The following is a 144,179-nucleotide window of genomic DNA, read 5'->3' as shown; positions in this document are numbered from 1 at the left end:
CAGTTAAAATTTCAGGAATTTAGCAAGCTGGTTGATATCACATTGATAACTTGAAAATGCCCATACTGGAAGTATTTACACCACAAAAATAGGCAAATGCTACAAATCAGGGATTCCTCCCACTCCCATGAAAGCTTATAGGGTATGCCTAATACCATATTTCATAAAATATAAGATGTCATTGGTTGTTAGATGGGTTAAAGTGCCATAGTAAGAATAGGCTAGACTTATGTCCTAGTGAAAACAACCCCTAAACAGTGGCTTACTCAACAAGTTTATTTCTTGCTACAATGAGGGTCACCTGGGGCCTCTGGCTCTATTCAGTTACTCAGGACCCATATGCTGATGAAAGCTCCGTCATCTCTATAAGAGGCTTCAGGGTTTACTGTGGTGAGAGAAAAGTATCGGGAGGTCAAGACCTAGTTTTTCTATGCATTCATCCAGAAATAATACAAGTCACTTTCCTCCCACATCTCTCTGGCCAAAACCAGTCACATGGCACAACTTACAAGACTAGGAAATATGGGGACAGATTGGGTGAGCACCACTGTTCCAGTCACATACACTGTTTTATATAAGAAAAAGAATAAACCCACTATCAATTAAATGTTGAAGTAAGGCTTTCTTATAACCGAGTTATTTAGACACAGATTTAAAAAAATCACTTATCATTCTTTTGAATCCTAAAGAGGGTAAATTAATCAAAACAAATTGGTTAGCGTATTCTGTAAACCATCTGCACATTTAGACATTGGTTCTTCTAAATCACTTTTGGACTCAGAGTCCCTGGCACCTGTAGACACAGTGTCCTGCAGACACTGCGACCGAAGGCCTGGGTGAGAGTGCTGCATTATGGGCTCCAAGACTTTCTTCCAAACCACTGACACGCAGTGTGAACGTTTTAATTCTGGAGCTTTGTGGATCCTACTAGAAAATGTTCATGGAAGGTTTTCAGACAAGTTTATGCTCCTACCTCAAATATCCTCTAATGATTTATTTTATGGAGCTGTACAGTTGCCCAGTCAGGCCCTGGTGGGAACAACCAAATCACTGTTTGCAACAAACTCATTTTTTAATGAACCAGTTTCTGAGATACAGAATGTTGCTTGGTTGAGGATGACTGTGAAAAGCCATAGATTCTAAGATTTCAGAGGTGTTAAAATCTAAAAAATAAATAAAATACGTGTGTTTTGGAATCTATTAAATATCATATTCTCCTAAGGGGGAGCTTGAACTGAAACTCAGCCTTAAAGATTTTTGAAACCTTTATGGGCAGAAGGAGGGAGAAAAGCCCAGTGATTTAAAAGCTATAGGCAATTCTTTCCTCCCTAGAGATGGCAGCTAGAATTCACCTTCAGGACAGATTGTTCTTTTATTTTGGGAAAATTGTCAGAATGAGTCATTTAGGTGTTTAAACATAAGCAAAGGCCTTGTTCTGAATCAGTAATTTTCCATCTAGGTGACTCTCAGTTGCTAAACATCTCTGTGTTATAACTCAACAACAAATGCCTATTTTGTAATATGCAGAATTACATCTCTTGCACTTTGTATTTTCCTTAGATAAATATTGGTTTTCTTCTAGGTGTGAATTTAGATTTCATTGTGCCTGAAAAGCATCACTTATTCATTTGGATATTTGTGTGCATTCCTGTTCAGAAGCAAAATCTGGATATTGCATGAAAAATGATCAGGCAAGATTTGCCTATCACGCCAGCAGATAGACCATGTGAACAGAACTAGACTTGTAGGCTCAATCAGGCATAGAATGTCAACATCTGTGGGCTTTGTAAGGTGGAACAACCTAGAATGTATTGATGTTGGATTGCTATGTTTTGATACATTATCCTACTGGGAACCATGGGACCAATTCACGATGCTGCTGGTCTGTCATTTTAGGAAAAGTAAATGTTGGTACCAATAAATGATGATTGGAGAAGTGGGCCTTGAACTGGAGGGAGAAAATGTCTCCCACTTATCTCTGGAGCCTGATCATTGGCTTGTGCATGGAATTCTGGATACTTCTGGCCTACTTCTGTGGATGGACTGTGGTGGACAGGGGTGGGAACTAAACAGGTATATTCTTGTGGAGGACTCAGAATGGGTCTGAGCCTCCTTGGGTTCAGGGATTTAGCACATTTGGGAGCCGAATCCAGCAGCAGTACTACAATGTTATTTCTTTTCTGTTTTTATCCAGCCTTCAGTTGAGCATGTTAAAAGTGCAGCCTGGTTTCAGGGGCTGTAGTGAATGAAGAGAAGGCCCATTTCAAGCTGAGATGACGTGACACAGAAGAGAGTGAGTTAGGTGCCTTCCTCTGAAGTCAGAGGTGAGAGCAGCATGTTGGGAGTGAAAGGGTTTGATTCCGTAAACCCACTCACATTGGTGAAAACAGAAGCCTGAAGAACAGGGAAGAAGATCAAAAGTTTTATTGGAAGTAAGCACAACTACTGAAAGAAATGAAAAGAACAAACCACCACGGCTCCCTGGGACCAGGTTACATTCAAACAGTGCCACACAAGTCAGCTGGCCCCTGGGGTCCTAAGGTATCCCTCTCTGAAAGCCCAGTACAATAATATCTGTGTGTTACAACTCCAGGTTTTCAAAATTTGGCAAACAGTTTAAAATCACATAAAAGTTCATACCACCATAGAATAATATTTTTACACAACTTGTTACTATATGGAAACTACTTGCGATATAGCAACTGAACCCTCAGCTATTTGGAAAACTTTGGTATTGTGGATGATTTCCCTGAGAAACCTGGGTAGCAAGAGGTTTGCATGTTCAGTGGATGGCACTGTCACTACAGGACATTTTGAAGACAAAGATGGTGTTTTTCCTGAAAGGATTTGGAGACGTTCCCTGTGTGTTTCTAACAATGCTCTTGCAGCTCATATGAATCTAACAAGCATGAATTTATCTAAATCTTTCTTTATCCTATTTATATTTGTGGACTACGCAACATCTTGAGGATAAGGCGTTCCATATGTTTACTACCCACTGTATAAAGTAATGCCATCTTTTATTTATCTTTAAACGACTTTCATAGAATTTCAATGGGTGCCCTTGAGTTTCAGCACTCCAGGATATGAGGATGTTCTCATTCCAGGGCTGCAGCACAGGCTGGGCTTTATGCAGATAAGAAAAAAGCATGCCTGGCCCTGGATAGTTTGGCTCAGCGGTTAGAGAGTTGGCCTGCGGTCCAGAGAGACCTGGATTCGTTTCCCGCTAAGGGCATGTACCTCCGTTGCAGTCTGTCCCTGGCCCTGGTTGGGTTGTGCGGTGGCAGCCACTCGATGTGTTCCTTTCACGTTGATGTTCCTCTCTCTCTTTCTCTCTCTCTCTCTCCCCCTCCCACTCTATCTGAACAAAAAATTAAAAAATGTCCTCGGGCCCTGGCCGGTTTGGCTCAGCGGTTAGAGCGTCGGCCTGCGGTCCGGAGAGACCCGGGTTCGGTTCCCGCTAAGGGCACGTACTTCGGTTGCAGTTTGTCCCCGGCCCTGGTTGGTCGTGCGGGTGGCAGCCACTCGATATGTCTCTTCACATCGATGTTTCTCTCTCTCTCTCTCCCTCACATGACTCAGTGAGCAGAGCACAGCTAGATTTCAGCCGCCCTCCCTGCCCCCTCCTCCGCACCATGTCCTTGGCTGGGTGCTCTTGTAGGGTACAACTGGTACAGTGGTATAAGCAGTCCTGGTCACCACCACATAGGTCCTTTCTTGGGTATCACCTTTCTAAGGTATCTTAGTCTTCTTGTTTAGTCCTAATTTAGAGCCTGTTGACCGTCCTCTGCCTTCCTTGAGATGTGGGTCTCAGACTGACAGCCCAGGCATTTTCTGCACTCTCCTCAGGACCCTCTGGATCAAGTGACACTCAGCAGGCAGCTGGGCTGTGGGGTAGCTACAAAACATAGACCAGAGGAACAAGTCAATAATGGATTCCACTTCCAGGGTTTCAAGTGGCTAATTCAGGGATCACCATCTTACATTCATAGTGCAGATTTATTTGCCCTAGACTCACTATCTGCTTGTTGCCTATGCAGAGAGTTTGGGGACACTTTTGTAACCATTTCCCAAGCTTGTTGAGATCTTTCTTCCTTTTACCTTCATCAGCATTATACAGGCTTTTAAACACACACAAAATAGAGTCAATAGTAAAAGGAACCCCCAGATACCCATCATCCTATTTCAAAATTTTTCAATAGCTCTTGAATTTAACCTAGTTTTTGTTGTTTTGTTGTGTTTTTAACATGCCTTGACTTCTGTTCTCCCTTCTATGCCTGAAATTCTCAGATGCTTCCTCTTCTTAAGAGGATTTTTATTACTTCTTGTGGAAGGTTGACATTTTATTTATGTAATCATAAGCTACTCAACAATAGGCCAAAAGTCAAGGTGTCTGATAGGCCTTCCATGTTCCCTGCCCTCTATGGGTATCTGGTATTGTTGAGCCTCCTCGGTAATTGACTCACTATCTCTGACTCTACCTCCCTGTCTTCCTCCTGGTCCAAGACAATTTAATAAATAAATGCAACTCTCCCCAGAAGGGGATCATTTTCTCTCAGCTGCTTCCTGGGTAATTATTAGGATGCAGGGGTTAGGAAGTAAGAGTTTTAACTAGAAAATGTATGACTACTCTGCTCATTCCCAGGCATGATGCTGTTACTTTTTCCCTAACGGCAACCCCAGACCAGCCTGGTTGAGTCACTTACTATTGCTGTAAGTAGTAAACTATCCTTTGTCATTGATTTATTTTAATTTTCATATTTCTTGTACCAGAATACATGAAACTATGGCAGGTAACTTATTCACTTACATGTAGAGTACAATATCAGACCCTTCATAGTTCTTGACACTATCCCCACACTGAACAACGGTGTAGATTATAAAACAACAATCACAGCTCAGAGCTCCACAGAAGTGATGCTTGCTTTTTACCTTTCTACCTAGTGGTGCCAAATTCATAGTGATAACTCTTATACACTCTTATGGACTCACCAAGATTATACGGAGAACATTTTGACAAAAAAAATGGAAATGAGTAGGATTCAGGCACTATTTGTTCCCTTGTGTTGCCATGCAGGGTAAGAAACTGTATTTTCTTTGCCAGTTGGCATCATATTTATAGGGTCCAGAGTGTGATTACCTATAGGAGAGTGGGCCTCTTAATGACCTTTCCTCCGTGGTGACACAATGTGTACAACAAAGCATCTAATTATAGTAAAGATTGTATGCAACTCAAATCAGGGTTGCCTAATTGAATCTAATACTGCTGCTGATAGTGATGAATATGTTTAAAGAATTTGTTATGAAAGTGCCTCTTATACTTACTATTGTGATTCAGCCTCCATGCAGTGAGATTACAGTTCAGAAGGTTCCTGATACTGTAGGGATAATGCTGGCTCACAGAGAGAGAGAGAGAGAGAGAGCGAGAGAGAGAGAGAGAGAGCACGCACACATGCGCAAGCATGTGCTGCCTTTCAGAGCCTTTTAAAGCATTCAAACCCAGGCAGAGTGAAAGAGCTGTTTTCTCATTTAGTAAGGAGGGTTTCTGAGGTTACCATAAAGCACAGCCTCAAATGGTCTTTGTATTAGTCAGTGTGTGACAGTTCTGATATGCTTCACATATCTTCACATACATGTGATAGCTGCTGCTCATAGAAACTTCATGAGGCTTGGAGGCCTGGAGATTAAAGACAGTCCAGAGACAGACCTGGAAATGATCCTGGGCAATTGTAGTATGACACATTATTGTTGTTATGGAATCTATGGATGATTCAGTAAACGGTTATTGAGTGCCTACTGTCTACAGGTGTCATACTAGACACTGAGAGTGTCTACACTCAGTTTGCTACAATGTTTGCCCATGAAAAGCTCTAAGTCCAGTCCAGTGGGGGGCAACCATGAATAGGCCCGTAAATCAATAATTACATGTGGACATGTATACACGATATTAAATGAAAATGAAGAGAAAGAAATGACAATCCTGCGTGGGACTTAAAAATTTGAGAGTGGAAAGTGGTTTTGAGGTCCACTACTGTGTTCGGGAGTGTTGGATATAGCCCTGCTGTGTGTACCATGAGGCTTAGCCTTCTCCAGAGGTACAGGCAGAGGGGCAGCTTTGGAGTCACACAGCCATGGGTTTGAATTTCAGCTTAACCATGAATAACCACGTAGTTATAGACTGAGTAGGGAATTTAACCTCTGTTAAATCTGGTTTCTTTACTATTAGAATAGGAATGATGGTATCACCACGCTGAGTTATAAGGATCAAGGTACTGTACTCCATAAACGTTAGTTTTCTGTCCCTCTACCCTTCTCTCCTATGCTTATAATTGAGTGATCTAGAAAAGCCCAAATACCAGCTTTCTGGGAACGATCATTTGGTCATTCTGTAGGGATTCAGGGCAGATTTCAGAGTATTTCGAAATTTGAAAATCAAATAAATTGAGTGAGTGTAGGAAAAGGAGAAACTAACAACAACAATATAATTTTTACCAGTTGCTTTACATACATTCTCTTTAATTCTCGGAAAAAAACCCTATAAGGGAAGCAGTGTTTCCCCTATATTGAAGATGATTTTCTTACCTACTGTAATATTTAGTATACTTAATTTATTTTGGGGTGTGTGTATATATGTGTGCCCATGTGCTGCCCTTCATAATCTTGCAATAGGCTTTTTTTTTTTTTTTTAATTAGCTCACAAATTTAGGTACAGATACATTCCAAGACTTCCAGTCAATGCCTGAAACTGAATCCTGTATGTTTTTTCCTGTACATAGATACCTATAATAAAGTTTAATTTATAAGTTAGGCACAGTAAGAGATTAACAGTAACTAATAACAAAATAGAACAATTATAACAATATACTGTAATAAAAGTTACTGTGGTCCTTCCCTCTCTCAAAATATCTTACTGTACAGTAGTCACCCTTCCTGGGATGTGAGATGATAAAATGATACAATGCCTTACTAAATTGGTAACTTCCACCTTTTCACTTAAAGGAAGTCCTTTCTGGCTTCTCTTTGGCATATCCAAATTGCCTGCATCACTACTCTTGCGCTTTGGGGCCATTATTAAGTAAAATAAGGATGACTTGAACACAAGCACTGTGATACCAAGACAGTCGATCTGAAATCAAGACAGTTACTAAGTGACCAATAGGCGGGAGCTACACCGCATCGCTGCACAAAGGGAGGATTCATACTTTGGGTGAGATGAAGCAAGACTTGTGAGATTTCATCACACTACTCAAAATGGCATGCAATCTAAAACTTATGAATTATTTATTTCTGGAACTTTCCATTTATTATTTTTGGACCGCAGATGATTGAAATTACAGAAAGAGAAACTGCAAATAAGGGAGGACTACTGTACCAAGCTTCTTTTCATCTCGGGTGTTTCCTCTGCTGTTCCTTCTGCTCGAGGTCATATCTTTGCCAAGTTTCCTCCTTTGAATATTCAAGCTTTAACACAAATGTGACCTCTATGACCACTCCAGCTAAAGCAGTCCTGTCCTCCCAGTGACTATCTGTTAATTACTCAAAAATATTTCCTTTATAATATACATCATAACCACTATTATTTCTTACTTATTTACATGTTTACAGTATACAAGTTCCTGGAGACAAAAACACTGTCTTGTTCCCCACTGTCTCCAGAGCTCCTAGCAGGCAGCTATGAACACAAAGAAGGCACTCTGTGAACATCTGTTAGCTGACAGGCTTTATCTTTGTAAAATAGTAATACCATTCTATCTAACAGGGCTTTGCCCATAGTAGGTATTCAAGAAATATTTACTGACTAGAACTAGCTACAAATTTCAGTGAATCAGAGAGACAAGGGGTGCCATTTGAAAAGGCTTTACATAAACATTCACATTCTGTATTTAAATGATATTTTCTGAATATCAAAGAAAAACTAAGCTTTATAAAAAATACGAATAGCTATAAAAGAAAGCCCTACCACTGAAAGAAAATCAATGTTAACATCTTGGTAAACATTCACATAGACTTTTCTCCTATGTGCATACAATTTTTAAAAAATTGGTATCATACCATGTACGCAGTTTCGATAGAAAACTTGCCAAGAAATAATGCTTATTTTAAAGTATGAAGACAAACATTAAAATTAATTAAACTGTGTGCTTTACTTACATATTTCAGGTGGTGATTACAGAAAACAAAGAATAATGTTTGCACAGACACATCTATAGGCAGCTGGACTTACGCCCCATGCTAGGGGATCTCTGCCAAGCAGAGAAAAAAGGATATTTGTATTTCTATCTACTCTCCTTCCTTTCCGTAGAAAGCATCAATTGCTTGTCTTTTCATTTTTTTTCCAGCAAAAGATGGTATCACTGGAAGAAAATGACTTAGCCATGTTATTTTTACCTTTGCCATAAACTTGTATATGACACAAACTCTCCTAATAGAACTGCATAGTTCGGGCTATGCTGTGAAAATGTCAGGGGTGTTGTCTTTCTGGGAGGTGAGGGAGAACAACTCAGTTTGGAAATCTGGAATACAAATGTATATGAATATACAAATGACATTGATAAATCCAAATATACCCATCCAGCCATGAATATATATAGTTGGCATCAAGTTACTAAGCATACAAATGTTGTGGGTGTTTACAACTTTTTTAAAAAAGGCATTATTTGGCCCTGGCCGGTTTGGCTCAGCGGTTAGAGCGTTGGCCTGCGGTCCTGAGAGACCCGGGTTCGGTTCCCGCTAAGGGCACGTGCCTCGGTTGCAGTTTGTCCCCGGCCCTGGTCAGTTGTGCGGGTGGCAGCCACTCGATGTGTCCCTTTCACATCGATGTTTCTCTCTCTCTCTGTTCCTCTCCCCCCCCCCCTACCTGAACAAAAAATGGAAAAATGTCCTCGGGTGAGGAAAAAATAAAAAATAAATAAAAAGGCATTATTTGCATTAAAAATGTTTTATAATTTCCAAAATAGTATGTGAAACAAACTGGGAAAGTTGAGTTAAACAATAAGGGGAAGAAAAATTGGAAAAGTATGCACAAAAATATCACAGTCTCTTGTGTTTTCAGCCTTTTATATATATGGAAGATGGATATTGTGTTTCTATTTCTGACTTTGCTCAGCTTTCCTGTATGAGTTTGGCCAAGTCTCTTCCCCTCCCTGAGCCCTCATTTCTTCATCACCAAAATAAAGTGAGAGAGAAAACAGAAAGAAGCCAGTACTAGTATGCCATGTACCCCACCTAAGCAGTACATAAGGTCCCCCAGCTCTAGCAGTCTATGATTATTCCTGTTTAAAAATATACTGTGTTATTTAGTACAGATTAATTATATGGGCCATTGCTATTTTTTTCTCTACCTTTTTGTTTGTTTGTGTGTTTGTTTGTTTGAAGGATGTTGGTAGATAGTTTTGCTAAATGGTGCCTTATCTGCTTAAAATTTTTTGTGTGGTATCTACTCGCAGGACTGGAATTTCCAGTATCTATCAGTTATACTTTGGAAGCCTCGGAAGCTGGTTGAAGGTTTAGTTGAGCCAAACCCTCCTCCAGTGGGTTTACCATGGCTGGTCACTGTTCATAAAAGGAGGATGTGACCTGACTGTGGTAAAGAACAGTCACCTCAAGCTGTGGCCAGAGAGATAAGGGACTGAATGGGGAAAGAGAAGTAAGTGTGCTGCATGGTTTTCACTTGCCCTAAGTGATCTATGGTATGTGAAAACAAAATTATGCTGAAGTCCCCTAAATCTTGTGAATGCTAAATAAAGCCTCCATTACTATCCACTAAACAACTACCTGGAAAGGAAACATGTTACCTGAAAATATCCTGTTGTCTTGAGCAAGGGATTGGAAGGTGTGAAGAAAAAACCACAGCTAACTGAAAGGGATGAAATAAAAAATGCTCACATATAGTCACTGTTAAAATGAGTTAAGGCCTGGCCGGTTTGGCTCAGCGGTTAGAGCATTGGCCTGTGGTTCAGAGAGACCCGGGTTCAGTTCCCGCTAAGGGCACGTACCTCGGTTGCAGTTTGTCCCTGGCCTGGTTTGGGTCATGCGGGTGGCAGCCACTTGATGTGTCCCTTTCATGTCGATGTTTCTCTCTCTCTCTCTCTCCCCTTCCCACTCTATCTGAAAAAAATATGGAAAAATGTCCTCGGGTGAGGATAAAAAAAAATGAGTTAAAATTTTCAGGACAGGAGTAACTCATTGAGGTGCCCCATACAGAGTGGAGAATCCCAGGCTAAGGCACAGCCATAATTCTAAAACACTGGAATAAAATAAACAATCCCTCCGATTGTTTACCACAATGCTTCCTTTAGAACTTTTACTTGAGCAATTGGGGTGAAGAAAAGAATTTAAAAAAAAATCCATGCTGAGCTTTCCTCACATCTAGTTTGAATGTTGAACTTCTTTACTGGAACTGCTGATCTGTAAGACTACCAGTGTATGTGGGATTCAAGGGCCTTTAGAGTTCAAATATGGATATATCCCACTTGTGTGCCAATGCTGCACACATACACATACACCTGCCCCATTTATATCTCCAGACCAGTGTTCTCATTCTCTGAACCATTGATATTTGGGGCCAGATAATTCTTTTTTTATTTTCTCCTTACCGGATAACTTTTTTTTTGCATTTATCTTCAGATAGAACCGGAAGGAGTGAGGGAGGAAGAGAGAGAGAGAAACATCGACGTGAGAGAGACACATGGAGTGGTTGCCACCCACAGAACCCCAACCGGGGCCGGGACAAACTGCAACCAAGGTATGTGCCCTTACGGGAACCGAACCCAGGACTCTTGGGTCCTTGGGCCGACACTCTAACCACTGAGCCAAACCAGCCAGGGCAGGGCCAGATAATTCTTACTGTGGGGCTGCACTGTGGGTTGCAGAATGTTTACCAGCATCCCTGTTCTCTACCTACCAGATGCCAGCAGCACCTCCCTTCTCCCCATATCACCCCTCCCCTCCGGTTGTGATAACCAACTACATTTCTAAACACTGCCAAACATCCCCTGGTGGGACAAAACTCTTCCTTGGTTGAAAAAAAAATCACTTCTTTAAGCTGAGATGAGGACCTTTAGTAGGAGGAAAGAGAAGACTCAGAGAAAGTGAGGATTATGGGCTTTCTCAGGATTCAGATATTGATTCTCAGTTATTCAATATATGAAAGTTATCCAAAGATGCTCACAAGCATTTCTGAAAACTGATTTTTAATCCAAGCAAGCCAATCTTACAAATATTATTTTAAACTATAACTTATAACTGCTTTTCTACAGAATGTCTTAATGGATTTACGCTTTGTCTTGAAGAATGCTATTGATTCATTGTTTTTATAGCGTGCGGCACTGCTGGCCTTCCACTTGGAATAACATCAAATGATTTTTTTATTTCTTCCCCAAAACTTTGCAAACTTCTTTGATATGCTGCTGAAAATCCAGTTTAGCAGGGTAATTTTTTTTTCATCCTCACCTGAGGACATTTTTCCATTTTTTGTTCAGATAGAGTGGGAGGGAGAGAGAGAGAGAAACATCGATGTGAAAGGGACACATCGAGTGGCTGCCACCCGCACGACCAACCAGGGCCGGGGACAAACTGCAACCGAGGTACGTGCCCTTAGTGGGAACCGAACCTGGGTCTCTCTGGACCACATGCCGACGCTCTAACCGCTGAGCCAAACCGGCCAGGGCAGCAGGGTAATTTTTTAAACTGAGGTTCTCAAATTAAAGAGCCCACTTTGTCTACTAGCTAGGAAAGTAACTGTTTTTAATCTAAATGTAAATGAGGCATAATTAACTAGATCCAGTTTACCATGTTGCCACACAGACTTAAAATATTTTGCTATCAGCAGAATCGCAGTTTGCATACAACAACGACCTTACTGAGTAACGTTATGACCAAACCTCATACCTTAAGAATGACTAGGAATTAGTGTACCTTAATCTAAAGCTTAAGAACACATCTTATCCACATCTTGCTTGACTTGTATTTTGCTACCACAACACAGAAAAACACTACCAAAGATGTTTGTTTGTTTTTTGGTAGCAGCACTCCAAGTCCTCGCCTTCCACAGTTTGCTTCAATCATCCTTTACTGAACACTCACTGTGGGCATGGATTTGTGCCAGTTTTAGGTAGATTTTATTTTCACAGTAAAATGAGATGTATTTCTTCTAAAACCAAGCTATAATGAATGTTTTTCTCATTAATTTGATAGTAGTGAAGATTAACTAAAAACAAAAGTTACGGTTTCTTTATCCGTAAATGCAGGATAGGAATCAAGAAATGAAAAGAGAAGACATCTACAAAAGATAGGCTGGGTTTTTTTTTTGAGGTTTTTATTTTTATTTTTTTATACTAAAACATTTAGTAACTGCACGGTATAACCATCTCTTTCCCCAGAGTGTACTTGTCCATTTCTCACACTAAATATTACAATTTTAGGCTGGGTTTTTATAAAGCCAAACATCTAGCATTATAAGATTAAAATATGTGGTGAGAATTCTGTTTCCTATTGCTTTACTATTTGTCATCGAGTAGACCAAAAAAGACAAAACAAAACAAAAACCCCAGAAAGTCTTGGGCTCAACTTTCATTTTCACCTGGACAGATGGCAAGCCCAGAAGAATGTCACAGGTAAAACCCTTCAAACATTTGTAATTTCAGATGAGTTCTGTAAAAAAACATATACTTTCTGGCCTATAAATTATTCAACATGTTTTTCCATATCTGCTATTATTAGTAATATGTTAAATATCAGTCAATAGGAATAGCATAAATAGTGCTGATGCATTTCAATTAAAAATTTTTTTTAAACTTTAATTCTTACTTTCTTTTACATTCTGTGCTTTTGCTAGCTGCTGGGCCTCTAATCCAGTGTTGATTTACTTGGCTGTGTAGGAGTTATATAAAATTATCCAACTGATATAAGCCAGGTGTTCACAGCTCTTTGTGCCTCAGGGACTATACTGGAAGCTTTCCAAGAGTAGGTGTCTGTGACCTATAGCAAGCATGACAAAGATGACACGTGGGGCCTATTTTTGGTGTCCCTTAGGCAAGTTGTCTCCACAAACTCACCCACATTCTTGAAGCTCCTCCACCCCCAATCCCAGTCACATTCACTCTCCCATCACCAGGGAAAACTGTATTTGGTAAAAGTCAGATCTGTGGCCCTGGCTGGTTTGGCTAAGCGGTTAGAGCATTGGCCTGTGGTCCCGAGAGACCTGGGTTCGGTTCCCGCTAGGGGCGTGTACCTCAGTTGCAGTTTGTTCCTAGCCCTGGTTGGTCATGCGGGTGGCTGCCACTCTATGTGTCCCTTTCACGTCAATCAATCTCTCTCTCTCTCTCTCTCTCTCTCTCTCTCTCTCTCTCTCTCTTCTTCTCTCCCTCCCACTCTACCTGAACAACAACAACAAAAAAGTCAGATCTGTGGCCCAGTCCTGCATCAGTACGGAGAGTTTGCAGCAGCACAGTGGCCTTCATGCTCTTCCACTGCAGAGCACCAGCTTTGCTACTGCTGTCACCTGCTGTACCTCTAGCTGGTCTGGGTGGTCTCAAGCACCTAGAGCCTTATAAAATTACTTGTCGAAGGTTTCTAACTTCAGCTCTGTATGTCACAGAAAACAATACATCTGCTATCTTTAACAAACAGTGTTATTTTAAAAACATTCTTTCTTGCTCTTCTTCCTTTCTTTTTATATAGTTTCTATTCTTGTTTCTTGATTATTCTTTTCTAGGAGGGTGAAGAAATACGATAAAATCCAAGTACAAGATGTTAGCAAAGGAAAGGAGGCTCACTAGAGGTGGGGACAAGGGAAGGATTATCAGCATTAGTCTTGGAATGAGGCAGGTGCTACCAGAACAGAAATTATTTGTTTGGTATAGGAATGTGCAGCAGCAATCATGGAGCCAACAAACAGTGGCAATGCGTTCCTCAGCTCTGACAGCCAGAACTCCTGCCTTCCTGTAACTCACAGCTCTAGTGCCTTCCTGTGAAGGCTACTCAGGAAGGAGCTGAGGAAGCACAAATAATTGTTGTGGGTTGAATTGCCTCCCCCATCCCAGTCAAAATTCATATGTTTTAGTACTAATCCCCAGGAACTCAGAATATGACCTTATTTGGAAATAGGTCATTGCAGATATATTTAGTTAAGATGAGGTCATACTGGAGTAGGGTGAGTCTGTAATCCAATATGACTGGTGTCCTAAGAAAAAGGGACATTTGGGCATAGTCACACACAAGAAGAATACCATGTGAAGATTGGAGTTATGCTGCCACAAGTCAAGGACTATCTATGTTCAAATTTCCCCTACCCTGTTTATTCTTTTCTTTTATCAAGATAGGAAAATATGTCATTTTAATAATTTTAACTTCCAAATTAAGTAATTATAATTTGGAATTAGTGAATTTCATTTGACTTTAAAATTATAAAATGGAAGAATGTGTTACACTCTGAAAGGAAATCCAGGTATGAATAAGCAGATGCCAACAGTCCTTCTGTCCAGGTATAGGTGCCCCTTCCATCTTTCCCTCCCTTTCTTCTTTCCTTTTTTGGGAGTGGATGGGAAAATGGCATAGATAGGGTCACCTCGAAGACCGATCCTAATGGTAAAATTATTTTAATCCTTTGAGGGTGACTAGAGAGGATCAAATAGAAAGGGTGGTCATGATCTTCATCTTGCCCCAGTACCTACTTCTGGGAAATGAACAAGGCTATAGACGTTGACAATTCATTTCTCTACAGATGGTGAGTCCGCCTTGCCTTACCCCAGGCACTTCAGGCAAACAGTCTCTTCCCTGGCCTCTTTGTCTTTCTTTTAAACACTGTACAGTCCTTCTCCGAACCCTTTCCATCCATGAGCTTTAACAAATATGACCATGTGCCAACTCAATTAGTCCAGCACTGTTAGGAGTTGCAAACATCATTGCTAATCTGCATACAACCCTGAAAAACACGTTAATATTATTTCAATTTTACATGTGAGATTCAGAGAGGCTAGCTAACATCCTCAAGGTCACACAGCACTAAGTAACCAAGATTGGGTCTCTTCTACTCCACAGCCCATGTTAACTGTACCCTCTGCCTCCCAGGTATGTTTTAATGCCACCTGGAAGTCTGGAATTCATTTGTTAAAATATGGCTAATGTTTTTACTTTGAGGCCTCCCTAACCTGCATTTTGGAACACATTCTTGTGTCGCCTATATTAATTCTGCCTCCATCTGAATGTCTCTTGGGTACTTTGCATTGCATGAGATCAAAACTGAATGCAAAACTGCTGTATTCCAGTCTTTAATTCAATCAACTCAGTTGCTTAAACTAGAAACCTGGGACTCTTGACTTTTCCCTTTTTCTCACTCTCTTTTTTTAAAATTGGTCACCAAGTCCTAAACTCTAATTTTTATTTCTAACTGTTCTCTTATTCAAACTTCTATGTTGCCATCAAAATAAAATATTTTTCTAAAATACACATTTAAGAGACCGAGGTAGAGGGAGGACACCGCGCCACCGTCACTAAGACCTTCGCCTTTCCCTGCTGGCTCCTCACCCTTGGGAGGAACATGGAAGTTCCAAAGGGGACCTGGGTGCCAAAAAGAAAAAGAAGAAACAGAAGAGAAAAAAGGAGAAACCAAATTCCATAGGCATCAAGGCAGACTCTGCATCTGATTCCCAGGAGATTAAGATTCAGCAGCCTTCAAACTTCAGAAGATATTTGAGGAGAAAAAATGACAGTAGAGTAAATGGAAGCTATACAGACTGTCTTCAGGACCAAATTGGAATTACAACTAACATAAAGACAAGTCGTCAGGAAAAAACAACTGAAAAGCAGCTGGAGAGAACCCATATAACCAGGGACTGAAAGAAGATGCCAAACCAAGCCTGGTGGCTTTCCCCTCCATTGGCAACAAAGTGACTATATCATGAGGCACTCTGCTCATAATATACTGGGGCTTTATCTATTTCATATTTTACATTCATCTTTAAGTATCTGAACACTCAAAAGAAAACTTTCATTAGAATCAGAATTCAAAATGATAAAATCTCCTGCATATACATTAATTATGAAATGGACATTTTTAGAAGGACATATAAATGGAAGAAAAGAAGACATATAAAGGAACTGGTCTTTTAAGAAATTGCTCAAGTGAAAACCACAATCAGAGTGGATTGACACATACAATGTTACAGAAATAAAAACGTTTGTATCATGAAATTAGACTTACACTGATCAAACTTTATTTTATTGAGATATTATTTCAAAATTTTTTTTATCTTTTTTTGCATCTTGCCTTGGAACTGCAACCTGCATGTCAAAACAACTGGATGAATTCACGTGCTAAAGAAAGAATACACAAAGAACATGAAAATTACCTCACTATGCTGACGGTCAAGTTAGGCAGGACATGGAGGCTAAATAGCATGTTATTGAACAATGAATGGTTTATCATTAAAATCAAGGAAGAAATAAAAAAAATTCCTGGAAACCAATGAAAATGAACACACAACAACACAAAATCTATGGGATTCAGCAAAAGCAGTTCTGAGAGGGAAGTTCATAGCACTTATAGGCCTACCTTAAGAAGCAAGAAAAATTTCTAATAGACTATCTAACCTCACAACTTAAAGAACTAGAAAGCAAACAAAAAGTAAACACCAGAGCAAGTAGAAGGAAGAAAATAGTAAAGATCAGAGCAGAAGTAAATCACATAGAGACCAAAAAAAAAAAAAAAAAAAAAAACAATTCAAAGGATCAATGAAACAAAGAGCTGGTTCTTTGAAAAGATAAACAAAATTGATGGACCCTAAGCTAGACTCACCAAGAAACAAAGAGAGAGAACCCAAATACACAAAATCAGAAATGAAAGAGGAGAAATAATAACTGACATCACAGAAATACAAAAAATTGTTAACACATATTATGAACAATTATATAGCAACAAATTAGACAATCTAAGCAAAATGGACAAATTTCTAGAAACACATAGTCTCCCAAAACTGGACCGGGAAGAGATAGAAAACTTGAACAGATCAATAACAACAAAAGAAATTGAAGAGGTAATCAAGACTCTCCCAGCAAACAAAAGCCCAGGCCTGATGGCTTCACAGGGCAATTTTACAGAACATTCAAAAAAGAACTAATACCCATTCTCTTCAAACTATTTCAAAAAATTCAAGAAGAAGGAAGACTTCCAAACTCGTTTTATGAGGCCAGCATAATTCTAATTCCAAAACCAGAAAAGACACTACAAAGAAAGAAAACTACAGGCCAATAGCCCTGATGAACATAGATGCCAAAATCCTGAACAAAATACTAGCAAGTCGAATCCAGCAATACATTAAAAAAATTATTCACCATGACCAAGTGGGATTCATCCCCGGGATGCAAGGCTGGTACAATATTCGCAAATCAATAAACGTGATACACCACTTAAACAAAATGAAAGATAAAAATCATATGATCATATCAATAGATGCTGAAAAAGCATTCAACAATATCCAGCACCCATTTCTGATAAAAACCCTCAGCAATCTGGGAATAGAGGGATCATATCTCAACATAATAAAGGCCATGTATGAAAGACTTACAGCCAACATCATACTCAATGGGCAAAAATTAAAAGCATTTCCCTTAAGAACAGGGACAAGACAAGGATGCCCACTTTTGCCACTCTTATTTAACATAGTACTGGAAGTCTTAGCCACAGCAATCAGACAGGAAGAAAAAATAAAAGAGATCCAAATTGGAAAGGAGGAAGTGAAACTGTCATTATTCGCAGATAACACGATACTATAGGTAGAAAACCCCAAAGCCTCCATCAAAAATTTACTAGACTTAATAAATGAATTTGGCAAAGTAGCAGGATACAAAATTACTATCAAGAAATTGACAGCATTCTTATACACCAATGATGAACTCACAGAAAGAGAAACTAAAAGAACAATCCCATTTACCATCGTGGCAAAAAAATTAAGATACCTAGGAATAAACTTAACCAAAAAATAAATAAAAGAGCTATTTGCAGAAAACTACAGGACTTTGAACAAAGAAATAGAGGAAGATATAAAAAAGTGGAAGCACATACCCTGTTCATGGATTGGGGGAATTAACATCATTAAAATGTCCATACTACCCAAGCAATCTATAGATTCAATGCAATCCCCATCAAAATACCAATGATATACTTCACAGAACTAGAACAAATACTTCAAAAAGACCTCGAATAGCCACAGCAATCTTGAAAAGTAAAAACAAAGTAGGAGGAATCACATTACCAGATTTCAGGTTATACTACAAAGCCAATGTAATCAAAACAGCCTGATACTGGCATAAAAATATGCAGATAGCTCAATGAAACAGAATAGAGAACCCAAAAATGAACCCAAGGCAATATGCTCAATTAATATTTGACAAAGCATACAATGGAGTAAAGACAGCCTCTTTAATAAATGGTGTTGGGAAAATTGGACAGCTACATGCAAAAAATTAAAACTAGACCATCCACTTACACCATATACAAGAAGAAACTCAAAATGGATAAAAGACTCAAATGTGACCCGTGAATCCATAAGAATCCTAGAAGAAAATGTAGGCAACAACATTTCGGACATCATATGCAGCAGAATTTTCACTGATACATCACCTAAGGCAAAAGAAACAAAGGAGAAAATGAACACATGGGATTATATCAAACTCAAAATCTTCTGCACAGCAAAAGATACAATCATCAAGATGGAAAGGGAACCCACTGTATGGGAGAGCATAACTGCCAATGATACATCAGATAAAGGGTTAATTTCCAATATATACAGAGTGCTCATACAACTCCACAAAAGGAAGACAAAGAACCCAATTAAAAAATGGGCAGAGGAACTAAACAGACACCTCTCCAAACAGGACATACACATGGCTAAGAGACATATGAAGAAATGCTTAACATCACTAATCATCAGACAGTTGCAAATTAAAACAACAATGAGGTATCAGCTCACACCTGTCAGAATGGCTGCCATCCATAAATCATCAAACAAGTGTTGGTGAGGGTGTGGAGAAAAGGGGACTCTTGTACACTGCTGGTAGGAATGCAGACTGGTGTAGCCACTATGGAAAAACACTATGGTGTTACCTCAAAAAATTAAAAATTGAACTTCCATTTGACCCAGTGATCCCACTTCTAGGAATATACCCTAAGAAGCCTGAAACACCAATCAGAAAGAATATATGTACCCCCATGTTTGTAGCAGCACTATCTTATATCTAAGATCTGGAAACAGCCCAAATGTCCATCAGTAGACAAATGGGTAAAAAAGCTGTGGTACATATACACAATGGAGTACTATGCAGCTATAAGAAAGAAAGATTTCTTATCCTTTGAGACAACATGGAGGGACCTGGAAAGTATTATCGTAAGTGATACAAGCCAAACAGAGAATGACAAGTATCATATGATCTCACTTATTTGTGGAATATAATGAACATAACAGTCTGAGGAACAGGGTAGTCCCAGAGATGTGGAAGTGGGGTACAGACTGACAATCCCCAGAAGAGGGGGTGGTGGTGGAGAGATAAACCACAGAACTTATATGCATGTATGTATGCACAATGGACATGGACAACAAAACTGGGGACAGGGCAGGGGGTTGAGGGGGGAATCAGTGGGGGAAAAAGGAGAAACGTCTGTAACAAAATTAAATAAATGAATTTTAAAATAAAATAAAATACACATTTAACTATGTCACACTCTTGCTTATAAATTCACAAAATAAGGTCAGAATTCCTTCGGATGATAAAGACTACCCTTTACGATCTGTCCCCATTCCCATCCCACTATTCCCTGCCACAATCCTGACTCTCTGGCCTGTTCCCAACCCACTACGTCCTTTGAGTCTAGGCTTTTGCACCTGCTGAACTTTTGTTTTCTTTTTCCATGTGCTCATCTCCTATTCACATAACAAATGTCAGTTCTGCTGAAAACCCTCCCTGACTTCTCTGGGAAATGTGGTCCCTCTGTACTTCCACAGCTGTCAATATATACCTTGATTGTGAGAACACATACCACTGTGCTAGGAGTGTCTGTTGATAGTGTATTTAGAGTGAGAACTCCATCTGGCAAAGATCTGTCAGGGCAAAGATTTAGTATCTTCTGTGCTTGGAACTCAAATATCTTGTACTGTTTCTTGCATATGATAGATACTCAGCGAAATTTAATTGAAGAGTATACGAGGAACAAGGGTTCTCATGGTGGTCACCTTCTAGCCTTGTGCTTGTGATTTAAATACCTACTCACAAGTAAACTGAGGCTTGAGCAAAACAGACAAGATTTCAAAGTTTATCTTTTCTGTCTGTGAACTCTAGTTTTTGTTCCTTTTTCCGAGCAGTAATAGCCCCTCTCCTGATTTTAGACTCTCACTGACCTATATTTTCAGTCTGTCCCTTTTCCCAAATCAGAAAAAAGCTAGAATCACCACTTGTATCCCAATTAAAACTCCCAGCTCTGCTGCACACTAGCTGGGATCCTGGGCAAGTTCTTACCCTGTCTGAAACTGTTTCCTCATTTATAACATGGAGATGATAATACCTGCCTCCCAGGGTTGCTATGGAGATTCAGTAAGAAACTTTAAGTAAAACATTAGTGCACATAATAGCTCAATTAATGTTAAAAAAAACAAAAAAACAAAAAACTGCCTTGACAGTTTTCCCAAGAAGACATATAAATGGCCAGTAGATAAATGAAAAGATGCTCAACTTCACTAGCTATTAGGAAAATGCGAATCAAAACTACAATAAGATACGACCTCATACTTATTAGAATGGCTGTTATCAACAAAACAGGTAATAACAAGTGTTGGAGAGGTTATGGAGAAAAAGAAACCCTCATTAACTACTGGTGGGAATGTAAACTGGTACAGCCACTATGTAAAACAGTGTGGAGGTTCCTCAAAAAATTAAGACTAGAATTACCATATGACCCAGTAATTCCTCTTCTGAGTACCTACTTGAAAAATGTAAAAATATTTATTCATAAAAAGTTATGTACCCCTATGTTCATTGTAGCATTATTCATAGCAGTCAAGATTTGGAAACAACAGATGTGTCTGTTGAAAGATGATTGGATAAAAAAGATGTGGTACATATATACAATGGAATACTATTCAGCCATAAGAAAAGATGAAAAACTGCCATTTGTGACAACATGGATGACTCTTGAGACTATTACACTAAGCAAAATAACTCAGACGGAAAATGTCAAGAACCATACGGTTTCACTCAGATGTGGGATATAAGACTGAAAGCAATTAATGAACAAATAAGAAAAACAAACAAACAAACAAACAAAAACTCATAGACACAAACAACGGTATGATGGTTACCACAGGGAAGGGGGGTTGGGAGGTGGTAAAGGGTAAAAGGGGTCAAATATACGGTGATGGAAGTAGCTTTGACTTTGGGTGGTAAATACACAATGCAATGTACAGATGATGTATTATAAAATTGTACTCTTGAAGGAAACTTTGGGAGTGATAGATAAGTTTACCATCTTGACTGTGGTAGTACTTTCATGGGTTTATACACATGTCAAACTTTTCAAATTATACACTATAAATGTGTTCAGTTTATTATATGACAATTATACTTCAATAAATCTATTTAAAATATACTATTTCATATTTTAAACATTTTGATAATATATGATAATATTATATAATGAGCATAATCAGTATGTAATATTAAATATAATTAAATAGTGGTTGAGAGTACTGGTTCTCAGACCTCAGCATGCACTGGAATCTGCTTGTGGGCTTTTTCAAACACATATTTCTGGGCCTCACTGCAGAGTTTCTAGTTCAGTAGGTTTGGAGTTGGATCCCGTAATTTGCATTTTTTAAACATGGTTTCAGATGATGCTGACTTTGAGAATGATGGTAGAGGTTTAAAGTATAGGTTTTTGAATCAGAAACACCTAAGTTTGAATCCTGAATATTTTGTTTATGAGGCATGACCTCATACAATTTTTTTTATGTCTCTAAGCAACAGATTCCCTTAATTAAAAATGGGAATGATAAGTGTCTCACAGGGCCATTGTAGGAATTAAACGGTTAAAGTGATTAGCATAATAGTTCTTGGCATATAATAAGCCAATAAAATAACTGATTGACAGTTTGTTTTTGTCAGTTTGGTTTCATTTCTTCATTGATGAACTGGTGGAGAAAACAGTTAAATAGTGGTGATTTAAAAATAGTTTGCATTGATTTTTACTTTAAGAATTAGTTGGTTTCTTATTCTGAAACACACTCCATTGAAAGGAGAAAGAGAGGCACAGAGGGGCCTCTTTGAGAGTTTAGAGTTGAATCCACATTTACCACAGAAAAAAGACAAGTGCTTAGGTACAATCCACAAAATAAAATCAGTTATTTGCCATATTGCCATCAACCTACACACATTTTAGATGCATTCAAATATTTTATATTTTGCAATATATTATTTTTCTATTGAATGTATTGGGGTGACATTAGTTAATACAATTCTTTTTAATTTTGTTATTCAAAAAAAGGAATCCATATAGTTTTATTAACCAATGTCACCCAAAAAAATTTAATTTAAAAAATAAAAATAAATAAAAGAAAACTGCCTTATTTATAATGATATGCTAATTCTTCCCAAAGCATTTACTTAAAAAATTGCTATTTAATTGTGGAACAAATGATCTCTTATTAAATAAGCCTATTTTTTAAAATATGTGTTTATTGATTGTAGAGAGAGGAAGGGAGAGAGAGCTACAGAGAGAGAAACATGGATCAGCTGCCTCCTTCACAGCCCTAATGAGAATGGAGCCCAAAACCCGGGAATATGCCCTGACTGGGGAATTGAACTAGCTACCTTTGGGTGCGTGGAATGACACTCAACCAACTGGGCCACACCAGCCAGGGCAAGAAACCTATTTGTTTAACTAATATCTGTTGATAACTTCCTTGCTTTACATTTGGGAACACAGAAAGAAGGACGATCCCTGCAGTGGGGAGTGGGATTTCCCACCTCTGTGGTAAGGCCAGCATGTAGGGCTTACACAGGAAGCATTTCCAGAGTTCAGAGGAAGGCAGCTGGCACAGCCTAGTGACAGATGCTAAGGGTACATTTCTCAAAGAAGGGATCCATTAGAGCTGGAAACAGTCAGAGGAGGGCAATCTTGTCAGAGGAAACATGAGTAAAGGAACAGAATTCAGACAGGGTTTGACAGGAGAAGATATATGACAAGTCATTTGGTTCAGCTGTAGCTTGGGTATGCGTAGGAGGGGTGGTGAATCGGAATGACGGGGCTAGAAAGATAAGCAGGTGGCCAAATCCTCAGGGGCAATAACAGGTGGGTGGGGAAGGTGTAGGCTGCGGTTCTTCAGTTCTTCTAGCACAGTAAATCTCAACTGTGTTTGCATACTGGAATCACCTGGAACTTTAAAAAAAAAAAAAAAAACTACCAAAGCCTAGGTCTCTAGAAAATTATAAACAAATCACTATGGGTAGAATGAACGTATCATCTAAAAAATAAAAAAATAAATAAAAACCTCGCAAAGTGATTCCAATCTGCAGCTGAAATACAGAACTGCTATAATCTAGCCACTGAATTCACACCAACCCAAAGTTGGGTGTGAAGGCAATTTAATGTATGAGGGGGAAACTGAAACCACATCTGATCCTACCCCTGTACTTTCTTTCTTCTTCTTATTTTTTTAATCTTCACCCAAAAATATGTCTTTATTGATTTTTTTTGAGAGCCAGAGAGAGAGACAGACAGACAGACAGAAATATTGATGTGAGAAACACAGATCGGTTATCTCCCATAGGCACCCTTTCCAGGGATTGAACTTGCAACCTAAGTATGTGTCTTGACCTAGGGTCAAACCTGCAACCTTTTGGTGTACAGGATAATGCTCCAACCAACTGAGTCACCTGTCCAGGGCACCCCTGTATTTTCTTTTTTTTAAATCCTCACCCAAGGATATTTTTCCATTTATCTCAGATAGAGTGAGAAGGAGGGAGAGAGAGAAAGAAAGAAACATTGACATAAGAGACGCACATCAACTGGTTGCCTCCCGGCCAACCCTGACCAGGGCCTGAGACAACCGCAATTGACGTACGTGCCCTTGACCAGAATTGAACCCATAACTCTTTGGTCCTATGGCTGATGCTCCAACTGCTAAGCCAAACTGGCCAGGGCCACCCCTGCATTTTCTTAATTAATTAATCAATTTCTTGTGGTAAAATGTGCATAACATAAAATGGATCAAGTGTATAATTGGGTGGCATTAAGTACATTCACATTATTGTGCAATCACCTTCACCAACCATCTCTAGAACTTTTTCATTACCCCAAAATGAAACTCTGTACCCATTAAACAGTAATTCCCCATTCCTCCCTCCCTCCATTCTCTGGAAACCACCACTCTACTTTCTGTTGTCAAGAATTTGACACTTATTCAGGTGAGTGGCACCACACAGTACTGGTCCTTTTGTGACTGGCTTATTTCACTTAGCATAATGTCCTCCAGGTTTATCCATGTTGTAGTCAGAATTTCCTTTCTTTTCAAGGTTGAAAAATATTCCATTGCATGTATGCACCACATTAACACATTGACAAACTTTTGGGTTGTTTCCACCTTTTGGCTATTATGAATAATTCTGCTATTGAGTACATGTCTACAAATATCTGTTTGAGTCTTTGTTTTCAATTTTTTGGGTATATACTGGAAGTGGAATGGCTGGATCATACAGTAATTCAATTTTCATTTTTTAAAAGAACTTCCATACTGTTTTCCACAGTGGCTGAACCATTTTACATTCCTACCAGCAGTGCACAAGGGTTCCAATTCTTCCACATCCTCAGAATATTTATTATTTTCTAGTTTTGTTTTTGTTTTTATAATAGCCATCCCAGTGAGTGTGAAGTGATATCTCTCACTGTGGTTTTGGTTTGCATTTTCCTAATGGTTAGTGATGTTGAGTATTTTTTTATTTAATTTTATTTTTATTTATTTTTTAAAATTTTTTATTTATTTTTTTTGTTACAGATATTTTACCTTTTTTACCCCATTGGCACCCCCCTCCCCACCCCACCCCTGCCCTTCCCCGGCTTAGTTGTCCATGTCCATTGGTCATGCATACATGCATATAAGTTCTGTGGTTTATCTCTTCCCACCCCACCCCCTCTTCTGAGGGATGTCAGTCTGTGCCCTACTTCCATGTTTCTGGGTCTACTGTATTCCTCAGACTGTTATATTCATTATATTCCGTATATAAGTGAGATCATGTGGTATTTGTCTTTTTCTGCTTGGCTTATTTCACTTAGGATAATACTTTCCAGGTCCCTCCATGTCGTCTCAAAGGATAAGAGATCTTTCTTTCTTACCGCTGCATAGTACTCCATTGTGTATATGTACCACTGCTTTTTTATCCATTCGTCTACTGATGGACACTTGGGCTGTTTCCAGATCTTAGCTATTGTAAATAGTGCTGCTATGAACATGGGGGTACATATATTCTTCCTGATTGGTGTTTCAGGCTTCTTAGGGTATATTCCTAGAAGTGGGATCACTGGGTCAAATGGAAGTTCAATTTTTAATTTTTTGAGGTAGCACCATATTGTTTTCCATAGCGGCTGCACCAGTCTGCATTCCCACCAGCAGTGTATCAGAGTCCCCTTTTCTCCACACCCTCGCCAACACTTGTTGTTTGATGATTTGTTGATGGCGGCCATTCTGACAGGTTTGAGGTGATACCTCATTGTTGTTTTAATTTGCATCTCTCTGATGATTAGTGATGTTGAGCATTTCTTCATATGTCTCTTAGCCATTTGTATGTCCTGTTTGGAGAGGTGTCTATTCAGCTCCTCTGCCCATTTTTCAGTTGGGTTCTTTGTCTTCCTTTTGTTGAGTTGTATGAGCACTCTGTATATATTGGAAATTAACCCCTTATCGGATACATCATTGGCAATGATATTCTCCCATACAGTGGGTTGCCTTTCCATTTTGATGATTGTTTCTTTTGCTGCGCAGAAGCTTTTTAGTTTGACGTAGTCCCATGTGTTCATTTTTTCCTTTGTTTCTGTTGCCTTAGGTGATGTATCAGTGAAAATTCTGCTCCGTATGATGTCGGAAATGTTGTTGCCTACATTTTCTTCTAGAATTTTTATGGATTCACGGGTCACATTTAAGTCTTTTATCCATTTTAAGTTTATTTTTGTGTATGGTGTCAGTTGAAGGTCTGGTTTCATTTTTTTGCATGTAGCTGTCCAGTTTTCCCAACACCATTTATTAAAGAGGCTGTCTTTACTCCACTGTATGCTCTTGCTACCTTTGTCAAATATTAATTGAGCATATTGCCTTGGGTCCATTTCTGGGTTTTCAGTTCTGTTCCACTGGTTTATGTGCCTGTTCTTGTGCCAGTACCAGGCTGTTTTGATTACAGGGGCTTTGTAGTATAACCTGATATCTGGTATTGTGATCCCACCTATTTTGTTCTTCTTTTTCAAGATTGCTGTGGCTATTCAGGGTCTTTTTTGGTTCCATATGAACTTTTGAAGTATTTGTTCTAGTTCTATGAAATATGTCGTTGGTATTTGGATGGGGATTGCATTGAATCTATAGATTGCTTTGGGTAGTATGGATATTTTAATGATGTTAATTCTTCCAATCCATGAACAGGGTATGTGCTTCCACTTTTTTATATCTTCCTCTATTTCTTTTTTCAATGATCTGTAGTTTTCTGCAAATAGGTCCTTTACTTCTTTGGTTAAGTTTATTCCTAGGTATCTTAATTTTTTTGGCGTGATGGTAAATGGAATTGTTTTTTCAGTTTCTCTTTCTGTGAGTTCATCATTAGTGTACAAGAATGTCGTCGATTTCTTGACGTTAATTTTGTATCCTGCTACTTTGCCAAATTCATTTATTAAGTCTAGTAGATTTTTGATGGAGTCTTTAGGGTTTTCTATGTATAATATCATGTCATCTGCAAATAATGACAGTTTCACTTCCTCCTTTCCAATTAGGATCCCTTTTATTTTTTCTTCCTGTCTAATTGCTGTGGCTAAGACTTCTAGTACAATGTTAAATAAGAGTGGCGAAAGTGGACATCCCTGTTGTGTTCCTTTTCTTAATGGAAATGTTTTTAGTTTCTGTCCATTGAGTATGATGTTGGCTGTAGGTCTTTCATATATGGCCTTTATTATGTTGAGATATGATCCCTCTATTCCCACATTGCTGAGCGTTTTTATCAGAAATGGATGCTGGATTTTGTCAAATGCTTTTTCAGCATCTATTGATATGATCATGTGGTTTTTATTCTTCATTTTATTTAAGTGGTTTATTGATTTGCGAATATTGTACCAGCCTTGCATCCCTGGAATGAATCCCACTTGGTCATGGTGAATAATTTTTTTGATGTATTTCTGGATCCGATTTGTTAATATTTTGTTCAGGATTTTGGCGTCTATGTTCATCAGGGATATTGGCCTGTAGTTTTCTTTCTTCGTAGTGTCTTTTTCTGGTTTTGGAATTAGAATTATGCTGGCCTCATAGAACGTGTTTGGAAGTCTTCCTTCGTCTTGAATTTTTTGAAATAGTTTGAGGAGAATGGGTGTTAGTTCTTCTTTGAATGTTCTGTAAAACTCCCCTGTGAAGCTATCCAGGCCTGGGCTTTTGTTTGCTGGGAGAGTCTTGATTACCTCTTCGATTTCCTTAGTTGTTACTGGTCTGTTCAAGTTTTCTATCTCTTCCGGGTCCAGTTTTGGGAGACTGTGTGTTTCTAGAAATTTGTCCATTTCGCTTAGATTGTCGAATTTGTTGCCATATAGTTGTTCACAGTAGTTGTTAACGATCTTGATGTTGAGTATTTTTTATGTGCTTATTAGCCATCAATATATCTTTTTAGAGAAATGATTAAGTCATTTGTCCATTTTTAATTTTTTTCTTGTTGTTGAGTTATAGGAGTTCTTTATATATTCTGGATATTAATGTTTTATTAGATATATGATTTGCAAATATTTTCTCCCATTCCTTGGGTTGCCTTTTCACTCTGTTGATAGTGTTCTTTGATTCATAAAGTTTTAAATTTTGATGAAGTCCAAATGATCTGCTTTTTTCTTTTGTTGCCTGTGCTTTTGGTGTCATAACCCCTGTGTTTTATAGATACACACACTCAGTCCTGCAGGTTGGGCTCCCCAGGGAACAGACTGAGATGGAGACCGGTGCTCAATGATGCTCATAGTGAACTCTGAAGCTGCGATGGGTCTTCAGAGATGTCCTTTATTGGGGTTAAGGGAATGGTCTTTATATGTGACCAGTCACTGAATACAGGGTGATACAAAAAAGGGCTGTCACTGAAGGCAAGGGAGATCTCTTCAACCCAAGAAACTCTAAAGAAGGCTGATGGCCGAGGGCCGTTGGCCACTAGTGTTCCTGGCATCTGGGGGAATAAGGGCTTCATTCCTGGAAGGGGATCTGGGTGCCATATCGTATCATCCACTACAGTCTGAAAAAGGTCTTTTCTTGCTAGCTTTGCTTTCCTGGGGCTGGGATCCTATTGGCACTTTCTATACTTTAGAAAGGAATCTAAGGTCTCCAGGAATTCCTAGGCTATTCTCACTAGGCCCACCCCCTCCCTTCCATTCTTAACCCTCCATTTTAGCAATCCCAGTCTCTCTCTTGCCCACCTAGAACACAGTAACATTAGTGCTGCCCTTCTGTTGAAGACTGCAATTTAATGTCACGGCCAGAGTTCCCGCCACCGAGCCATTCATTGTCCAGGACACAATGAGCAGGAATGGGAGCAGAGAGCAGTTGTCTAAATCCTAGAGTATAGTGAATGGGATGAGGGAACTGCAGAATGATGTTGGGATAAAACACTTAAGCACAGAGAACCCCAGGCTGGGAGCATGGACTCAGGTATTGAGGAGCAGATACTGAATCAAATAAGCATGTACATGAGGATAAAATTAAGAAGAAAAAGGATGACGATTAATTGTACTTGGCATTAGGGACATAATTAACATTGACCTTAGTTATAGATGAAGAAATGGCAAAACGAGAAGAAAAAATACAAAGTTAATATTTATGTTTAATTTATGCAATACAATAATTCAGTATATAATAATGTGTTAAAACTCAAATGTGAAAATTAAATCCTACCTCAAGTTGTATGTGATTAGAACAGTAAACTCTTACATAAAAATGGGGCTTCTGAAACTGCAGTGTACACAGCATGGAGATCTGCTCACGACCCCAAAATTCACAGCAGTGTATCCTCTTTTGGATCCCTCCCACTGCTCGCCTTGACTCACAGATACAGAACCCATGTGCTGAGTCCCTAATCTTAAATTCTGAGACCTCAGATAAAAATCTCTCCTTAATAATCTCATCTGTGTACTATAATTAACTTTTTAAAAAGAATTATTATTTCTAACTTTTTATAATTTATTGATAGGAGAGAGAGAGAGAGAGAGAGAGAGAGAGAGAGAGAGACAGACAGACATTGATTTGTTATTCCACCCATCTATGCATTCACTGGTTGATTTCTGCATGTGCCCTCACTAGGGATCAAACCTACAACCCTGGTGCATTGGGACAACTCTCCAACCAAACTGAGCTACCTGGCTAGGGCCTATAACTAAGTTTTGTGACATTTTCCTAAAAACAATGTTTAAACAATGGATTTACAAACATCTGTGAATATCTGAATCTTTACTTAACCCACTTTACTTCAATTTAAATTTAAGCCCACTACCTAGGGTCTTTATGTCATCTGAAATCAGGCTCAGTAAATTGTTTTTCTTTCTGAGAAGTATTCTCTATTTGGCAATAGTTAGGGCAATCCAGATGACAAAAGGTGGACTTTATATTCTTCCATTCCCTCCCTAGTCCTTTAGTTTTAAACATACCAGAATTTACCCTATTCACCCCTGCCCCAAACTAAATTACCACTATCATAGAAATTAGGAATATACACTGATTGAAAAACATTTCATACACAAAGAATTTCCATTTGACCTCTACTTAGTTCTGAGTGTCCCTTCCATTTCCTTTTCTGACCCTATTTGTATTTGCTACATGCTCAGACTAAAAGAACATAATGTTTCTCTAGGAAAATTTACTTGGAATAAACCCCTAAATACAAATGCTCTGGAAAATAACAAAATTATATTTTTTTAAAAAATTGATATTTCTTTTAGGCTAGAGCCTCAGTTCTCTTAGGACAGCCATGTGGGAATTGAATGATTTCTTTGGTTGCAGTACAGCCTTCTTTATCCTCATCACTATGATTATCGCTATTACGTTTTTAGCCTACATTTCTATGATTCAATCTTGGAAATGGTTTTTAGAGTTTCATGATCATCTCCTTAATTGTTTCTGTCTTTCAGGCTTTTATTGTGACATTAGCTATTGTCCTTTCTTTAAACTGTCTGAAAATTGAGACTTAAATTTTATTATCAAGAAGCTAAGTGGAAAATTCCTCTCCTGGGATTCTTAGGGAGGTCATGTGAGAAGCCTCCGAGGAGATGCTGTCTTATCAGAGAGCTAGGCCAGAAGCCTAGGATCATAGAGCTAGAGCAGAAGCCCAAGACATGAGCAGGCTCTCCACTTTGCTCACAGCTTATCAGTGTGATAACTCATCAAGGCTTTAACAAAAGCATACTGCCTTTGCACTGTTTTGTCACATTGTTTGCTTAGTGTGGCCAAATTACATATCAAGTCTCATCTCCTTTTGTCTACCAATTCTTCACCCTTTGCCAGGTGTTCCAGGAAGTTCCTTAGTTCTTATAATGAGTTTCTAAAAGTTCTTGTACTCTCCAGGCCAGCATGGAGCACTACAAATATCTCTCTCTCAGAAATCAATGGCACCTCATAAGAAACACCCTAGCTCCCCAAGGAGATCAAAAAATGTATAGTACTATTGTGAGTTTTCATGTATCCTATCCCTTCTTTTTCCACCATCCTTCCTTCCCCCAGTTCCACCAAGAAGAAGTTATTAGATAGGGATAAATGATGTCGTGTTTAGAGAAAGGAGATAACTCCTAGTTACCTAACTTCTAACTTACTCTGTGATTAGGATATAGTTTCACCTAAAAGCAGAGGAAGAATCTTTGTTCCTTTAAAGTACTTTTATTCCTATAATTCTTGATTAAAATGCTGAGAGTTGGAGGAATGGGAATAAACACAGAATAATCTCTTCTGTAAAAGGTAGCAAAGCTGGTTATCAATTCAAAGAGCAAAACTGGTCTTGCTATTAAGACTCATAGTAACCTGTTTGTTACTTGGCTCTGAAAGCACATGCAGCGGACCTTAATGATTCTTTTTAACGGTATGGTTTGCTCTTCAGATTGTAATAGTCATATATAAATAATGCAAGACTAGGCAGAATTAAACCTGAGTGTGTGCATGGTCAGTTCCAGAAAACAGGAGACGGGTGGTGTTTCTATTCTGCCACCTAGGGGAGAGGTTCATGGGGCAGCCCAGGTCAGCACTTATTGGTCCCTAGGCATCACACAGAGCTAAAGGTAAAGTGCTACAATATGAGAGTGGGAGATGAGCACTGGCCATAGAGGAAAATGACAAGCTAATAGGCAACAGAAAATTGAAGAATAGTCACCAAAGCCATTCAATTATTTCTGCCATACTGTGTCTTCCCCAGCTGGGATTATTTTTACCTGGTTGGCCAATCCTGCATTGGCTTTGGGCTTCAGCTTCTTAAAGGTACCACCTAGCACCTGGTAGCTCTTATACTGTAAAACATAGTGCTGCATCATTGTCATCATCATCACCAACACCATCACCACCAAATCAGCAAGCTTCCCCCCAAGATGCAGACCAAGTCCTAATTTCCCAGATTCCTGGAGAACTAAGCTCAGTCTTCTCTTCTTAGGAGTTTGGTTTTCTGGAGTTCACACCTTTACTAACTTCCTACAGCTTATTTTAGATAACATTCATGGCATACGTGCTATTGAAATTTATGGACAAATGTATTGCAACCTACAGTCATAAGGATAGTATGAAAAAAACTATTATATTTACCTACCACAATCAGTTGTTTGTTCTCATGTGTCCAGAGATATGGAAGAATGCTTGGGGGGCAGAAAAAGAGATACAGAAAAGTCCCTTCTGCAATATGCAGCCTTTCCAGAAAACATAGGTAACCTGTCTCTAGTTGACATTATTGTTTCCACAACCTATTACAATATTATTTATTTATTTATTTAATCCTCACCCAAGGACATTTTTCCTTTTTTTTTTCAGATAGAGTGGGAGGGAGAGAGAGAGAAACATTGACGTGAAAGGGACACATCAAGTGGCTGCCTCCTGCACGACCCAACCAGGGCCAGGGACAAATTGCAACTGAGGCATGTGCCCTTAGTGGGAACCGAACCCGGGTCTCTCTGGACCGCAGGCTGACGCTCTAACTGCTGAGCCAAACTGGCCAGGGCAGCCTATTACAATATTGAAAAGGACATAAAGTCCTAAAAGAACTTTCAGATTTCATTACTTTTAATAATTCAGTCCTGCTTATCAATGGCATTTAAAGAAAGCTATACAGGGGACTTCCTCAACCTGATAAAAGTCATCTACAAAAAGCCTACAACATCATACATGATGGAGAAATACTACATGCCTTCCCTTTAATATTAGGAAAGAGCCAAGGATATTCACTCTGCCACTTCCATTCAATACTATACTGAAGGCTCTAGACAGCAACTGGACAAGAAAAAAAAAAAAAAAATAGGAGGCACCCAGATTGAAAAGGAAAAAGCAAAGCTATCTCTATTTGTAGTTGACATGATCTTAAGGAATGTATTAAAAAATATTAGAACTAATAAACAATGTCAAAGGTTGCAGAATACAAGATCAATATATAAATATTAATATATTTCTGTACACTAGCAACAAACAATGTGAAATTGAAACTAAGAAAACAATTTCATTTCCAGCATCATCAAAAGGAATAAAATAGGCCCTAGACAGTTTGGCTCAATGGCTAGAGCACTGGCCCACGGACACAAGGGTCACAGGTTTGATTCTGGTCAAGGGCATGTACCTAGATTGCAGGTTTGATCCTGGCCCCAGCCAGGGTTGTGTGGCAGGCAACCAATTGATATGTCTGTCTTACATCGATGTTTCTCTCTCTCTCTCTCCCTCTCTCCCCCCCCCTTCCCTTCCTTCCACTCTGTCTAAAAATATCCACAGGTGAGGATTAACAACAACAAAAAAGGAATAAATAAAACAGAATAAGTAAAACATTTGTACACTGAAAGCTTTAAGACATCACTGAAAGTAATTAAACAATATCTAAATAAATATAAAGACACCCCAAGTTCATAAATTGGAAGACAATATTGTTAAAATGGTGGCACTCCCCAGATTCATCTACAGATTTGGTATATTACACATCAAAATTCCAGCTGGCTTTTGTTTTTAGAGAAATTGTCTCACATTTCCCTATTTCAAAACTTACCACAAAGCTACAGTAATCAAACCAGTGTGGTAGTGGTATAAGTACAGACATATAGATGAATGAAAAAGAATTACAAGTCCAGAAATAAACTCTCACATTTACGGTCAATTAATTTTCTACAAGGGAGCTGGTCAATATGATTCAAGGGGACAACCAGATATCTCCATGCAAAAGAATGGAGTTGGATCCTCACCTTGCATCGTACAGAATAATGACTTCAAAATGGATCAAAGACCTAAATGAAAGAGCTAAAAATTACAAAACTCTTAGAAGAAAACATAGGAATAAATATTTGTTGTCTTTGACAAGACAATGGTTTCTTGGACATGTCACCAAAAGGACAATAACAACAAAAGAAGGTAAATTAGACATTATCAAAATGGAAAACTTTTGTGTTTCATTTCAAAAAGGTGAAAAAGCATCCCATACAATGGGATGAAACATTTGTAAATCACATATCTGATAAGGAACTTGTACCAGAATATATAAAGAATTTAAAAAATTCAACAATAAAAAAAATAATTCAATTAAAAATAAGAAAAGGACTTGAATATTTATTTCTTCAAAGAAGATATACAAATGACCAACAAGCACATGAAAAGATGCTCAACATCATCAGTGGTTAGAAAAATGAAAATCAAAACAAACAAATACCACTTCACACCCACTAGGATAGCTATCATAAAAAATTTGGACAAAAGTGTGCAAGGATGTAAAGAAATTTAACTCTTATTCTTTGTTGGTGGGAATGAAAATGATGCAGTTACTTTGGAAAACAGTTTCAGTGCCTTAAAAAGTTAAACACAGAGTACCATATGACCTAGCAATTCTAGTCATAAGTATCCATCCCAAAGAACTGAAAACATATGTCCACAAAAATGTATACATGAAAATTCATAGCAGTATTATTCATAATAGCTAAAAAATATAATCCAAATGTCCATCAACTGATGAATGTGTGTATATATATATATATATATATATATATATTTATTTATTTATTTGGCCATGAAAAGGAATGGAGATTGATAAACCTTGAAAGTATATTGAGTGAAAAAAAGTCAGACACTAAAGGACACATATTACATAATTCAATTTACATAAAATGTCCAGAATTGACAAATCTATAGAGACAGAAAGTAGATTGTAGTTACCAGGGGCTCTGGAAAGGGAAAATGGGGAATAACTGCTAATGGATTCCTTTCTGAGGTGATAAAAATATTGTAGAATTTATGCTGATCATAGTACAACTTTGTGAATATACTAAACCCACTGATGTACATACACTGAAAAGATAAAATTTTGGTATATGAATTATATCTCAATGAACTTGTTATTTAAAAAAAGGAAGGAAGAGATTCCAAAATGGTGGTAGAGAGAATGGAAGCTACACAGACCATCTCCCAGGACCAAACTGGAATTACAACTAAAATAAAGACAAATCATTGGGAAAAAGCAACAGAAAAGCAGCTTGCGGAGACCATATAACCAGGGACACTGAATCGATCCTGGTAGAACTGCAGAAGCACGACAAGGGGGCTGGGAGCCCATGGACAGCAGCAGTCTTAGCTGTGAGCAGCACCATTGGGGTTAAACTCCCAAGCCTGCTCCAAAGTGCAGAGAGCTGGGACAGAGCACTAACATAGCCATAGCCACTCACCTTGGGCTCTGGCAGAGGGAGGACAGACTGAACTGGAATTGTGTAGGGACACTCAGGATTTGGAGAGTACTCAGAGCTTTTGCTGAGTTATGGTCACACAGGACAGTGGCCATCTTACTCCTTCCCAGGGTTCTGGGGAGAGGTGGTGGCCCCTCCCTCGGAGATTCAACCCCAACCAGGTGGGCCGTTGAAATGCAAATTAAGGCTGATTAACAACCAGCATCTGCCCCACCTTCAGGAAATCCCCTTACACTGAACATCTGAGTGAGTTTTTCACGCAACTGAGAACCCAAGGCTATTCAAGTAACCCTGACTAATAGCCTCCAGGCAAAAAGTAAGAGGATAACTGAACCATTCGTGGGCTTGCAACGCTACTCAGGAAAGTAACACTTGACAGTGGTGTTTAACATGGGTCCTCCCACACTCATCCAAACCCAGTAGAGGGAGCCACAAACAGCAGAACACCAACACCCACAGGGAAAATTTGGCAGGCTACAAAACCCATTGAGAAACCCAAATGGGGAAACAAAGAAACAAATCCCAAATGAAAGAACAAGACACCTCTACTGAAGATGAGATAAATGAAATGCAGTTAAGCAAGTTCACAGAGCTAGAATTCAGAGCCATGATCTTGAGGAAGCTCAACAGCATGTGTAAGGACATCAACACTATGAGTAAAGACATAGAAACATTGAAAATTAACCAATTGGAAATGAAAAACCACCAAAAAAAAAACAAAAAAAACACACACCAACAACGAAGAATGACATAGCAGAAATAAAGAACACATTGGAAAGACTAACCAGCAGACTAGAGGAAGCTGAGGACCGAATCAGTGAATTAGAAGACAGGGTAGAAAAAATCAACCAATCAGAAAACCAAAAGAAAAAGACAATTAAAAAACAAGAGGACAGCTTAAGAGAACTGTGGGACAATGGAAAACGTAATAATATTCATATCATAGGAGACCCTAAAGAAGAAGAAAATGAGCAAGGGTTAGAGAATATATTTGAAGAAATAGTGACAGAAAACTTCCCAATTTGGTGAAGGACGAAGGCATTCAAGTTCAAGAAGCACAGAGAGTCCCAAGTAAGAAGAACCCAAACAGGTCCATACCAAGACAAATAATAATTAAAATCCCAAAAATTAAAGACTGAGAGAATCCTAAAGACAGCAAGAAATAAGCAACAGGTTACCTACAAAGGAAACCCCATAAGGCTCTCAGCTGACTCCTCAACAGAAACACTACACACCAGAAGAGAATGGCACGAAGTAATCAAGGTCATGAAAAACAAGGATCTGAATCCAAGACTACTCTACCTAACAAGGCTATCATTCAAAATAGAAGGTCAAATAAAGAGCTTCCCAGACAAAAAAAAAGGCAAAAGGATTACATTAGCACAAAACCAGAACTGCAAGAATTGTTAAAAGGACTGCTGTAATTAGTAGAAGAAATAGGAAGAAAAATATAACCACACTAAACAAAAATGGCAATAAGTACATATGAATAATCACCTTAAATGTAAATGGATTGGATGCTCCAATAAAAAGACACAGAGTAGCTGATTGGATAAGAAAGCATGACTCATATATATGTTGTTTACAAGAGATCCACCTCACAACAAAAGACCCAAATAGGTTGAAAGTGAAGGGATGGAAAAAAATCTTCCAAGCAAACAAAAAGGAAAAAAAAAAGCTGGGGTGGCAATACTCATATCTGATTAAATAGATTTCAATATGAAGGCCATAACTAAAGACAAAGAAGGCCACTACATAATATTTAAAGATGTATCCAACAGGAAGATATAACCTTGGTAAACATATATGCACCCAATATAGGAGCACCAGAATATATTAAAATCATCTGGAGGACTTCAAAGGAGAAATCCACAGCAATACAATCACAGCAGGGGACTTCAACACCTTGTTGACATCACTGGATAGATCGTCTAGACAAAAAATTAAAAAGAAAACAGAGACTCTAAATGAAGCACTAGACCAAATGTATTTAATAGATATCTACAGAGAATTACACCCCAAAACTACAGAATTCACATTCTTCTCAAGTACACATGGGACATTCTCAAGGATAGCACATATTAGGACACAAATTAAGTCTCTACAAGTTCAAGAAGATTGAAATCATATCAAGCATCTTCTCAGATCACAATGGTATGAAACTAGAAATCAATTGCAACAAGAACATGCAAAGACATTTGAAAACATGGAGGCTAAATAGCATGTTATTAAACAATGAATGGGTTACCGAGGACATCAAGGAGGAAATTAAAAACTTCCTGGAAACCAATGAAAATGTACACAAAACAACAAAAAATCTATGGGATGCAGCAAAAACAGTTCTGAGAGGGAAGTTCATAGCACTACAGGGCTACCTCAAGAAACAAGAAAAATTTCTAATAGACTATCTAACCTCACAACTTAAAGAACTAGAAAGCAAACAAAAAGTAAACCCCAGAGCAAGTAGAAGGAAGAAAATAGTAAAGATCAGAGCAGAGACCAAAAAAATCACATAGAGACAAAAAAACAAACAAACAAAAACAAAAACAAAAAACAATTCAAAGGATCAATGAAACAAAGAGCTGGTTTTTCGAAAAGATAAACAAGACTGATGGACCCTAAGCTAGACTCACCAAGAAACAAAGAGAGAGAACCCAAATACACAAAATCAGAAATGAAAGAGGAGAAATAACAACTGACACTACAGAAATACAAAGGATCATTAACAAATACTATGAACAATTATATAGCAACAAATTTGACAATCTAAGCAAAATGAACAAATTTCTAGAAACAGATAGTCTCCCAAAACTGGACTGGTAAGAGATAGAAAACTTGAACAGACCAATAACTACTAAGGAAATTGAAGAGGTAATCATGACTCTTCCAGCAAACAAAAGCCCAGGCCTGGACAGCTTCACAGGGGAATTTTACAGAACATTCAAGAAAGAACTAACACCCATTCTCCACAAACTATTTCAAAAAATTCAAGACGAAGGAGGACTTCTAAACTTGTTTTATGAGGCCAGCATAATTCTAATTCCAAAACTAGAAAAAGACATTAGAAAGAAAGAAAACTATGGGCCAATATCCCTGATGAACATAGATGCCAAATTCCTGAATGAAATACTAGCAGATTGGATCCAGCAATACATCAAAAAAATTATTCACCATGACCAAGTGGGATTCATCCCTGGGATGCAAGGCTGGTACAATATTTGCATATAAATAAATGTGATACACCACATAAACAAAATGAAGGATAAAAACCACATGATCATATCAATAAAGGCTAAAAAAAGCACTTGACAAAATCCAGCACCCATTTCTGATAAAAACGCTCAGCAATCTGGGAATAGAGGGATCATATCTCGACATAATAAAGGCCATATATGAAAGACCTACAGCCAACATCATACTCAATGGGCAGAAACTAAAAGCATGTCCCTTAAGAAAAGGAACAAGACAGGGATGACCACTTTGGCCACTCTTATTTAACATAGTACTGGAAGTCTTAGCCACAGCAATCAGACAGGAAGAAAAAATAAAAGGAATCCAAATTGAAAAGGAGGAAGTGAAACTGTCATTATTTGCAGATGACTTGATATTATACATAGAAAACCCCAAAGACTCCATCAAAAATCTACTAGACTTAATAAATGAAATTGGCAAAGTAGCAGGATACAAAATTACCGTCAAGAAATCGACAGCATTCTTATACACCAATGATGAACTCACAGAAAGAGAAACTAAAAAAACAATCCCATTTAACATTGTGGCAAAAAAAAATAAGATACTGTATCTAGGAATAAACTTAACCAAAGAAATAAAGAACCTATTTGCAGAAAACTACAGGACTTTGAACAAAGAAATAGAGGAAGATATAGAAAAGTGGAAGCACATACCTTGTTCATGGATTTGAAGAATTAACATCATTAAAATGTCTATGTTACCCAAAGCAATCTATAAATTCAGTGCAATCCCCATCACAATACCAATGACATTTCAAAGAACTAGAACAAATACTTCAAAAGTTCATATGGAACCAAAAAAGACCCTGAATAGCTACAGCAACCTTGAAAAAGAAGGAAAAGATCACAATATCGAATATCAGGTTATACTACGAAGCCACTGTAATCAAAACAACCTGGTATTGACACAAGAACAGGCATATAGCCCAGTGGAACAGAACAGAGAACCCAGAAATGGACCCAAGACATTATGCTCAATTAATATTTGATACAGATGGCAAGAGCATACAATGGAGTAAAGACAGCCTCTTTAATAAATGGTGTTGGGAAAATCGGACAGCTACATGCAAAAAATTAAAACTAGACCATCAACTTACACCATACACAAAAATAAACTCAAAATAGATAAAAGACTTAAATAGGACTCGTGAATCCATAAAAATCCTAGAAGAAATATAGGCAACAAAATTTCGGACATCATACGCAGCAGAATTTTCACTGATACATCACCTAAGGCAACAGAAACAAAGGAAAAAATGAACACATGAGACTACATCAAACCAAAAAGCTTCTGCACAGCAAAAGAAACAACCATCTAAATGGAAAGGGAACACACTGTATGGGAGAGCATAATTGCCAATGATACATCAGATAAGGGGTTCATTTCCAAAATATATAGAGTACTCATACAACTCAACAAAAGGATGACAAAGAACCCAATTAAAAAAAATGGGCAGAGAACCTAAATAGCCACCTCTCCAAACAGGACATACAAAGGGCCAAGAGACCTATGAAGAAATGCTCAACATCACTAATCATCAGAGAGATGCAAATTAAAACTTCGATGAAGTATCCCCTCACACCTGTCAGAATGGCCGCCATCAACAAATCATCAAACAAGTGTTGGCAAGGGTGTGGAGAAAAGGGGACTCTAGTACACTGCTGGTGGGAATGCAGACTGGTGTAGCCACTATGGAAAATACTATGGTGTTACCTCAAAAAATTAAAAATTGAACTTCCATTTGACCCAGTGATCCCACTTCTAGGAATATACCCTAAGAAGCCTGAAACACCAATCAGAAAGAATATATGTACCTCCATGTTCATAGCAGCATTATTTACAATAGTTAAGATCTGGAAACAGCCCAAGTGTCCATCAGTAGACGAATAGATAAAAAAGCAGTGGTACATATACACAATGGAGTATTATGCAGCAGTAAGAAAGAAAGATCTCTTATCCTTTGAGATGACATGGAGGGACCTGGAGAGTATTATCCTAAGTGAAACAAGCCAAGAAGAAAAAGACAAATATCACATGATCTCACTTATTTGTGGAATACAATGAACATAACAGCCTAAGGAACAGGGTAGACCCAGAGACGTGGAAGTAGGGTACAGACTGACAACCATCAGAAGAGGAGGTGGGGAGGAAGAAGAGATAAACCACAGAACTTGTATGCATGTACGCATAACTGATGGACATGGACAACAAAGCTGGGGACTGGGTGGGGGGATGGGGAGGAGGGTGTCAATGGGGAAAGAAAGGAGAAACGTCTGTAACAAAAATAAATTAATAAAAAAATTATAATAAATAAATACATACATACATACATACATAAAAGGAAGGAAGGAAGGAAGAAAATAAAGAGAACTATGCAGAAACTAATCTTGATGGTTTAGGTCACCGTCATCCCTGACGGCTTCAATGCTGTCAGATATTTGCATTTATTAGCTTGTGTTTAGTTGTGCTTTTTTCTTTTTTTAATTTTGAGGCTTCAATCCAAGTCACCCAGCCAAATAGATCTTCAAACATGTGTTTCCAGAATATCTGAGTCCATGGCCAAATGATCCAGATTCAGATAGGAAATCATAACCAAATTCATTTTTGTCATAGATTAACAGCAGAAAGGGAGCCTCTGGAGGCCCAAATACTTTTCTTTTCAAACATGTGACATATGTATAATTATTAAATTGATGATAGGTCCCCTTTAGTGCCAGATTAATATTCTGAAAATAATAATCCATTTAAAAGTTAGAAAGAATAACAAATGGAATATAACACACACAGACATTCAAATGTACCCAGAGGCATGCCCTTTTATATTACCATATTAAGAGTGTATTTAAAAAAAGGAGCTGTACCTGTGGGTGTGTGATTATTTTGGGTAGTTAGCCAGCATCCTTCTTTTGAATTGCTCATAATTCTTTATAGCATTTACTTTAGCAGTTATCACAACATCCTTGTGGGTGGCAGGCATTGTGCTAACAGTACCATACAACCCCAGGCCAGAAAACCAAGGGACACACAGTTATCACATGAAATCTAGAGCACAGGTAGTTGTGAAATCCAGGTCATCCACCTAATAATGCCTCATTTGACCAAAGTGGTATCCTCTTGGACCAATAACCTCTCTAACCAATGATGGTTTTGAGATCCCATTGTTCAGGATTTCCTAAGTATGCCTGCCATATCCTAAACAGATGGTCAGTATCACACAATATGACTGTTTTCGATGGTAACAGGAATCACATGGCTAACACTTCCTAAAAAAAAACCTGAATTAGATATTGAAAGTTAGACCTTGGTATTTTTTTTTCCATTTGATTTCCTGTGCTATTTCCAGAAACACATAGGAATATTGAAAATCTATAGAGTATTTTTTAAATGAATTAACAGCTACATTTGATAAATGGCATACAATTTGAGAATTTTAGAAGGACAATAAGTGCTTCTTTTATTATTTTTATTTTTATTATTATTATTATTTTTTATCCTCACCTGAGGACATTTTTCCATTTTTTGTTCAGATAGAGTGGGAGGGAGAGAGAGAAAGAGAGAGAGAAACATCGATGGGAAGGGGACATATCAAGTGGCTGCCTCCCGCAGGACCCAACCAGGGCCGGAGATAAACTGCAACCGAGGTAAGTGCCCTTAGCTGGGCCGCGGGCTGAAGTTCTAACCGCTGAGCCAAACCAGCCAGGGCAAGTGCTTCTTTTAGACAGCAAAAATAGAGAGGTCAAGAATATAGCCAGTTTGACACATATGACGTTTGGGGCCTCAGTTTCCTTATTTATAAAATAAAACTTTGGATGAACTAATCTCTTGTGTCCCATGCTTCTATTTGATTTAGTGATTATGATATTTTTCCTGATAAACTCAAAGCTTGGGCAAGGGACGTATGTGTGGAGACAGCATCCATCTTATTTATGAGTATACTCCACATGCCTAGCACAGTGCCTGGGAAATAGGATGTGCTCAAAAGCATTTTTTGAATAAATAATGTCTATAGTACTTTGTTTTATAAGATTATTCTTTGATATTTTTTGAGGCGCTACAATTGTACTTAATTTTATCAAAATACCCCCACCCCAGGAATATATCTGTTATACTGGTAACATATTTTTATTTTTTAGATTTCTTTCATTCCCAATGTATTCTGACTTATCATTCACAAAAGGATATTAAGCTTTAAAGATTTCCAAACACCTCTGGGGAGGGAGTTTGTACAAGTGTTCACATATTTCTATTTTAAAAGGTTATTTATATCTGCAGTACTTTTGACATTTAACAATTAACATCATATTCATGTTACATCAACACTGACTTCATTGTTTTTCCTTTAAAAGTTCTTTTTTAAAAATTTGAACTTTTCCTCTGGTTTTAGTTCCCTCATCTCTGTTAGTTACCAGTGATGACTCTATTATTTTTATTGACAAATTCCTCTGGAAAACTTTGAGGGATGACCTATTTGTCCTTGAGTTTTGCTTCCAAAGATGCACAACCAAAGACTAGGAACTCCTTATAGAATGCAGACATTTTTAAGGGCATCTGTCTCTGTCTTTAACTTGACAAAAATGAAAAAATAAAGTGATGTGTTTCCTTCACACATTTAAAAGCCAGAAATAGATGTAGACGTACATTTTTTCAATCCATGTGACAACCTATTAAGCAGAGTGGAACAGACTGCTGTGAGGAGGGCCACCGCCACCTGCGCTTGCATTCTTTCTCCTCTGCTGGGACCCTGCTGCCCATGGCCTCCCTGGGAGCCCCACCAGCTGCTCCCCTGGCAGCTGCTACGCCTCTGGGGCTCTTGTGCCGCCTTGTGTTCCTGGGTGTCATTAAAATCATAGTATCACTGTGTGACTTTTGACTGGATCCTTTGACACCACTGAATTTCTTTGAATTATTTACTCCATTTTAGACTCCTCACACCTCACAAACTACAAGGGCTTGGAGAAGATACTGGGACCAGCAGATTCAGTGGCATTATCCTGGGCATGTTCAGTCTCCTCTTAAAGCAGAAGTCAAGAGAAGTGTTCTAGGTGCCTAGAGAGATGGACCTGATGGGGGAGGTCTGTCTGTTACTACTCTTCACCCTCCAAGAAAGGAAATCTCCAACACTTCTGAGAATATAGAGCCCAAGAGTATAATGTGCTTTTCATTAGCATGTACTATATACAGGGTGGGACGAAAGTAGGTTTACAGTTGTTTGTATGGAAAATAATACAATAATAAATAATAGTACAAGAATAAACTGTTTTGCATACTCACAATTATAAACCTACTTTTGCCCCACTATGTGTATATATAATATGCATTTTTCTTTAAAAAATAGAAAATCAGTTCTGTAATGCCTGTTACCCCTATCTTTGTTATCACACAAAATACTAAGTGAAGAATATCCCCCTGGCCCGAGTTGGGTTGATCAGAGTCTCTTTCACAGAACTTTGGAATTGAGACAGAAATGCTCACCTAAGTCTGCCCTGTTTTCTCCAACAGGAAAGATGTACAATGGGGAGCTGTGGATCAGCAGTGGTTGGGGCTGTGTGCCCTCAGGCAGTGAAAACATCTGCAGAAAGAGGGAGAAAAATATCATAAATCTACAGAGAGAAAAACATAGAGGACAAAGAGAGCATGTGTCCTGGCTTCCTACAGGCTTCCTGGCTCTTGGTTCTAGTTCCTCAGGAGACTGGGCTGCCTCCACCCTTGGCCTGAAGTTCATTTTTCTTATGTGCAATGAAAAGTCTTTCCTAAAACATTGACTTCACAAGTTTCCTGATAACAAAGCACAATCACAATCCTATTATTGAGTTCAATTGTCCAAATTCAAGAATCTGAACTACAATTAAGAACCCAGAAGTAATCATATGACATACCCAAATAGTAGAAGGTATGTTTTTTATTGAGAATGTCACAGAGCATCACTCCTAGCTGCACCTGGGCCTGCCAACTATCCCCTCCTCAAAAAAACAAAAAAGCAATTCACCAAATATCTATAGGGCAGCTGCTACATGCCCTGTACCAGATCAAATGCTTAAGGTTTGAAAGCCATCAAGAACACTTCTCCTGCCTCCTAGGAGCTTTCAATCTAGTGGAGAAACTAGATAAGTAGATTGGACCATATTTCCCTAATGCACACCAGTGAAAGAATTGTCTTCTTTAACATCATTCTCAATGAAAACCTCAATGTTGATTAAGAAATAATACTACTACTTTGCACATTTTATTTGTTTAATATTTCAAGAGGCCAAGCATGACCATCAACTACAAAAACCTCAAGAATTTTAAAGGTATGACTAACTTACCTTTCGAAGATGTTGGATGAGTGTTGCAGAATTCTAGATGAGAAAGAAACAGTGTCTTCCAAGACACTTACATATCCAACCAGATGATTTACACAAATTTAACTTCCCTCCGCTTGTTGTGTGGAATCAGTCATACATCTTTGAAATGACCATGTTGAACTTTTAACCAGGTTGTCTATGCTGAGAATATAGCAAAGTGCTTTTTGTGAAGGAAACAAACCTTATTGAGACAGAGGTCCATTATAATATCAAGCTGATTTGATAAGATTAATGAATGAAAATCTGTAAACTAATATTTTTACTACTTTTATATTGATTATGCATCAAAGGTCACATACTGTGTTTTTAAGTTAACTTGGTATTTAGAATAGGACTTATAAAAGTAACTTCTATCTGAATGTAAATTAACACATTTATTTTAGACTATTGGAATAATATAGGCCAGTACTATGTGATCTAATTCACAAAACCATTTTATTGCTCTAGTCGTAACTTACTTCCCCAAACCTCTCTTCTATATTCATCTTTGACACAATTTGAACAAGCTGTTGCTCTCTGAACAAAACCTACTTTCTCTGTCCATTGTATTTTCTTTCCTGGAATGCTTTCCTCACTATATTTGCCTGTTGATGCCACCTCTCTTTTAAGGCCCAGAATAAATGTACTTCTCTCTTAAAGATGAAGTACTCGTCTTTACTATACAGTACTCATCTGAACTCATCCTCTAGTGGAAGTTCCACTCACTCTGACCACAATCTGTACCTCTCTGAAAGTACCTATATTATTATGCCTTTGTATTGTTCATATTTTTGCAGCAATCTCAACTCCCTGACTAAATTACAGGATTGGGAGTAATTTTTACATGAAAGTAAGAATTTTGTTTTACTCATCTTTTCATCTTCCATGTCAACTGGTGCAATGCCTTCTGAAAAGATAGTATGTACTTAGTAAATATTTGTTGAAAAATATATGTCTGCACCAGCAATAGAAAGATGACATATGAATTTAGTTAGCCCAGTCATATTCTTTAAAATGAAAGTAATGAGTATCAAGTGCCTATTTACATGTAAGATACCAGGTATTTTTTAAAAATTAATTTATTTTTGTTACAGATGTTTCTCCTTTTCCTCCCAGACACCCTCCTCCCTATGTTGTGCCCCACCCCCCGCCCCGCAAGCATTGTTATCTATGTCCACTGGTTACACATACATGCATACAAGTTCTTTGGTTTATCTCATCCCTCCCCCCGACCCCCCTCCTCTGAAGTTTGTCAGTCTGAACCATACTCCTTTCTATGTCTCTGAGTCTATTTTGTTCATCAGCTTTTTTTATTCACTATATTCTACAAATAAGTGAGATCATGTGGGATTTGTCTTTCTCTGACTGGCTTATTTCGCTTAGTGTAATACTCTCCAGGTCCCTCCATGTTGTTTCAAGGATAAGAGATCTTTCATTCTTTTTTTTTTTTTTTTTTGGTACGTGCCCCCAGCAGGAACCGAACCCAGGACTCTCTGGTCCTCAGCCCAACGAACCAACTGCTGAGCCAAACTGGCCAGGGCGAGATCTTTCATTCTTACAGCTGCATAGTGTTCCATTGTGTATATGTACCACAGCTTTTTTACCCACTCATCTATTGATGGACACGTGGGCTGTTTTCAGACCTTAGTGATTGTAAATAGGGCTGCTATGAACATAGGGGTACATTAATTCTTCCTGATTGGTGTTTCAGGCTTCTTAGGATATAGTCCTAGAGGTGGGATCACTGGGTCAAATGGCAGTTCTATTTTTACTTTTTTTGAGGAAACTCTATGCTGTTTTCCATAGTGGCTACACCAGTCTGCATTCCCACCAGCAGTGTTCTAGGATCCCCTTTTCTCCACACCCTCTTCAGCACTTGTTTGATGATTTGTTGATGGCAGCCTTCTGACAGGTGTGAGGTGATACCTCATAGTTGTTTTAATTTGCATCTCTCTGATGATTAGTGACGTTGAGCATTTTTTCATATGTTTCTTAGCCATTTTTATGTCCTTTTTGGAGAGGTGTCCTCTGCCCATTTTTTAATTGGGTTCTTTGTCTTCCTTTTGTTGAGTTGTATGAGTGTTCTATATGTTTTGGAAATGAACCCCTTATCTGATGTATCATTGGCAATTATGCTCTCTCTTATAGTGGGTTCCCTTTCCATTCTGATGGTTGTTTCTTTTGCTGTGCAGGAGTTTTAGTTTGATGTAGTCCCATGTATTATTTTTTTCCTTTGTTTCTCTTGCTTTAGGCGTTGTATCAGTAAAAATTCTGCTGCATGTGATGTCTGAAATTTTGTTGCCTACATTTTCTTCTAGGGTTTTTACGGATTCATGAATCACATTTAACTTTTTTATCCATTTTGAGTTTATTCTTTTTTTTTTAATCCTCACCTGAGAACATTTCTCCATTTTTTGTTCAGATAGAGTGGGAGGGAGAGAGAGGAAAGAGAGAGAGAGAGAGAGAGAGAGAGAGAGAGAGAGAGAGGAAAACATTGATGTGAAAAGGACACATCGAGTGGCTGCCACCCGCACTACCAACCAGGGCCGGGGACAAACTGTAACCGAGGTACATGCCCTTAGTGGGACTGAACCCGGGTCTCTCTGGACCGCAGGCCAATGCTCTAACCACTGTGCAAAACTGGCCAGGGCTGAGTTTATTCTTATGCATGGTGTAAGTTGGTGGTCTAGTTTAATTTTTTGCATGTAGCTGTCCAATTTTCCCAAAGCCATTTATTAAAGAGGCTGTCTTTACTCCATTGTATACTCAGGTATTTACTATTTCAAACTTTCTTTAATTATTGGGAAAAAAGTTCAGATATGAAAAATTATAAATAATATAATGAATACCCATATACCCACTATCTATATTAAAAAATAAAATATTTTCAATATAATTAAAGCCCCATGAAGCCCATTCTGAACACACCTCTTTCCCTCTCCACCACTTTGAGTCAAATCCTGAACAGGAGAATGACTCTTTCCAAGTATTTATTTTATATTTTAACCATATGATACATGTATTTATATTGTGTGTTTACTGAATTATTTAAGAATATTCAATTCTGATATAGAAAATAAGATAAATGAATATATAGGGAGAAAAATGAAACTAAGAATCAAAGCAAATAGCTTATGATACAGGCAAAATTCATAAAATATGTTAAAGAAGAATAAGTAAGTTGGTAACTGCTGAGATGTGTTATACATAGATAAAGTAAGTAGAGCATTTGTGTAATGAACATAATTAGAAAGGGATGGAGCCCTGGCCGGTTTAGCTAAGCGGTTAGAGCGTTGACCCAAGGACCAAAGAGTCACGGGTTGAATTACAGTCAAGGGCACATACCTCAGTTGTGATTTGGTCCCCAGCCCTGGTCAGGGTCGTGTGGGAGGCAACCAGTTGATGTGTCTCTTTTGTAACCATGTTTCTCTCTCTCTCTGTCTGTCTGTCTCTCTCCCTCTCTCCCTCCCACTCTGCCTGAAAATAAATGGGAAAATACCCTCGGGTGAGGATTTAAAAAAAAGAGAAAGGGATGGAAAGAGCAAGAGACACCCAGTAGTCATGATATACTAAATATATATGAGGCTGTCAATCACCAAATATTCATGGCACACCAAAGATACATGAGGCATATAAGGCATTCACTAATTACGAGGTCTTAATTGGGCCAACCACTGGCTCCTCATATCCTCTGCACAAGGAATGCAAAATAAAATCCATAGCTATTCATTGGGCTAAGTGGTAAACAATAGATATCCAGCCAGATGCACTTTCTCCCAAGCCTACAGAGTAACTGTTTTGACCCTAGGCACATTCTCTACAAGTTAGAACACTTCACTCAAATCTCAGTTCTGGTCCTTTCAAGTATACCCTCATAAAGGAAAAGAGAGACGGGACTGAGGATTCAGGCAGTGTCATCTTTTCAGCCTGTGTACACCACAGCCTGTGTATCTTAAATGTGTTAATCTATTCCCATCTCTTTCACCTTGCCTCTTGCTGTGTGTTTTCAATTGATTTAATAAACCATGTGATTTAAGCACATCATTTTGATCTATAAGCTCTTCTGTTCTGTGATCACTTGCATACCTTGCCTGTTATTATACTCATAGGCTTCTGTTGCAGCAAGGTAATTTCCCATACAACAACAGAATCTACAAGTTTTAACATAGATAAAAATGGCATCATGTACATATTCACCTGCAACATGTTTTTTTTTTTGTCAACATCATATTTGTAAGATTCTTCCATGAAAGGTATGTACATCTTTTAAATTTATTTTTATGGCTATATCCACTATATGAATATATCACGATTTATTTATGAATTATTCTCTTGATCTAATGTAGGCTTTTTCCTATTACAATCAATGCTGCTGTGAATATTCTTGTACATATCTCCTGGGGCACATGGAAGACATACCTAGGAGTACAATTTCAGGGTCAAAGGGTATGCACATCTTTAACCTGACTAAATATTGCCAAACTGCTCTTCAAAGTGATTGCACCAATTTATACTCTTACCAGAAGTAAATGAGTCCCTATGTTCTTAATCCCAGCCAACACTTTGCGTTGTCAGACTTCAAAAGTTTTGCTGATCTGATGAACAGATGCACTCTGATTACAAAGAAGTTAATAACCATGGCAATTAAAAAACCTCATGGCATTTCCTCAGTACTTCAATTATGAAGAAAAACTCTGTGCTGATTCTGTGTCAGATTTTTGGACTTTCCCATTCCCCGTGTAAGGCCAAGCAGCTTCCTCTTTCTCTTTCCAACTCTGTGAACACCAAAGGAAAAACAACTTTGCAACAAGATTTGTCATTTTTTCCCCCATAGGGATTAGGGTTTGGAAGAATACCATGTTAGTTGCTTTATGTCACAAAAATATCCCTCTGATTATAAAGGGGCACAAGAAAAAGGACTGAGCTGCATCCATGCAAATCTGTCATCACTAAGCATATGCCATAATGATGGTGGGTCAGTAGCTGAACAACTATTACTCACAGGCTGAGAATGCACTAATTTAAAAAATTACAGAAAGTTGTTTCTTGCCCCAGAATATCTACTCCAGACGCTTGTTCCATGCCTTGAATCAAACTATTAAAAATTAATGTACTGGGGTCAAATTTTTTCATATTTAAGAAATCTCTAAAAGAAAACACATCTCAAAAAATACATTTAGTACTTATAAATCATTGGCACCTTATTTGTCACATCTCTTTCAAAAGCACAAAGGGAATGGGACACAGGACATGCAAATGTTATCAGGTATATAAGATGGAGGCCATCCTCAACATCTTCCTCTCCCTAATCCAGCACATTCAGACAGGCAACTTTTTTGTTCGTAATTTCTTGCGTAAATCTTTTGGGTGACTCCCCTTACTGTTCTCAATGTTTGGTCTAGAGGTCCCTTGTGGCTTCAGATCTTCTGAAGTAATTTTTTTTAATATAAAATTTTATTGATTTAGAGAGAGATAGAAACATCGATGAGAGAGAAACACATTGATTGGTTGCCTCCTGCATGACGCATGACCCAGGATTGAACCCACAACCCAGGTACGTGCCCTTGGCCAGAACTCAAGCCATGACCCCTTGGTCTGAGGGTTAATACTCTCTCTAACTGTGGAGCCAAACTGGCCAGGGTGGTAATTGTTTAAAAAATGAAGATTCCTTAGTCCTAGACCAGTCTTCCTCAACCCAAATGTCTGAGTGTGAGGCCCTAAAATCTGCGTTTTCAACAAATTACCCAGTTTGATTTTTTTAAAAAAAAACACCTTTTTGTTTTTTACAACTGAGAATTATAACACATTAAGAAAAGTAGTGAAAACATAAATATGCAGTACAATAAGTTCTTACAAAGTGAACATCCCTATAACCACAGCCTAGGACAAGAAAGAGCATTGTCAGCATTTCAGAAGCTCTTTCCAATCACCTCTCTCTTCCCTCATCATAACTAGGCCTAACATTACCAGCTTGATTCTTACATTCTCTGGAGATGGGAAACCACAGTGACAGGATATAATCCACACAGCTTAGAGTGTCATACGAGGCAACTTCATTACTGGGTCTTTGCAACCTCATCTTCTATCTCTGCCCTGTTCACATTTCATTCTCAAGGCCTTCGTTTTACAATCATTACCCTAATTCGTTACTCATGCTTCATGCTATTTCACTGCTTCTGTACTTGTTGGGAAGTGCTCCTGGTTCCTGAGTCTTTCTATTTAAGTCATCTTTCAAGACCTGTCCAATTGTCACTTTCTTATAAGCCTCGTGACTTTCACCCTATGGCCCCCATCCAAGGCAGAATCATCACTGTCCTTTATGTGACCAAGAACATCTTATAATGTGGAGCAACTGTTCTTGTCCAAGTCTATCCTCTTTTCTAGACCAGAATTCAGGACAGAGACGTCTTTTTTAAAATTCTCTTGAGTATATAGGTTTAGTCTGTGTCCCTCAGTAGGTGCTTAGAACAAACAAATAATCCCCAGGTATGCTTGTCTTCGGAAAAGTGGCACATACAACATGAACACCCTCAAGTAGATTTGGATCAGATCACAATCTTCTTTGTCAGGAAACAAACTCAGACATTAGGAGAATGCTGGGTGCCTGAAAGGGAGGTGAAAGCAAGTGAAGGAAGTGAGATGAAAAATAAAGGGGCCATTGGGGAGCCAGAGTGATGCTGCCCAGACCTCTGGAGGCCCTACAGAGAAGAGCAATCGGACTGCTTCAGGAAGCTCTGGGGCACTTGCCTCACCTGAGTCCTCCCTTTTTTCTCAGATAAGACTCCTAGTTAGCCGACCACTGTGCCGTGTGAGAAGCCTACTGTTCTGACTTCTTTACATCTTTTCCTGCCCCTAATTATCCCCAGACTGTCCATCTGCCTCTGAGTGTCCATTATTGCTTGACAAATACCACCTTATAAGGAACCTGCCTATTTCTTGACCTTAGCATACAAGGAAGGTGGAGCGAGTGTTCAGTTCTTCAAGACTCCTACCCATCCACAGTATGTGTGAGTAGGAGTGGAGGGCGAAAATGAGACACACAGAAGGGCCTTGTGTAACTGCCCTGGTGCTCAGAGGATCTGGATCATAAGCATCTGGGCAGCCTGCCACGGGAACCTTCGCAGCAATGTAAATAGTCTTTACATAAATGAACCTCGACTGTTAGGCAAACCGAGAGGTTGGAAGAACAGGAATGAGAAGAATGACTCAAAATGGCTATAATCCAGAAAAGATACTGTAAAAGAAAATTAAAAATCTATCAAAAAGTATTCTGAAAGAGAGCCATTACTGATGGTTTAATTCTTGTGGGGCTGGGGATAGGGATGGCTTTGAGTCTGGAGGTGATCAAGGCCAGCATGGAGCACACACTCTTGGGAGATGGTTGTGCTTATGAAATGAACAAAGAGCAGAGCCCTGCAAGCTGCGGTTTTGGAGACAGTGGGCTCCTCTATCTTCCCCTAAAGCATCACAGAGGCCTGCAAAAGGGTCTCCAGCAGCAATGACCAGTACTGCATCTGGTGGGTTCAGTTTTCGGCAGCAAAACAGGAGCAGAGAGAAACGTTGCCATCAGAGGCTGCCCTAACACCAACTCTGTCACTGTTTGGATGTGGATGCCCAAGGAACTAATGCCACTCTGAATTACAAAGCCTCGTGACTGGCATAAGTCCCTGTAGTACAGGGGCATCTGCAAGAAGATAATACAAGTGGATGCATGCTTGAATGATTAATCAGAAAAATAAATGACTGTATTTGTAACGACAAAGTAAAGCAGTTCAACTTTATCTGCATCTAGCTAACAGGTGGAAGACTCTCAAGACAGGTGGATTATACAAGACTGGTGACATATGAGGGCTCAATTTATTTGCTGGGTAAGTCCCTGATTTTTGTTGTCCTCTTCAACATAGATAAATGTAGTACAATTTTGTTTTAATTTTCATTTCTATGTAAACCTTTTTTTTTTTTAAATCCTCAACTGAGGATATTTTTCCATTTATCTTGAGATAGAGTAGGAGGGAGGGAGAGAGAGAGAAACATCAATGTGAAAGAGACACATTGACTGGTTGCCTCCTGCATGACCCTGACCAGGGCTGGGGATGAACGACAACCAAAGTATGTGCCCTTGACCAGAACCTGAGAGTCACTGGTCCACGGGCAGACACTCTAACCGCTGAGCCAAACCAGCCAGGGCAATATAAACCACTTTTGAAGCAAGACCTTTGTTAAAAATAACATTTAAAAATTTCCCGATTTTCAAAATAATGCATGTTTGTTGTTGAAAGTTTTGAAAATTAAAAAAATATAATGAAGCCCTGGCCGGTTTGGCTCAGCGGTTAGAACGTCCGCCTGCGGTCCGGAGAGACCCGGGTTCGGTTCCCGCTAAGGGCATGTACCTCGGTTGCAGTTTGTCCCCGGCCCTGGTTGGTCGTGCGGGTGGCAGCCACTCGATGTGTCCCTTTCACATCGATGTTTCCCCCTTTCTCTCTCTTCCTCTCTCTCCCTCCCACTCTATCTGTGCAAAAAATGGAAAAATGTCCTCGGGTGAGGATTAAAAATAAATAAATAAATAAAATAATGAAAATGAACATTATCTATAGTACCATCAACCAGAGATAACCACTGGTAACATTTGGTAAATTTCTTGCCATATTTATTTAGGTAGAGAGATTATAGATTGTTCTGCTCTATTCTGACCAATAATATTTTATCATGAGCATTTCCCAATACTATTAAATATTAATTGAATATACTCCATCATAGAGATAAAATGTAATTTAACAAAATCATTATTTTGAGTTTTTTTTGGTATTTTATAAATAAAGTTGTGATAAGTATTCTCTTCTTAAATGTTTATAAACTTAGGATAATATCCTAGAAGTGAATCTGTTAGATCAAATCATATGAACACTGAAACTCATAGTTCAATTTATCAAACTGCCCTTCTAAAGGTTGTTGACCTTTTTACCAGCAATTTGCATAACAGCCCCTAACCTTACCAACAAGAGGAAAATTTGGGAACTTTTATTTAAGGAACATATTTTATAGTTGGAAAGAACTCTCATTCTCACTATTAGAGATTGTTCTTATAGTAGAAGGTAAAAATATAACCATTAAAAATGAAGAAATCAAGGTCCTCAAAAATTATGACTACTATATATTATCACCAATTCTGGGCCATTGTGATGAGTCATGATGTCTAAATCTGGGTAAGCACAAAATATAATTTAAACTGTAAACTTGTTAGTTGGCAATTATATGTGAACAGAATCACATCTGATTTAAATAGTTTTAAATCTCTTATTGTACAACACAAGCACTGTCCTTTCAAAGTGTCTGCTGTTAGAAAGCAGCCAGTGTTGAGTAATTTGTTGTGACAATTAGCTCAACTCATTATTAACATAATTTATTTATAGCTTAACTGGCATGGTGAAAGCACTTGGCATGGTTGTTTTTGAACCCATTCTGGTTTTCTTTCCTTTTTCTGATATAAACCTGTACCTGCCACATACACCACTTCTTCCAGTCTAACTAAAAGATACATACCGGCTCTCTTTAAGTGAAGAGCTGGTTGACTGCTATTTCTCTGTCCACTCTTCCTGCAGATCTGTCCCAACTACTCCATCTCATCATTGCCATCTGTCCCAGGTCATGAGCACACTTTTATGGCTTGGAGGAATTTATGTAAAGATGATCTCTTTTCTGCCTCTTCCTTTTTGCTCTTCAGGAGAGTCATGTACTTGGGTACTTTTTTTTTGGTTTATCACTTCTCCCAAAATAGTTATGTCCATTTTAGTCAGTTTCTCACAAGTGCAGTAATTTTCTTTTCATCCTTTGCCCTCTCCCCAGTTTTCCCCAACTCTTGCCCATTTACTTCAAGAAAGGATCTCTTCTTATAACCTTGCTCCGTACAAGCTAGAAAAAGCCCCACATCTTGGCTGACAGGTCACACAATTTTGTCAAGGAAGCAAACAAAATCTTCTATACACCCTCATGTGGAATGCTTAAAAGGGCTACTCTAGCTGGTGGGTTCTTTACCGGCAGAGTGAAGATCTGGAGAAGGAGAAAAGCTGAGACAAGAAGGGTGAATGAGCACAGACTTGCTATCAATCTCAACAAACTCAGTGGAGAAGAGCAAAAGCTAAACATGGAATTGTGAGGAACAAGAAAGCCAAGAATGAAGTGTGCAAATGGAAGCTGGTTTAGATAAATTCCAGAGATTGTAAGCAGAGTACTTTTTGTATCTACTCTTCCACCTGCCTGTGTAGTTAGCTGAGAATTATAGTCAGTGTTTTAGTCCGTTTAGGCTGCTATAACAAAATACCATAGACTGGGTGGCTTAACAACAAACATCTATTTCTCACAGTATGGAGCCAGGGAAGTCCAAGGTCAAGACACCTGCAGATGATTTGGTGTCTGGTGAGGGGCAGTTTCCTGGTTCATGGATGGCCATGGTCTCACTGTGTTCTCACATGTTTAAAAGAGCAAGTAAGCTCTCTGGGGCTCTCTTTTGTAAAAGCACTAATCCCATTTATGAGGGCTTCATCCTCATGACCTAATCACTTCCCAAACACATATGGATTTCAACATATGAATTTGGGGAGGTGGGAAACACAAACATCCAGTCAGTAACAGCCAGGAATGAGTGGACAACAGTCAGTGCTATTGAGATCAGAAAGTATTACAGACTGTTAATTATACAAGTCCTGCACAGTGGATGACTGCAAAAAGGGAAAAGGTGGGAAGAGATGAGAAAGAGAGCTGAGTTGTATCCACTGTTGCCAGAGAGAAAGGATAGAGGAGGAAGAAAAACAAGGCTCTGATTCTTTTAAATGTCTAGAAATTCTCTTTAGAAAGTCTTTTCAAAAGTTTCTGTTTACATTCCCTCCAGTCTTTTTTTTTTTTTTTTTATCCTCACCGGAGGATATTTTTCCATTTTTTGTACAGATAGAGTGGGAGGGAGAAAGAGGAAGGGAGAGAGAGAGAGAAACATCGATGTGAAGGGACACATCGAGTGGCTGCCACCAGCACGACCAACCAGGGCCGGGGACAAACTGCAACCGAAGTACGTGCCCTTAGCGGGAACCGAACCCTGGTCTCTCCGGACCGCAGGCCGACGCTCTAACCGCTGAGCCAAACTGGCCAGGGCACATTCCCTCCAGTCTTAAACATAGCTTTTAAAATAAAACCAAAATTACTCTTCATTTAATTAAATGTTTGGTTGTATTTACTGCCTAATATTATATTAGTATTTTTCTTCTCTTTATATTAGCAATGTACGGTATATGTCTCCTTATCTGTAGTAGTCAACAGAATTAGATGACTTCTAATATCCTACCTAGTCCTCCCAATGTCTATAATTCTGTCTTTTCATTTGCATTTTATAGGCACTTGTGGCCCATCCTGGGAATCTAACAATCTCATTTCTTTTTCCAACAGGGAATGCATTACAAGTTCAAAGTAAGCAACTTATAAATAAACTATTGGAAACTAAACTAGTTATATGTTGAATTTCTGCAAAGTACTTGAGTTATGCTTTGCATGTACAAAGGAGGTTGAATTAGGTGAACTTCATAATCCTTTAAAGCTTAAAATTCTATAACATCATGTAACAAACCGCAATATATGAAGATTTGCTTAGTTTTTAGAAGAGCAGGTATTTTTAAAGTCATGGCTCTTGAAATAATCATATATATCTATATTAGCTTACCTTTAAGGAAGTTGTTTATAATTTCCTTATATTTTAACATATTCAAATTTCCATTTGAATATTTTAAATCTACAATACACACAGACCGCTTTAAATTTCATATTGCAAAATGTAAAAAATTTCAATTCTATTTCTGGTAATACAAATATGCACATGACTCAGTTAATTGTAGGGCCACCACCACATAGAGCAGAAAATTCATTAAGCATAGAATTGTTCTGAGGGAATAATAGGAGAACAAGAGAATAGAATTATATTGTATCTTATAGGTCATAAACCATGTTATTCTTTCGGTCTTCTAAGAACATTTTAAATCTATTATGAGTTCTTTTGTTTTGAATCACTGAAGCATTTTAAAATAAGAAGTCTTTCTGAAAGTAATAAATTAATGCTCTTTCAGTGAAATTTTCACTCAAATGTCAGAACCACTACCAACTTTCTACACTATTTTTTACTAAAAACTTTTTTAGTTCCACAATATGGAAATTTTCTTTTTAATCTAAATAATTCCTTATTGTTGCAAATGCACTAATAACTGAAGTATTTTTAACAATAATTTTTTAAAAATCCTGTTAAACATATATTTAATGAATTGAAGAGAACTATACGATATACTTACAGGATGGGGTGGAATATGAAATAGTTCCCATAATTGTTCTGATAGGATGGAATGCTTTCCTTTTGCAAACCACTAGGGCCTAGTAGTGGGAGAAGACCATACATGTTTGTTGTGTGTGTGTGTGTTGAAGAAATGGAAGTGGTATTCAGGGGTGGGATGGATGACAAAAGTGGTAAGGAGATAAATAAGAATCTGAGTTATATCAGATACAGGTGAATGCCTCTTTTTGCATAGTTATATTAAATGAAGTGTTGTCATATAGATATACAGAATTGGGTGCCTAAAAGCTCAAAATTTTATCTTTCCTTCGTTTTCCTTCTTCCCACCACCTGCCCCAGCACCAAAGGACATTGAAGACAATGCAAAGTGGGCCCCAAATGCCATTCTTCATGTGGGAAAATATACTATCTAAATGTGCCTAGAAAACAAACAAGGGAAGATTTCATGTTTAACTAAAGAAATAACCAGTTGCAAGGCAGGAGAAAAAGTGTCTGCCCTGACATTTCCTTTTCAGCCTCATGTTCAGTATTGGACAGACATATACAACTCAGGAAGAGGATTTAATTTATTCCTTCCAACTTTGAAACAATTCTACTGGGAGGCTCAATTAGTCCAGGTAAAACTATTCATTTCATGACTTGTGAATCACTGACAGATTGTTCATCTTTGTAGAAGAAAGTGACTTTTCTCTAGCTGTTCATAACCAACAATATTTGCAAAACATCAGGAATCCAGAGAACTGGAAGAGAAGAATTTTGCAGACTTCATTGCTTGAACATTTATTAACCTATTATTTTTCCAAGCAATTGTCTGTATTTTATAACAACTTTCTCTCCAGCAAAACAAGGTCCAGAGCTGCAAAACTGTGACAATTAAGCTAAGACAAACTTCTAGTAGTGATTTCTTCAGTTGAAGAATTCAAGGAAGCAAACAAGCTTATTCATTTGAACTACCTCAGAACCGTTTACTAACGCTGGAGAAAGGTTTAATTATATATATTCCATTGCGGTATTACTCATTCCCATAACGTTTTCACTGAAAGAAAAGAAGAAGGTTCAGTACTTAATAAGATCTTTTTCTTTCAATGTTATCATACCATCCGTTGCTCCAATATAAAGATGTGGTATGAAGAATTTCCCATCTCAAAGAATGCCTTGTATCCCCATCAGGAAAGTAGGCATACTCTGGGAGGCCAGCCAGGATGTGGGCATGGCCTCCAATAAAACTGGATTTTTACATGTATGCTAAAACGGGATTCTACCTGTATTTGCACTAGTTTCATATTTACTAAACACTCTCTACCCTTCAAGAACACAGGGCTAAAATTCGGGAAATTCTTTCATTTTCCCACTTTTGCAAAGAAAAGAAAGAGAGATTCTATAACAAATTTCCAAAATTTTTGGCAATTGTTTAAGAACATTTTTGGAGGTGTTTTAATACTTTCTTTGGTTAGAAAAGTTCATGCAAGCCAAACTAAAAAATTCTATAGCGTGCCTTGGAAACTTAATTTTAACACACTCCAGCACTGTTCCAGCGGGGTCGGATTTCTACACTATGCAAATAGAAAATATTAACCAGTAAAATAACAGGCAGGTTTTCAGGAGAGTTGATAAGGTTGGAATTAAATTACCAGCAAGCAAGACACTTGTCAAAGCTGCACTTCGGGTTTGTCGATTCCCATTCCTCCCCTCCTCCCCCACTCGCAAAGCCAGGGCTGTGGAGGGGAGAAGGCAAGATGGGCGAGGCAGCTTCTCTTTGAACCGCCAGTTTTCAATCCAGCGCCGCGCACCTGCCGCCCCTACCCTTGCGGTCGCAACTAACTTCCCACGGGCCGCCTCGGCCTTCTGGGCAAGAGGCGCACCTGGCCCACCAGCCTCCAGACTGCGGGGGCGAGGACTGGGGTGAACCCGGAGCTCCGATTAGTGGGCCCAACGCGCTCTTTATTATTATTTTTTTTCTTTTTAAGTCTGTCTCCCGAGGTAGTTGGATTTGGCGGAGTGTGCTCTTTGAAATACTATATTGGGAACCTCACACACTAAAAAAAAAATTTTTTTTTCAACTGCAAACCTCCCCGGTTCACCGGGCAGCTGGAGAGCAGGCCCAAGGCTCCGTCCCCTCCCTCCCGCCACCCTCGTTTCCCTCCTTCCCACCCCCTCCCCTCTCCCGAAGCCGGACTCGCGGGAGCCGCCCCCTCCCCGGGCGCCCACTTGGTTCCTCCCAGCTGCCGTGTGAATGGGCCGCCCTCCGGATTCCGCGGAGGGGGCGGCGGGAAGAGGCCGTGCCCGGCCCCGGCGGCCGCCGCCCCCATCCCGCGGCGGCCCACGCTGAGATCTGCGTCACTCGGCCGCGCGTGGGCGGGAGCCGGAGCGGCGAATGTAGCAAGAACGGAATCTCCCAATGTGACAGCGCGCGGGGGGTGGAGGCGGCGGAGGCGGAGGCGGCGGCGGGCGGGGGAGGGGGAGGGTGCAGCGTGCCGGGGGAGGGGAGGGAGTAGGAGGAGGGAGGACGCGGCGGGGGAGGTGCCACCGCCGTGGCCCGCGCGCCCGAAAACGGAGGAGCCGCCACGGCGGCCGAGTGAGCGCCGTCGGGGCTGGCGGGCGGGAAGAAGCGGCGGGTCGGAGCTTGGGGGGAGCAGGAGAGCGCGCCCACCACCTTCCCTTCCCCCCTCGATGGGAGCGGGGGCGTCCCGGCCGCCGCTGCAGTCTGTGGAGGGAGAGCCGGGAGCCGTCACTTCGGAGTTGGGGCTGAGCAGCCTTCGGGGGAGAGCGCGCCAAGACCGCTGGCCGAGTACGTACCAACTTGCTGTCTGCCTAGTGCAGGACGCGTTTGCGCTCGTGCACCCACGGGCGAACTTGGGGCGGTGGTGTCGCCGCGCCCTGCGGGCACTTGGGGGGGGGGCGTCCAGGGGAGTGGGCCCTGCGCGGACGCCGCCAGAAGGAGAGGGCGTTATCCGGCTGTGTGGGCGATTCCCGGAGAAATTCGGTGCGCAGGGGCAGCGAGACGAGGACGAACGAGGCAACGGGCCTGACTTGTGAGGTTCTCCTCTGAGAAAGCCGTGGGTGCCGAGTCCCTTCTAACCCAGCTGGGGTCGTCGCGCGCCGCGCGGAGCAATGGTGGGGTTGCGTGGTAGGTGCGCGCGCTTACCTTCTGGGGCAGAATCTTTTGTTGGCTTGCTTACTTTATAAAAGTGCTGCACTTACAGTCTAAATTTTCGTCCTGGGTATCCTCTCCTTCCGAATGTAGTTTTCTTTTTAAAAGCGGAAGGAGAGTTTTGCTTGGAAGTGGCCTGCAGAAACTTGGCACCGAGGTACAGGGAAGCGAGAGTCTCATTGTGCTCGCGAAGGCCGAGTGTGGAATTTGCAAACACACGTGGGACATACGAGCCTGGGATGCAGAGGTGTGGGACCTTATTCATGGAGAAACATTGCAAGTGCTCTCAAATGTTTATGGTCTGCAACCTCTGGGTTCACAAGACTTAAGATATAAAACAACACTTCCAGTAAGCCTATAAGGTCTGGGGGGAAAGGATAATTGAGTAAGAATATGCATTTACAGGTTCTGCAGATCAAGTTTTGCAGCTGGTGATCTGGAGGAATCCTTGACCTGCATGTACTTTTCCTTCACTCCATGAGATCTTGGAAGAATTCAAAATTTGGGGGTAGCTGTCAATTTAAAATTTCATCCGAAGGAGTTAACCTGTCACTACCAGTTGGTTTGCCAGTGATGTGTCTGCAAACTTGCAAACTTAAGGAGTGCAAAGATCAAAAGCTGAAAGGCAAATTCTCAGATCTTGTTTAAAATATTTTGGCAGTTTTAATAAGTTAATATTAGATTGCATAGGAACAGAGGAACGGAATTTAAAATAGATTAGTCATGTAGGAAATGCTAGGCTGTTTTGTTAGAAAAGTGTGCACGCAGTGAATTACCTTCTTAGATTTTCACTTTTTTGAAAATTTCTCCGTGTAAAAACATAGCAAATTATGACATGTCATAATTTATGTGTGGGTTTTAAGGGAAATATTGGAAGAGAGGATGCATAGGATTTACTTTATTTTGGGTGGAGGCTGATGTCTTCCTGAAGACTTAAAAGAGCTGCTTCTAATCTAATCTAAGTGCCAGTAAAGTGGTTCTTAGGTTTAAGGGTATAATTTTCCCTCCATTTTTTGTGGGTATTTTTTTTTTTGTATTATTTAAGGCATTTAATATTGTCCTTTCATTAAGTTTTAAATACGTTGCCCTTACAGGTAGGTGTTAACGTGCATATAAGGGTTCTCTAGAGAATTTACAGATGTTTAGCAAGGTCAGCCTTCTTTATTTCTGTTTGGGTATTAGATACTGGAAAATTAGGTCTTGAAAGAAAATAATTTCAAGGAACCATTGGAAGGTTTCTTGTTTTAATTTTATTATTTTTAGCACCTTACACAAAAGTTAGTATGCCATCTTGGTATTAGAAAAGATTTGTTTTCCTTGGCTCTGGTGATTTCCTGTTATATATGAATATCAATAATAGGAATAAGAATAATAAAAATATTGAGGCATTGTATGTTTTTATTTTATTTAATTCTGCCTTCTGTTTAAAATGACAAAAATCCTTAGGAATACTATAGCTGATATAAGGAAATGTAGTGAGTTTATATGTCTAATAAATAATTTGCTATGTTTAATAAATACTTTACATCTTGTCTTATTTCAGAATTATTGATAAAATAGAATAATCTCAGCTAAATTAATTTAAAAAAATGTTTTTTGTGAGTAGTAAATACCATCCATTGCTCTATTGCAAAGTTAATAGATCTTCATTCTCCTTGTTGAGAGAATCAGTTAAAGTGTTAGATACTTTCTTTTAATCCCACTTTAAGACCATATTGGTTTGTTATTAAGGATTTGGGGGGAGGGTTGCACTATGTATTCTTTGAAAGAAGAAATTACATATAGTACAAAATGGAAGAGACCTTTGAAGACTATTGCATATTTAAAGCAAAAGATGTTGGATGGAGATAGAAGTATGTCAAATGTTTGTGTCTGTTAATCTAGACTCTGTCATAAGACACAGGCCTCATCTATTCCATTATAATAAATTTCATTGTTTTTGTGCTATTCATGTGTATTATTGGAAATGAAAGCTCTGTAAAAAATACCTCTAAATGTGAATCTGTATTCTGGGTACCACAGAACCATACTATATTTTATTTTCATGGAAATGACTATTATATAATATATTTTGAACAGATTAAGATCTTGGTAATGTATAATCAATTTATGTACGTACATTTATTGTGGAGTTGATTAAATATGTTAAGGAATAAATAAAACCCACTCAAGCATAATGTAAGTTTGCTAGCCCTTTTGCTTTGGATTTTATCTTACCTGCTTCTTTTACTCTTTTTAGTAGAATGAAGAATTGTACGGTTATTTTATTAAATGCAAATTTCCTTTCTGATCTGACATGTTCAAAAACTAGTACAATACAATGTACTATCTTAAACTTAATGAAGGAGCAAGTGGGAAATTAGAGAAGTTGATGTTGGGGAAAAAAGTAATCCTCATCTTGTCAGAATTCTCACAGCTAAAATATACCATTAAGCTTTCAAATAGTTTGTCATTTCTCAATACAGTGTATTTAGGGGGGCTGCACATTAATTTAAACAGTATGTTAATTTTATAATTTTTAGAGAAATTTCTGAAAAAGATAGAATTTATATGGTGTGCATACTACATGGTCAGAGGGCACCTATTTGATGAATGACTTGACTGTTGGTTGATTGAAAAATTTTTAGCCAGCCTTTGCCGGTTTGGCTCAGTGGTTAGAGTGTTGGCCCTGGAACCGAAGGGTCATGGGTTCGATTTCCGGTTAAGGGCACATGCCTGGGTTACAGGTCCAATCCTGATCAGGGTTGTGTGGGAAGCAACCAATCGATATGTCTCTCTCATATTGATGTTTCTCTCTCTCTCTCTCTCCCTCCCTCCCGCCCACTCCCTCCCTTGCACTCTATCTAAAAAAAAAAAAAAAAATCAAAGGAAAAATATTCTCGGCTGAGGATTAACAACAACAGAAAAGAATTTCCAGCCATATTATATGATACAGGTATTTACCTATCAGTATTATAGTTAAGTTAATGTATAGTTATTGTTTAATTGCAACATAAATTTGATCTACTTTTTTCTAATTTTGATAAATTTAAACTTTCATTAAAATTTTAAGGGGTCTGAAAGAATTTCTTTTCTAGCTTCATTCAGAATTCAGAAAAGAGTCAATAGAGGAAAACATTTTAAGTTTCCCAAATTACCATTAATTCATTAGAAGCTAATGTTTAATTCATAGCTAAGACAGTAATAAGATCCAGAAATATCTTGATTAAGATACATCACTGTATGTTTACTAATAAATGCCTTGGGTAAATCATTTGGTACTTGAAACATATGCACATGACTTTAATATCTAGGCCAGTCCTGCAATCTTTTTTTTTTTTACTCCTCACCCAAGGATATTTTTTCATTGATTTTCAGATAGAGTGGGAGGGAGGGGGAGAGAGAGAGAGAGAGAAACATCAATGTGAGACAATTACATTGATTGGTTGCCTACCTCATGACCAGGGCCGAGGGTCCAACTGAAACCGAGGTATGTTCCCTTGATCAGAATCGAACCTGAGACTCTGGTCCCTAGGCCGATGCTCTAACCGATGAGCAAACTGGCCAGGGCCAACCCTGCAATCTTAAATAACCCATGATATAACTGAACTACATTTAATTATTTTAACTTGAGTTCTAGGACTAGGACAGAAGTGAGAATTTATTTCCTAGGTTTAAGGCTCATCCTTCCCTAAGCCAAGTTCTTCTTATAAACCTGTTTAGTTTCAAACTTTAAGTGTACCCATTGCACCCTTCTCCCCAGTCCTTCAGGCCACCCTCTTCCAAACCTGATAGTACTTCAGAGGCTTTAAATGTAGTCTCTGCCCTCAGATTTCCTATTTCCTTCCTTGCTGTTTCCATCCCCGTCTTTCATTCCATTAGTGTGCCCTGGATCTCATCTAAGTGTGAAGAAGAAAACAATCTGGTGGAATTAATTCACCTTAATCTGTAAATGACTCATAAGCTAACTTTTCCCAAGTTTTTTCACATTTTTTATAAGTCTGTAAGAGGTTGCTGTTAATTTTAAAGTAAAAATTTCAGGCTGTGTTGGGGGAAGGAATTTATAGTTCTCTGCATAAGGTAGATCTTACTGGGATTTTTCCCCAGGTTCCTCCCTACTCCTGGAAGAGTGTCTCTTTGGAATGCCATAGATTTCATAAAAGTGTGTGTATACACACACTGTGTATGTATGTATGTGGGAGTGTATAGATATAGGTGGTTGAAATATCGCTATATATTTCCTACAACATGAAGGGGAGGATTTAGGAGTAGTGATTATGAATCCATTTGAATATAATGATCCTTTATAAGATTAATATTTGTTATTTGGGGACAGCTTATTCTGCATTTTAATTTATAGGAACCATAAGGAAAAAGACCTAGGATCTCATGATTAAAATTGATTTCTTAAAATTATGGTTGGGGCTGGACTATCATATGATTTATATTATACTAACCAGGTAAAGTTCTTATATTTGGGAGAGTATCCTTTGATCACTTGGGAAAATATGTTATGGGAACTCACCATATAGTCTTACAAGAAAGAGGAAGCATTGAGCATTAGAGAATGAAGAGGGTTGTAGGTAAAGTAGCAGGATGTGTTCTTATTAGATTGGTAATTCACTGGAGCACCAGTCCAAAGGCATCCTTTTTTTAACTTGAAAGGAGGCTGCTGATCAGATTCTGACTCAAACATTGGGTTTCATATAACAGCAGCCTTTATAGAGATGTTAAACACTATACTAGGAATAGAGGGGGATAAAAGATGAATGAGACCCAATTCCTATCCTCAGGGAGCTTATAACCTAACAATAACTCCTACTTAATCCTTGAACCACAAAGAAGCACTTGATATGGCTATGGGAAACAACTCCCCTGATGTTCTCCAAGCTGAGATGTGGGGATTTAGGGTAGGACAGAGGCCCTTAGTAATGGTCACGGGGAAAGAATTATTCCTTCAATCTTGCCTCAGTGTATTCTAAGCCTCAGCCTGCAGTATGGCCCCACAAGTCTCAAAACTCTCGAGTAACTAATGAGTTATCACTGGCCTTTCTCTAACCTTTCTGCAGCTTGACTGAAATGCTTTTCACCTAGACTTGTGTTGTTTTCCCTACCTTCCCTTTGCAATTCTTTGCAAAACTTAAATTCCAAAGTTTTAAATTAGATCTTTTTTCTACTGTCTTTTGATATTCTCCCTTGATGATCACATCCACTCCCAAGCTTCAGTTATCACCTCTAGCAGACTAACCATCAGATTGCTAAATGTAGCTTGGATCAGTGATAGGCCAGGGGCCATGAGTTACTGCAAAGTGTTCTCATATCCAAATGCACACCAAGCACTGGCTGTGGAGTAAGATGCCTCTTACATATGTCCATTTTACAAATGAAAAGTAAATAAATACTTTATGACTTAATAAAATATAAAGTCATTTAATTAAAAGTATAACCAAATTCATAATAGTAGTTGTTATATGCAGTCTCAGTCAACAAATGCTAAAAGTAAAATTATCAATGAATATTTGCAGTTTTTTATTTAAAATGATCTTCATACTTGAAAAGTTTAAGAGTCATTAGCTCAAATCATTTTTCTGATAATTCAGCGTTTCAACTACTACTTGGGGCTTATCAAAATTTGATAAGTCCAAAAGCAAGTATGTTTATCTCATTTTCCTCCCTTCTTCCAGATTCCCAAATTTATTCTTCCCAACTTTCTTATTTCTTTTAATTGTACCATTACTCTTCCAGTTTACTGAATTAGTGAAAGTAGGGACTCCATTTTTGTGTTCTCTTCCTTTCTCAAATTTACATGCCCTTAAGCCACATCACCACCCTTTTTCTTTCTCTGCCTCAAAAGCTTTCTCTAGTTTTTACTGCTCCTTGTCCCAACTTCGAAAACAACTTCGTCACCTTCAATACATCCCTCACTGCAATGCCAACTTTAATTTCCTAAAGTACAGGTGTGACTCTTTACTCACTTGGGCAAATTCCTCCACCGCATAGAGAAGATCCAAACTAATATAGGCATCCCAGACCACACCTACTTTCCGGCTTTCTCTCTGGTCTCTATTGTGCCCCTATGCTCCTGCCAAACAGATGCACTGGGCATTCCTCAAATGTTCCTCCAGCTTCCCTGACCCCATGCCAGGCATCCTTCCCTCACACCTTCATGGCCTTTTCCAGAAAGCCTCTCTCACACCCCCTTTAGGTGTACTCTTCCTTCTCTGAACTCCACTATATGTTCTCTCTCCCTCTTATTCAGATATATCAGTTACTGAGCCAGTCTTGGGGATACAGAGGGAAAGATGGCCCTTTATAAAGAATCATTTAAGAGGGAGGAGACAGACAAGGAAGCAGACATTTAAACACAGTGATACATGCTATTCTAACTATTACACATGAGGAGTCATGGAACAGCTGAGTCGATTTACTATACTGCTAGCTCCCTGTATATAGTGTGTTAGGATCCTTTTATATTTACTTCAGATTGGAGAGATGCAGCTAGAATCTTTCTTTTGATTTATTTGACCTTCATGTTAAAGCATGAATAGAGTTGGTAAAAACAGAAAAGCTCATCTTATAACAATTTTCTTTTAAGTTAAATCCAATTAATATATGAAGTGGTGGGTGTTTAAATGATCAGGAAACTGAAACCTCCTAACGCAAAAGCTTAGGGAGAAAACTCCTTTTTCAGCAGTAAGTGTGGGCCTTTAGAAAGTCTTCTGGACTATAATGGTTCACCTGTTTATCTTTCATTTGGTATATTGACTTTGGAAATGTGCAGTTGATCTTGTCATTCCTTGCAGAGATATTATAATCATAACTCCTTCTTTCTCACCAGCACATGAGCATTTTTCTCTTAGGAACTAGGGGGTTTCCTGTATTTCTGGATAAAGATGAAAAAGGATAAAGATGAATATTTTCTAAAATCATTGCTTATGTCGGAAGAATAAAACCTAAGTCTGGATCTTTCGTCCTTTTAAAAAAGATGTTTTTCTTTATTGACTTTAGAGAGAAAGTAGGGAGAAGGAGAGAGAGAGATAGAAACATCGATGAACGAGAATATCTATTGGCTGCCTCCTGCATGCCCCCCACTGGGGATTTGGCCCACAACCTGGGCTTGTGCCCTGCCTGGGAATGAAACCAGTGACCTCTTGGTGCATCAGGTGATGCTGAGCCACACTGGCTGGGCTTTGGTCCTCCTTTTAGTTATTTTTTTAAAAATTTATCTAACATATTTTTTCTCACTGCTCATAATAAGATTCAAAAACTAGTCTAGATTTTCTCACATAGTCTTTCCTCTCAAAATTGGGGGGAGTACAAATGATGAGATAATTGGCAATATCATAAACCATGCAAAGTTATAGTCTTATAAAGAAGATGTTGTGCGTGTATAAACAAAGGTGTGCATATGTATTTGTTTGTATGGTCTTGAGTTGATAGCCTGTGAAGCTATTGCAATTAGGTGTATGATGGGAAAGTAAGTTCCTTTTCTTCTACCTTAGACACTTTCTAGAAGCCTTTCTATATGGTATAATGGTAAACACCTGAATTTAACTTGTGTCTCTAACTCCTGAGAGTTGTTTTTTGTGGGTTAGTTTCTAGCTGGGTGAATATTCTCTCTCCCTGAAGAGTCTCCCCTGAAGTGGGAGGACAAGCAGATCATCCTGAGTGACATAGAAGATGCAGTGTTTTTGTCCAGAGGACTGAGGTGACGTGAACATGAAGGTGGATTTAAAGAACCTAGATGATCACAGAACACATAGGAATTTGTGGTTCCCAGAGGCTATACTAAATAGGGATCTTTTAGTGTAGTTTGCCTTGTTTTATTTCTCTTGGAAAGTCATCAGTTCTCACCTAGCAATGCTCTTGTAAAAGAAAAAGCCTTAAAATTTGAGTTGGTTACTAGTTGATCAAAGCGGATTGTGGATGACCCCGAGGATCCAGGAGATGGGGCTTCCAGGAGTCAGTCCTTGGGGTGGTAGGCAGATGCATTCTCCTTGGATGGGATGACAGACTAGAATTCTGTGTGGCATTCTGATTGATGGCATAAAGCAAAAGTCCCAGATTTGGTCTCCTGGCCTTCAGGGATGCTCCTAACATTCTTCTGTTTGCCTTAATTCCAAGTTAATAATTGCTTCATACTATTTTGAATTGAGAGTGGAACTTCCATTTTCCTCTGATGTATGTATTCGTTTGGCCTTCTGTGGAAGTACTTGACCAACTCCTTTGTATGTGAGAGCTCTCTAGGCAACTGTGAATAACTTTTAAAGGCTGCTAAGAGGTCAAGAAGTTTTTTGCTGGATCTTTTTGTTTCTCTTTAAAGGCAGGCTTCCCTGTCTTGCTTGGGCTCTACAATTTATGTGTTTCTTCCTTGGGTTCTATCTATGTGGCTCTATCTTGGGTTCTGTGAAGCTTCTTTGGAGGGCTCTTTCACCCTCCCTGGTTTCATCCTGTATCCCTAATCCTTATACACACTTCGACTCCAGTGCTGTGCCATAGAGTGTAGTGTGTTTGATAGGAAATCCCATCATCTTGATTTTTCTGTATCCCCAGTGCCTCCCATGGTCATCTATTCTTTTCTTCCTGGAACCATTGAAAAAAAAAGGTAACCATTTCCTCTCCTTCATCACTTATACATAAATGATCACCAAGTCTTGTCATTTATTTGTTTGAATTTTTCCTGCCTACTTTATTCTTGGTTCCTAATATACCATCTTCTGTCTCCTCACTTCCAGTTCATACTGTAAACTATCTTCCTCTATCTGCCAGACTTACTAGTTTTCCTTTATAAAATGGGAATAACTAACTCTAATTTGCTGTGTTTATCATATTGTCTGGGACAAAATAAATATTCAGCAAATGGTAGAATAATATACTTCTTATCTCCTTCTGAATTTGATTATCCCTCATTTCACCTCTGTGTCCAATATGTGTCGAAAATATAGTGCAATATATGGCAGGTTTGACTCAAAGAGAAAAGATGGGAAGCATCTCACACTTCATGAGGTAAAAAGCCTACTTTTTCTCTGTCTTTATGTGGCATGTTGTGTTCCTAAGAGAAAAGTTTGGTAATAGTTTGCAGCGGAGGAGATACATTCCCTGAAAGCACTATTAAAAACATGTAGGTCTTAGCAAAGTGAATAGTAAAAATTATGGGATATAGAGCCCTGTGAGCCTTGGTTTGAGTCCCTAGACTTTTGCTTAACTAGTTGTGAGATCTCAGGAAAATTACTTATCATCTTTGAGCCTTTATATTTTTTTCTTTAAAATGGAAACAATTATACTGATCATTAGGATTGTTAGGAGAGTAAAATGAGACAACTTATGTACAGAGAGCATGCTTCCTTAACAGTCAGTCACTATGCAAATGCGTCTCGTTTTGTTCTTCCCATACTGCATTCTTAAATCCTGTAGTGTCTGATGAACTAGGTTTAAGAAGTTTTGAGCAAGTGTGATGAGTATTTCCTCTCTTCTCTTTGCAGGTTAAGCACACCCACAGTAATGGCTGCGGCCTTACCCAGGACCCTGGGGGAGTTGCAGCTGTATAGAATATTACAAAAGGCCAATCTGCTTTCTTATTTTGATGCCTTTATCCAACAAGGTGGTGATGATGTCCAGCAACTCTGTGAAGCTGGAGAAGAGGAATTCTTGGAAATCATGGCCCTTGTGGGCATGGCTAGCAAGCCCCTTCATGTTAGAAGGCTACAGAAGGCTTTGAGAGACTGGGTTACAAACCCTGGCCTTTTCAATCAGCCGCTGACTTCCCTGCCTGTTAGTAGCATACCCATCTATAAATTACCAGAGGGATCACCAACGTGGCTGGGAATATCCTGTAACAGTTATGAAAGGAATAGCAATGCCCGGGAACCTCATGTAAAAGTCCCCAAGTGTGCCGCCATCACCTGTGTGCAGAGCTTGGGACAGGGGAAATCAGATGTGGTGGGGAGCTTAGCACTGCAAAGTGTTGGTGACTCCAGACTCTGGCAAGGCCACCATGCCACTGAGAGCGAGCACAGCCTCTCCCCAGCAGACCTTGGCTCTCCAGCTTCCCCAAAGGAAAGCAGTGAGGCACTGGATGCTGCCGCCGCGCTCTCTGTAGCTGAGTGTGTGGAGCGAATGGCCTCCACACTGCCCAAAAGTGACTTGAACGAAGTGAAAGAGCTGCTAAAAACCAACAAGAAGTTAGCTAAAATGATCGGTCACATCTTTGAGATGAGCGATGATGACCCACACAAAGAGGAGGAAATTCGAAAATATAGTGCAATATATGGCAGGTTTGACTCGAAGAGAAAAGATGGGAAACATCTCACACTTCATGAGGTAAAAAGCCTACTTTTTCTCTGACTTTATGTGGCATGTTGTGTTCCTAAGAGAAAAGTTTGGTAATAGTTTGCAGCAGAGGAGATACACTCCCTGAAAGCACTATTAAAAACATGTAGGTCTTAGCAAAATATAACTTTCGTGAAAATAGACTGTATTTATTGTGTTAGGGTATTTTTATGTTGAACTCAAACATTGTTTTATCTTTGCAGCACTCTATTTACAAATACTCTGCTTAAGTATAAGAATGCATATAGATCTCATTTGCATTTACTTCCTTTCTCTTGTCCATCTGGCCAACACATCATCTTTAAGATTTAGCTCTAGTATAAGCCTAAGTCTTTTTTTGGTATGTTTTCCTTCAATTAGAACAACCTTTCCTTTCCATTTTTATCCCTCCATTACTACTGTTGCAGTAACTTCAAAAATTGATTGTATTTACTGGTATACTGGTCTGTTCCTCACAGTATATTTGGGTTTCTTCAAAGCAGAGATATTGTCTCATTTATTTATTTATTTATTTATTTATTTATTTATTTATTTATTTATTTATTTATTTATTTATTTTTATCCTCACCTGAGGATATTTTTCCATTCTTTGTACAGATAGAGTGGGAGGGAGAGAGAGGAAGAGAGAGAGAGAGAGAAACATCGACGCGAAAGGGACACATCGAGTGGCTGCCACCCGCACGACCAACCAGGGCCGGGGACAAACTGCAACCGAAGTATGTGCCCCTAGCGGGAACCGAACCCGGGTCTCTTTGGACCGCAGGCCGACGCTCTAACCGCTGAGCCAAACCGGCCAGGGCTGTCTCATTTATTTTTATGTCCTCAGAGCCTAATGTACCCAACAAATGCTTGGAAAATAAATTCATTTTCAAAACTTAAAAAGGATATTTCATAGCTAAATTTTATAGCCACTTTATCCTTTAGAAGAAAGAAATAAGCCCTGTTTGGAAAAAAAGTTCAGTTAGATGCAGAATTTCATGTTAGAAACATGAGATCTTCCCCCCAGACTTGTACTATAACAGTAAAAAAGAATATATACTTATTGCAAAATGTTGTAAAATGACTAAATCTGTAAATTTTCAGATACTTTTCTTTACATAAACAATTATGGGATCATATTTTGCACACTGTTCTCCAAATTCCTTTCTTTTTAAAACTTAACAGTACAATATACTATTAGATATTTTTAAAGTCAGTGCACGTAGAACTACTTTATGGGTTGCATTGTATTCCATTATTTATCTTAACCATTCACTTTTTGATACCATTAAGGTTATGTCCATTTTTTAATAAAAAGATGGTGGTATGTGAATATTATACACATGCACCTTTACAGACTTATGCATGTTTTTCTTTTTTCTTTATTGATTTTTAGAGAGAGAGAAAGGGAGAAGGAGAGAGAGAGAGGAACATCAATGAGAGAGAACATCAGTTGGCTGCTTCCTGCATGCCCCCCCACTGGGGATTTGGCCCGCAGCCTTGGCATGTGCCCTGATCAGGAATCAAACTGGAGACCTCCTGGTGCATGGGTTGATGCTCAACTACTGAGCCACACCGGCCGGGCATGCATGTTTTTCTATAGAGTAGATCCCAACATGTAGAATTATGGGATCAAAGGATATGTAAATTTAGTATTTTAGTAGATACTGCTAAATTGCCTTCTAAAAGCTGCAACAATTTACATTTTCACTGTCATATGTAAGTGTCCATTTTTCCACACTTTTGCTAATATTGTGTTTATTGTTCTTTTTAAAATTTTTTCAATTACAGTTTACATCCTTTATTATTTTGTATTAGTTTCAGGTGTACAGCATAATGGTTAGACAATCATATACTTTACAAAGGGTTCCCCCAAATATTTCCTGTGTCCACTTGGCACCATACATAGTTATTACAATATTATTGACTTCATCATTCTTTTTAATCTTTGCTAGTCTAGTAGAGGAAAAAATTTCATTGCTCAAATTTACTTTGCTTAGTGAAGATAAATAATACATTTCCATATGTTTAACAGAGATTCATTTTATGTTTATATTTTGTTTTATTATCGAGATTGTCTTACCTTTAGAAAGTTGATTGGTAAGAACTTTGTATTTTAAGGATATTAACCTTTTTTTTTTTATGTTGTAAACATTTTTCCAGATTCTCATTGTCCTTTGACTTTTCAGACTGTTTGCCATGTGGAAGTTTAATTTTATATAATAATATCTATCATCTTATATGAGTTAATTAGTCTAATTTTCTAATCCTTCACCAGTATAGTTATTTTAATTAATTTAGTGAATTAAGATACGTTGTCATCTGGAAAGACAAATGCCTCTTCAATAGTCTTGTATTTTAGTGTGTGTTTTTTTTAGGTAATTTTATGCATTTCTCTTTCCAAGTGAAATTTTTTAATGCATTTGTCACATTTCCCAAAATTTTCTGCAGGTATTTTCATTAAAAATGCTTTAAAAGTATATATAAATTTATAAAACAAAAATTGACATATTTACAATAATGAATAGTCCCATATATAGTAATGTAGTGTATGTAATTACTTATTTAGATCTTTTATATTCCTCGAAACTTTTTTAAAGATTTTTATTCATATAGGTTTTGCATGTTTCTTGTTAGGTCATATACTGTGTATATATGTGTGTTAATGTCTATATCATATACACATGTAAATTTAATTTGCTTATATAGAATATACAAGATATAAGATATATAAAGGGTATAATTGTAAATGAATTTTTCCCTACTTTTTAAAAAATTGCTCTCATTGGCTGATTTTTGTATGGTTTGCAGCAATTTTACTATTTGATCTTTTGAAATAAATGATCATGATATGAGTGTATACTGGAGCTTAAGATCAGAGAATTGGATAACAAAAGCACTTAATCACAGTGAGTCTGTGATTTGATCTATTTGGGGCATATCCTTTTGCAATTGTTATGTATTATTGTTGCCATATAATAATTGACTCACAAGAACTTAGGAGTGGTGCTAGAAAGTACACTTAGTGTTATAATTCCGATATGCTTGGACCAATGAACTAATAAAATAACCTACTAAAAGGCTATTATGGTTGTCAGTAATAGAAAACAAAGAGCATACATAACATGTTGGAAATTTTATTTCATGCTTTAATCCAGTTTTCATATAAAAAAATTTTTAAAGCACAGCAGGTGAAACACAAGTTTAGTTAAAAGACCTATATTTTTATCATAGCAAAAGTATGTTAAAGAGATGACTTTAATAAACCAACTTGACCTCACATAAAAAAATTACAACTTATTTCTAAAATATCCCAAACAAATTATTTTACACTTGGCTTTGCTAAGGGGCTCTTTGCTCCTTTGGATAAATAGGTACTGATGGTATTTAAGTAATGAAACCATGGTTGTTTTCCCTAAATAAGGGAACTCTTTTTTTTTTTTTTCATTTTTATTTATACACCTTGTTTATTGGGATCTTTTTCTATTTTTTAAAACATTATTTATCTGAAGTAAAATTTAAGCATGGTTTTATGGGATTATCCAAACTACTATATGTGAAGGAAAGTATTTGGGAAATTCTTTTTTTTTTTTTTAGTACTTAAAAAATTTTAATGACATTACATCGACTTCATTATTAGTCTTTTTTTTTTTTTGTTACAGATATTTTATCTTTTTACCCCATTGGCACCCCCCACCCTACCCCCCCTCCACCCTGTCCCCGGCTTAGTTGTCCATGTCCATTGGTCATGCATACATGCATATAAATTTCTGTGGTTTATCTCTTCCCACCCCCCATCCCCTCTTCTGAGGGATGTCAGTCTGTGCCCTACTTCCATGTGTCTGGGTCTACTGTATTCCTCAGACTGTTATGTTCATTATATTCCGTATATAAGTGAGATCATGTGGTATTTGTCTTTTTCTGCTTGGCTTCTTTCACTTAGGATAATACTTTCCAGGTCCCTCCATGTTGTCTCAAAGGATAAGAGATCTTTCTTACCGCTGCATAGTACTCCATTGTGTATATGTACCACAGCTTTTTTATCCATTCGTCTACTGGTGGACACTTGGGCTGTTTCCAGATCTTAGCTATTGTAAATAGTGCTGCTATGAACATGGGGGTACATATATTCTTCCTGATTGGTGTTTCAGGCTTCTTAGGGTATATTCCCAGCAGTGGGATCACTGGGTCAAATGGAAGTTCATAAATAAGGGAACTCTTAAAATGAATGCTAGTAGGCTGAGATGTAGGGGTGGGGGCTTTGGAAAATGTGACTGTGTTTTTGAAATTTAACTTATACCACTTGTTATTTGTATTTCCAGTTTATTAACTGATCCAATAACATAGTTCAAGATAGAAGTTTATAGATCAGATTTTTTTTCAAAGTAATAACCATTCAAAAGCTTTGTGGAAGTTATGAAATCCTGAGGGAATTGAAACAAAGTACTATTAAGTGTACCTTTGGGTATTATGATAATTCACATTTTTAACTTGACTATTTAAAATGAGAGAAAGATTTTTGAGTTTTTCTAAATTCCTAAGGTAAACAAATGTTACTAGTTTGCCCTCAATTTCCAAATAAGGAACTATATGAATTATTATTACATTGTTGATAGTATTTCTGAGACTTTTTACATATAAACCCTGTGCACAATGCTTTTTTAATCTTTCAAGGCATAGAGATGTATGTAGGTTACTAGTGGATGAAAATAAGGAGGTTATCTACATCTTTGATTTTTTCAACTCTTACAAGTATGGAATGAATCATTGTTATAAATACTTTTATATAAGATAAAAAATCAGTGCTGGTCTTAGGAACTGGCTAGGGATGGCCTGGTTTATAGGAGTCAGACCATGAAGATAGTGTGACGGGCTGAGGCTTAGAAGCACAGTAATTGTTGATGTGGGGCAGGTGTAAGGCATGAACCCAAAAGCAGTATTAGAAAGAAGTCCAGGCAGGCATGGTCTATTTATCCAAATATGTGTTAGCAGAGTATGTTGTAAACTAAGCAAGCAGTGTGTGTCAGATGTAGACAGAGTCTATGGGTAAGTTGTAGACCTAGTGGAACCTTCACAGGAATTGGGAGTGCTAGGCACATTATTAAGACAAGGATGAGGACGCCAAGTTTAGGTCAGTTTCCATTGTAGCCTTGAGAAGTCAGGGCTGAGTGTTTCAGAGGAGTTCAGTAATCTTAGTTTTGAGGGAGGAATAATGCTGAATCTGGGAACCCCATAGACCTGACCACATTTATTAGTAAATTAGGATGCCTTATTCTGAATTCTCAGCTTAGAATGCATAGATTTCAGCATCTAATACTTAAAAAACAAATGTTGTCCATTTCCTTTGGATCATTTAAAAAATGGATTATAGGCCCTGGCTTATTTGGCTTAGCTGTTAAGAGTGTCAGCGCATGAACCAATGAGTTGTGGGTCCGATTCCGGACAAGGGCACATACCTCCGTTTCAGTGTGTTCCCGGCCCTGGTTGGGATCGTGCAGGAGGAAACCAGTTGATGCGTCTCACATTGATGTTTTTCTCTCTCTCTCTTTCTTTCCCTCTTTGCCTCACTCTCTCTGTCTGAAGATAAATTCAAAATTATCCTCAGGTGAGGATTAAAAAAATATATAAATAAAAATGGATTACAGTCGTTCCTCGCCACTTCACACTTCAACTTTCACGATGACTTCACTCTATCGCGGTAGTATAGTATAGTGTTTGAAAAACCCACGAGAGAGTGAAGCCCGGAAAGGCCAAGCGCGAAGTGGCGAGGGACGACTGTATAATAAAGATTCCTACTTTGCAGAAATTCGCTTATGGTGGTAGAGTCTGGGACTGATTGACCGTGATAAACGAGGGCTGACTATATAGGACTTTTAGGGTAGTCAGTTTCTTTTTTAATCACTTTCGGTGAGATATATTTTTCTAAGAATATGTTCATTTCGTCTAAGTTTTCACACTCGCATAAAGTTGTTTATAGTTTTTAAGACCTAATATTATTTGTACATTTAAATATTTCCCCCCGATCAATCTTACTAGAGGTTTGTCAATTTTCTTAATCTTTTTAGAGAGCTGCAAACTAGAGCCTATGGGCCAAATCTGTCCCCACTCCTGAATTTGGATGTGAAGTTTTATTGGAACACAGCCATACCTATTTGTTTATGTCTGTGGCTGCTTTTGAGCTATGATGTCAGAGTTCAATAGTTGTAATATAGACTATTTGGTCTGTAAAGCCAAAATATTTTCTATCTGACATTTTATTAATAAAAAATTTTAAAAGCTTTCCAACACAGCAACTTTTGGCTTAGTTGATATTTGTACATATGCCGTGTGTGTGTGTGTGTGTGTGTGTGTGTGTGTGTGTAAGTTTAGTTCTATTTTCTTACAATTTATTTTGTTCTTTTTTTTATTCTCACCTGAGGACATTTTTGCATTTATTTTCAGGTAGAGCGAGAGAGAGAGAGGAAGGAAGAGAGAGAAACATCAGTGTGAGAGAGACACAGACACATCGACTGGTTGCCACCTGCACAACCTGGGGCTGGGACAAACTGCAAGGGAGGGAGGTACGTGCTGCCCTTAGTGGGAACTGAACCTGGGACTGTCAAGTCACGGGCCGATGCTCTAACTGCTGAGCCAAACTGGCCAGGGCTATTTTACCTTTCTTTTCTAATTTAAGTTGGGTGCTTAGTTCATTAATGTCCAGCTCTTCTTCTTTTCTAATGTAAGCAAGTAAGGCTATAAATTCTCACTATGTATTGTATTAGCATTATTCAAAGTTTTGATAGGAGGTTATCTTATTTTTCAATTCTGATTATTTCTCTTTTTATTTATAAATTATTTTCTGACCCATGAATTATTTAGAAGTGTTTTTTTAATTTTCAAATATGAGGGTTATTTTCTTAATTATTTTTCGTAATGATCTCTAACTGAATTACATTTTAGTCAGAGAACATGGTTTGTGTGCTGCCAACCCTTTAAAATATGGTGAGATTTTAATTATGGCCCAGTATGTAGTGAGTGTTTTTTATGTGTTTCTGCAGTTGTGATAGATTTCTGTATGTGCTGTTTCAACAAGCTTATTAAAACTCTGTTATTCAAACTTTCTAGTCTTCCTTTTATTTATTTTTTTGACTTGCTCTATCAGTAACTGAGATTTTTGTGTTAAAATCACCTATTGTGTTTGTGGAGTTATCTGTTTCTTTTTGTATGATGCAGTAACCTTACTAATCTTTAATAATGCATTTTGCTTTAAAAATTTAATTTCTTTGGTATTAATTATACACGTGCTTTCTTTTTGTGAGTAATTGCTTTCTATTTTACTTTTCAGTCTTTCCTAATCCATGTTTTAGATAAATCTTATAAATACCAATAATTGGATTTTAAACAATTCAGTCTTATATTCTTTTTCTTTTAACTAGAACATTTGGTTCATTTACATTTATTATAATGACTAATATTTTGAATTTATTTCCATTAATATGTTTGTATTTCTTCCCCTTCCCAACTCTTTATATCTCAAATTGACCATCTGGAATAAGTTTAGTTTAGCCTGAGGTGTATCATGTAGAATTTTCTTAATGAAGATCTACTGATGACAAACTTTGTCCTTCCCCACCCCACTAGAAGTTATTTTTTCTTGCTATGAGTTTTTTAAAAATCATGGACATGTTTATTGATTATTTTAGAGAGAGAGAGAAACATTGATGTGAGAGATCAACATTCATTAGGTTGCCTTCCCATATGCACCCAGCAGGAGATGAAACTGGCAACCTCTCAGTGTATAGGACAGTTTGTTCAACTAACTAAGCCATACTGGCCAGGACTGCCCTGATTCTGAATTGATATTTATTCTGAGTATCATATTTTATATTGTCAGCTATTTTTTCTTAGTAATTGAAGATACCATTTCCTTGGATTTGGCTTACATTGTTGTGTCAGTGGTTATTTGACTGTCGTCTGCTTTTGAAATCTGTTTGCCTCTGCCTCAGTTTCTTCTCTCCTGATTTCTCAAATTTTCCTGTTTTTTTTTTTTTACTATATTACTCTTTCATCATGTTTTCAACTTTTGTTTCTTCAAATGAAGTCTTTGAGAGTCTAATTCTGTTATCTGTAGTTTCTACTGGTTTTTACTTTTGATACTTTACTTTTTGGGATGTTTTATGATTTCTCTCTATGAACTCATTTTTCTTGTAACTGGGGGAATGTTTTAAGGCCTAGGAAGAAATGCTTTTTTCTAGAGGTTACTTTGGCTTTTGCTTCTGTCAGTCACCTGTACTCTGCACACTACAACTCTGAGACCCTGTTAAAATCTCAGCCTACTTAGTGTGAATTAGGGCTGAAAATATATGAGGGCTGATTTGGAGTTAGGAAACCTCAAGGGAGTATCTGTTCTCTCCCACTCAGTAACAAGGTTCAAACAGGTAATTTCCGTTGCAATGTCCCAGGAGGTGTAGGTGTATTTCTAAGTCAGTCTTACATTGGTTGTATAGTGCTTTGGGATTTCAGTTTTATGAAGGAGAGGTCTTAGACTCCTCACCTTTGGTGGATCCTGGGTGTTTCCTCTCAGTACTTTCCCTCCACACTCACTTTTCCTCTCACCACTCTCCTTCCAGTCTCACCAGCCCCAAGAGGCTGTGAAGGTTGAAACTTAAGTTCATCTGAGTTAGCAGCTGTCCTTAATGTACTCCTTTGAGATACTGTCTTCACTCATTTTGACCTGAATAGTCCTTACTGTTTTATTGGTTCATTGATGTATTTAAGATAATTTCCCCCCCTCTGTTTTATCAAAAAATTTTAGTTGTTATCTGTGAGAGGGACTAGTCATGATACCTAGCTCTCCCTGTACTGGAAATGAAAGTCTTGATTGCCTTTTGAGCCTCCCTGTCACACAGCATTCATATAGTATTTTAATGCTAACAAGACTGAACACAAAGTCACAATCATTTGATTGTTAAAGGTTATAATTTTAACTACCAGTAAAAAGAGATTTTAAATGTAGTTATGATAGAAAGCTAAGTTTAAGAAAAATTTTATATGAAGCTATGAATGGAATTTTGGTATTTTTAGCCATGAAAAGAGGAAGTGGAGGAGTAAACCGATTAGGGAGAATATCTTATTTTATACTTTTAACAAAATTAGAAACTTAGAATTTTTAAAATACTAGCATGGTGATACAGTGAGTGACTACCAGTTTGGAATATTTGTATTGTTTTAAAAAAATATAATGGTTGTTGATTTAATTATTAGGGACTAGGAGCACATAATGTAGAAACCATTGACAGAATACAATTTTGATGGGGAAGTTTGATTATTGGCTTCTTACTACAACTTGGGAGGAACTATAGTTATTTCTCAAACCTCAGTTTTTACCAGAAAGCTCCCTGAGGGCCTGGAGAGTTCAGTCTACTTCTTTGGTTTGCTGGAGTCTGAATTCAGTAACAAAGAATGTTATGTTTGTTTTCTTGGTTTTTTGGTAAGATGATGGAAGGAATCCTAGAACATTGTTTTCAGTTTATGTTTAAAAACTATTTTCTGTGGTTGTGCATAAGCTGGTACTTCTGAAATGTTATTAGTTAGTATTTAAATCAGCTTCATTCTGGACATTACCCCAAGTTTTTTTTACAAATCTTTATTGAGCATCTAAACAAGCCAAGTTTCTGCCTTAATACATGATGAAAGTAAAGAGAGCAGCATAAATAAGTGAAAAAAGATTACAAATCTGAATTGACATTTATATTTATATGTACACAGACAAATATTGGAATCACATACATTAAAATACTAAGTCATTCTGGATGGTTGCATGTTGTATTTATTGTCTTCTTTTGCTTCTCTGTATTTTTTTTAAATTTAAGAAATTTATTGTTAATAAAGTGGGATGCGAGATAGGGAGAAACAGTAAATAGGTGATTTTTTACAAAAGAGAAACTAGAACTAACATTAACAACAGCTTTGTGCCAGGTGTGTCTCCTCATTTACTTCTTGTTAGAGATCTTTGAGGTACTCTTGGGCCCTGAGCAAATTGAGGCTTTGAGTTTTTACATATCCTGAGTCACATAGCTGGTAAATGATGGAGTAAGACCCATCTCAGGTCTGTCTGCCATCAAATCCCATTCTCTTTTTGCCATCAATCATGCCTTGCATTGTTTCTTGCTTTTTAAAAGAGTCTAATATAACTCTTGGCCATTCTCTACATCTATTTAAATTGACAAAATTATGTGAAAAAATTTTTTTCTAGTTTATTAAACAATTACAGGTTTTGAGTTTTGGATAACATTTGCTATTTTAAATTTTAGTAGAGGGTGTTTGGTCAACTAGCAACTGTATATTGGCAATATTTAACTCGTAGGTGAAAGGATAGAATTAGAAGACTCTTAGAGGTTCAGTGACTCTAAGACCTTGCTTTTTCTACTATGGCCCTAATTTGTGATAACTGTTTTTACTAAGCGATTTGGTAAATTTTGAAATAAAAACATTTAATTTTTATTCCTTCAGGAATTTTTATGTCAGTTCACATTGAAAATAAATAAATAAATAAATCTGCCAGACAACGTATACTCACTTTTAGTTAGGGGAAATACTATCCCCATATCACATAGTCAAATCCTTTGGTTTTTCTAAGAAAAATGAGATGCAGAACGTTTTTTACTTCTTTTTTTTATTTTGTATATTTTCGGTAAATTCTCATAGCTAAACAAAAATAAAGCATGTAAGTAAAAAAAAAACTAAGATTTTGATTAGTTTTGTTTGACTATCAGTTTTTTACTATTTTGATTAGTTTGAGTTCTAAGAGATGGTAGATGACTTTTGAAATTAGGCATTAGGACTAATTAGGAATAAAGACTTTCCTGATTTTTGTAAATTATGATCTTATGTAATGACATGACATTTTTATATTCTTAAGTGAAATATATGTTGACGAAATAAAAGTGTTTATAATCTTTAAAACTTTATTTTCATATGCAGCTCACTGTTAATGAAGCGGCTGCTCAGCTCTGTGTGAAGGATAATGCCCTCCTGACAAGAAGAGATGAACTTTTTGCCCTGGCTAGGCAGATTTCTCGAGAAGTCACCTATAAATACACTTACAGAACCACCAAGTAAGTTGAACTAATTGACAGCACTTTTGCTTTGCTTGATAGAAGTAGAGTTTGAAATACTATCAATTGATATAGTATATAAGCATTTCAGAAAAAAGTATGATTTTAGTTCTATAAAATTAAATAGTAAAGTGACTTTTCAAAACATTGCTAAAGTGGTTTATTTGTTGTTTTGTTTAATTCTCCTTTCTCTTTTTAAAAAAAAAATTTTTTCTTTATTGATTTTAGAGGAAGGGAGAGGGAGAGAGATAGAAACATCGATGAGATAATATTGATTGGCCGCCTCCTGCATGCCCCCTACCGGGGATTTGGCCTACAACCTGGGTATGTGCCCTGACTGGGAATTGAACTAGCGACCTCTTCTTGTTGCATGGGTAATGCTCAATCACTGAACCATACCAGCTGGCTCCTTGGTCTTTCTTTTTAAAAATAGTTTCCTACACTATAGCATTGTTCTGATAGGGTTTTAGACATTCTCACATGCAGGTGCTTTGGTTTTGAGTGTGATGATGGGGTTTAGTCAGCATTTATAGACTTATTTGTATACCACTAACTATATGAACTTTAACTATAGGGAAGCAAATTAGTTCCTTTTGCAAGGTGTTTGCAATCTAATGAGATTAGCTGAATAATAGACTTCAGTGACCAGTATTTAAGGGAAAATTGGAGGATACTTCTATTACTAGCAAATGGAATATGGAACATGTGTTTGAAATTTAAAAAAACACCTTAATGTTAAAAAACAGTGATGGTTTTAAAATTTAATGTAAACACACCATCTTATTCTTTACTTTCTCCTAACTTGAACTCTAAGCATGGTCTGTATGTATAGGACCATTCTGATTTTGCTCACTTGGTTCCTCACGGACCCTGATTTCCAGTGCACCATCATTTGTGCATGCCACTGCTTCTCTGAGTAGATATGGATGGCCACATACATTAGAATAACTGAGCATCTGTTGAAAAACCACATCTTGAGCACCCTTCTGAGTCCTAATAAATCAGTCTCTGGGGTTGGAGTCTTTGATTTCAAACTTTCACAAACATCCCATATGGTCCTTGTGCACATTCAAGTTTGAAAACAACCCTTATAGGCATTTGATGTCATCACTATTATTTTTCCTAACTCAAAGCAGCTTATTTATTTATTTATTTCTAATCCTCACCTGAAGATATTTTTTCGTGTCGTCAAATGGAGTGGGGAGGGAGAGAAAGGGAGAGAGAAACATCGATGTGAGAGGGACACACTGACTGGTTGCTTCCCACATGACCCTGACCAGGGCTGGGGATGAAATGCAACTGAGGTACATGCCCTTGGCTGGACTCGAACCCACAACTCATTGGTCCACGGGCCAATGCTCTACCGCTAAGCCATACTGGCCAGGGCTCAGCTTCAGCTTCATTTTTCACCATACTCAGGCTCACAGATTTACAAAGTGACAACAAGTAAAATTATGCAGACTAAATGAATAGGGTAAGAATATACAGCAATATTATAGGATTATTTACAAGATTATGTTGGAGGGAGTTGGCTAATCAGGAGCTGATTTAGTGATTTTTTTTTTCTTTTTTCCTTCTGATTACTTTGTTTAAATAAATTTTAAAATCAAAGCAATACATGCACATGATTTAAGAAGTCATATAGTGTACAAGGCTTATGTTGAAACCCAGCAGTTCCCCTGTTCCACCCCTTTCCCCGCCCTCTCCCTAATACAGCACCCTAGAGGCAACTACTTTCAACAATCTTTAGCTGTTTCTTTTAGTATTTACCTTTATATTTCCTTTTTAAAGTTAAATATATTTTAAAATACATAACACTTTTACATAATTTAGAAGACAGAACTGTGTAAATAGGCAATAAAAAAGAGTTGCACTCACATTCCTGTCCCTTTTTACCTTGTTTCTTTCCTCAGTGTAGGTAGCTTTTTAAGTTTCTTTTTTATCCTTGCAGTATTTGTTTATGCATATGCAAAGAAATATAAATGTAGATTCTCATTTTCACCTTTCTTGGAAAAACAATAGGTAACATGTGTCTACATTATTCTGTATTTTGCTTTTATTTTAACATGTCTTAGAGATCTCCCTGTACAGGGTGGGGCAAAAGTAGGTTTACAGTTGCGAGTATGCCAGAGTTAATAAAGCTGTTGTAGTAATCATAACCTGCATGTCTTTTTCCATATGAACAACCATAAACCTACATTTGCCTACCTTTGTATTAGTAGGTATACATGTTCTTCATTGTTTTTTACAGCTGCATGGTATTACATTGATGTATCATGATTCATTTAACCAGTTCCCCTATTGATGGATACTTGAGTTGTTCCTGGTCTTTTTCATTATAAATAGTACCACAACAAATAACATTATACTTTTCTTATTTTGATGATTCTGAGATGTACTTTTTGAAATTTTTGACATCTTTTATATGAAGGGGTAACTTTCAAATGATGGCTTGTCATAGTTTAATTGGCAGTAGTAGTTCATGTATGTGTCAGTACCTCCGTGGGATAGATTCCCAGCAGAGGGATCTCTGGGTCAAGGGGAAATGCATGTGTAGTTTCGGTAGATAGATAAAATGCATTTTAATCTCATGTGTCTTCAAGTATTCATCTAAAATTGCCATTGTTGTCATTTTGTCCTAACTTGTTTTTACTGATCCATAAAGGATATTATGTAGTACAATCCTTGATTCCGCCCCCCTTTTTCATTATGTGATAATTATTACATATTTATTGAATACTTTCTGTGCAGGGAATTCTACGCAGTTGTCTTTTAAAATGTACAATATAATTGCATCTGCATATTTTAATGTTGATTTAGAAGCGATGAAAAATTTAGTTTTCATCATTTCAATGTTTGTTATGTGTGTCAGGATTTCAGGGTTATGTGTTTTGGTAGAAGTTTATCATTGAGATGCCTCTAGAATAAAATTTCTTACCTTCTCAAGTTTTTCTCTCTCTCCCATTCCCCTCAGGTCAAAATGTGGAGAAAGAGATGAATTATCCCCGAAGAGAATTAAAGTGGAGGTATGATTATGCATTATATTTTCTTATGCTAATGATGTTTGATTTAATAGTTCAAACAAACAAATAAACAAAAAGGATGGTCCCATAAACTAGTGAAAAAATGTGAATTGTAGAATAAAAACAATATAGAATTTTTTTGCGTTGAAGTATCTATGGTAATTTGAACTAGGATATTAAGGACGCTCTTAGAAGGAAACAACAATGATAAGATTGATGTCTAGTCAATTTATCAAAGGTTGTAAATAGGTGTTTTTCACAGGTTTAAAACTACTGGTTAAACTATTTCTTTTATAATGTTATTTAAAACATAAATCATCTTATTAAGTATTTTTATTTTTTTTAATTAATTTATTTTTGATAGATGTTTCTCCCCCCACCACTGATACCCCCCTCCCTCTCCCTCCCTGCCCTGTCCCCAGCTTTGTTGTCCATGTCCATTGTTCATGCATACATGCATATGAGTTCTATGGTTTATCTCTCAGATTTAATTTCTTTACATTAACTATCTGAGGGAAATTACAATTTAGTAAGTGCAAATTATGGAGACTTTACTGTAATTAAAGCCTCTTTTAGAGAATCATGGTTGAGGCTGTCCTTTTGATTTTAGACCTGCCAGTGGTAAGGTGGAAGTTGAGCAAGAAAAATGTGCTTGTCTTAGGGCTTTCAGAACTTGATGATAGTTTCAGAACTACCGCTCCTTAATTTGGATTGAATACAGTAGTCCCCTCATCCCCAGCCACAATTTCGCTTTCCATGGTTTCAGTTACCTGTGGTCTCAGTATCCCACAGTCAGCTGCAGTCCAGAGATATTAAATGGAAAATTCCAGAAATAATTCATAAGTTTTAAATTCTGCACCCTTCTGAGTAGCATGAAGAAATCTCTCTCTGTCCCACCCAGGATGTTAAACATCCCTTTGTCCAGTGTTTCCATGCTTCGTAGCTGCCTATGTTATCAGATTGGCTGTGACAGTCTCGTAGCGCTTCTGTTCAAGTACCCCTTATTTTACTTCATAATGGCCCCTGAGTGTAAGAGTAGTGATGCTTGGCAATTTGAATATGCCAAAGAGAAGCTGTAAAATGCTTCCATTAAGTGACAAGGTGAAAGTTCTTGACTTAATAAGGAAAGAGAAAAAATCATATGCTGATGTTGCTAAGATCAACAGTAAGAACAAATATTTTATCTGTGTAATTGTGGGATAGGAAAAAGAAATTTGTGTTAATTTTGCTGCTGTACCTTAAGCTGCAAAAATTATGACCACCGTGTGTGATAAGTGCTTAGCTGGATAGAAAAGGCATTACATTCGTGGGTGGGAGACACAAACAGAAAATGTGTTTCAGTTGATGGCAGTATGTTGCACCAGAAAGCAGAAAGCATTGAGCCTATGTGAAGACTTCAGTAAGGATCTCTTGAAATGACTGACACCAAGTCATTTACTTACTGCAGATAAGGAGTGGTTGAACAGGTTCAGGACTAGATTTAGGCTAAAAAATATAAAAGTTGCCCTGGCCAGTTTGGCTCAGCGGTTAGAGCATCAGCCTGTGGTCCAGAGAGACCCGGGTTCAGTTCCCGCTAAGGGCATGTACTTTGGTTGCAGTTTGTCCCCGGCCCTGGTTGGGTCATGTGGGTGGCAACCACTCGATGTGTCCCTTTCACATCGTCGTTTCTCTCTCTCTCTCCTTCCCACTCTATCTGAACAAAAAATGGAAAAATGTCCTCAGGTGAGGATAAAAAAAATATATATATATATATATAAAAGTTACTGGGAAAAAAAGACCACATTCACATAACTTTTATTACATTATACTGTTATAATTGTTCTGTATACATACATCTGCTGGGGGTCTTGGAGTGTAAGCCCTGTGAATATAGTGGGACTGCTGTACTTTCTTAGAGGCCTGTCTGTAGCAGAGTAGATATTTTAAAATCAAGTGGCACCTTTCTTTTTTTCTTGGGTAGGAGATAGGGGTCAGTACTCTTAGCCATCTGTTACTTAATTTCAAGTTAAAGCAAATAAGCTATGTTTGACTACCCTAAATATCTATTATCAAATTATTCTTACTAAGCATCTCTCTGTATGAAACAGTCTTTCATTTATACCAAAGCCACACTTACCTTTTAAAAACATAAATCCCTTTTTTGCTTACATCTCTTCAATGGCTTTCTACTATACTTAGAATAAAATCTATACTTTTTCCTGAGGCATCTGAAACCCTACATATCTGACTCTGGTTTGTATCTCTAACCTTGTCTGCTACCACATTTCCCCATTCTTACTGTGTCCTGGCTACATGGACCAATTTTCTGTTCCTGGAACATGCCAAACTCATTTGCACCTCCACACTTACTGTTACCCCTACCTAGATCTCGAGATCTTCACATGGTTTCAGCTCATGTCTGAGAATTTCCTCTGACTTTGCTGTTTCCCTTTCTAAACGGAACACCCATACCCCAAAATCACATTTAAGCTCATTCTCATGATTTATTTAGTTTGTTTTCCTACCACTTACCAGTATCTGGAGCTCATATATATATATATATATATATATAATTTTATTTTATTATCAATCTGCCCAATTAAATGTGAATAGAGCTTTTATCTGTCTTTCCACCATGCTATACTGAATTTATAATAGTGACTTACACTTAAGAGGCACTTATAATAAAATCTGTTAGATGAAATGATGAGCGGCTGTGCATAAACATCTTTGGCTTTTAAAATCTTTAGTCTAAACCAATGGTTCTCAAAGAAAAGAAGAATTTTGTCCAAAAAGGAGCAGATTTTTAAAAATTGTGGTTATGTTTGTAATCTACTTCACTGTTAACCCTGGAGTAATCTTAAGATGGGTTAACCTCAGATACCACTCATAAAGTTCATTGAAGTTATCTAAAAGGCCACTGAAAGATTATCTTAACTAGTGAAACACGTAGTTTTGTCCTGTTGTACCCCAAGATAACAAGTGAGGAGGGGATCCCTGTGGATTTAGCTGTTAGTGTCTTTGCCACTGAAGGGGAAGCCAGGTAAACAAACTGCTAAGAAGGCATGTGCCATTGGAGGATTTAGAGGAAAGAAGGTACAAAAACTACCCTGTGGCCAGGAAAGGTAGTCAGATGCTATGCTAGAAATTATGTCCACATCTCTTTATCCCCTGTTGGCCCTTAATGTGATCATGATTCAGTCTACTCTCACATTTATATCCCACTTCCCTTTTTGTCTAGCTTCAGAAATCAGTATTGAACATTGAAGTTTGAGATCATGAATCTCATGGGCTGTTTGAGCTCTAGTTTTTCTTGTTATGCTGTATTGATGTCTTTCTGGCTCTCTGAATGGCCCTGATCTGAAAGTTAAGCAAAATGTTTCTTGTATCCAGTTAGTCTTTTGAGTTTCTTTTTAAAAATATTTTTACTGAGTTTTAGAGAGAGGGGAAGAAAGAAGGAGAGAGAGAAACATTGATGTAAGAGCATAACATCAATCAGTTGGTCCCCTACCAGGGATCAAGCTCGAAACCTGGGCCTGTGCCCTGACTGGGAATTGAACTGGCAGCCTTTCGGTGCTCGGGATGACACTCAGACAACTGAGCCACACCGGCCAGGGCTGAGTTTCTTTTTAGTAGATTGGAGTATTGGGTTATAGCATTAGATGTGGCCCTTCTATTCCTTTAAATATATTCCACCATAGATAATAGAATTAGAGTTCTATATGGCTAGTTGATTGTTTTACTGGTGTTCACAAAGCCCTTTGAACAGTTCTGAATTTAGAATTAAGATAGTATTTCCTTTTCTGTGAATAACAATCCTAACCCTTTCTAAATAAAACAAGTGACTAATCAGTCCCAAGCTTCCTTAAATGTTCTTATAGACACTGAACTCTTGATTTTGTTCCCCAGAAATAAATAGGGACTTTAGCTTTGAATTTAGGACAATAGTATAGTTTAATCGTTTGTTTTTAATTTTGTTTTGTTTTTACTTTGTTTCTTAAAAGCACTCATGTATTGCAGGGCATCAATATCTCTTCATTGTGAGTGTGTGTGTGTGTGTTATATATGTGTGTATACCTACACACACATCTATAGTATAATTCTTTGAAAAATATACAATATTGGCATAAATCATATAAATTCTCTTGTGTACTCTAAATCAAATTTGAGATACTAGAGCTATTCATTTGGTTTGGGAAGCTGATACTAAACTAAGGTAGTTAGTATTGGCTGTATAGAGTTTCTACTACACCCTTAAGACTTTTCACCACATATTAGTGCTTTGTTTATGTCTCCCCTTTGTGTGGCTACTGGGGAGGGGGAGAATTTCTGGCATGAAAAGAGATTAGGGGAGGTTCTGTTGAGGAGATATCATTCGAGCTGGGTTTAAAAAGAAGGGTAGGGTTTCAGAGGAATGTGGGTTGGAGGTGGAGTGGCATTGCAGAGACTAGCATGGACAAAGACAGAGAGGTGAGAAAATACTGTGCATGTTGAGAGAACATTGAGACCAGTTTGTTCAGGATATATGACTGACCCAAAGGACTCCATAAGTAAAACTAGAAGGATTTCAGAATTCTTTGAACATACTTGCTGCTCTTATTTCATTTGAATTTTTCTTTTGTGATTCTTAAATTACTAATTTTTTATTAAAAGAAAGTAATAAAAAGAAGTGAATAGCTTGTTGTAAAATATAACAGAGTCCTAACTACTAGGCCCAAATTAATGAGACAATTTTTTTTTCTTTCTTTACATCTTTATTTTTCCAAAATCCTTGACAATGACTAATGAGCATACATGCCAAGTTGCTGACTTTTTTCATTTTAAAAAGATAATTCTTACAGTGAACAAAAATAAATGCAATGCCCAGTAGATAAAATAGAAATGATACCATAAGAGACATGTAAGGGAAAGAAAAACATTTTCTTCCATTCCATTATCAGTACATTACAATACTGCAATAAAACTAGTGCTTTGTTCAAGCTCAGTAAGATATTTTCTTGTTGCTTAATGCTTTATTTTCCTGATCTCTTTTTGAAAGGTTGGGTGGAATGAAGTCTTAAAATCCTTGTCTGCCCTGGCCGGTTTGGCCTGTGGACCAAAGAATCTAGGGTTCGATTCCCGTCAAGGTCCTGTACCTCAGTTGCAGTTCCATCCCCGGCCCCCCTGGTCGGGGTCGTGCAGGAGGCAGCCAGTCAATGTATCTCTCTCACGTCGATGTTTCTCTCTCTCTCTCTCTCTCTCTCCCCCCCTCCACTCTATCCTCGGGTGAGGATTTAATTTTATACACACACACACACATACATATATATTTGTATTATTTTTATAATATATTAAAAAAATATATAATAATACATATATAAATATTTATTCATATTTTTATAATATATTAAAAATATATAAAATAATATATATTATTTTATCATATATTAAAAATATAAAATAATATATAAATATATATTAAAATATATTTAAAATATATTTATATATATACATATATATGTATAATCCTTTTCTGATTTTTCTTATTATTGTAATAGGTTGTTTCCCCCTTAAGGATAGTTAGCTATTTATTTGGTTGTTATTGTTAGTGTTGTTTAATACTGGTTTACATGTTGTGTTAAAGTACTCAGGGTAATCTCTTGTCATGAAATACTGTTTTCTACAGGGTATGTTACACATTAAAAACATAGAGATTTTTAACTTTTTTCTGTAATTCCTAGAATGTATGATATAGACACAGGAAAATGCCTGCTAGCTTGGGGAGACCTTAGGGTAACCCATGACTTGAAATGAGGCCTCTAAGGAAAGCTCTTCTTCAGTCCTCTATGTTTGTAAAGTGTTATTTTGGAACACTTCTCCTGCCCAGGCTGAATGAAGAGCTTATTCACCTGGAATGACTACCCTGTGTGGGAGTCCACTTTTAGCTAAAATGAACATGGATTATGTTTATTCTTTTCTTTTTTGTCAGAGACCCCAAATCTAGCTCAGGCCATTGTAAAAATAACTACTTTTTATTGAATCTGTTTAATGCCTGTCCCTCTAGGCATTTGAAATGCATTATCACAAACCTTCTTGTCTACCCTGTACAGAGGCTTTATGATTTCCATTTTACAGCCAAGGAGAGACCCAGAAAGGCTCAGTAACTTGCTCAAGTTGTCACATTGCTATCTAATGGCAGAGCCAGGTCTTCCAACCTAGGTCTGACTCCTAAACTTCAAAGCAATACCACCTTCCTGGATGCTAATGGGCATTCACAAAGCACCTTAGGTGTGAAAAACACTATTGGGATTATACTTTTCTTTCTACTAGTATGGTATGAAGGGCAAAGTGTGCAGAGGACTGGTAATCTTTGAAGAAGGGGGAAAGAGTGGCAGTTACTATTTTCTTATCCAAGGAAGCTTGTCCAGTAAACAATTATAAGGTTTGAGTAGAAAACTTAACAATATAAACAATATAAATTATAAAATTTAACAATATAAATGTAAGACATTACCATTTGACATACTAATTGTTTTGAATGAGAAAAACTGTGTTGGTAAGATAACCAGTAAATAAAAAAATTAGTTTGATTTATTATTTTATGCCTATGACAAAATATTTAAGACAACTTGACAGCTAGTTGAAGGAGATGAAAAATCAAGAGCCAAAGACCCTGGCACTCTGTCTTCATCTCATTTTTTCGAAACATTAGTTAAAAGTGGATTCAGTTGATAACCTTTTTTTTTTTTAATCCTCATCCAGGATATTTTTCCATTTTTTGTTCAGATAGAGTGGGAGGGAGAGAGAAACTTCCATGTGAAAGGGACACATCGAGGTCTGCCTCCTGCACAACCCAACCAGGGCCTGGGACAAACTGCAACTGAGGTACATGCCCTTAGCGGGAACTGAACCCGGGTCTCTCTGGACCACAGGCAGACGCTCTAACTGCTGAGCCAAACCGGCCAGGGCGATAACCTTTTTTATGAAGAACATACTGTGTTCCATGAACAAGCACTGTCATTACCATCAGTGTTACAAGTAATATCTTAGAAGGAGAGGAAGACTATGTAAAACAACCTGTCTCAGGACTGGCGATGGTAGCTGACCAGATGGGCTGTTACTGTTCAGATCTTATCTGCAAGTTTTCTTTTTTTCACTAAAATTGCTGGAGACTAGGCAGAGAGATGGGAGGTGACAGCATTCTTGATCCTGTGTGGGCTGGGAGTGCAAAGCAATCAGAGATAAGTGGATGAAAGAAATGAAGTTTGTTAATAGAGACCAGAGAGCCAGAGAATTGAGGCTTGAAGAAGAAAGACTTAGAGGAAACATCTGCTAGCATTTCCAGTGGGGTATGGGTGGGAGCATGAGGAAGGAGGGGAGGAGGGTCAGAATATCCACCTACGCTGTTACTAAGCTTGTTGAAAAGAAAGCTGGTCTAATTTCATGTAGATTCTTCCCCTCTGGATCAGAAAAACAGAAGCATTACAATTCGCTATTCATATAGAAAGTGTGAGTAGAAAAAAGGAGAATCCACGTGTGAGGCTGAGAACATCTGCTGGGAGAAGTCATTTTAGAGACAGCTAAGCAGTAACTTTAAAGCAGCTTGCTAGTATTTTAGTATTTAGTGGGAAGGTTGAGGAGGAATAGGGTGGAGACTAATGGGATGAGAGTAATTAGGTCACAAACAGCATCCCACCCTGTATCTTTTATTTTCTCAGTGCTCAGTCTCAGAGTCTCGCCAGTAAGGGAACACTGTGATTAATGGCAGCAGCCAAGAATATGACATGAAGATAAATTGCTCATAGCATGGTACAACTGGTTTCCTGGGAAAGAAGCTTGAGAGACATAACAAAAGTACTGCACCAGACATAATGTGAAAGAGACCAGTTTCTTGGGAATGTTTTTTCACTCTTATTTCTAAGTCATATATTTTGGGTTCATAAACCTACTTTATATGTCATGAAGTGACAGCTCCTCAATCGTGCAGTTTTCCCATCCACAGTGAACTGTCAGAGACTGTGGGAGAAAATCAGAATGACTAATGTGCTCAGTAGTAGGGACCACTGATTATGTGGATAATGTTATTTATTACTTATTTTGTGCCTTTTATATTTATTTACTAATGAGTGAGCAGTGTCCATTTTCCAAAAACTTTCACATGTAGATTTTGAAATTTCCCCTTCCAGATTTTTCATATTCTTGTGGTTGAATAATCCCAACAGTGGTACCACCATTTATTTGTAAAGCAGTGTGTGCTTTCCCAAGATTTACCATTTGCATTTATTTATTTAACCCCCACAAATCTCCATTGAGCAGATAGAACAGATGGTTTAATCTCCATTTAAAAATTGGTAATGCCGGAAATCATGAGTTTAACTTTCATGTCTGAGATCTCACATCTAGTTCCTACAGGAGAAGACTAGACCACTCCTTTCTCGTTCTGTAAGCTCCTTTAAAAACAGTACTGAGATATCAGAGGTTCTGGCCTGGGTGCACTCCTCTCTGGGCCTATTGATAAGTTGGAACTCTCTCGTGTGGTTTTCCAGCCCTAACCTTGCCCCAGCCTCACAACCCAGTGCACCTGCCTGCTGAGCTACCTACTGGGAGGTCTCACCAGCAGATTGATCAGGCTCAACAAGTCCCCAGCTGAATTCATCAACTTTATACTCCCTCCTAAAACCTCCTTTCTGGTCCTGAGTTCCTTATTCTAGTGGATGCTACCTCCAAACCCACAGTTGCAAAAGCTCTATCTCAGGAATTCATGTATTTCTCTCTTGAGTCTGTCATTGTCTAGGGCTAAGCCACTATTTTCTGTCTCCAAAGGCAGCCCTCTGAACAGTTCCCTACCACCCTCCTTGAACCACCCCAATCCATCGTACCCATTGCATTCAGAGTGGGTTAGGCTTTGTAAAATGCAGAGCTAATTAGTTTCTTCCTTGAGACCTTCCATGTCTTCACTTTGCATTTAAGATAAAATCTAAAATTTTTAACATGGCTTACAAGGCCTCACACACTTTGGCCCCATGTATCCAGCTCCTCTTGCCACTCCCTCTTTCTCAGTGTATTCCTTAGTTACCTATACTAATTACTTTTTAGCTTTTCTAGTGCATCCTGTTCTTTTGCCTTTAGGCCTCTATATAAACTTCTCTCTTACCCTAGAGAACTCTTTCTTCTTTCAAGTCTCAGCCTAGGTGTCACACCCTCCAGCCTTCCTGAAACAGTGCCTCTGCTCTGCTCTGGATCCCTTTGTCTCTTTCCCTGTCTAGACTTCTTTGGGCACGAGTCATTGTATTCCCAGCCTTGAGTACAGAGTGTAGAACCTGTTAGGCAAATAAGATATTTTTGTTGGATGAATAAACAGGTGTTTCCAGTTTTCATTTGTTCTTTTCACTAGAATAGTTCCCCACTAATATAGTCAATATTATCTTGCTGTTTTTAGTGTTAAGTGCCTAGTTCCTACTCATTCTCTAAGATGTCTATATATTATAAATATGCCTAAAATGTATCTGTTTCATGGAGATACAGTAAGTAATTTACAGCATGCTATTTTACTCTGATTAAATCTGGTGGTGGTTTGGGGGGAATTTAATAAATATCCATAGCAAACATTTATTGAGTAATTTCTATGAGCCAAAGCATTGTGCTAAGTGTTTTTCGTGACTTTTTTGTTTTCTTAAAATGGTTCTAAAGTTAGCTGAGTACTGTTGTTATCCCCATTTCATAGGTGGGGAAACAGACACAGAAAGATGAAATAATTTGTCCAATATCACAGCAAATGAGTAGTAGAATTGGATTTTAAACTCAGTGCAAATCATAGAGTTAAACCAGTTGAGCTTATGAAAAACAGCTCTAAAAGAAATAACCTCTGTTTCCTCTGGTGAGTTTCAAAAGGGTGGTAACTCTAGGAGTTTATGGTTTGAGCATAAGTTTTGAAGCCCATGTCTGTAGCTGTAAAATGAGGGAAACCCAGTGTTGTATGTAGTGGGGATTAAATGAGATTATATGTAATGTACAGAACATAGTCAGAAACTGGTACATTGTAAGTGCCTGAAAAAAATGATAGCTGCTTTTATTGTTGCTCTCTAAGTCTTCTACTAGCTTACCACATTGAACTTCAGAACTTAAAGGAGAGTTTGTAAAGAGAAAGTTGGATTTTTAGGTCTAAATAAGTTCTTAGGAGAAAAATTGAATGACTAAGAACAATTGAATGACTTAGATTTAGACTGTATACACTTGTATGAAGTTTATTCTAGCTCAGTTAATGATGGGTTTCTATGCATTCTTCTAAGTCATCCTTAATCACATTTAGCAGCCTAGAAAGGTGGCTATTTTCAGTATATTAAAAATGCTGATTATAGCCCTGGCCGGTTTGGCTCAGCGGTTAGAGTGTCGGCCTGTGGTCCAGAGAGACCCGGGTTCAGTTACTGCTAAGGGCATGTACCTCGGTTGCAGTTTGTCCCCGGCCCTGCTTGGGTCGTGTGGGTGGCAGCCACTCGATGTGTACCTTTCACGTTGATGTTTCTCTTTCTCCCCCTCCCACTCTATCTGAACAAAAAATAAAAAAAGTCCTCGGGTGAGGATAAAAAAAAAATGCTGATTATATATTACCCACCATAAAGCTACATATGACTATTTCAGGATGTCAGATTATTTTCTTTTTTTCCTATTTTATTTTATGGCTTTGAATTAAAAAATAGCATGTGAGACAGACACATCAACTTAATTATTACTTAGGAAGTAAATTTTTGTAGATGAAATATTTGAAAACATGAGGTCTACTATGGGGAAATAATTTTTTGAAAAGACCCTGATGGGCTCTTTTTAGAACTAGGATCTCTTATTTGAAAAAAGATAAAATATTTTGTTGTTATTACATCTTTTTCTATTGTTATTGTAAGAACTTTGGTTTTTAATGCTTCACCCTTTGGTATAAATATATAGTTTATCAAAAAGGGGAGAAATGTTTTGGAAGTTAATGACAATTTCTGTGAGGAATCCTTTGGTAGTTCTTTTTATTGTTGTTGTTAATCCTCACCTGAGGATATTTTCCATTGGTTTTTAGACAGGGTGGGACGGAGGGAGGGAGGGAGGGCCGGAGGGAGGGAGGGAGGGAGGGAGAGAGAAACATTGATGTGAGAGAGACACGTCAACTGGCTGCCTCCCGCATGACCTGACCAGGGCCAGGGCTTGAACCTGCAGTCTAGTACGTGCCCTTGACTAGGAATCAAACCCGTGACCTCTCAGTCCACAGGCTGATGCTCTAACCGCTGAGCAAAACCGGCCAGGGTGCCAGTGGTAGTTTTTAGTAAAGCTATTAAAACTGTGCTACCATGATCTTTTGTAGTTATACAGTTCATGGAGGGCAACAAACTGTCACAAAAAAAAAAAAAAAAGAAACTTGAGAAAAGTAGTAGATGGATTGGCACTAATATATATAAAGTATAAAACAGAAATAATTTAAGTTGAAGTGATGTCCAAGAGTAGTGCTCCCCAAATAGTCTCTGTTTAATATAAATTTAGTGTGTATAGATATACTTACTTAGCAGTTATTACATGCTAAAGGCAATATTTCATTTACTTAATCTTATTTGGTCCTCACAACAATCCTAATAGGTAGAGTTTCTTATCCTTATTTTTTATGAGGAAACTAAAGTTCAGAAAGGTTAAGTTATTCATTCTGTGTCACACAGCTGGTGAGTGGTACAATTGGAACATGAATACAGGTCTCTCTAATTCCAAAGTTCCATTGCCTGTCATATGAAATGGTAAAGGAGAAATCACAAGTCAATATGGAAGAATTCTTTAGAGTTTCAGGTTGAGATTATTGGTTAGCACCTTAATGAAAATTTACTTTGGATCTTTACCACAGTACATTTAACAAAATAAATTCTAGATGGGTTGGAGAGTTAATTTAAAAATTAAAACAAACAACAAAATAAAGGCTTATAAAAACTAGAGAGTAGATTTGAATTCTTATCAGATCTCTAAAGCAGAATGCTTTTCTAAACATAGCAATAGAATAAATCACAAAATAAAATACAATTATATGCAACTACAATATATAAAATTTAAAAAATTTTTGAGTATCCAAACAAAAGTATAAATTGGCAAAATTTAAGAAAACAACAATAGACAGTATTGGCCAGAACTGTCATATATTGCTGATGGTATGACAGACCAGTTAAAGCCCTTATAGAAAGTATGTGGAAGATATAAAAATGTTCATCTCTGTGTAGTAATTCTACTTCTGGGAATATCTTGTATTGGATAACCTAAACTATGTGAAGTGCTATTTCCATGGAAATATTTTTGCTGTGTTTTTCAAATCAAAAATAAGGAAAAGAATCTAAATGTTCAGTATGAGGGCAGTGGTTAAATAAACAAATCACTAGATAAAATGTTATGTAACCATTATTATCAGTGAATTCTGCCTTCTAATGTAAAACAATGTGGATGTATAAATCTTTTTATATTTTTTATTTATGTTTTTACTAATGTTACAACTGTGGAATAAGGTAATTATACCATAAAAAGCTGAAATGAAATATTGTACATTAAAATCTTACTTAAGGTGGTTTTCTTTGCTTTATTTTCTGCGTTTTTGATGTTTATTTTATTTATGAACTCTAAGTAAAAAGGACTTTTCTTTGATCTCCAGGATGGGTTTCCTGATTTCCAAGACTCTATGCAAACCCTCTTCCAGCAGGCTAAAGCTAAGAGTGAAGAACTTGCTGCTCTTAGTTCACAGGTAATGAAAACTACCAATTAATATTTTATAATAATATCTGTAGGTTGAAAAATAAATGGCTGCTTCAACTAGCTTCAATTTTAAGCATCCAAGGACTGAATTTATTTCTGGTTCTTAAAATATCATATGTTCCACAGCTGTATCAACAAGATAGCAATACAACTTGTTTTGTTTTAGTTCATGAACAGAATCTTTTTTAGCAGAATCTGATACAGTGATATTTATTTATTTTTTGTAGTTTTGTAGAAAGTAAGATAGATTCTCTACCTAAGAATACTCAAAAGAAGTAATTTGATACCAGAAAAACAGCCAGGTTGACTAGGTCTGTGTAATATACAAATCTGAAATAAAATAGTATTAGTTTTTATTAGAATATTAATAGTCAACTTTGTAGTTTTGGTTAAATCATTTTAATTAATGTATAATAAAAATTGTTAAATTAACATGTAGCTTCAGGTACTTTTGCTATTATTTCATTGTATATACACTGATATTAACATTTTAAAAAGTCATTTCTGCAAACATCACCTTTTAGAAAGCACTGTAAGTTTTATTCCTGTTGATCTTCTCCCTAGTGACTGATTTTGGTCAACTCTAGTAGTGCCAAATTTTGTTTTTATATGTTAAGAGGATGAAAAAGGCATTTCCTCTCAGAAGTCTTATTGAAATGTTATCAGTTAATTAGTAACAAGTTCAAATGAATTGAAGTTATAGTTTCTTTTGATCTGGTTTTTCAGCATTCAGAAAAATAATATAAGCTTTTATCTTACTCTATGAATTAATATATTTCACCTATTGATTGTTACTGTTGTGAATCAGGATTGTTTGTAAATGATTTATAGCAGCTTCTTTATATTACTCTTTTATATAGTTGGTAATGATTTATATCTGCATTTTGACTATTAGTCTTTTGGCAAAATATCACCAATACACTGCTTTGAATATCACATACAAGTAATTTAGAGCAGTACATAAAGAAGGAACTTATAAAACACACGCGGAGAGAAATTTATATTTTAGCTAACTAATTGTGTATTTTAAAACATGTCTTTTTTTGATTGGTTGGAAAATGCTGCCATTTCATTCCCTGATGAAGGTGAAGATCCTAGTTGGCACTGATGTCTTTCTGCATAACTTGCATTGTTTAATTTTAGTGGGAGGTATGTTTGTCTTCTTTTTCTAGACAGCCATTTTACACTTTTCTCCCCCAAAATACTGTCATCATACCAGAATTTGTGTAGTGCCAAATCCTAAAATAAAAACGCCAAGATTTCACCCTATGTGTTAGAAGCAGCTTACAGCAGATGTTGCTATTGCACTGAGGGTCCTTTTTCAAAAAAATCATTCAAAGGACTCAGTACTTTGGAAAACAGAGCTAAGGTTATTTTGCTTTTGAGCTGAAATGGAATTCTTTCTATGGGATTGAGCAAAAAGATTTTTTTCTTTTGCACAAAATCCAACATTTTATGTTTTAACATGCTGATACAGACATCTATGCATATTTATGGAATGTGTATACCACATGAAGTGTGGACTAATTTTAATGAATCCTAAATATATTTTCTGGAGTATGAAATTGGCATCTTTAAACCATTAAAAAAAATCTAGAATGTTATAGTTACTGATTTTATTTTTGCTTCACTTACTAGCAGCCTGAAAAGGTGATGGCAAAGCAGATGGAGTTCCTTTGCACCCAAGCTGGCTATGAGAGACTGCAGCATGCTGAAAGAAGACTGTCTACAGGACTTTACAGGCAAAGCTCAGAAGAGCACAGCCCTAATGGCTTGACTTCTGATAACTCTGATGGACAAGGTACATTTCTTAGAAAGATCTACACCTTTAGAGCCAGCTTTTGTGTGTACTTCAAAGAGAAACAGACATTTACTGATTTTTAAATCTTGATATTTTTAAAAGATCATTTTACAGGTTCTCTATCCAAATTAATTTTCAAATTGTCCCTTTTTCAAAAAAGGAAGGAATTGACCCTGCAAATTTAATGTTTAAAGTTTTTTATTTTTTACCCTATCATCTCTATATAACAGCTGGCACATACAGATTGATACGTAGTTTGTAAAGGGTGGGTAGGAGTGGGAGATGTAAACAGAGCAGTTGTTCCTGGGAACCCACAGGGGGATTGCTTTCAGGGTCCCCTACAGATATCAAAATCTGGATGCTCAAGTCCCTTATATAAAACAGTGCAGTATTTGCATATAACCTACACGGATCTTCCTGTATACTTTAAATTATCTCTAGATTACTAATAATACCTAATGTAATGTAAATGCTATATAAATAGTTGTTACACTCTGTTGTTTAGTGAATGATGACAAGATAAAAGATTTGCACATGTTCAGTACAGATGCATCCATTTAGGCCTAACCATTACATACTACTACATGTTGGCAAGAACGTAACCTTTTTTTTCCCAAGTATTTTTGAGCCGCATTTGGTCTGTGGATGCAGAACCCATGTATACAGAGGGCTGAATGTACTGATAATTTTTATCAAAGAAATTAATTCCATGGGAGATCTTTATCATTTTTTAGATGATGAAAACTTCCTATTTTTAGACTTTAAAAACAGATTTGTCTGTGAAATTTATGACATTTGGTTCCTATGAGAATATGGTGACTGCTTCCTGAAATATGATGACAGAGCACAGAAGTCTGAAGAAACATTATGAAAATGGACAGGCTTGAAGACATTGTCTACTTTCAGGCTTCACATTGTCCTACAGTACCTTCGAAAATATTTTGTGTGGTGTGCCCTTTGGAAATTGTTCTCTTAAACTCTTAGGTTTATTTAGAAAGCTATGATTTATGAGTATTTTTACCATTTTAAAAATTCTTTTTTTTTTTAATCCTCACCGAGGACATTTTTGCATTTTTTGTTCAGATGGAGAGAGAGAGAGAGAGAGAAACATCGACATGAAAGGGACACATTGAGTGGCTGCCACCTGCACAACCCAACCAGGGCCAGGGACAAACTGCAACCAAGGTACGTGCCCTTAGCGGGAACCAAACCCAAGTCTCTCTGGACCGCAGGCCGATGCTCCAACAGCTGAGCCAAACCGGCCAGGGCTCATTTTTTTTCTTATGCACATGTGAAGAAAATCTCAAGTCATTGTCATTCACTCATTCAACAAAAAATGTTATAGTATCCAGCATGCCAGGCACGCTTCTAGGCACTGAAGATGTAGCACTGAGCAAGATAAAATCTCTGCTCACTTGGAGCTGACACTGCAGTGGAGGGAGATGTACAGCATATAAGTACAGAAATATATCCTCTGCTTTCAAATAGCAATAAATGTTTGAACAAAAACAGTAATATTGTATATATTATTTTTATATATTATTGTTATACTTTTCTAGGGAGTGGTTACTATTGTCCAATAAGAAGATTGCTAAGTAGGAATACCATATTGAGCATTCTCTGTTGAGTAAAATATTCTGTGTCAGTAGGTCAGAGTAGTAGAGGAGAACGTTCTTCCTCTTTTAAACTTTAGTTGAGATCTGGTTTAACTTCTTCAGTCATCCTTGACAGTTAAGACTTCAGAATTAAAAGCACAAGCATTAATGAAAGATTTTGATGACTACACCAGGATAATTCATTGTGAGTTGGCAGTTTGCTAAGTGTGGTTGATTTAGGTTTATGACAGAATATGCTTTGGTGTATAAAGCATTTTTACCATATCTGTGATAATTCTGTTTTTTTCATGGATTTGCAATAGTTTTTGTTGTTGTTTTTAATAACAGACAATTGACTTGAAGCTATCTCTGTTTCTCTGGTATTTGTTATTATGTGGTTAATGATATGCCTTGACAAAATAGTCGCACTAGTAAGAAAATGCCTTATAGAGGGGATATATTATATGCTAAAGTTAGAGTGCTTACTCGAAATCTGTCTTTTGTTTATTTCATGCTCAGCTCTTAAAAATGTCCTGGCAGAATTGTAAACCTTGGGACTAGTATGAATTACCATTTACCTCCTATATTATTTCATAAAATATTTCTCCAACTGTTATTTAAATTCTTCAGTGCCTGTTGACTTTCTTTATTCCTTTTCTAAGAAGTGTTGAGGCAATATGTAGAAATTATTTTTAAGAAAAAACATGATGTGTTTGTAATATTATTCACACCGCTTTTTTTTTTTTTTTTTTTTTTTTTCATTAGGAGAAAGACCTTTGAATCTCCGAATTCCTAATTTACAGAACAGACAACCCCATCATTTTGTGGTTGATGGAGAGCTGAATAGACTTTACTCCAGTGAGGGAAAGTCTCACTCATCAGGTGAGAATGTGGGATATGATTAGAGAGAGAAAAATATGAATAAAGCATCTTTATTTTTTATTTTTTTTATCCTCACCCGAGGACATTTTTCCATTTTTTGTTCAGATAGAGTGGGAGGGAGAGAGAGAGAGAAACATCGACATGAAAGGGACACATTGAGTGGCTGCCACCGCACGACCAACCAGGGCTGGGGACAAACTGCAACCGAGACACACGCCCTTAGCGGGAACCGAACCTGGTCTCTCTGGACCGCAGGCCAATGCCTCAACCACTGAGCCAAACCGGCCAGGGCAGCATCTTTAAATTCTACTCTTCTACCTCCCATTGTCTCTTCCCACAAAAATTTTATTACTAATAATGCTACAATGCTGCTAGTCAGTTTTTCTCCCTTTGGAAATAATAGATTGCCATAATAACAGCCAGTCTTTTTGAGAACATAGAATACCAAAGAGTTGACAGGAAAAACTCAGGAAGGTTCAGATTATTTTGATTAGCTATTACATGAATGGTTACTTTTATGCAAAATTTTATACCAAATTATAAATGGCTGGTTTGAGTTATATAACTGTCTTTTTTCTGGCCTTTCATAATATGAAATTGATGGATTACATGTTTGCTCTCATGCTGAGAAAACCTCGTGTATCAGAATCTAAACTTTCCATGCAGATACATTTTGGAGATGATATTCATAGTTCAGAAGTAAACTGAACTCCATAAAAGGATAAGCTGTTCATTATTATAGTTAGATGTTTACATATTTTAACCCAAGGATAGTGAGTTAGACGTTAAGTTGTTAGAGACCAACACCATTTGAAGGAATCTGGTATCATTCAGTCTTTGAGTTAAAGTAACACTAGTTTAAAGTCTCTTGAAGCCAGTTACTCATAGAGTAGAAATAATTTCATCCTCATAGAGTAGTTATGAGGATTAGACAAGATAGTGTCTATAAATTGCCTAACTGATAGGAATTCAATAAATGATAGCTACTATTTTTGTTAGTTTTCTTTGCTGAATTTAAAATCCATTTCTGTATAGAGAGAGTAGATTCCTAAATTGAACTGCCTAATTACAGATAAGCTGTTAGTATTGATTACCTTTCCAGAGTGCTTTTCAAAGTGTGTGTGTGTGTGTGTGTGCATGTGCATGCACATGTGTGCTTGTGTGTGTATATATGTATCCATCAGTGTTAGTACTTCACATAACTGTTACATTGTGTTGTCATTTGTAGTGTTTATGTGAGATTTAAACAACTTTACACACATAGCTCCAAGGAATGATTCCTTATGAAAGTAGTGTTTCCATTTTTTTGTTCCTGTTTCTCTCACCTTGAGGTTTCTTGGCTAGAGAAACTTTTAAAAATAGTTCTATGTTTAAACACAGAAGAAATTTTTCTGTTTCATTTTTTTCATTGATAATAAATATTTTGGCTAGTAACTTTGTTGTATATGAGTGATTGTTTTTATTTTATATATTTTACTAATCACATTGGGCCAAGTATTAAGTGAAAGTCAATATGTTCTGTATGCTAGGTGCTTTATGTGTATTTCATGATTTAACTCTTACACCACCCTATAGAGAGAGTATCCCCAGTTTATAGATGAAGACACTAAGACTTAGAGAGATGTGTAATTGTCCAGGGATGGATACAGCTAGTAATTGACAGAGATAAAATTTAAATACAGAATCCAAGCTCTTAACCACAACCCTGTAAACAAAGTATTTATATGGAATTACAGAATTATGAATAATTGATACTGTTTGCTGTGGAGTTTGGGAGTTGTGTTTTATAAGTTTGTTTGAGGTTTTTTTTTGTGATCCACTGATTTCAAGTATCAATACACTTTGTGTTTCCCTTTTTAATGCAGAGAGCCTTGGGATTTTAAAAGACTACCCTCACTCAGCTTTTACTTTTGAAAAGAAAGTCATCAAAACAGAGCCTGAAGATTCAAGATAGCTGTGATTTTCCCACTGTTCTCTGGAAATGGCATCAGTTTTAAGGATAATGCTCCATCATAGAAATAAGCCTTAATAACCAGTGTTGCCTCATTCAGCTCAAACAGATTTCATAGCCAAAGCATAAGGACTAATACAGTAGTCTGTGGACACCAGGAAGAAAAAACAACAGCCACAGATGAAAAAAAATTGAAAGAATGTTGTAACAGAAATAATGATCCATTCACATTCCTGTGTAAGTCGTTTTATGTGGAAAGGCTTACAAATTAGTATTGTAAGCATTTATTTAAGAATGTACAATGTATTTGTGTAATTTATAGAAGTAAAATCTAGGTATTGAGACCTGTTTGGTCTAGTAGATATGATACAGTTTATTTTACTTGAAATTTCATTGTCTACTTTAAGTGTATTTAGCGTAAATATTATATGTCAGAGTTTAGAATCTTTACAGTCATAAAATAGAAAGTTTAAGTAATGTAGTTATTGGCAGGGTTGCAGTGACTTTGGAAAAATGGAATTTTGCAAGCAGTTTAAACCAAGGAAAATGTTGTGGATTTAATCATTGGTGAAACTGATTTTGTTTAATAGAAAATGTGTCATTTATAGTAATAAAGTGTCATTTTTGCTGGCTTATCAGGCACATGTACACAATTAATAAATACTGGAGTAAAGTTAAAAAGATGAGAAATACAATAGGAAATATTTCTTAACCTAGTTGCCCCAGGTTGCATTATATGATAGCTACCTTAGGATATAACAAAAATAGGGAGCTATTACTACTTGGACCGAGAACTTGAAACAAGTGGACTGATGTGTAAAGCCTTGACTTAAACATTGCAATTTCTGAATGTGTGAAATAGTAAGTAATAGTAAGTTAAGACATAGTAAGTTAACCCTAAATGTGATGAGGAGGGTGACTGCTAACAAAGGCTGTAATATAAAGTAAATACCGTTTTATATCCAGAAATTCTTCTCTACATACTGGAGTCAGAGAAACAAGATAGCTCTCCCTAAGGAATGTTTTCCCACTCAGACCTTCACAGCTGTGGACAGCACTACATCCACGTTTGCAGGCATATTTCTATAGCGGTTTAGTTGACACGTATTATTTATTTTATAATTTCATTCTTGTACACCTTTCAGATTTGTGAATGCAGTTTTTTCTTAAAATTCATTTTCACTTGATAGCATATTTTAATTCCCCCTATTTAGTTAATGGGCTGTGTGCATATATATGGGGGTATGCTTAAATGTTAATAATATACTTCCATACTTAACGAGAATTTCACATTGGACTCCATAGTAAAAAAACAAATACTACTATTACCAATTTTTTTTTCTGTTGGCTTAAGAAGAGAAGATATTTGACAGATTTACCTACTTCCTCCACATTAATCTAAACCCAGATATTGCTGAGAAGAGCATATTGAATTGGAATATGTGTTTTTTTTTATTTGTTTTGTTTTCAGCTCTGCTCTAGGTCATAAATGTGTAAAAAATACTAAGTCATAATCTGTTATACTCAAATTCATCAGCCAAATGTTAGATGAAATGTCTGTACTGTAGTTCTGATCACTGTTACATATATAATTGCTTTTTCATTTTGATTTGTAGAATAGCTTTATAGTAGAAACACCAGTAAACAACTTCTATACTATTAAAAGGCTCTTTCCCTTCCTAAATGTTTTCATTGTACCATAGTGTTTTGCCCACTGAAGAAGCTTTTTATGGACCTTGCAACTCCGTTGCTGGCTTGAGGTTGATTATTGTGGTTGTATTGTTCACTGTGTTTAGAAATAGTATGAGTATGATTTAAATAGATTATTCAGTTTTTAATATTAGCCATAGAACTGGTTAGTATCTCAGTAGTTTCATGAAACGTTTCCTGTATTCTAATCTACTTTGAGAAATTCTGTGGGTTTTTTAAAATTGTGTCTTACAAGTTCAAGTTTGTAGATTTTAATAAGCAACACTTTTAAAGATGCTGTAATCTTCCAACTAATATTTATGTCTTTCATGGCCCCACAAACTGCATCTTTAAATCCATAAATAAGTTTCCTTAAGTATCAGACTTTTCTGATCTTTCAAGCTTAGTGATAAGAAGGAAGCACAAGAAAAATTTCAGTAGAATACAGTTTTTATTTTGTAAACACTAATGTATTAAATTTGCTATACATTGAAGCAAATAATATATATTTTTATTTGAATTGTATATATGAATTGGATGTTATAACAGTTTGTTTTCTTCATTGTGTTAGAGGTATTTTCACTGAACAAGGTCAATTGGTTACCTCAGTATTACAACCAATCTAGTCCAAGGGACCATTTCTCCCTCAGTCCGTGTTGTATTTTATTATGTGAAGTCTGCGTTTCTGTGACTCTTAAAGCTGTTGGTGAGGTGGGACGAGTGCACTTGCTTCCTGTGGCAATAAAGATTTTGTGCCTCACACATTTATGTTTATAGAAGTTTCTGCATAGCACTTTCCACAGAAGGTGATATTAGGTACTCTGCCTTCCTCTCTGGGTACTTGGTCTGGGCTTGGGAATTGGGGGCCAGGGTCTTAGGTCTTAAGTCAGGACTGAATAGTATTGTCAGCTACCTTCATTTCTAGAAAGTAATTTGGCCAACTCAGTTGACTGGTCTATCAAAGTTTAGCTTGTTCTCATAAGTTTCAAGGACATTTAAAAAACTATACTATATCTAACCAACTAAGTATTTAATAAGTAGAAAGAACATTAGGATTTAACATTTATAATCTGTATTTAAAGTGTTACTGTGATTTGGCTTCAGTATTATGGGCTAATTATATGAAATTGAGCTAACCTGTGATAGAAAATTAGCAAAAAGCTTTGCAACCAAGTTTTAAATGATGAGTTTAGTAGATTAAGGAAGAGCTTCAATGTGTCCAGCACTGTGCTAGGTGCCTGATGTGGTGAGGGTGGAGGCCACAGAAGAAATACAAGACATGATCCTGGCTCTGTGGGAACTCAATACCTGGTTGAATTATAACTAAAACCACTCAGATAAAAATACAAATTTTAGTGTGTTACAGACTTGGGATGAATAAGGAGCTGACATGTAAGTGCATTTGATGTTTCTAGGCACTTTACAGGTGAAAGAAAGCACATTTAGTGAGTGATCTCAGGGAAGATCAGCCAGGACTGACATAGTTAACAGAAAGCTGTAGGGTAAGATATAAAGCCACAGTAGTAGCACATTTCACTGAGGCCACTTTTTAGAATCATTACCGTTTTATTTTGAAGCTGAATGCCACTTAGATCTTCTTACCAGGATAATAATTCTTTTGACAGTCCCACTGAACCTGTCAAAAGATAGGAGGAAAAAAATGGTCTTTTTCCTGTCTTTAATTAGTAAAACCACATGGGTAAAAGCTTTAGAATTTGGTGATTACAAGGCTACAAGCACCTAGTGTACCTTTACAATTATAGCTGATGGTATTTAAGACTTAAAACCTAAGTAAGCATTCACGGAATTTCCTAACATATGATTTGCTAGTTGGCCACTCAAATGTTGAAGCATTATTGACACAATACCCATTTTGCTTATGACTATTCAATACTGCACTGAGTCTTCAGAAGAAAATGAACCAAGATATTAACCTAATGAAACTAGGAGGTCTACCTTTTATGAGAAATGAATTCAATTGGTAAATAGCTGAAGTTAGAATTGAACAAATGTTCTGTGTTTGTAATAGCTTGAAGCATGTGACCAAATATGGTAGCTGCTGTTTAATTAAAAACCACCTAATAGTCCAGCTGTATGCATGGGTGGTGTTTCAGGGAATCCAAGTTTATTTATTTCTTATTATCTTTGGGTGTCTTCATAAATGAAATTCTCAAGAGGGCCTACAAAGTTAAAACAATGACCCAATGCCCAGAAATTTCTTTTTATTGTAAATATGCTTAATCTCAAAAACGTTGCTATTGTTAACTATAGGACCCTGTAGGATGATTTTTAATTCTTTTTTTTTTTTTTTTTTTTTTTTGAGTATGCAACAGTTATAGCTTTAAAACCTTTTCTGGCATCTTTCTACTGATTTCTAATATGGAAATTTTTACGAACAACAAAAACCTCAAAGAGGTTTTGGTTTTTATATCCTCACCCGAGGATATTTTTCCATTTATCTTCAAATAGAGTGGGAGGGAGAGAGAGACACATCTGTTGGTTGCCTCCTACACGACCCTGACCAGGGCCGGAGACCAAACTGCAATCAAGGTGCATGCTGTTGGCCGGAATCGAACACGAGACTCTGGTCTGCAGGCCAACACTCTAACCGCTGAGCAAAACTGGCCAGGGCATCTCAAAGGTGTTTTCATTTTTTTGTTAAAAAAAAAAATAAGTCAGAAATTTATTAAGTTCAATTATGAATCTGTAAGTTTAGCAGATTATATAAACCACTTTTACAGGAACTATGAACAATGATTTGTTCCATTTACAAAATTGGTTAAGTTCTTTATTTCATATTCTTCCTGTGTTTTAAGGGCCACAAAACTTTTAGTTATTAAAACCATATCCTATTGAATTCTGGGTCTCCAGGTTGTGTCTATTTTGTCACAATATCCAAGGTTATTCTTTTGAAAGCCATAAATAACTACTTTCAAGGTATCACCAATAATTCTAAAGATCTAGTCTTTACCAGTTTATCTTCAATTAAAGGAAATTTTATGACATTTTCATAGCAATTGAATAAAACTCTCAAACAAGCAACATTGGAAATGAATCACATAAAGTACTAATCTTAGTTTTATTTCAACATTCATATGAAATGTTTAGTTATCCTTTTTTTATTGCCTGATTCAAAACACTTGAGTGAGAAAGTGTCTGTTAAATTTTTTTATTATACAATTGCTGTCTATGAGTTTTTCAATGTTATGTCTCAAAAGAATTGACTTGACAGTCTCAGAGAAATAGAGTTAATTGAATGCCACCTTCAAGCAGTGTCTCAAAAGGCAGATTAGGGTCCATATCACACTGCTTCAAGATGGTGCCACACAAATGTTAAAATCAACCCAAGAATTTTTCTCAACGAATTTTGTGAATTTCCTGGTAGTCCAAACAATTTGGTAATCAACCCAGGCTAGTTTTGCTGTGGGTGAGCACCAGTGATGGTGTACGTTAGATTGTGCTTCATATTTATACATTCTGAAACTTTGTGAGTCATCTTTGCATTAAAAGTTTGCACCTCATAAATTTATGTTGAAGTACCATGTTCAACACCCACACACAACCCTAAGCAGTAAGGCCCTTCTCTTGTAACTGTCATAGACACCCTCTGCTGACAGGTCACTTAGGCTCAGGTTTGTAGGAAGCTATTTAAGCAGTACATACGTAGGTGGAATCTTACCGGTAACTGGCTCAGCAGAGGCATTTTATAATTTTCTGAGACTACCTACCATCCTCATCTGTGAACTGTTAAACCAGCATCTGTGGTCTAGCCCCATACCCTGCTATTTATTATCCTTCCCAGAAGACAAACTGATTTGTTTAGCACCATATTCTCATACTGGAGGCCCTCCAGATCTCATCATTTTAGTTGTTTTCAAAAAAGTACAGTTGACCCTTAACATGGGTTAGACCTATGTGGGTCCACTTATACACAGATTTATTTTTTCAACAAAGACTGTTAATGTATTTTCTTAAGAGTTTCTTTTCTCTAGCTTACTTTATTGTAAAAATGCAGTATATAATGCATGTAACAAAATATGTGTTAATCGGCTGTTTATGTTATCAATAAGGCTTCCAGTCAAAGGTAGGCTATTAGTAGTTACGTTCTTGAGGAGTCAAAAGTTATATGTGGATTTTGACTACAGAGGTCAGCACTCCTAATCCCCATGTTGTTCAAGGGCCAACTGTATACTCTTTCTACCCTCAGGTCCCTGGCAACATAATGTAGGGATGTTTTCCATCAACAGTTAAAATGGACTAGAACATCCTTTTCCTTTGAATTCAGACAGTTTTTCTATCAGAAAGAACATGCCCATATATTGATTGAGTGAATTTCTTTTGTGTGGGTTTCAAATTAGACCACATCTTTCTGATTTTTATTGATGAGAAGACAAGACAGCTCATATAGTGGATAGATATAGCCAGGTACTTAAATCTGGGTACTTAAAAGGCAATATACACTTTTTTAAAAATTAGCATTTCAAAGTGAAATAATTATAAGGTTACCTAATTTTATTTAAAGAAGAAGAAGAAAAAATATATATTTAAAAGTGAGGAGAGATAAGATCTCACTTCCAAAGGCTTAAAGTGATAGTTTATGGAAGTTTAACAGGAGAAATAAGTCACTTTTTTCTATGCTCCCTTGTTCTATTGAACAAGAACTTGTCCTTGGTAAAGCAAATAGTCTCAAATTGAGGTTTATACTCTTAATCTAGTAGTAATTGTAGCAGTGCTATATATCCAACCTACCATTTCCTAGCACTAGGCCAACTGCTGTACATTTAAACTTCTCTGCAACTCTAGGTAATTATTATCACCCCCATTTTGCAGAACAGAAAGCAGAGGTATCGAGTTGAATTAGTTATTACACCACTAGTAAGTAGTAATGGGCCAGTCCACTCATTTGATGCCAAAGTCCATTTGCACCCTATCCTGTCAAATTTCCTTTCAACCGAGTTCACTGTGAACATTTTACACTCTTTAACACAGTAAACACTTTAAAATGCAGATAAAGCATAACCATACTCACATATAGAAACAACTAGGCTACATATGAATATTGATCGGCCGGTTAGTTGTTAGTGGTATCTAGATTTCAGCAGAAGCTTCCTAAAAGAAGTAACTATCAAGCCATTTTAAAGGCCGGCATTTAAGCAGAGAAGTGAAAGGCTGTTGTGCTGCTTTGGGACTAGCACATATGAGAAGCCCAGGTAAGAGAACAGAGAAGTCACATTTAATGGACTAGAACACAGTTTTCAAATAAATTAATTAGAGATGACACATCCAGAAAAGAGAATGCCCACTAAATGAACTCTTTCGAAACTCATACCGAGGTCTTATTTGGGAAGCAAGTAGAAGCTTTTGAGGAGGGAGGGTGAAACAGTCCAAAAATGTTTGGAACATAAGGACAAAGTAATACAAATTGAATCCTTTGATATAAGTTGTTCCAAGCAGCTCCCAAAGAGCTTGATACTGGCTCTGACATGAAGTGACTGGGATGTTGCAGTGTCCAGCCTTCAGGTGGTCAAACTGAACTTGAGCTGAGAATAAGGACCAAATAGAACAAGAATAAAGGCTATCCAATCTTTCATTAATTAGGCAAACATTTGTTAAGCCGCCTGCTGCCTGGGTGATATGGCTCACTGGTTGAGCATTGACCCCCATGTACCAAGAGGTTGCTGGTTAGATTCCCGGTCAGGTCACATGCCCAGGTTGTGGGCCCAATCTCTAGTGAGGGGTGTGCAGGAGGCGGCCAATCGATGTTCTCTCTCATCGATGTTTCTCTCTTTCTCTTTCCCTTCCTCTCTAAAATCAATAAAGGAAAAATATATTTTTTAAAAAGCCACCTGCTTAAAAATATTCAGGCACAATGTTTGGAACTGGAGATACAAAGATAGCATCCCTGTCCTTGAGGGACACTCACTGTCTAACAGAGAAAAACGGCAATTGTTGCTGATGATGAAGTGGCAGGAGTTGAGGATAGGTTAAAGTAAGTGTCTGGCTCGTGAGAAAGGAACATATTGACCAATCAGATCAAAATTATCCATGCTTGTAACCCTTGGGAGAAGGAGGGAATACTAGCACCATTTTCCAAAAGAGAACTTAGAAAGGGAAGAGAGTTGGGTATTCAATAGTACTTTGTTTTAGACAGATTCAGTATCATGCCCTGGTCAGTTTGGCTCAGCGGTTAGAGCATCGGCCTGAGGTCCAGAGAGACCCGGGTTCGGTTCCCACTAAGGGCACATACTTCGGTTGCAGTTTGTTCCCAGCCCTGGTTGGGTTGTGCGGGTGGCAGCCACTCGATGTGTCCCTTTCACATCGATGTTTCTCTCTCTCTTCCTCTCTCTCCCTCCCACTCTATCTGTATTTAAAAAAATGGAAAAATGTCCTCGGGTGAGGATAAAAAAAAAAAGAGGAATGATCAACTGTGCCCACCACCCAGACCTATTGTCTGCCTTCCCTCAAGGGTGTATACCAGGAGAAGGATCTTTGCAGGCCATCCTGGAGGCTGCCTTCCACAGTGAGTGGGGACAAGAGCTCTGTCTGACATGTTGAGCTTGAGAGGCCTTCAGTTTATCTTAGTGGAGCTATGTAGGATTTACCCGGAAACCAAAGTCTGGAGATCGGGAAAGCCTGGAGCTCAGGTCAAGACTGGCATCACAGATTAGGGAGTTAGTGGTGTCTTATAAATTGTAGTTGAAGCCATGGGAGTGAATGAGAATGGTTAAAAATAGAAGGTAAAGATAGCCTTCTGGGAAATACGAACTCATATGGAGCAGGAGAAATGCCAAGAACCAAAGATACTAAGAAAGGGCAGTTAGATGAGAGAGGGGGGGGAGAGAGAGAGATCCTGAAGCCATGGAGTAGAGGTCATCAGTAATGTCAGGTTAAATGGGTCCAGTAGGATGGGAACAGGCCATTGGACTATGATTACATACTAAGAAGGTCATCGTTAATCTTTAAGACAGTGCTACCAAACACGTTAATTGGGAAGAATAATTAATATGCTTTTTAAATGCAGTTTGCTAAAGTAAAACACAACACACCAATAAAAGTAAAGAGTATGAAAATTAGTAATGGATCTGATATGAGGCATCTCTCATTCAAATCAAAGCATTGCCTGTTGATAAATACTACATCCCTTGTTCACCATAGAAGTTTAGACAGATTTACTTTGAGCTCTTTGACATATCCAAGCTCACTATGGAAGCCAGAATTCAATGCATCTAGAACCCTTAAGCTCCTCAGTCCAGTTCCTGTCACAGTCTGTATCTCGAAAGGCTAAAGCAGAATCTTATAACAAACTTTGCAGCAGAGCAGATCTGTGTAAAAGAAAACATTTGTGGGTTTTTTTCCTTTGTTTTTCTGTACATTTCAGTAAAATGTATAGAAAATACTGCAAAATACTAATGATTTTTTAATTAATTAATTAATTAATTTTTGTTACAGATGTTTCTCCTTTTTCCCCCCCTGATCCCCCCCCCCGCCCTGTCCCCAGCTTTGTTGTCCATGTCCATTGTTCATGCACACATGCATATAAGTTCTGTGGTTTATCTCTCCCACCACCCCCTCTTCTGAAGATTGTCAGTTTGTACCCCACTTCCACATCCCTGAGACTACCCCATTCCTCAGACTGTTATGTTCATTATATTCCACAAATAAGTGAGATTATACGATACTTGTTTTTCTCCATTTTTGACCCATGATGGCCAGTCACCATCATAAACATCTGGCTGTATATAATAACCTGGTTTTCTTTGATTTAAAACAGTACATTTAATTGATTGTTGTTAATTTACAGTTTCTATGGCTTCAAAGATAGGTAGCAAAAAATTTTTAAAAAGAGAACTCATGGACATGAACAACAGTGTGGTGATTTCAGGGGGAGAGGGGGATGAAGGTGGAAGAGGGCATAGAGGGGATAAATGGTGATGAAAAAAATTAAGTGAAATAAAAATAAAGAATGAAGAGAATGTTTAGAAGAAAACAATAACAATTTACCAACAAATATATTTTTTTTAAGATTTGAAATATATTTTAACCTCTGAAAGGTACCGGTTTTCTTCATGCTATGTTAAAGGCAACTTTGAGGTATGATTAGAACACTCTAGTAGCTGAGTTCAGCCTAAACATATTCTCCCTAATCTCACAGAAATGATGAATTTTGATGACTTTAATTCAGTGGAAGTAAATTTGATACATCTGTTCTTTGCTTCTGCCACCAAAAGGAGTGAATGTATACCCTAAAAGGAATATGTACCCTGGCAGTTTGGGAAGATAGGACCTACCCAAACTCATGGAACATAGAAATTGGGAGTAAAGAACGATAAAAATTAAAATGCTAGTAGCCTACAATTCTTGAGCTAAAGTACGAGGTGATTAACTTTTATAAAAACCTCAGAGTTAAGGAAATTAGTCTAATTAGCCTCATTCTTTATAATTTGCTCTTTTTTAACTTAATAAAAGTAGTTTTTAAAATTCACTTCATTCTCTCAAAATCTCTCACAAGATGTCCATTTTATGTTTGTTTGTCTGCAGATGGGTGTGCCAGAATTCTAATGAGGTAAATGTTACCACATGGGCTGTGATACACACAGATGGAAGAATCTACGGAACTATTCTACTGAAAGAGTGTAGAATATTGAGATCACCTGAGTCCTAAGATGAACTCAGGCCCAAATGTAGTGACTTGTCACAGCCAACAAGTGACAGAGCCAGGGCAAGACCCCAGGTTCCTCTCTCCTTAGTTCAGTGTTCTTTCCCCTACACCTCCCCACCTCAACACTAGGTGAGATTTTTATTACTTCCCCTCAAAAAACAATCAGTGGTTAGAGAAAATTCAGGAAACTTGAATTTGAGTCCTGGTTTATCTACCATTTATTTGACTGCCACCAACAAGTCACTTGGTATCTCCATATCGTTAGCTGCATGTCCTTATCCAGAGAAGTACACTTTGGTAGTTCAAAGCTACATGCTCTAGATCAAAGGACTAGAGGTCAAGAAGCCCCTGTTTTATACTGGATTTTATCTTCAAGTGATGAGACTTTTAAGCAAGACTTTCAGTTTTCTCATTTGTAAGATATGAATCATGAAATGATCACCGAATCCCAGGATCCTGGTGGGATTATGGCATATAAAGGACATAAAGTTGCTCTAAAATAGTCACAGCCCTTTGTGAGGTACAGATACTGCCTTACCAGATTCCATGAGTATCCCCAAGAATCATGAGGCTATTCTTTTTTTTTTTTCTTTTCTCTTTTTTTTTTTATCCTCACCCGAGGACATTTTTCCATTTTTTGTTCAGATAGAGCAGGAGGGAGAGAGAGAGAGAGAGAAACATCGATGTGAAGGGACACATTGAGTGGCTGCCACCCGCACGACCAACCAGGGCCGGAGACAAACTGCAACCGAGGTACGTGCCCTTAGCGGGAACCGAACCCGGGTCTCTCTGTACCGCAGGCCGACGCTCCAACCGCTGAGCCAAACTGGCCAGGGCTCATGAGGCTATTCTTATAATATTTGAGTTATAGCTAATAGTTGCTGAAAAAAAAAATTATTGGAGTCTGCAATTTTATTTATTTGTTACGATCCTACTTAAGAAATGAAGGGGCTTTTATTTGAGCACGCAGGAGGTGCTGTCCTGCAGCAAAATGACAGTGCACGAGGTTCAGGACACCTGGATTCTGGTCCTTGGCACTGCCATTGTTTTACGTGTGACTTACCAAGTCACCTCTTTGCTGTGCCTTAATTTCCTCATATGTACAAAGTGGCTGGGCTTTCACTAGTTGTTAACTTCTTGTGTCATGTGCCCTTTGGACAATCTGATGAAGTGTATTGATCCTCTCCTCATAATACACACAGGCTTCAACTTCTGCATAAGCATCAGTGGACTCACAGCCTCACCCAATATATAATGGACTCCAGGTTAAGAAGCCCTAACCACGTCCATCTCTTCTAGCTTTAATGATCTAGAAAAACTACAATCAAGCTGTCTAGATCTATTTTGGACAAAGACAGCACTCTATTTTCAGTTAGCTTTTTAATTCCTTAGCATTCAGCATGAACCCTACAGATGGCAGGAACTTTCCAGCACAAGGTCACCCCACAAATAGTTGAAATTTGTGAGAAAAAGGATCTGATGACATCAATATTATTTAAAATAAGAACTCCTGGATCTATCATCCATATCTTAAGAATAGATAACTTTTAGCTCTAACATCTAGACCTACAACTAAAATATAATGACACTTTGTAAAAAAGTTCTTAAATTTTTGTTCATATTGCAAAGCAAATTTGAGAAATTGATACACCTTTCTCTGCTTGAAAAGGGGAGAAATAAATTTGGATTTTTTTTTTTTTTTTTTTTTAGGTGTCTTGAGAATCAGGTGAATGGGTGACAAACTGTATATTCTGTCAATTGTATAATGATTGATTCCTACAGTGAGCTCTTGGTTGACTGGAATAGAGCCCATTCAAGTCAGTTTAAGCATACAGAGAGGTTTTTTGGAAGAATACAAGAGTATCTCAAGGAAGCCAAGGCAGAATTAGCATAGCCAGAGGAAGAACTGAAGCCTAAGAAGCTGGGAATTCAGAAGCAAAGGCTCTGCTTTCCAGCTCTCTGAGGAGAGAGGCTGAAGGCTTCCCCTCTCCTGCGCATGTCTGCTCTACTCTCCGACCAGTTGTGTCTGCTTCAGGACGTTCATGGCTGCCTGGCTTAGCCTGTCAAGACTTTCTGTCCAGATCCAACTAAGACTGACAGGAATTTCCAAAAGCCCAATTCCAAATTCCCTACAGGGAGAATTTGATTGTTCCAGCCTAAGGCAGGAATTTGTTCTGATGAGCTGTGAGAAGTTGGGTCATATTACTACTTACTTAGTACGAGCCATAGAAGCAAAATTCCCAAGAAGGCCTCTTGCAGAGTTTCCCTAAAAATATAGTGTTGGGGGGTGTGGGGTGGGGAGAGGTTGAGTTGAAAATAATAAGGAAAGAAAGTTACTTTCATCCCTACTAGGTAATAGACTTCAAATCAAGGCCAGAGAATCAGCATCAGGGGCATCTGGTGACAGGATGGAGTACTGATACCTGCTCCCAAGGTCCCATCTCTTCCTGCCACTCCTCAGTGCTCTCAGAAAGCCTTCATCTGGAGATGTCCCGAGCCCAGCCGCTACCAGTTAGCACGGGGAGCTGGTCTATTACCTTGTTCATGTCTCTTTGCAGACGGGTACAACATTTAAGGTTTTATGTTGCAACGTAGAGTTGCAATAAATAACACAGACTTTCATAACAAATGTTATAGGGCCATTTAAACACCTATTATAATGTTAATCTCTGTAGTGTTTTGTTTTTTTTTAAGACGAGAAAATGTAGATTAGCTTTGAAACTATAAAACTGTATTAATTAGCACTGTTTTGATTGCTAAATATATCAGTTCACTTGAGCTAGCTTAAGAAAAATTAAAAAATTTATTTTAAAAGTACAGTGATATATAAGGATATGAGGATAAAAGGGAAGCTCTAGTTTGGCAGAAACTGGGGATCTAAGAAGTATCAGGAACACAGTCCTCTCTCCGTTGTCTTCTCTGCTTCTCTTTGTGGGTACACGTCACTACTATCCCTGCCAACAGCTTTACCTGCAGTCACACTGCCGGCAACAGTGAGTTTCCCACTTAATGAGGGCCTTTCTTGAAATATGAATGTGTGTGGTGGTGGTGGTGGTGGGGGAGGTGCGGGTGCTGTTTTGTGCTTCCTTCTGCTCCCCCAGAGCCATCCATGTCGACTAAAAGAGAATTCGGAAGGTTTCAGCTGATATGCAAACATAAAGAAACAGTCAATGCGTGCTTTTTTCTTGGATTTAGAAAATGGCTCTTTCTGTAAGAGCTTATCAGAAACAATTGTTTTGGGAGCCACAGCTTTTGTCGATGTTTCAGGAGAACTTGACCTTTTTTATTTTTAGAGATATTTAAGGTTCAGAGCAAAATTGAGGGGAAGGTATAGAGATTCCCTATGTTTTCATTGCCTCCACATATGCATAGAAGCCAAAGCTTTTTTTTTTTTTTTTAAATTTGTTTTTCTTTATTGATTTTAGAGAGAGGAAGGGAAGGGGAAAGAGAGAGAGAAACATCAATGAGAGAGAACATTGATTGGCCACCTCCTGCATGCCCCCCACTGGGGATCTGGCCCACAACCTGGGCATGTGCCCTGACCTCTTGGTGCATGGGTCGATGCTCAACCACTGAGCCACACCAGCCGGGCACAGCCAAACCTTTCGATTTGAGTAAGGTAGGTTTTGTTGAGAGAAAAAAAAAAGATCATGAAAATTAAAGAGAGAGGCCTTGAAGGAAGTGGGGTATAGAATTTTTGTCCTAACAGGAATACATTGAAAAGAGGCTGGAAGAAGACCCTGACTGTAACTACCCCCTCCTCAGGGAGAAGGGAGGTGAGGCCAGTGGAGGCTGGGATAAGGGACCAGGACCTTGGAGGAGCCATGTGGATTGAGGCAGAGTTGTCCTAGGGAGACTGTGAGTACCTTTCCCACCAGGGCTGGGGGCCACATGGGGAGCCCAGCCAGGCCTGTAGACTATGAGTCACCGTTGGAGTGAGCCCACACTTGCCCTGGTTGTTTGTGCCAAGGAGCCACAGTCAGCTGGACTTTGTTTCTTTGCTGCCTGCAGACGTCCTTCCACTAACAACAGCTAGCATATCGCATCACCTTGGCTTGTCCAGCAGAAGGGGTCCTCCTAGACTCAGAAATTTGAAGATTCCTGTCTTACCTGCCCCATATGGATAATAGACTTTTTCACCAGAGCAGACATTCCTAAGTCTTCCACCACTGAGGGTGGGCCCTGACCCCAGAGCAGGGTAGTGGCGGTGGGCAAAGGATACTGTTGCTTTTGTACTTGGATACTACTGAACAGTAGGGAACTTGACCTTGTCACAGGGTCTAGCTACATAGATCCTAATTACAATTACAATTCCACATACCCAAGGAGGGGACTGTGATTGGCTTAGCCTGGGTCAGGCGTCCATTCTAGTTCAACCAACTGTGGAAAGGAGGGTGCAGTTCATCCACTTAGGTGTGGGTAATGTTGTGAACTGGGCAGACACCCCAAAGTGCTTTCATATGTACTCTGTACACAGTCATAATACATAGTATCAGATCATGTCATATCTTAACTTTCAGTCTTATACATCTAATCTTTTATGAACTATTATGTAACCTTGGACACAATATTTCTGTGTCCCAGTTTTTTCACTTAAACTATAAAGATACTTGTAAAAGTATCTCTAAGGTTTCTTACAACTCTTTAAGATTCTATGATTCTTTTTATCTTACCATTGCTCTGGATGGCTATAGACTGATCATTCAGACAGCTGGTATTGAAAAATCAAATTCTGTGCTAAAATAACCAATACTTTCTATACATGCACACACACCCCACACCTCCTCACTCCCCACACAGCACATCACCACCCATGCCGCCCACCGCACTGCCCCACATATATTTATATGCCGGAGGTTGCCTGTTTCCGTTTTTCAGGATTATAGTCCATGTCTTGAAACTATGAGGACATCTTGAAGGATGGATGGCCTGAGGTGGAGGAAAGAAAAAGCTGGACAGTCAGAGTGAAGTCTCTCCTCCAAATCCCTTAGACTGGTTTAGGGTTCTCTGTGTGGTGAGGGGATGGAGGCTGGAGCTCAGCAAGTTAGAGATTTTGTGAGACTCTGAGTGCAGGCACAGTGCTTCAGCAGCCCAGATGACAAGTGTGGTGGGGAGCATGGTGGTGACACCCCAAGGACTAGTAGCTATGAGAGCAGACCCTTCATCTTGGGCAAGGACTCTGGACCATAGGCTGGTGGCCACAGTGAACATTTGCCAAACAGCCTTGTGAGAAACAAATGTGGTGAAGCTGGAGTTGGAGTAAAAGAAGTAGAAGAAAGAAATCCAGGTGCACGCCAGGCAGTGCTCGGGCAGTGTGGGAACACATTTGAGAGCCACTTTGCACCCTGGCCGGTTTGGCTCAGCGGTTAGAGCGTCGGCCTGCGGTCCAGAGAGACCCGGGTTTGATCCCCGCTAAGGGCACGTACCTCGGTTGCAGTTTGCCCACTCTATCTGAACAAAATATCAAAACAAACCAAAAAAAAAGAGAGCCACTTTGCCTGAGAGCCAATGCCCTACATTGACTCAAATACAGGCTAACGACTGTTGGCCTGGTCTCCAGATGCTATGAGGTAAACTGTGTTCCCCTTAAAATCCACATGTTGAAGTTTTAACCTCCCAATATTTCAGAATGTAACAGTATTTGAAAATAGGGTCTTTAAAGAGGTATTTAAATTAAAATGAAGTATGGGTGGGCCCTAATTCAATATGACTGCTGTCCTTATAAGGAAAGAAAATTTAGACACAAACATGTGCAGAAGGAGACAATGTGAAGACTCAGGGAAAAGATGCCCATCTACAAGACTCGGGGAGAGACCTGGGATCCTTTCCTCATAGACCTCAGAAGGAACCAACCCTGCTGACACTTAGGTCTTGGACTTCTAGCCTTTAGAATTCTGAGAAAATAAATTTGTTGTTTAAGTCACCAAGTCTGTGGTACTTTTTTACACCAGCCCTGGAAAACTAATAACCAGGATATTGTTTTCCAAAGGAAATTTCTTGATCTCTACATTTTATGTATTTCCTAATATCACAGACTAAAACATTCATGGAATTATGACTGTGACTTCTTAGGAACAAGGAGAAGACATCAGTATTAAGCACTTAACTACAGAACAGAAAAGAAAATTGTACTTTCAGCCCAGCTAGTGACTGATGGCCTCACAGTAGTGAAATTGTACATTTTCAAGTGATTTCATAACAACATTCTCTGAAACAAACCAACTGTTTAGTCACTGAATCCTACAGTATTTCCCACATAAGGAATTATTTTAAACTCAGAGCTGGTTTAAAAGGTAACTAGCTTGTTAATTGTCTTAGGACACCAATCCTTAAGAATTCAAGTGTTCACATTGGAATAAACTGGGAATATCTTGCTGGTTAATTAACTCTTTGTAAAATAGACTAAGTGTAAGTTGTTTTGCTCCTTTGGTGTTCTTGAGCAGAAATACCAAATAATCTCTGGTGAATATCTTACAACATACAAATGCATGTGCACACTGCAGTTCTAAGTTGGATATCAACCATGAGATCAACTGATAGTCTCCTGAAGTCTCAACCAACCAGCTAAAATTGACACCAAATATGGCAAGACATGGTGCTGTTTATTGGAATCAAATGATTTGCTAAGTTTTGAGTCATTAATAGGACTCCTAAGAAGTTTCCTACTTCAAAACAAACAAACGAAAAACTGCAAGAGGAAACTAAAGAGAAAGAGGAGGGACAAAAAATACTATAACAAAGTGGGATCTTTTGGCCAAATTGACTTGGGCTACAAGAGTAAATATCTAAATGAATATATCTTTCTATTGTTTCTATAAAGGTTTCTTGTGAAAATACATTTCATTTTCTGATTGTTATGTGAAAAAGTCAAATAGAATGGTGTTGGAGATCTGCTAGATCACATAACTACTTTTAAGATTCTAAAACCAAAAGCCAATTGAAATAAGAACGGTGTTTTTTTCCCAAATGAAGCAAATCCCAATAAGTTCAGTAAATAAAATTTGACTGATACTATTGACAGGAATGATGGAAAAACTGTGAAATGTCAAAATGTTATGTAACATTCAGGTCATTTAATAAATCAATTCTTTGAACATAAAGAGATATACAGCCCTTGCTGGTTTGGCTCAGTGGTAGAGCACCGACCCACTGACCAAAGGGTTGTGGGTTCAATTCCAGGTCAACAGCACTTACCTGGGTTATAGGTTCAATCCCCGGCCCTGGTCATGGTCATGATGGAGGCAACCAATCTATGTGTCTCTCTCACATTGATGTCTCTCTCTCTCTCTCTCCCTTCCACTCTAGCTAAAAATCAATGGAAAAATATCCTCAGGTGAGGATTAACAACAACAGAAAGCTATACAATTTTTGTTAATATAAAAATCAGTTTATCCCACATAAACTGAACTAAACACATGTGAAACAATATTTAAAGAATATTAGCTTGAATTTAAGATTACCTTTGTTGGGCTCTGCTTATATTATCTTCCTGTCAGGCTGGAAGAATTTTGTAATTAGGAAAAAGATTCATTCTTTCTCTTTACCTGCTCAAATTATTTGATGTAAATATTTTTAACTTATCAGCTTCCATAAAATGTGCTGTTTCCATCAATATATGTTCAGGGAAAACTTGAAAGGGAGACAACTGAAAGGCCAATTACTCTTACTCCTGATTGGTGCCAACATTTTCCTCTTCACTTAGATTGAAAACCTGAGTCATCTTTGAAAATCATTGTTCTCTAGTCTTTATATTCACTCAGATACCAAGTCCTGTTGATTCTCATTTGTACCTGCTCACACATACATCCATTTCTTTCTAGTCTCGGTGTCACCCCTTAGTTCAGTTCCTTATTTCATAGCATTTCAACCTTTATTTCTCCCATCCTCCAATCCATTCTGTATATTGTTTCCAGAGCAATTCCACTCAACAGTACCTTTCTCACACATTGTCTTACTACAGAAGAGAAAAACACAACACAACAAACAAATGCCATGACTCTCTATTGCTAATAGAATAAAATCCAAATTCCCTAGGGAAACTTTTTTTTTTAGGCAAAGTCCCCTCCAGCTCTGTCTGTACCTGACTCCTAGCCTTCCAATCTCTACATGACTAAACAAATAGCTCCTCAGTCAAAGTATGTGAAGTTGTTGTTGATTTTTTTCCCATGGGAGTGTCAGATCTCAGGATAGTAGGGCAGTATGAGAGAAACACTATCCAAGGCATATGCTTGTCCCGTCCAAGGAAAGACCCTTCCCAGTGTTGGTTTTAAAGGGAAGATGTCTTCTGTAGATTCTACTTTAGTCCTTTTTTTCCTCCTCCCTCCCTCCCTTTAATGGGCCCATCCTCTCTTTGGAGAAATTTCTTCCACAGGAGAAAGAGAAAGGAGCTCTGTCCAGAGAAACCTTTTTGGATCTTGAAACTTGAGGTCCGCAGGCTTTGGCAAGGTGTTATTTGGGCACCAATGCTGATTCAGTCAGCTCTTGAGGGGAGGGACAGGCTCCAGACCCCTAAATGAGGGTGGAAGAGACTGTTCTAATTCCAATTCAGTCTCCTGGCCATGAGAACTGCAATAGATTTCCCTTCTTGTTACCTACCAAGTAATCACATCTCACCAATGCAAGCCTTACTTTTTATCTAAGATGACCGTTTAATTTCACATCAAAGAAAGAAAAATTTTCCTGTTAGTATGGAGCTTTTCTTACCCTTAAAAATAAAAGAAACCAGCCATAAATATAGATATGTACACATGCTAAGAAACACTTATTTCTTTATTGGTCCAGCTTGAAGACTTGAGCCATCATAGCAACTGTCCAAGAGGGGTGACTCGGGCTTCCATCAGATCCCTAGATTTCAAGGTTCCCGTGACAGAATTGGGACAATGAGAAGAATATTCTAGTTTATCCTACTTCTCAGTATTGTGATTATATAGCAATTACATAACTTCTTCACAACTTATAAGTAGGAGATACATGTGAACTTTGTAGGATACACACAGATAAATGAGACAATTCGAATTCCAGGATTGTAGATATAAGTATGCCAGAAACTAGTCATGATATACAAAATGAAATAACTACTTTATCAGGTTGCAAATGAGGATGGAGAGGTGCTGATTTCAACTAGAGAAGGCTGATTTTTATCAGAAAAGTTTTCTTGGAAGTGTTGTCATTTAATATCCTTCAATGTGTGTAGGGTTTTGATAGTTGGACAGTGGCATTAGGGTCAGATGAAATAACATATAAAGGCCTATAGTGTTAGAGAATATGGCATTGTGGGGAGAATAGTATGGGTAAAGAATCCAGCTAGTAATTTCTAATTTTACTCTATTAGCAACAAAAATACATTTTTGGTTTTTGAGAAGAATATTCTCATCTAACTTTTGGTAAAAAACAACAACCAATAATAATAACTCCATGTCAATGAGAAAGCTGAATTAGAAAAATATATATCAAATACTTGACAGAACTTGGGAGCTTAGCTTGGACATATCATGTTTTTTTTCATTCTATCTGCAGCTCACAGGAAATCAGTCCTATCATTTCTTTTTTCTTTTTTTTTTTTTTTATCCTCACCCGAGGACATTTTTTGATATTTTGTTCAGATAGAGTGGGAGGGAGAGAGAGAGAGAAACCTCGACGTGAAAGCGACACATCGAGTGGTTGCCACCCACACGACCCAACCAGGGCCGGGGACAAACTGCAACCAAGGTACGTGCCCTTAGCGGGAACCGAACCCTGGTCTCTCCGGACCGCAGGCCAACGCTCTAACCGCTGAGCCAAACCGGCCAGGGCAGTCCTATCATTTCTTATGCCTTATAAAGTCTTCTCTGTGGCTTAAGGCCTGTCTCCCCATTCATGCCATTAACCACCCTTGATTATTTCTAGTAATCACATGGTGAGGGTCAAAGTTTCTCTTAGTATTGTGTTACACTAGAAATACCCTTGTATAGTAGAAACAGGTAATTGTTTATCGCTAGAAAAGAAAAACCATTAAAGCAACCGTAAAATGTGCTACTACCACTTTAATATTTAACTGTATAATTCATGATGGTTATTATGCATGTTTGAAGATCCATAAAATTGATTTTCTACCCACTGGGTAATAAATGGGCTATTTAAAACCCTCGGCCTGCAAACAAATCCCCTGAGTTGCATGAGAGCACATTTCCCTCCTGATAATTGCCCACAATTAGAGCAGATTCTTTCAGATACATAAATTCAAGCAATACAATCAGATAACTATAAATAGTAGTGCCTGTTCAAACTGAAATAATTGAGCTGTAAACTACAAATCCTTGCCCAAAATAGTTTTGTTCCATGGTTCAAGAACTGATAAGAATAGGTTATGGAATCAGCAGATGGGACTAAATCTTAGTCTAGTGCAAACAATTTTTTTTTTTCCAAACTATATTGGATCAAGCCTCCCAGAGGGACAAGAATCTGTCTTGCTTTGATCATCCCTGTCAAAGTGTATCCCTGGGATAGGCTGAAAAAGAATTGAGAGTGCTTGTGAGTGTCCCTTACTTACTGGTCACAACTGTACAGTATCCCTTCCCTAAGAGATGAGAATTGGGCAAAGGCTGGCAGAGCTCACATGCTGTGGCCACTGCTCAGGGACAGAACATATCTCCTTATCTGGGGTTGAGATGGTTAAGGCCAGATGGTAGTACCAGAGAACTCTGTTCTGAAGAGGCTTCTGAGATGCTAAATCTGAAACTGGGAGACCAAGGGTGAAGGTATGGAACAAAATAGAGCAGAATAAAAAATCAAGGATCCAGAAGGGCTTGGCTAGATGGGCTGGGTCTCTTTAAAAGATTTTTTATTTGTTTGTTTGTTTTGTTTTTGGTATGTGCTCCTAGTGGGAACTGAACCCGGGACTCTCTGGTCCACAGGCCGATGCTCCAACCGCTGAGCCAAACTGGCCAGGGCTCTTTAAAAGATTTTAATTTTTTCTATGTCTATGAGGTTTTTTTTGTTTGTTTGTTTGTTTTTAATTAATCCAGCCTTGCAACCCTCTAACCCTCTCCTCTAATAGTGGTCAGTCTGTTCTTTGTATCTATGAATTTCTATTTTGTTTGTTAGTTTATTTTGTTCATTAGATTCCATAAGTGACATCATATAGTATTTGTCTTTCTCTGACTGACTTATTTCACTTAGCACAATAATCTCCAGGTCCATCCATGCTGTTGCAAAAGGTAAGATTGCCTTCTTTTTTAACTGACAAGTGGTATTCCATTGTGTAAACCTACCAAGGCTTTTTTATCCACTCATTTATTGATGGCCACTTGGGCTGCTTCCAAATCTTGGCTATTGTAAATAACACTGCAATGAATATAGGGGTGCATATATTCTCTTGAATTTGTGTTTCAGGTTTCTTCAGATATTTTCCTAGAAGTGGAATTTCTGGGTCATAAGGCAGTTCCGTTTTCATTTATTTATTTTTTTAACTTATTTATTTAATCCTCACCTGAGGATATTTTTTTCCATTTATCTTCAGACAGAGTGGGAGGGAGAGAGAGAAACATCGACCTGATAGAGACACATTGACTGGCTGCCTCCCACACTACCCCAGGGCCAAGGACTGAACCGAAACTGAAGGAAGTGCCCTTGACTGGAATCGAACCTGAGGCTCTTTGGTCTGCAGGCTGATGCTCTAACCGCTGAGCCAAATTGGCCAGGGCTCGTTTTAATTTTTTAAACTCCATACTGTTTTCCACCGTGGCTGTACCAATCTGCATTCCCACCAACAGTGCATGAGGGTTCCCCTTTCTCCAAATCCTCACCAGCCCTTGTTGTTTGATGATGTATTGATGGTAACCATTCTGGCAGGTGTGAGGTAATCCTTCATTGTGATTTTAATTTGCATTTATTTGATGATTGGTGATGTTTTCATATGTCTGTTGGCTATCTGGATGTCCTCTTTGGAAAAGTGTCTATTCAGATATTTTGCCCATTTTTAAATTGGATTGTTTGGTTTTTTTTGGTGTTGAGTTGTATAAGTTCTTTATAAATTTTGATTAACCCTTTATCAGCTGTCCCATTGGTGAATATGTTCTCCCACTCAGTGGGTTGTCTTTTCATTTTGTTGATGGTTTCTTCTGCTGTGCAAAAACTTTTTAGTTCGATGTAGTCCCATTTGTTTATTTTTTCTTTTGTTTCCCTTGCCCGAGGAGATATATCAGAAAAAATATTGCTTTGAGAATGTCCAAGATTTTACTGCCTATGTTTTCTTCTAGGATTTGTATGGTTTCAAATCTTACATTTAAGTATTTAATCCATTTTGAGTTTATTCTTGTGTATGGTGTAAGAAGGTGGTCTAGTTTCACTATTTTACACCTATCTGTTCAATTTTCCCAGTACGATTTATTGAATAGATTATCTTTACCTCATTGTATGTTCTTGCCTCCTTTGTCAAATATTAATTGACCATAACATGTGGGTTTATTTCTGGGCTCTCTATTCTGTTCCATTGATCTATATGCCTGTTTTTTAATGCCAGTCTTATGCTGTTTTCATTACTATGGCCATATAGTATAGTTTAATATTAGGTAGCATGATATCTCCAACTTTGTTCTTCTTTCTCAAGATTGTTGTGGCTTTTCGGGGTCCTTTGTGGTTCCATATAAATATTTGGAATATTTGTTCAAGTTCTATAAAATACACCATTGGTGTCTTTTTTATTATTATTAATTTATTTTTGTTACAGATGTTTCTCCTTTTTATCCCCAGACACCCTCTTCCTCACCCCCACCCCAAGTATTATTGTCTATGTCCATTGGTTATGCATACATGCATTTAAGTTCTTTGGTTTATCTCATCCCTCCCCCTACCCCATTCCTCTGAGGTTTGACAGTCTGAACTGTATTCCTTTCTATGTCTCTGGGTCTATTTTGTTCATCAGCTTTTTTTCTTCATTATATCCCACAAATAAGTGAGATCATGTGGTATTTGTTTTTCTCTGATTGGCTTCTTTCACTTAGCATAATACTCTCCAGGTCCCTCCATGTTGTCTCAGAGGATAAGAGATCTCTCTTTCGTACAGCTGCATAGTGTTCCATTGTGTATATGTACCACAGCTTTTTTATCCACTCATCTATTGATGGACACTTGGGCTGTTTCCAGATCTGAGCAATACCCCTGATGAACAGAGATGCTAATCCTCAACAAAATATTAGCAAATCAGATCCAGCGATATATTAAAAAGATCATACACCATGATTAAGTGGGATTTATTCCAGGTATGCAAGGTTGCTACAATATTCACAAATCAATAAACATGATACACCATATAAATAAAATGAAGAATAGAAATCACATGTTAATATCAATAGATACAGAAAAACATTTGATAAAATCCAGCACCCATTTATAATAAAAACTCACAGTAAATGGGAATACAGGAAAAATACCTCAACATAATAAAAACCATATATGACAAACCCACAACCAACATTATACTCAATAGGCAAAAATTAAGAGTGTTTCCTTTAAGATCAGGAAAAAGACCTCAAGATGTCCACTTTTACCACTCTTATTCAACATAGTACTAGAAATCCTAGTCACAATGATGAGACAAGAAGAAGAAATAAAAGGCTTCCAAATTGGAAAGGATACAAAATTAATATCCAGAAATCAGTTGCATTTGTATACACCAATAATGAGCTATCAAAAAGGGAAACTAAGAAAATAATCCTTAAAATTGCATCAAAGAAAATAAATACTTAGGAAGAAATTTAACCAAGGATGTAATTACCTATACTCAGAAAATTTTATGACACTAAAGAAAGAAACTGAGGAAAATACAAATAAGTGGAAACATATACTGTGTTAATGGACAGAAAGAAATCGACAGCTGACACAACTGGATAGATCCTCTAGACAAAAAATTAACAAGGAAACACAGACTCTAAATGAAGCACTAGACCAAATGGATTTAATAGCTATCTACAGAGATTTACACCCCAAAACTGCAGAATTCACATTCTTCTCAAGTGCACACAGTACATTCTCAAAGATAAACCACATGTTAGGACACAAACTAAGTCTCTACAAGTTCAAGAAGATTGATATCATATCAAGCGCCTTCTCAGATCACAGCAGCATGAAGCTAGAAATCAATTACAACAAGAACATGCTAAGACATTTGAACACATGGAGGCTAAATAGGATGTTATTGAACTATAAATGGGTTACCAAGGAGATCAAGGAAGAAATTTTAAAATTCCTGCAAAGCAATGAAAATGAACACACAACAACACAAAATCTATGGGATGCAGCAAAAGCAGTCCTGAGAGGGAAGTTCATAGCACTACAGGCCTACCTCAAGAAACAAGAAAAATTTCTGATTGGCTATCTAACCTCACAACTTAAAGAACTAGAAAGCAAACAAAAAGAAAAACCCAGAGCAAATAGAAGAAAAGAAATAGTAAAGATCAGAGCAGAAATAAATAACATAGAGACTTAAAAAAAAAAAAAAAAAAACAATTCAGAATGTGAATATATCCTAAGAAGCCTGAAACACCAATCAGAAAGAATATGTGTACCCCTATGTTCATAGAACTATTTACAATTGCTGTCAATTTCTCCTTTGAAGTCCTCCAGAAGATTTTTAAAATATATTTTGGTACCCCTTATATTGGGTGCATACATGTTTACCAGGATATATCTTCCTGTTGGATAGATCTTTTCAATATTATGTAGTGGTCTTTTTGTCTCTAGTTATGTCCTTCATTTTGAAGTCTATTTTATCAAATATAAGTATTGTTACCTCAGCTCTTTTTTCCTTTCTGTTTGCTTGGAAGATTTTTTTTCCATCCCTTCACTTTCAACCTATGTGAGTCTTTTGGTGTGAGGTGAGTCTTTTGTAAACAACATATACATGGGCTGTGCTTTCTTATCCAATAAGCTACTCTGTATCTTTTGATCAGATCATTCAAGCCATTTACACTTAAGGTTATTATTGATACGTACTTATTTATTGCCATTTTGATTTATTGTGGTTATATTTTTCTTTCTTCTTTGTTTACTAATTACAGCAGTCCTTTTAACATTTCTTGCAGTGCTGGTTTGGTTTTAATATATTCCCTTAGCCTTTTTTTTTTTTGAGTGTGTGTCTGGGAAGCTGTTTATTTCACCTTCTATTTTGAATGATAGCCTTGCTGAATAGAGTAGCCTAGAATTCAGATCCTTGTTTTCCATGATCTTGATTACTTCATGCCATTCCCTCCTGGCCTGTAGTGTTTCTGTTGAGAAGTCAGCTGAGAGCCTTATGGGGTTTCCTTTGTAGGTAACCTGTTGCTTATCTCTTAACTGCCTTTAGGATTATCTCTTTGTCTTTAATTTTGACATTTTAATTACTATGTGTCTTGGTGTGAGCCTGTTTGGGTTGTTCTTACTTTGGGCTCTCTGTGCTTCTTGTACTTGTATGCCTTTTTCCTTCACCAAGTTAGGAAAGTTTTCTGTCACTGTTTCTTCAAATATATTCTCTAACCCATGCTCATTTTCTTCTTCTTCTGGAACTCCTATGATGTGGATGTTGTTACATTTTATATTGTCCCACAGTTCTCTTAGGCTGCCTTCATGTTTTTTAATTGTTTTCTTTTTCTTTTGGTTCTCTGATTGGTTGATTTTTTCTACCCTGTCTTCTAATTCACTGATCCAGTCCTCTGCTTCCTCTACTCTGCTGGTTATTCTTTCTGATATGTTCTTTATTTCTACTATGTCATTCTTCATTTCCAATTGGTTGGTTTTTAATGCTTCTACATCTTTACTCATGCTGTTGAGCTTCCTCATGATTATTACTGTGAACTCTCCCTCTGATATCTTGCTCAATTCCCTTTCAGTTATTTTATCTTCTGTTGAATTATCTTGTTCTTTCATTTGGGATTTGTTTCACCATTTTGGCTGTCTCAATGGGTTTTGGAGCCTGCCAAGTTTTCCCTGTGGGTGTTGGTGTTCTGCTGGTTGTAGCTCCCTCTACTGGGTTTGGATGAGTGTGAGAGGACCCACTTTAAACACCACGGTCAAGTCTTACTTTCCTAGGTAGATTTTTTTTTTAATCTTCACCAGAGGACATTTTTCCATTTTTTGTTCAGGTAGAGTGGGAGGGAGAGAGAGGAACAGAGAGAGAGAGAGAGAAACATCGATGTGAAACGAACACATCGAGTGGCTGCCACCCACACAACAGACCAGGGCCGGGGACAAACTGCAACCGAGGTACGCGCCCTTAGCGGGAACCGAACCCGGGTCTCTCAGGACCGCAGGCTGACGCTCTAACCTCTGAGCCAAACCGGCCAGGGCTCCTGGGTAGATTTTTAAGCCCAGGAAAGTTTCAGTTATGCTCTGGCTTTTTGCCTGGAGGCTATTAGTCTCAGTTACTTGATGAGCCTTGAGTTGTAGCCCTCAACTGAATGAAAAAATCCTTCAGGTGTTCAGGGTAAGAGGATTTCCAGCAGGTGGGGCAGATGCTTGCTTGCTGTTAATGAGCCTCAATTTGCATTTCTCTGGCCTCTCTGGGTGGTGTTAAATTTCTGAGGGAGGGGCTGTTGCCTCTTCCAGGGCTCTGAGAAGAGACTTTTTGAGTAATATGGCTACTGTCCTGTGAAGGAGTGATTCAGCAGAAAACTCCCAGTGCCCTTCCAGCTTTCCAAATCCCAAGTCTCTCCATACAGTTCTAGTCTAGTCTGCCATCCCTCTGCTGAAGCCCAAGGTGAGTGGCTGTAGCTAATTTATGCTCTGTCCCAGCCCTCTGCACTATTGAGCCGGCTTGGGATTTTAACCCTGAGGGAGCTGCTCACAGCTAAAAGAGCTGCTGTTGGTGGGCTCCCAGCCTACCCTCTCATGCCTCCATAGTTCCTACCAGGCTTGATTTAGTGTCTTCTTCCTGTCCATGGTTATACAGGTCCTCTTCAGCTGCTTTTCTGTTGGTTTTTCCCAATAATTTGTCTTTATTTTAGTTGTAATTCCAGTTTGGTCCTGGGAGATGGTTTATATAGCTTCCATTCACTCTGCCACCATTTTGGAATCTGCCATTGGTATCTTGATAGGAATTATGATGAATCTATAGATTGCTTTGGGTAATATTGACCTATACTTTTCTTTCTTTGTATTATCTTTATCTGGTTTTGGAATTAGGATAATGCTAAACTCATAAAATGAGCTTTGGGAGTCTTCCCTCTTCTTGACATTTTTGGAATATTTTGAGAAGAATGGGGCCCTACCCTTATGGCTTCATCTAAATATAATTATCCCCTAAAGGCCCCATCTCCAAATACCATCATTTGGGAGTCAGAGATTCAACATATGAATTGGAGGGTGGTATGGGAGAGACAGAAACATTCAACCCAAAACAATAGGCAAACCATAGTTTAACATAGAGTAAAACCCCACTATTATGCTATAAACAAAGTCCAAAAGGTTCATTCAAGTAAAATAAGGGCCAGTGTTATTTCAAGGTTAGTGAATGAGCTGGGTAATAGGAAACAGTCATTAATTACATAACACTGAACACAACTTATCACAGGGCATATTATTTCTCTGTTTTGAGGGCCCCCTTACAAGGATGGTGTAAAAATAGGATCTGAGCTAGTAAAAATAAGGACCATCATCTTCCCTTGTTGGATATCACTATAAGTTTAAGACTGATAAGTTTCATTTTCAATGTCAATTTTATTTGATTAGTAGTGGCTACCTGGAGTGGTGCATTGAAGAAAATGCCAAGGCCATGTCTTGGCTTGCAAGGATGGGGAACATGTGGCCTATGGGCCGTATAAGGCCAGTGAAATCAATACCAGCTAACATCACAGGCCTCACCAAATTAGCCTGACCAAATATAGCAGGCTAATTTTTAAGTTGATAATTTTGTATTATCAGGCAGGCAAATGATGTTATAGATATCCAAATGGCCCTTGGCAAGAAAAGAAAGAAAAAAAAAGAAAGAAAGAAAGAAAATGTACTCAACCCCGATAGGGGAATCAAGTGCCTGATTGATTAGTACTGTCCAGAATGATTGTGGGTAGGCAGTATGAAGATGTGAATACTGCAAATTGGCCTTCCTGGTTTTTAGACATGTTAGTTTTATTACTAATGAGGACATTCAGACAGACCCTTCCAGAGAGGCAGAAGCAGAAGGAGGTAGGGGAACGTTGCCTGGAAATATCATCAAAGAGAATCTGACAGAGTCAATAAAGATAGTGAACTTCAGGAAGAACTTGATTATTCCATGGACTCAGAGTAAGCCAATCACTTATGGCCTGAAAATTAATGGAGTACTAGGCTCTCTCTCCAACTGTACATCAGAGAGCAGTTCAAGAGGGGCTGAAAGAGAAAATGCTTGAGATTCACTGTGGTGATTTGTAAGAGCAGACAAGCTTGAAGAATAAATAACCATCATCAGTGTAACACATCTGTGGATGGGACAAATTTAGAAAGTTGTAATTCACCTAAAGCAGTTCTTTTTTTAATTAATTTTTAAATTAAAGTATAAATGACATACAATATTAGTTTCAGATGCACGACATAGTGATTATGATATTAGTTACAGAGGCATAACATAATGATTAGATATTTATGTATCATACAGTGTGATTACCACAATAATTCTAGTATCCACCCATCACTGTGCAAAATTATTATCATGATATTGACTGTATTTCCTATACTGTACACTATATCCTCATGCTGATTTATTTTATAACTGGAAATTTGTACCTCTAATTTCCCTTCACCTGTTTTTTTGTGTGTGTGTTTTTACCGATTTCCCCACCTACCTCTCCTCTGGCAATCATCAGTTTATTCTCTGTACCTCTATTTTGGCTTTGTTATATTTGTTCATTTGTTTTGTTTTGTATATATTCCACATATAAATGAAATCATACTGTATTTGTCTTTCTCTGTCTGACTTATTTCACTTAGCACAATACCCTCTAGGTCCATCTGTGCCGTTGCAAATGGCAGGATTTTATTCTTTCTTATTGCTGAGTAATGTCCCATTGTATAAAGAAGTGGACAAAAGTAGATTTATAGTTGTTCATATGGAAAAAGACATACAGTTATGATTATTACAGTAGTTTTATGAACTCAAAAGAATGTCACAGTGGCACAGTAAAACTACTTTTGCTCACCCCTGTATATGTACCACTTCTTCATCTATTCATCTATCCATTGACACCTAGGTTGTTTCCATATCTTGGCTATTTTAAATAATGCTGCAATCAACACAGGGGTGTGTATATATTTTTCAATTAGTGTTCTAGTTTTCTTTGGATAAATACTCAAAAGTAGAATTGCTGGTCATTTGGTAGTTCTTTTTTAATTGTTTGAGGAATCTCCATACTGTTTTCCAATAGTGGCTGCAGATTTACAATTCCACCAACAGTGCACAAAGGTCCCCTTTTCTCCACAACCTTGCCATCACTTATTTATTGACTTTTTGATAATGCCCATTGTGATAGCAGTGAGGTGATATCTCATTGTGGTTTTGATTTGCATTTCCCTGATGATTAGTGGTATTGAGTATCTTTTCATATGTCTTGCCATCTGCATGTCCTCTTTGGAGAAATATCTATTTGGGTCCTCTGCCCATTTTTAATTGGATTGGTTTTTTTAAATTAAATTGTATGAATTCCTTGTATATTTGGGACATTAGCCCTTTATTGGATATATCGCTTGAAACTATTTTCTCCTATTCAGTAGGTTGTTTTCTCATCTTGTTGATGGTTTCCTTTGCTGTGCAGAAGATTTTTAGTTTGATGTAGTCCCATTTATTTTTGCTTTTGTTGCCCTTCCTGAGGCGACATATCCAAAAAGATATTGCTAAAACCAATGTCAAAAAGTTTACTACCAATGTTTTCTTTTAGGCATTATGTGGTTTCAGGTCTTACATTTAAGTTTTTACTCATTTTTATATTTTTGTATATGGTATAAGAAAGTGGTCTGGTTCCATTTTTTTGAATGTATCTGTCAGTTTTCCCGACACTGCTTATTGAACAGACTGTTATTTCCTCATTGTATTTTCTTGCCTCCTTTATCATAGATTAATTGACCATATAGGCATGGGTTTATTTCTGGGCTCTCTATTTTGATCCATTGATTTACGTGTCTGTTTTTGTTATAGTACCACACTGTCTTAATTACTATAGCTTTGTAGTATAGTTTGAAATAGGGAGCATGATACCTCCAGATTTTTCTTCTTTCTCAAGGTTTCTTTGGCTATTTGGGGTCTTATAATTTCATATAAATTTTAGGATTATTTGTTCTAGTTCTGAGAAAAATTCCACTGGCATTTTGATAGGAATTGCATTGTAACTGTAGATTGCTTGGGTAGTATGGATATTTTAACAACAAATACTTCCAATCCATGAGCATGGTGTATCTATCTGTCCATTTAGTTGTGTCTTCAATTTCTTTCATCAATGTGTTAATAATTTTTAGAGTACAGGTCTTTTGGCTCCTTGGTTAAATTTATTTCTAGGTATTTTATTCTTTTTGGAATAAGGGGGATTGTTTTCTTAACTTCCCTTTCTGATAGTTTGTTATTAGTGTGTCAAAATGCAACATATTTATGTATATTAATTTTGTATACTGAAATTTTATTGAATTTATCTATTATTTCTAATAGTTTTTGTGAAGTTTTTAGAGGTTTCACTACATAGTATCATGTCATCTGGAAACAGTGACACTTTAACTTCTTTATTTCTAATTTGTATGCCTTTTATTTTGTTTTCTTGTCTGATTATTGTTGTAAAGCAGTAGTTATTATTGTTAGTTGCATTTTAGGTTCACTTGGGGAGCTTTACAACCCTATTTTTACCTGGGAACTACTCAAGATAAATTAAATCATTATATTTTGAGCAAACCCAGGTATTTTAGTTTAAAAGCTTCTCAGAAGATTGTGGCCCATTGGCTTAAAGTAAGAAGAACTAGTATTGTCGTATTCCCAGTTAGTGAGGAGGATCAGAAAGCCTATTTTGGCAACGGTGAAAGAGTTTAAGCCCTATACTTTCACCTCTAACTAGTAGTCCACTGACTTCTATCTTGGGTCACATCTAAAAGCTTTGAGGCCTAAAAAGTGTACTTTATTCAATACCTTCTCTACCAAGGCTAGAATTGAAGGAAGAGGGCAGGCCAAAAGTAGGAGCTGGAGATAGGAGAAGGAAAAGGAAACATGGAAAAATATCGAAGAAGACAAGAGCTCTCCCAGTCTTTCAATATTTATAAAATACCACTCAGAGTGTGATTCATGAGAGAATTGAGTGAAGGAGATGGATAAGCTTAGCTCGAAGAACAAAAGTCATAGGGACAATGGTAAGTGTCTTCAAATGTTTGAATGGAAAGCCAGCCACAATTGCCTGATCTCCTGATAAAGCCAGCCACATGCCAAGTTCTAGAGCAAACAATATCCAAAACTCTTAGAGTGTAGAAGGACTTAGACTTCTTTAATGTGGCTCTAGAGGAAGAGTTTGGACTGGAGAGTTTAAACTCCCAAGGATACAAATTTGAGCTCAATCACAGAAAGAATTTTTATGAGGGACAGTTTCCAAGGGCAGAAGGGCTTTAGAGTCCAATGTATTGGTCAAAGTCCTGGATCTACCACTACTAACTGTGCCATCTTGAAAACAGTTAAACTCTCTGAGTTACTATTTCCTCATCAATAAAATTTAGGTAATAACATAGAGTTTTGAGGCTCACATGAGATAATATATTTGAAGGCCCTGACACAATGTCTGGTATTGGGTAGTGACAACACAACATTCTTGGTAAGTTTTCTTGGAATCCAAAGCTGAGGGCAAAATATCAAGAACCAAACAATAAATAATAAATGAACAGGAATCAGACACTTCTTTCAGGTATTATCAAGAAGTGGCTTCAACTGGCTCTGTTTCCCCAACCTTCATCTCTGTCCCTATTAGCAGATAAGAGTCAAGAGGAGAGAATTCTGGGAAATCATCTATGTCTTTGGGGTGCTGCATTGTTATAAGATGCTTTTCCTGCTCCCAACTCATTCACCTATTGGATGTTTTCTTATACCATAGATGGGCTGGTCTACCTCTGTCCGATCTGATAAGTGGAAGACAATTAAAAGAAGGCAAAACAAAGGAAAAGAGTAGCCCAATAAGTGTGGCTCAGTGGTTGAGCATTGACCCATGCACCAAGAGGTCACCAGTTCAATTCCCAGTCAGGACACATGCCTGAGTTGTGGACCGGTGCGGGGCATGCAGGAGGCAGCCACTTGATGTTCTCTCTCATAGATGTTTCCATCTCTCTCTCCCTCTAAAATCAATAAAGAAAAAAAATTTTAAAAAGAAAACTAGTAGTGTGCAGCAGCTTCCATGCCCAGCAATTAGTTTTTGGTAAGGGGTGTGATTCTACTTACCATGGATCAAAGGGACACTGTGGAAGACAGCCAAGCTTGAGGCTGTCTCACCAGTATCCCACCCAAGAGAACTTGCTGCCAGGAAAGTGAATTCTGATAACAAGAAACATTGGCATGAATCACCAAGAGTAGGAGCAGATGGTAGAAATGGCGATGTGGTAGTCTCTCCAACCCCCGGCCTGAGGCTTTGGGAAGTTCACATAAGCTCCAATGAGGGAACCAGATTTGGATGTCTGCCACAGAGAGGGAGCCAACAGCCAGCCATCACTGGCCAGAAGAGCTTTTAACACTCCAGGTATGTAAGAATCACTCTATCCCATCTGTCTTCCCTATCTCCACACAGAGCAGAAGATAGCAGACAGTAGAGGAGGGTACCCTAAGAACAGGTAAGCCCCTATGCACTCTAAGTCCCTCCAGGGGAGGAGCTCACCAGGGCTGGGAGAGGAAACATTCTCCTTGTATTGAAGCAAGATTGAAGGTTTAAATTCGACTAGACTAGATTAGGGTTTTTTTTATCCCCAAAAGTGATGAACTTTAGAGATCTGCCCAAGATGTTGTCAGGGAACACATAGGGAGACTGTGAACATTGCAGAGTTGTAGGCAATGGTTATAGAAAAATAAAATTATTTCATGTTTGACCCTACTATGAACTGGGATTGTTTGATAAACCAGATGCGGTAGCTACTATTTTCATTGACAACAAAGTAGCAACAGGCAAGACTGAATGATACAGCTTTGGGGGAATGCACTGGTCATGAATCACTGTGTGATTATGCGGGTGGGGTTTCCCCTGGAAGAACTAGAATGGCTCACAGCCAGCTGTCCTCAGAAGAGGTCAGTGGTGGGGCAGGAAATCAGAATACTGGGAGCTGGAGTCAGACTTTCTAGATCTCCCAGGAAGGGTGCTTCCTGAGGCCCTGAGGTACTCCCTGGGGCACATGAGCTGCCAGGAATAACAGGCTTCCTCCTGGAGGGGAGGGAGCCTATGCGCAGGCACTGACTCATTCTGTGTTTGCTTTCCCATTCATTGTCCCCATACCTTCAGTAAGATTTGCTCAATGTCTTACATATTTTGACTTCTGATGCCCTGCGGGATTATGGAGAAAGCTCCTCAGCCACTCTGGGGCAAAGCGGTACAGAGGAGGGCTGTGATTCCTGTCCTAAGGCCATAGTTGTTGTGGCAGTAGTCAACCTTGGGCACTAGTGAAAAGAGCTTTACCCAGGAGTGAGCATCTTACAACAGCCAATTACATCAGCGTAGTGGCCGAAACAGGGGTACTTGAGGGACTGGTTGCTGGTACACATGACCGGGGACCCTGAGAGATTTTCAAGAGTCTCAAGCATAACAGGGGACCCTAGGAGTGGTGATGACATTTATGACAATAAAATTAGTGGGAGTTAAGCCATATAGTTTGAGTTAAACTATAATTAGAGCTATCCAACAATGGAACGAGCTCCTTGTCACTATGTGTTTAAACAATAAATATTTTCCATTTAGGGAGCCTTCTAAGGATGTTTCTATGACATTTATTGATTCAACATGCATTTATTTTGCATTAACTGCATACAAAGAATTGTACTAAGTGCTTTACATACAATCCATATAAATAACCAGTTTTATGGATGAGGAAACTAAGGCTTAGAAGTTAAATAAGTTGCCTAAGGTCTTAACAGCTAATAAGCAGTGGAGATAGGTTGTCTAACTCTAAACATTACCTGTACTCACTCCAAAGGTGGTCTAGTGGGGGAGGCTGAGCAATTATAGAATGATGTATTGATGCAGATATGCACAAAATATTATGGGTCATGTGACTTAGCATAATAGAAGGAGAAAAGTGGGATGGAAGGGATGATCAAGAGACACTTCTCAGAGGATGTGTCTTCAAGACAGTGTCTTAAATTATGTAGAAGAGTTACACAACGCAGGGAACACCATGGGGGTGGCTGAGAGGAGGCTGACATTCCAGAGGGGCCAGTGAAGTGATTCTCATGGTGGGGGTGTGGGCGGTGTACCTCAGTAAATATTTGTTTAGCAATTGAATGAGAGCATGGGCGAAGTCACCTAGTCAAGTCATAGCTTTGGGGAACAGGAGTGGAGAGACTGCAGGCATGCCAACGTGGGTGCAAAAGGAAAGACAAGGAGTGCCAGTGAAGCTGCAGATACCACAAAAGGCCATGAGCCACATGGTTAAAAAAAAAAAAAAAAAAAAAAAGGCAGCAGCTGTGGAGGTTGTTTTCCAAAAGTAGATTTTGGAATCTAAGATTTCTGATGTGAAGCACTTCCAGACAATGAGAAGATGAATGGGGTCACCCAAGGAGTGTTGGCTGAAATGAACAGGTGGTGAAGGTCATTGGAGTTCAAAGGATGTTCTAACACTTGAGGATAAGTAGATTCCTTACCACTCTAAGCATCTCTAGTTCTAGTAATTGCTTGGCTTTTCTTAAAATGAATGAGTTTGTAAAATGCTTTAGTATTATTATACCAAAGCTGGTTGCTGAATTGAAAGTTGCTATTTCACTTAGCTTTCACAAATACACAGCCAAGGTGTTATGAAAACGCCTGTGATTTTTGTAATAGTACCCAGTTAAGCATTTCAGTTTTGTGATGTGTGGACAGTGTTTGTTTGTGACCCCATAACCTGGTGCAATGAAAACATACAGATCCAGTTCACTGGTTTGCACGCAACTGATCAAGCTCATATATGTGTTACCATAGGAAACAAATGGTCTACCTAGTTTTAAGGATACAGGCAAGCAGCTGAGGTAGAAGACTCTGAAAGCTCTATCAGCCACTAGAGGCATCTTTGGTGTTTGTGGAAATCTTGAGACGCATCCACCAGTTCTAGATATCCTCTCCTTAGACACCTTCCTGGTGCATGGGGCATCGGTAACAACTACCAATGTAAAAAGACATCTGACCAAGGTTATGTAAACAGAGCACATCTGAGCACTTTACACCTTTGAACAACTGGCCTTATAGAGTTCATGACTTCTTGCCACATTAATCCCTATTACACCTGCTATTCTCAAAAAAGCAAAGATTCCAACAATGTCTAAGAAACTTTTGAAAACGGTTCACTGCCAAATGTAATCATTACAGCTTGAACTTCTGCCTTCTTCCCACAATGAAAAAGCATATAAATGCAAGTAGATAGTTTGAGTCAAATTGAGAAAACTAAGTTTGATAATCAGCAAAGGCAATGTGACAGAAATTGAAGATTCTTTGACAACTAAATTCAGGCTGTTGTTACATGCTACCTACTTCTACACAGCCCCAGGGCCTCTGGGGAAAAGATTGTTCTAGGCTTTATAGAATCCCCATGATTTTTCTGTATCTTCTGGGTGAAACTAAAAAAGATGGCCCCTAAGGCACACAGTCCCTACCCAGTTTTAGTCTTGGAGACAGACCCTTTATTGTGTTGCATGTCTCAGAGCCATACACCATCTCTGTTCCTCACTAGGAAAGGTCACATTGATCTCAACTCTATCATTTGGAAAAAAAAAGTTCTCAGCCTTTTAAAAAATGGCCACAAGTTTCAACTTGTGGTGAGTTTTTATGGTTGACTTACCAAGGGCTAAAGACTGAGGGGGAACCAGAGAGGTTTAGAATGGAAATGCTGACTGCTTTCTGACTTCAGTGGTGCTGACAAGCATCTATTTCACTTAAATCTCCCAGATACAAACACAAACCTTGCACTTCTGAGTTTCTTGTGGGGTTGTCGATGAGGGAGACAACAGATGTGCTGACCTCACTGGAAATTCCCTGGTAAAAAGACCCTTCCTAACGTTTTGAAAATTGTGTCTCCAGGCTCTGGTAACTCTCACTGACCATCAAAGTAATGCATTCCTGACCAACGTAACCTGTGAGAACAAAGAGAAACAAATCTTCTCCCTTAATCATATGCTCACTTAGGAGGAAGAAGCTCCTTCCAGTGGGTAGGTGCTTCTCAAGTGGTTGCTCGGCGTTTAAGAGGAAGAGTCCAATCCTGACCAGGGCATAGCAAGGCCTCTACACATGGCCTGGTGTTCCCAAGTGTCTTCTGCCTTTAGACAACACTTCTTAGAAACTTGGGATGAAAAGCTTCCATTATTTTGCTTTCTCAGGAAGTGATTCATGGTATTTCCAAAACCAACAGAATCTCTCTCATACAGCAGAATATTTCAATTCCCAAAGCAGGAATTGATCTTTGCAGCCCTCCACAAATTCTTTGTTCATTAAGTTTGTGTCTAGTTAGTCTCTAATTTGCTAGTGATTCTAGCACTTTGCCCCCCCCCCAAACAAAAAACAAAATAGAATTTTTTTCACATTAATTTTTTAACATTAAAAAGTTTCCAGTCTCTCTGAAGCACATTTCAGGCCTTGGTTCTGTCTTCTAAGAGAGGGATTTAACGATGCAGAGGAGACGTGTGTGGGGTGATGGAAAGAATGCTGAAATTCAGACTCATCGGATCTCAGGCCCGCATCTGTCACTTATTGGCAGTGGAACTCTAGCCTCATCCCATAGCCCTGAAGCCTCAATTTCCTCAATTATAAGAATTGTAACATGGCCTGCTGATTTCCATGAGATATTTGTAAAGAGATCTGAAAGATGCCAAGCAAATTAAGGTCTGAAAATCTTTGAGTATAATAATTTGGAAACTGGACACTTTCATATTTAATGGCTAGGATGCTCTGTCTGCTGCTGGGGTAGATTCCTGGCTCTTGGGCAAAGCATTTCAATGCAGAATTTCTCTAAGTGGCTGGTGAGGTTGGAAATAGGATTTAGCCAGGGTCAGTGGCTCATCAGTCAAGTTCCCCATGTGGTCTTCTGGAGAAAAGTTAGGGCTGTTTTGAGGGGCCTTAGGTGCCAAGATGCTTTAAAAATATTCTGTTCTATATATCTTATATAGCTGGTCTTATACACCTATACACCCTTATCGCCTAAACTTAGAACCCCTAAAACTCAAATTTCTGCTAGAATTATAACATCTTCAAAGTGGTTGGATCCCATTAGCAAAGAAGCAACGGTGCCATTTATACAACCAACAGCACTCAGTTCATCATGTCCTCTGAGTTGGATCCTGGGGCATGCTAATCACAGGACTGAACATGCACTGACCCAGCTTTCTGGGAGATTGCCTATGGAGGGCTCGATTCCTTCCTTCTTCCCTAGGAATTGCTCTCAGCTGAAGGGAGCTCACAATGCCTGCTCAATGTGGGAGTTGGAAGGTCTGGACCCCTGGGCTTGATGTAGGACATCTTTGAAGATCATCCCTTTCCAGAGATTTCTGTGCTATTGGCTGAGGCCTTTGTTGCAATTGCTTCATGGTTCAACTTTTCCCTCTGCACATTTCTGCTTTCCTTCCTTCTACATAGGTGCCATTTCACCTACGCAGAAAAGAGCATGGACGCCTGAGACTGCTATCCTTTGTAACACCTGCTGACGAGTTTAGCCTTTGGCTGGAGTCTGGGAACTTGAGTCTCAGTACAGTTTATACCATTCCCCAAACCAATAAGAGTAGCTCATAGTGCCTGTTTGTAAAAACCATATGGTTTATGCTAAACACCTGCTTTCCTTCTGGGAGCCTGGAATTTTGGTACGTGGTAGGCCAAAGATACCTATGTGGCCAGCCTCCAGGAAAAACCCTGATGAAGTTCTCTAATGAACTTCCCTGGCTGACAACATTGCACACGTGTTGCCGCACACTGTGCGACTCCACTGAGAGGACTCTTGGAAGCTCGCACCTGATTTTCTCCAGATTTTGTCCCTCGCACCTTGTTCCCTTTGCTGATTTTTAAAATATTCTTTTGCTGCAATAAATTATATCTATGAGTACAACCATAGCCTGAGTCTTGTTATTCCTCCTAATGAGTCACTGAACTTTGCAACAAACTTCCTGTACGCAAACATCCATCGTCTCAGAAAACCTGACCTAAGTCACCCCCCTCTTCAGTGCTAACCCCAGCACTACTCTTCCCTGCAGCTGTTTCAGTTCATTGTACCACCATTCTTCCAGCCCCTAATGTTGTAACCTCAGAATTAAAACTTTCCCATCCGGCTGGCTGATAGCCCGTCCAAATATCTCTCTATGATGTTCCCTAACTGAGTCCCCTGCATTCTCGCCATCATCATCGTTGTAATTTAGACCATCATACTTCCCATCTGGACAATCACCTGTTCCTAGTTGTTCTCTTCCCGGTCACACCCATACGCAGTGCTGCCAAGTTAACCTTCCTAATGCAAATCTTGGGATAAGTAAGTAAGACAAAGAGGAAGGGGAGAAAATCAAATCAAAACAACTTCAGTGTCTTCTCGCTGATTCCAGAATAATGTCAAATGTCTTAGCAAAGCATTTAAGATATCCTTGAACTGGCCTCAACCATGACACCGGTCTTACTCTCTCCTGCTCACTGTACTGTACCTTTTAGCCATATGAAAACCCACACCGCTCACTGAACAATCCTTGTGTTTTTGCCCCCACCCCCTGCTTTTTCTTTGTATATGTTATTCATTCCTTCTCAAAAGGTCCTTTACCCCTCTTTTCTTAGCAACATTCCATCACCATTTTCTCTTGTCTGCGGGCCGATGCTCTAATGCTGAGCCAAACCGGCCAGGGCCTCCATCACCATTTTCAATGACAATCTTCTTTTGAGAAGCCTCTCCCATAAAACCTTTCCAGTTTACCTTTTCAAGGTAATATCAGGCTCGTCCTCTGCTCTTCTACAGCAAAAATCGGTCGCGGTGCCTCCTACACTCCCCCTACCTCGTGATGTGGGTCTCTGAAAGCAATAACAAGGCTTCCCCTCCTTTCTCTTTTGAGCTGGATCAATAGATTTGGCTAGACAAGAGCAAGAGGAAATTCTCGAGCAAGAATCATTCTTTATGAGGTGAAAAAAAACAACAACACCCATAATTTATAAAGTGTGCGCTCTGGATCAATGGTCTCCAAATGTTCTGGATTATGTACCCCAAAACCAATTTGAACATACATCTTCAACTGTATATGTGCTTATTTATATGTTATATATGTGTACATCATACTGATGTTTTCTGTACATTATAGCACACACACATACATAGTAATGTTCAAAGGACGAGATAAAAAAGAAATGCAGAATATTCTGATCTTTTCATGCCTATGCCCCAGTAAATTCCCTGCACACTGAGGTGTGTGCACTCCTACCCAGAGAGCCCTGATTTCCACCCCAGTACTGTGTGCTTAGTTTTCCCCTGTGACCTCCCTTCCTCAAGTCAAAGTTGTGCTATGAGCAAAGCTAGGAAATATTAACTCCCTTGTGTGTGGCCAGAAAGCAAAAAGGACATGTTCTCAAGGGAAAAGTGAATTTCATGAATAGTGCAAGGTTCTGGTGGAGCCAGAGATTGTCCAAAGGAAAACAGTCTTATTTTTATTAAAGAAGGCAGCATATTTAGATAGGCCCTGAAGATTTCTGTTGTTGTTTTAGGGTCTGTTCAAACCACACTTTCTGATAGGCTTTATGATTAGGAAGACTTTTCAGAGTCTGTGCTGGGCTGAAGTCAGGTTGAGGCAAATCTACCCCCACCCCAACCCCCAGTAATGACAAATTCAGACTGATAGTGCAGAATTTAAGCAGCAATGGCTTAAATATGTGAAGTTCTAAGCTCACTTCTGCTGTCACCCCAGACTCTTAAGCAATTGGAGCAGGAAAGACAGGAGTACAAGAAATAAGTAAAGAGAGGAGGGGCATGAAAATAATTATAGAAAGGTTTTTGGAAATTATAGTCAAATGCATATTATCATCAAGCATAAACTGGAGAATATGACACAGAGTGAGGCTCAGAAAGAAAGCATATTTCAAAAGAACATTTACAAAACCTTGGATTAAATCAGCTCTTTGAATTTGAATCATTAAAGAAAGAGAGCCCAGAAAACTGCTGTTTGGGGCTAGTATTCTG

General features: G+C 38.0%; 1 protein-coding gene across 5 annotated transcripts; it reads left to right on the top strand.

Moving 5' to 3' along the window:
• Positions 1 to 59,566: 59,566 nt before the first annotated feature.
• On the top strand, positions 59,567 to 105,994 carry NAB1 (NGFI-A binding protein 1). 5 transcript variants are annotated; one of them, XM_036254490.1, is made up of 8 exons: positions 59,567 to 59,828; positions 69,653 to 70,490; positions 81,441 to 81,574; positions 84,549 to 84,600; positions 97,214 to 97,303; positions 98,953 to 99,115; positions 101,476 to 101,592; positions 103,458 to 105,994. In XM_036254490.1, the coding sequence occupies exons 2-8, from the start codon at positions 69,672 to 69,674 to the stop codon at positions 103,544 to 103,546; spliced, it is 1,464 nt and encodes a 487-aa protein (XP_036110383.1). In that variant the 5' UTR covers positions 59,567 to 59,828; positions 69,653 to 69,671; the 3' UTR covers positions 103,547 to 105,994. The 5 variants fall into 5 exon arrangements, with proteins under 5 accessions (XP_036110383.1, XP_036110384.1, XP_036110382.1 ...); XM_036254491.1 differs by lacking the exon at positions 59,567 to 59,828 and adding an exon at positions 63,060 to 63,126; XM_036254489.1 differs by lacking the exon at positions 59,567 to 59,828 and adding an exon at positions 69,110 to 69,176 and having other exon boundaries at positions 98,956 to 99,115.
• The last annotated feature ends 38,185 nt before the right edge of the window (positions 105,995 to 144,179 follow it).

Source organism: Molossus molossus, unplaced genomic scaffold (assembly GCF_014108415.1).
Source record: "Molossus molossus isolate mMolMol1 unplaced genomic scaffold, mMolMol1.p scaffold_m16_p_11, whole genome shotgun sequence".
In the NCBI taxonomy this organism is placed as follows: Eukaryota; Metazoa; Chordata; class Mammalia; order Chiroptera; family Molossidae; genus Molossus; species Molossus molossus.
This window is presented reverse-complemented; position numbering and strand designations above follow the sequence as displayed.

Bases quoted from the DNA above. Each gene is read 5' to 3' on its own strand.
- NAB1 (XM_036254488.1), top strand. From the start codon at position 69,124: ATGGCAGGTTTGACTCAAAGAGAAAAGATGGGAAGCATCTCACACTTC. The intron at 81,575-84,548 runs GTAAGTTGAACT...CATTCCCCTCAG, and splicing joins TACACTTACAGAACCACCAA to GTCAAAATGTGGAGAAAGAG. The intron at 84,601-97,213 runs GTATGATTATGC...TTTGATCTCCAG, and splicing joins CGAAGAGAATTAAAGTGGAG to GATGGGTTTCCTGATTTCCA.